The sequence below is a fragment of the Juglans regia genome, chromosome 7 (genome assembly GCF_001411555.2).
Source record: "Juglans regia cultivar Chandler chromosome 7, Walnut 2.0, whole genome shotgun sequence".
In the NCBI taxonomy this organism is placed as follows: domain Eukaryota; kingdom Viridiplantae; phylum Streptophyta; class Magnoliopsida; order Fagales; family Juglandaceae; genus Juglans; species Juglans regia.
Window position 1 is genome coordinate 40,529,846 of NC_049907.1, and position 141,835 is coordinate 40,671,680.

Below are 141,835 nucleotides of genomic sequence, written 5' to 3' on the forward strand. Positions count from 1 at the left end.
CTAAGTAAGCAAAGGGAATGATAGACACATTTTCTTTCATTGCAACATTGTCAAGTTATGATCAAATTCACACAAAAAACTCAGCGATAGTGGTCCATATAAATTTTGGAACAACATTGTCAAGTTATGATCAAATTCACACACAAAAATTCAGTGATAGTGGTCCATAAATTCAGTGATAAATTTCGATAAGATAAGTTCTATTGATTATCAAAAGGCATTCTCTAAGCACACAAAATATGCATCAGATACACCTAATGGGCGTGCTGTTGCTGATGGAAATAGAAAAAATGCAGAACCACAAGAAGCATTCTCAACCAACTTCCACTGAGGTGGCATTACATACTTGAAAGCAACTAAAATGATATCTGTCAAGGTTTCACGATGTGTTTTTATTGCCAGCCCCAACTTATATGGCCAGTTATGAAAACAATCCAAAGCCATAGATGTGAAATATTAGGCACAGAATAAAATAATAAAATTATCAAAATGGCATAGTATGCTAGAAAAAACATGATTTTGGTCAGTAACTACGGAGAATGAGAGAAGAAAAACCATGTTTCAATAACACATAATATATATATATATATATATATATATATATGTTAGGAGTATGCGAAAAGGAAATATTAGGAAGTTATTCAATTATTTTTCTCAAATAAAAGGTCAATAATCCATATTATACAATTTCTTAACTGGATAAAAATCATTAAAAGAATGGCATTGATAATATAAATTTTCTAGTTAGGACATAGAAGTACAATGTATCTCATATGACAAAAAAAAGTGCATACCTTTTGGACCCGAGCAGTCAACCTCGTCATTGCACTCTTCAATTTACGAACCCTGTCCAAGTTACGACTACTAATCTGTATAGAATAACAATTCAGAAAAAGAAGTTACAAGAAAGAAAGGAAAAAAAAAAAAAACCGAGGCTTTAGAGCATTATAAGTGTAGACAGAAAAAACAGGGATGAAGAATAAAAGCAGCAAAGGAGTTTGCCTTGTGATTAAGAGAAGTAAATTAAGCAAATAGACTTGAGCATATGGAGTATACAGAAGAGCATACAGAATCAAGATAGAACCAAAGCCAAAATTAAGAAAAATATAGTTGGAACTTGGAAAATGATAATCTTACAACACTTTTACAAGTTTATTTTCAATTGAAGGTAGTTATGTAATATTAAACTTAGTTTTAAATGAAGTTGTACAATTACATTGAATGGTTGTAGAATGAGTTGTAAAATAGTTGTAGGTATATTATTATCCATATAACTCATGTTTTTCTTTTTTCTTTTTTTGATAAGTAGATATAACTCCTGTTTTTCTCTGTAGAAGTTATGAAGAAATTAAGAAGATACAGATGTAAATGGCCCAGTGATATTACATTGTTCCCAAAGATTTTGGCACATTACATGCAACCCAACTACAAAAGGCAACCGGAACCATAACAGGACCACAAGACCAGGGAGTAGAGGGGTGGGGTGGGTAACTACCAAAAAAGCAAGACAAGGACTATTTCAAGGAAGAGGAAACACGCAAGCTCTCACCTTAGAGGTAAGATCATCAAGTGCAGGATAAGCAGCACTCTCCAATTCCGTTGTACGTGCAGCAAGGAAACTACAAATAGCCTCCAAAGCTACCTCCAGGGCCCGGAATTCAAAAGGGGACTCTACATTCCATAAACTAGATCATTCAGATATCAAGAAAGTTAGAAACAAATGCAGTCCTAATACGGAGAATGCTTGTAAAATAAGCAGGATGAAAAATAAAACAATTTCCAAAGCATCAAGGGCTGTCCCAAGTTCCAACTCTTCCCTAATCAAATACTACTTTGAATTAAATTTTAAACCACTAATCAATATCACATACCATCTTCTTCACTGGCTTCCATGTCATTTTGCCCACCCGGGTACTCTTTTATGTTGACTTGACCTTGGCGAATGACATTGACAGGAGGCAAGCGCCTATGAAGTTCCTCAACGACAGGGATAACATATTCATCGGTTGGATCCCGAAGCAGTACCTATCCCACGATAAAAATAACAATTACAATCTGCAAACGAAGCTCAAAGCCTCAAACTCAAACTCAATTGAAACTTCCCTTAGTTTATTTCCAATTATCAAGTCATGCCATCAGCAATCAGCTCATCGAGCTTGAGTCAATGGCAGACGTGTTCCACATAAACCCAACCTTTTCGTCCTCGCTTAGACATAAATTAATGTATCACTAAACACACACTTCCTATTTTTTATTTTAAATGATTAATTGATCCCAAATAATACTATTACCAGCAAAGCTAAAGTAATTAAATTTAATGAGTTTCAATTATTCCGAGTACACTGCAAAACACCTCTGACAATGAAACCGAAGAGCAAGTCTACGGGACCTGATCAACAAGTTTACTGTATTTACAGGGGAGAGAGAGAGAGAGAAACCTCTTCGGCAGTGATAATTGCCTTGATATGCTGAAAAACCAAAAAGTAAAAAAAAACAAAAAAACTCATCAGTCTCAAAGCGTTCAAAAGGCGTAGAACGCAAAAAATAAAGACAATCAACCCCACCGGGCCACCACCCTCTCCCTCCCCCCCAAAAAAAAGAAAATAATAATTATGAAGCAAAAGAGAGAGATGACCTCCAAGTTAAGAACAATGGCCTTTTCACGGCCAAGGATGGTAGAGGGGTAGGACAACAAGGGGTCGAGGATGCGGAGATCGCGGGCGTGGATGTGGACGCGGTGCATGATGGCGTACTTGTCCACGTCCAGGACCTCCCCTTCCCCCGTGCAGTCCATCAGTATCCAGCTCCGAGCCACCGTCTGGCTCTTCTTCTTCGCCACCACCGCCACACCAGGGTCCACCGGTACCACCTCCCCGTCCCGAACCATATCTCTCTCTACCTCTCACTCACTGTTTCTCTCTCTTTCTCACATCACCAATACTCTCACAAACCCTAACCACCACCTTTCTTGAATACCCAATTACCGGATGATATAAATATATTAATTAAGAAAAAACAGGGGGGATTCACTTGGAAAAGAGGCTAAAGAGGGGTAAGAATTTTATGGATTATTTGTTATGGATTGGTTGGAGGGATTAGGGGAAATCAGTCTGGAGGGTTAATGATTATCAGATACAGATAGCAGACCGGGCACGTTAAAACTTCTGCCGCGCGAGGACGTATCTCGATCTCAATGTGAGAAATTTCATAAATCTTGGGTTCAGTTTTCTTTCCTTTTTTTTCTTTAAATTAACACCCTTTACTACACAAGTATCTTTCTCGGGAAACCTTTTAGTTTTTGGATTCCATTTTAACCACTTTCAGCATGAATGACCGGATGACAGAGAATCGCTTCGCTCACTCGATGGCTGATGTTTATTACGTGTAGGGAAAGAGGTTGGGTCTGATGACGGGTTCTGTCAACGTGAGACTCGGTTCCTTCCAAAAAAGTGAGACCGACCGTGTGCTGGCAATAGAGTCCAATGCAGTTCTCGATGTTCGCCGGATCCATTACAGCGTGCGACATGTTGCCGTTGTAACGAGGCAAGGATGGTTCCAACCCGGGGAAGACCGATCCAGGGAAGGACTTTAGTCGTTGGACTGATAAAGGTTGCATTTGGATGTTAAAATGAGTTGAGTTGAGTTGAGTTGAGTTGAGTTGAGTTGAGTTGAGTTGAGTTGAGTTGAGATAATAAAATATTGTTAGAATATTATTTATTATTATTATTATTATTTTGAGATTTGAAAAAGTTGAATTATTTATTATATTTTGTATTGAAATTTGAAAAAGTTGTAATAATGAGTTGAGATGAGTTGAGGTTTCGTTTGGATATCAAACTCATCTCAACTCATCATTACAACTTTTTCAAATTCCAATACAAAATATAATAAATAATTCAACTTTTTCAAATCTTAAAATAATAATAATATTAAAAAATAATATTCTAACAATATTTTATCATCCCAACTCAATTCAACTCAACTCACTTTAACATCCAAACACAACCTTAATTCCAAACGTACCCAAAGACTACTTCAGTTGACCACACTCTGGTTGAACCTGGAAATACTTTCTTCAAACAAATGCAGAAGATCAGTGAGAAGAAATATTTGGTTTTTTAATATAATTTGTTAAACTATATAAAATTTTGTTATTATAATTTGTATTTAATATATCATCCTAATTTATAAATTTTCTTATATATAAGATTATGTGTGGATCAAATACTCAACAAGCGAAAGCGAATTTTAAAATATATTCTTTAAAAAATAATGTAATATATTTTTTTAATAATATAACATCACAAGATAAGGTAAGTATATATTATCACACTTATATTTTGAAAGAGAAATAATACTTTCAGTCGTGAGTGTATAAGTATCGTGCAGTCATTTTAAAAAAAAATGAATAAATATGAGATTCACATGAAAAAAAATTAATATTTTAATAATAAACTCTATTCTTTTTCAAAATAATTATACGATATTTATGTATTTCACAACTGTACGTAGCATTATTCATTTTGAAATTACTTAATAACTAATTACTAGCTAGTGAATCTTGGTGACCCACATTTATAAAAATGTATAATAGCTTTTCATTCATTTCCTTCCTTCTTTTTAACCATTTTTAATATCTGTAGTGGTTGACAAACAAACAAATATATAGGATATAGATCAACAATAGACAATTCCTTCTCTTTCTTTGTCGTCATTTTGTTTCTATTTGAAACAATAGCATCACTCATCAATTTAATATATTTTATGTCCAAAGAGAGGGAAAGAGATCATTGACTTGATAATAAATATTTATACTATATATAATAAGTGGGATAGTCGGTAGTCCATTTTTTTTTATAATAACTTGGATGTAAAGGAATTGGCGATTGAGTTTTTTTTTTTTTGAAAAAGATATCCTTCATTTCATAAGTTAATAGATACACAACTTGTCGAGAGCAATGATAGGAAGGACCACATCTGGTCCCTCCTCCATCCAGACTAATTCATTCTCTAGGGATAAACCAAACTTTGCCAAAACATAGGCAGCTTGGTTGCCAACCCTGTGGATAAAAGAAAGTTTCCAGTTTTGGTGTGTCTCCATTATCAGCATTATGTCTTCAATGATCTGACCTGGCCAAGACATATCTGAGCTATTTGAATTGATTGCATCCACTACATTCTTTGCATCACTTTCAAATTCAACTAGTTCAAAACCCAGTTCCTGGCATAAAGAAACAGCCCTAAAAAGGGCATAGCATTCAGCTAAGTATGCAGAGGGAACAAAAGACCTGGGAGCCGCAAGGGTTACTTGAGCATCTCCTGAGGAATCTCTAATGACTATACCAATGCCCATATGCTGTCGTATCTTGTCAAAACCAGCATCTAAATTCACTTTCAAGCATCTTGGAGGGGGAGCCCTCCATGTTCTTCTGGGATCTATTGGGGCCATTTCGGCCAGAGACTCAGCCCCCATACTTGGAGCTGGTCTAGCCTCTTTGAACAAATCTACATCAGCAGCTGCTGACTTGAGCACATTAGAAGGACTGGCAAACTGATTTTCAAAAACAAGATGGTTCCTACGAGTCCAAAGTCTATAGCAGATAACAGTGATCAATTCCAAACTGTCATTATCTAGTTTGGCAAAAAATGCATACCATAGACTTGGGAAGTCAGCATAGCTCCCACTCCATTTCTTCATAGGGCTGGCCCCGTCCCCCCACACATCGCCTGCTACTGGACAATACCACAGAATGTGTAAAATAGACTCTACCTCTAGATTACAAATAGGGCATAGAGAAGATTCAATGACTTTTTTCTTTGCAAGGTTAAGTCTGGTAGGTAATAGATCATTTAGAGCTCTCCACAAAAATTGTTTCACCTTTCCCGAAATACCAAGCTTCCATATTCTGTGCCATTGAATCTGATCTTGTGAAGAACTTGAGGATTCCCCTTGATTCAAATTTTTAGTACCTAGGTCAGAAAAATAGGCGCTCTTTACTGAGAAGACGCCCTTGTTAGAATAACCCCATATAAGCTTGTCCATAGCATTGCTAGAGCTGATAGGAATGTTGCAAATTAATCTGGCTTCATCTGGTTTGAAGATCTCATCAATCATCCCTTTCTTCCAAGTATGACTCTCCTCATCTATGAGAATAGAAACTGTGGCCTCAGAACTGATACTATTAGGCACGGTTTGAACTTGAAAAGTAGAATGGCTTTGGAGCCATTTGTCTTTCCACACCTTTATACTTTTCCCATTTCCCACTCTCCAGACCATGCCTCTCTTAACAAGATCCATGACTGACCATAAGCCTCTCCATATTTGAGAAGGGCACCCCTCTAGTTTAGCATCAACAACCAGCCCCTCTTTAAAATATTTAGCTTTGTAGATCCGAGCCACCAAGGATGTAGGATTAGTAATGATCCTCCATACCTGTTTGGCTAACATAGCATGGTTAAAGCATTGGAGATCACGAAAACCTAAACCTCCCTTAGCTTTGGAATCCCCAAGTTTGGACCAACTTCTCCAATGTATCCCTCTTCCATCTTTATTGTTACTCCACCAAAATTTTGTAAACAAAGATTCAATTTCCTTTAGCAAAGTCCTCGGAAGCCTAAAAACACTCATAGTGAAGGCAGGAATTGCTTGTAACACACTTTTTATCAAAATTTCCTTACCTGCTGTAGATAAAAAAGAGGTCTTCCAACTGTTTATCCTCCTCCAGATTTTCTCCTTTAAGCTCTTGAAGGAATTGTATTTTGACCTTCCCACCACAGTAGGTAGGCCCAGGTACTTATTATAGTTATCACAGGAGACTCCATTTGCTTGTTGTAAGATGAAATCCTTTGCTGCAGTACCAGTATTTGAGCTGAATAAAAGGGAGGTCTTCTGTTTATTAATGGTCTACCCAGAAGCTAGCTCATATTGTTGTAAGATACTCATAAGATTATACCATTGTTCGATTCTTGCGCTGCAAAACACTACACAATCATCAGCAAATAAAAGGTGATTGATCCTTATGCCTCCCCTAGTTACTGTTATCCCTTTTATCCTACCATTCATTTCAGCTTGTTCAGTAGGGAGGAGAGCCCTTCAGAACAGAGCAAGAAAAGAAATGGAGATAGAGGATCTCCTTGTCTCAATCCTCTTGATGGAATAATAGAATCCCCTTGAAACCCGTTAACCAAAACTGAGTAGCTGACAGATTTTACACAAGACATGATAAGGTTAATCCATCTCTCATTAAACCCCAATTTCCTTAAAATGGCCTCTAAGAAGTCCCATTCAACCCTATCAAAGGCTTTAGACATGTCAAGTTTTATAGCCATATTGCCTAACTTGCCTTTCTGTTTGGATTTCATAGAGTGAAGCACTTCATACGCCACCATAATATTATCAGAAATTAACCTACCAGGAATGAAAGCACTTTGGTTCCAAGAAATGATATTTGCTAACACACCCTTTAACCTATTAGCAAGAACTTTAGAAATCAGCTTATAAAGGACATTACATAAGCTGATTGGTCTAAATTGATGCATATAGGTAGGGGAGTTAACCTTAGGAACAAGCACGATGAGGGAGTGATTTAAACCTTGGGGCATAATACCAGTTCTGAAAAAATTTAGCACAGCCTCACTTACCTCCTCACCCACTCTATCCCAATGGTCTTTGAAAAACCCTGCATTGAAGCCGTCAGGCCCAGGAGATTTTCCAGGGCACATTTGACCAAGAGCCTCCTCTACATCAGCTCGGGTGAAGGCCTTTTTGAGAAGATGCTGCGACTCCCCAAGTATAATGTGATCAATTCCTTGAATACAGTGAGAAATAGAGACTTGAGAAGGATTGGAAGATGTAAAAATTTTGGAGAAATGCTGCAGAAAACCCTCTGAAATTTCCTCTTGACCCTCCAGCCGTTTGTCTTCATCAGATATCACCATTTTAATAAGATTCTTTGGTTTACACATGCGTGATAGAATTTAGTGTTTCTATCTCCATGTGCTAACCAATGACTTTTTGCCCTTTGTTTCCATCTTGTATCCTCCTGGTCTAATAAGAAACCCAGCTCAGATTGTATTGTTTTTATCAGACTCATATTAGCCGCATTTTCATCTCTCTGGAGCCAACTAAGCTCATGAATCTTCTCATTTATGGCTCGATTTCTGTTTCTCAGTAAATTTTTACTCCATATCTTTAAACCTTTGCCACAGGCTTCAAGTTTCCATTGCACATTCTTCATTCGACTCCCACAATCAGCCCTTTTCAACCATTCATTTGAGATTAGGTCCGTACAACCTTCTTCTTTGCTCCAGCTGGCATCATATTTAAATTGATTATACGACCTTCGAGATCCTGATCCATGTCCAGATTTACAGTCAAGAAAAATAGGGCTGTGGTCCGAGCACAAAGCTGTCATGGTTTCCACACTAGAAACTGTAAAAATATTCTTCCATTCTTTGTTTGCTAAGGCCCTGTCCAGTCTCTCCTTTGTAAAAGAAGAATCTTCATGCCGATTACTCCATGTAAATTTTTTACCCCTCCATCCAAGATCAAAGAGCTGGCCATCCTCAACCACTTGCCGAAATAAATTCATTTGGTTTTCTCCCCTTATCCTTCCCCCCTTCTTTTCATCATTGGATAAAATTTCATTGAAATCTCCAATGATGCACCAACCCATGTTATCTGGCTTGAAAGATTTTAGCAAACGCCAGGATTCACTTCTTTGGCTAACTATTGGATCACCATAGAAACAAGATAACATCCACTTAGGGCCAGCTTTTTCGTTATAAACAAATCCATTGATGTGTCGTTTAGAATAGTTAAACAACTCATATTGAATGTCTTGCTTCCAGAAGAGTAAAAAACCACCACTTCTCCCCACTGCATCTACTGCTATACAACCCTCAAATTTGAATCTTCTAGCAATGTTCCTAGCCCGATCACCATGTAACTTGGTTTCCATTAAGAAAACCATATCAAGATCTTTTTCCTTGATCAGAAGACCAAGGTTTTGAACTGTACGGGGGTTCCCAAGCCCCCGACAGTTCCAGCTTAAGAGTTTCATTTTGTTCGGCGGGGCTGACTACCAGCCTCCACCGATACATTAGTAATCTCTTCCGGAATGACCACCACTTTTTTATGCTTTTTTACCCCCTCCACTAAATTAGGCATATCAACCAGATTGTTCATGGAATGTTTACTACCAAGAATCAAAATAGGTTCAGATAGTAAAGTACCTTGACCACGAGCTTTACGTTTCCATCTTCCACTTGCTTTAATAGGTTTGCTTTCCTGTTCAGTTGCTATAGTTTCCATCCTCAATTGACCTCTGTCTGCTTGAGCAAGCCCCAAAGCGAGTCTAGCTTCCTCCACAACCCCTTTCCCTTCTGCGTTCATTTCCTTTTCATTAGGCCCAATGGATTGATGTACCCGAATATCTCTTTGTTCCCCACTAACCAGGCTGTCAGTGTCCGCTATGGAGCTATCTGGTGAATTGGATTTCTGCTTCATTTCACCATCGAAGGATCGTTGAGGGACTCTTTCGTCCCATCTTTTCCTCTGTTCCTGACCAGTATTCTGCCGAGAACCCCCATTTTCAGAGCTGCCGTCTGATCCCACCCCAGTGGAATTGTAGGTACCAGATGACTGGAAGAAAGATCTTCTACGCATATTATCATCAGCTCTTAGCCATGATCCAAACTGAGATTCATCTTACCCCAAAGCCTGACCTCCCTTCGAGCAACCTTGAGGCCCGTGAACTATCCATCCGCATGAGAAACAAAACCTAGGGAGTTTCTCATACTTGAAGTTTATCCAAATCTTCTTCCCTTGAACGCAAATAAACCTTCCCCTAGCCATAGTCTTTTGTAATTGGACCTCTACTCTGACCCTAAGAAATTTTCCCCACCCAATTCCATCTACCCCGAGGACTTGCCCCACCTAAGTTCCAATCTGTACTCCCCAGTCTCTGATCATCAACCCCAGAGGTAAGTTGTGCAACTGGAGCCAGAAATATTCAACGCCAAAATTGATGCGCCCAGGTTGCAATTCTCCATCAAACGGCTTAATGACGAATAATGCATTGTCGAATAACCAAGGCTTACCTTCCAAGATTCTAGATTTATCAGCATGAGTAGCAAAAGTAATGACAAAAACGTTCCTTTCTACCTCTTGGAAACTAGCTCGTTTACTGATCCTCCATATTTTATCCATAGTTTTGGAAATGATTTCTTTTCCAACTGAGCGTTCTGAACAGAGCTTTCCCACAAGACTTAGGCCCCATTTCTTTTGAATTTCTTCCTCACTGCCGATTGGGTTCGCCACTAACTCTTCCTCCTCTTCCGTTAACTTTAGATGACTCCATCTTTCTTCAAGGTTTTCCATTTTGGCGCCGCCCCTACTTCGGTAAGAACGAAGACTCTTGTTGAAACCCTAGGGCACCACCTCTAGACGCACCAGAGAGGAGACTTCGTGAATTGGCGATTGAGTTTGGATGTGTGAGGCTCATTCCTTTTGTGAAAAAGGGCTTATCTATGTAAGACCCATTTCCGTTTGTATTGTCCAAGCTTCCAGCTTCTTTCTCTTTATGTTCATATGTTGTCTCTGTGTTTGAGAAAATTCCTGTAAGCATGAAGATTGTTGCTTTTGCAATTTGCTAGATGTTTCACACATTAGTGATTACTTTGTAGTATTTGATCCAAAATGGTGAAAGTTTATAGTCAATGATCCCTGTACAATTTTTGTAAATGCTTATATGTGAGTAATTGCTAACATGTTTGCTTTCCAGTTTTAAGGAATGGTTTCTGGTTTCATTGCCAACTTCTCGGCATGCAAGTGCTGACTTCACTCGCCCTTTATTTACTGTAGTGGCATTTTATTTGTGTGCCAAAAAGCATAAGGTACCTCATTCATGATCCCTCTTTGTCTCTCTCACCATACATAGGCAGGGAAATTAGTTTCCTTCTATTCTTTTTGAGCAATTTACAAATTTATTTACTGCTTGTAAATTTTACAGCTCAAGGTAGACAAGCTTAAGTTGATTGAGCTCTGTGGGGGCATCTGAACCTGAATTCTCTAGTGTAAGGGAGCCTTCCCACCATGCACATTGTTGTGTAGCCCACTATAGTTGTCATTCTTTTACTCATCATATTGTTAGACATTGATTATGGTTTACCACTGCAGGTCTATACTTCCAGGAAGAACTTATGCCACAATGTTTTCGGAGTTGCAAAGGAAACGAAAGACGCCAGAGATGTAAAGGGGAACCGAGTTATGTCTCTTAAGTGGAGGTGGCAGAACTGGAACCTCTGGGATGTGCACACGGTGGAGGTCGACTCGACCATCTTATAACTTCTATTAATGCTCTTCTTTTATAATATATCGTAGCGTGTAATTATTTATAAATCACATAAACAATACATCGTTATTTAAATAACTAAAACATTATGTCCTTATTAATAAAAAAAGTAGTTCTTAACAAAAATATATATATATAAATTAAGTAAACGTGCATTGACTTGTGTATTCTCTTATTGTTGCAAAGTACATTGTTGCATAATCGGTTGATTCTGCAGAAGAAAAAGAAAATTGCTGATTAATATGGTTGTGAAATGAAGTTTACTTCCTCTTTAGAATTTAAATCAAACTACATTTTGTAAACTTATATCAAACTTCTTTTGTGTATATATTACTATGGTTGTTGCAGTTATCTTATTTATAATTTCTTATGATGTAGTTATGTTATTTATAATTCTTAACTATCTATATATAGTTAAGAAAATATAATTTTTTTTTATGATGTGGTTATGTTATTTATATTTCTTAAATATCTATATATAGTTAAGAAAATATAATTTTTTTTATAATGCAATTATCTTTTTTTTTCCTCTCCACTGGGCAAAGGTCCCTTGAACGTTTCATTACTACTAGTGTATATATATATATATATATATATATCTCTTCCTTATACTTAAAAGATCTATAAACATAAACAGTAATGAACAATATACGTGAACAGTAATAAACAGTAGTCACAAAATCACCGTAATCACAAAATCATCGAAATCAAAACAGATCACACAATGCCAACCTCACCGAAATTATCTCAAAATCACAATAGGATCATCACAAACTCACTGTAAATCATCCTAATTTTACAAAATCACAAAATGTACAAGTTTAAAATTATCGAAATCACAACATATCACACAACGCCAAACTCACCGAAATCATCTCAAAATCACCACACAAATCACCAAATCAAAACACAGGTGTCCACACAAATCACAAGGTCATCGGCTGGAGCTTGGGAAGGAGGGTGAGTCTGTGAGAGAGTGAGAGAGAGTGGACATGCATGAGGGGTAGATCGAGGCCATGGGTGGTTGGGGTAGGTTGATGGTGGCCAGAGGAGGCTCATGACAGTGGCTGGACACCGTGAGTGGCGGCACACGGCGGTGGAAGTGGGAGAACCCGTGCGTGAGGGAGGTGGACTTCATAGGGGCAAACGGCAAGGAGATAGAGGCCGAGATTGCTGGAGGGGGGGTCGGTGGGAGGGGAGACTATTGTGGAGGTGATGGCGCCGGAGGATGGCGCACGGCGGCACAACAACATCAAGCCCATTCGGGCTGTGCACAGCCGAGAGAGAGGAAGAGAGAGCGTGAGAGAGGAAGACCTGTGTGGGGGGACTCGCCAGAGTGAGGTGGTGCCGGTGGAAGGGGCGGTGAGGCTCACCGGCGCACGGTGGCGCCGGGCTGGGCAGATGAAGAATCGGCTTAGAGAGGAGCAGCGTATCGCGTACGCGTGAGCTGGGAGAGGAGAGAGAGAGAGAGAGAGAGAGAGAGAGAGAGAGAGAGAGAGAGGGGGGGAAAAGTGAGGGAGAAGGAAGAGGGGTTGAATATTTAATCCAGTTCCTTCGTTTTGAAGTCTTTAAAATAATTTAACGGTAAAAGATTAAAATATTAATTTAAAAATACGTAAACATTAACTTAATTAAAAATATTGAGAGGAATTAAGGTAGAATATTATTTAAACTAATAATAAGGTCACCATCAACCTTATTATTAACACACAAAAAGATTTGGATTTGGTAAAATGCGGGAAAATGCTGTGAAAGAAATCTGAAAGCAGAACACAATAGGGCACAACCGTAATTATAGCAGGTCACACAGGGGCATAAGCGGCTCAGAAAGTGTCAAACAAAATGAAAATCATATAAATAATTAGAATTTTTAATATAATTTAAATCTCATAATATTCTTAATTAATTAAAATCATTTTAATAAAATGATTTTATACTATTATAATATTTTTAGAGTTTTCAAAATAGAAGAGACTTACTTAAATGATGAAAAAATGTGAGAACAATATAGAAATAAAAGACTCTATATTTTTTTAGTGCTCCCTGAGTCATTGAGTAATATGGTTGAATTCTACAATTCATATATTTTGCTAAGAAAATTATTACTAGAATATCTAAAATCTTTTAATTTTCATATTACTCATATTACTGTAACATTTTTTTATCATTATGATGTTTGTTAAAATTTATTTTTCTGCTCTTGTGCATTAAATTATTACTGGTCACGTTAAAGTGTAAAAGCGGCTGCCGTATGGGTGATGACTTGATGTAGCCCTAATTTGAATTGTTTTCGAAGACTTGCGTTGGTGAGCTGGATCAATAATCCGAGACTACCAAAGAAAGCCCACAAAGATGGATATCTACAGCCCACATTTAATTAGATAATTAAAATATAAATTCAACTTTAATTTTATTAAATATTTTTAAGAGAATAAAATCATATAAATAATTAGAGTTTTTAATATATATATATATATCTCATTTAACTTAAAAGTGGCTATAAACTTGAACAGTAATAAACAGTGCTAGGGGTGGGCAGCGGGGCCCCGCCCCCCGCTACCCCACCCCCGATCGCCCCGCCCCCGCATGGGCTGTGCAGGGTAGGCTACCCCACCCCTGATCGCCCTGCCCCCGCATGGGCAGGCGGGCTACCCCGCACCACCCATGCGGGGGCGGGGAGCGGATTGACCCCTGCGGGGCCCCGCCTCGTCCCTCGCTCCGCACTCTTCTTATTTTTAATGTAAAAATTTTTAATTTATAATATATTTATATAAGTAACTTATATAAATATATACAATTTATTAAAATTTTAAATTTAACTTCAAGTTAATGGGATTACCTTGGCCTCTTAGGCCTCCTATATAATAGTTGGCATAGGAGGCTAAGACAATCTAAAATATAACTCTAATGAGTTTGTATTGTTTTAATGTATAAATTTTAATTTGTACTTTAAATTATATTATAATTTGAGTCTAAAAATATTTTTAGACTAAAAAAAAAAAATTTAAACAATAGGTTGAGCGGGGGGCGGGGCGGGGCGCAGTTTCTACCCCACCCCCAATAGCGGGGTGGGGGGCCCAGCCCCCACCTCCCAGGTGCTGGGTATGAAACCCCTCCACCTGCATGATGCGGGCTGGGGGCGGGGAGGGGGTGCCCCCACCCCACACCATGCGGGTAGCACCCCTAAACAGTGCTACAGTAATGAACATTGCTAAATAGTATGAACATGGTACAATAATAAACAGTGCAGAATAGTGTTACAGTAATGTGCTACAATAATGAACAGTGCTCGTAAACAATAATAAACAATACTAAATAGTAAAATAAACGATAGAGTTTTGTTAAATATTTTTAAGATAATAAAATCATATAAATAATTAGAGTTTTTAATATAATTGAAATCTCATAATATTCTTAATTGACTAAAATCATTTAGATAAAATGATTTTCTACCATTATAATATTTTTGGAGTTTCCAAAATAGAAAAGACTTACTTTAATGATGAAAAAATGTGAGAGCAATATAGAAATAAAAGATTCTGTATTTTTTTAGTGCTCTCTGGGTCATTGAGTATTGTGGTTGAATTCTACACAATTCATATATTTTGCTAAGAAAACTATTATTAAAATATCCAAAATCTTTTAATTTTCATATTACTCATATTACTGTAACATTTTGTTATCATTATGATACTTGTTAAAATTTATTTTCTTGCTTATATGCATTAAATTATTAACTAATTAATTTTCTTTAAAAAAATATATTATTTTTACACATCATATTATTTTTTTAGACATATTATTTTTAATTTGACAAACAAGCAAACGTGTTTTGCACGTTATATAACTGCTAGTGTGTGTGTGTGTGTATATATCTCTCTATATATAAAGAACCTATGAAATGGAAATTTCTTGTTTTAACGGAAATTTCTTGTTTTAACGGAATATGCTGGTTTTCATTAATTTTCCATCCGTTTGTAATAATTACATAACACAGGAATACAATTGTATTTTCATTTACATTCTATTTATGGTTACTTTTATAATTTCTGTTGATTTTTATTCCACTATTAATGTCTTTAAATATGCTAATAAAGCAGATTTATTATAATAATAATCATGGATTCAATTTCCAATTTGAAAATACGTTATATATAAAGAGCCTCTGAAACGGAAATTTCTTGTTTTAACAGAATATGTTGGTTTTCATTAACTTTCTATCCGTTTGTAATAATTACATAACACATGGATGCAATTGTATTTTCATTTACATTCTATTTATGACTACTTTTATGGTTTCTGTTGGTTTCTATTCCACTATTAATGTCTTTAAATATGTTAATAAAACAGATTTATTATAATAATAATCATAGATTCAATTTTCAATTTGAAAATACGTTATAATAGGAAAACAGATTTATGTAGATTTATCTTTTCGTATTCATTATAATAGGAAATCATTATAATAATTTACAAATAGCCTATTTTTCAATAGCTTTTAAGATATATATTAGTAATAAAATAATAAGATATATAAATTTTATTTTTATTTTAATAAAATATATTAATACTTTGAACTGTGCATACGTACCTCAGACACGTAACATCTTACTAGTATATATATAAATATATATCTCCTTATACTTAAAAGCGCTTATCGCCCAATGAACAGTGACATCAACAGTAATGAACAGTAATTATAAACAGTAATAACACGGCAAAATCACAAAACCGCGAATCGCATCCTCTCAAAAATATACTGAAGTAAATCGAAGTAAAACCGCAAATCGCATCATCGAAGCAAAACCACAGATGCAAAACCGAAGTAAAATCACAGCAAAACCACAAAATCATCATAAAATCTTCACCAAACAGTAATAACACAGTAAAATCTTCAGCAAATCGCATCTCGTCCCTCTCTGCATCCTCGAAGCAAAACCACAAATGCAAAACCACAACAAAACCATCACAAAAATACACGGTAAAACCACAAAATCATCATAAAATCTTCACAAAAATACCACAAATTAACAAAATCACCACAAAATCACAACAAAAATACCATAAAATAAAAAAAATCACCACAAATTACGGTGGAGGTGGCCGAAGGGGAAGTGCACGTCCGTGAGGGAAGGTGAGCATCCATGGTGGCTCGGCTGGGCGTGAGGACGGCTACGAGAGATGGTCGGTGGCGAAAGGAGGTCCCGGTGGTGGTGCGGTGGCCAGAGGAGGTGGATCTCCGCCGTGGGTGTGGAGAACCTGTGCAAGAGAGAGGTAGGTTTCGTGGGAGCAAACGGCACGGAGATGGAGGCCGAGCTCGCTGGAGGGGGATGGCCGGTGGGAGAGGAGGCTACCGTGGAGGTGGTGGCGCCGGAGGATGGCGTACGGCGGCGCAGCAACATCAAACCCATTCGGGCTGCGCACAACCGAGAGAGAGGAAGAGAGAGCGTGAGAGAGGGAGACCGGTGTGGGGGGACTCGCCGGAGTGAGGTGGTGCCGGTAGAAGAGGCGGTGAGGCTCACCGACGCACGATGGCGTCGGGCTGGGCAGAGGAAGATTCGGCTGGGAGTCACGCGTATGGGGGGAGAGAGAGAGGGGGGGCGAAAGTGAGGAAAGGGTGGAACAAAAAAAGAAAATTACAAAAGAATAGAAATTAAAACGTATTAATGGCCGGGAGTATTTCGTCCACAAAAAAAAAAATCTAGTGTGTGAAAATGATGAAGAGAACTACTACATATATACACAAAAATAAATCTAAAAACAGATGTGCATGGTTTTATTGGATCTGTTATATTTACTTTATAATAAAAGTAATTTTACAATCTGGCCTACCTAATTAAATCACATCAACTTATGAGTTTACTTTTATCTAATTCATTTGTGTCTAATTAATTAAGTATTTCCATATTATATTATATGCAAAAGTTACTTTTTAACCTACATACAGCGACACATTAATAACCATTAAAATCCTAGCTATTGTTTTGGAGTCTTCAAAATGATTTAACAATAAAAGATTAAAATACTGATTTATATATAAATAAATATTAATTTAATTAAAAATATTGAAATAAATTAAATAAATGATAAAATTTTATTAAATATTTTTAAAAAATTAATCTCAATCCTTCATTTTAAATTCTTAGATTTGATCTAATAATAGAAATTTAAACATTAATTTAAACTAATTTAAAATTTAAATAATTAATATATAAATATTAAATATTAATCTTCCATTATTAAATAAATGATAAAATTTTACTAAATATTTATAAGAAATTAAAATCATATAAATAATTAGAATTTTAACATAATTTAAATATGATAATATTCTTAATTAATTAAATTAGGCAAACGTGCATGGGGAATGAGAGAGTGAGAAAAAAAAAGTGGAGGAAAATGTTAGTTTTTAGATTTTAAATTTCAACCTATCATCTTTAATATTCAGATTTAATCTAACGATAGAAATTTAAATATTGATTTAAGCTAATATAAAACAAATAATTAAAATATAAATATTCTACCATAAACTTAAAATTAACTTTAATTTATAAAATATTAATTTTTTATTATTAAGTAAAAGATAAAGTTTTACTGAATATTTTTAAGAGAATAATATTATATCATACACTTAAAATCAACTTTAATTTATAAAATATTATTTTATCATCATTAAATAAATAATGAAGTTTTACTGAATATTTTTAATAGAAAAAACTATCTAATTAATTTAAATTTTGAATATAATTTAAATTCTATAATAAATAATAAATATGAATAAATAATAATTTTAATTATTTTAATATTAAAAATTATTATTTATTTATTTTTTCAATTAAGCAGACATGGCAAACGTGCTTTACACGTTAGTCACCACTAGTATATATATATATATATATATATATATATATATATATATATATATATATATAATTTTTTCTATATATATATATATATGTGCGCGCGCGCATATGCATGTTCTTGTTGTCCGAAGTCACTATATATCCACGGTAGTTAACAAGACCAACATGAGCGGCAGCTTTTTAAAAGAAAATGTTTAGATAAATTTTATATATTATTTTTTAAGCATTTAATCCTGATTGAGAAATTTGGTATGGTTTAAATAGTGAGATGAGATGAGATAAGATAATTTTATATGATAGTTAAAAGTTGAATAAAATATTATTTTTTAATATTATTATTATTTTAAACTTTAAAAAAATTAAATTATTTATTATATTTTGTGTAGAAATTTAAAAAAATTATAATAATAAAATGAGATGAAATACTTATCCAAATGAGACTTAATCAGAAAATTATATATAAATGTTGTGGAACACATTTCATGAGTTTATTTTTCACATTGTAGACATGATTAAAACACGAATAAGCTTAGGGGACCTAAATACTAGCAGTGACTCTTTGGATGCTGCTGCTGCTGCTGCTGCTGCTACTTCTTGACTGTTGGCTCTTCCTTTGCTTCTGTGAACTTTTCTCTCTGTGGGAATATCAATTGTTTTTCGTGATCGGTAATGTGAAAGGGATCAATGGTAGCGTAATTTTCCTACTAAGAGTATTAGCATTGAATTGGTTATCTTATTCTTCAAATTTTGATTAATATGTAACTTTGTTACCTTTAGCTAATCATTCAAAACTTGAAATCTACATTGGATTAGTCATCACACTCTTTATAATAATAAAATATTATTATTTTTTATTATTTATATTTTATTATTAATTTTTATTTTATTTTCATAATCTTTAATAACCTCCAACAAATCATATTCATTTTTATTTTCACAATCTAACAATCTATAATATGATAATCTCATATATATATAGATAGTAAAATCTCATATGAATAAAAATATCATATCTATAATATAATAATCTTAAAAAATACTTTTAGACTTGTTATAGTTCTTTTCATATTTGAAAATAAGAATAGATTTACTGTAGCTTATAGTTTGGATAAAAACAATTTAGCTAATTCAATATGGAGCAAATATGGATAATGTTTACTAAATTTAAAGATAAAAAGGTATTTGGCTAATCCAATACCAACGCTCGAACCATGTCACAAAGTTTAGTTGCACTCTGCACATGCAATGAATGGGCTTAATTAAGCATTAGACCGTATCTCAAATTCTAGTAATTGGATGGGCTGGACTTCTCAAGCCCAAGTTCCCAAAACCTACGAGAGCCTGTTGTGGATTTCTGGGCGCTACTGCAATTCACCCACTCTGGAGCACAACCAGAGCTGAAGACAGCCCAGCCAAAGTGATCATGACATGGGCTCAAGGTCCCACGTCCCATCTCATGAGCTGTGCTCAGCTCCGTCCATGCATTCTATAGTTGATGGATGCACCATGTCATCAATCATTTTCACAAGTTTTATTATTTATTCATTAATTTGTATTAAAAATCTTTCAGTTTCTCATGTCAGCTTTATCTTCTTCTTGCTAGAAAAGACGTCCTTTCTTTTCATGTGATGTAAACTATTCGGTTTCTCAACCCTTCCTCTACTTTTATTGAAAGGAAAAAGGTCAAAACATTTTAAAACAATTGGCATCTTATCTGATAGGGTAGAAGTTTTTGTTGGAAAGTCGCGAGGTATAATATATTCTAGTAGAAAATGCTATGTATTATACTTCTTTTTTTTCTACCATATATCTTATCGTTGTGACGATGTCATATTCTTCTTCAACATGAATTGAATAAAAAAAATAGAAGTTAGTCTAATGATTGATTAGTAATATCACATTAGTACAATGTAATAAATTAGTAAGATGAAAGTGTGATATATAAAATAATTTGAACCCAAAAAATTTAAATGCATGTGGATTTGGAAAGAAACACAACATGTAGTTTGAAACCGCGAATACCATATGCAACTTACATAAATGAAAACTGGATTGAATTGTATGACCAATGTTGATAATTTTTGTCTCAACAGTATGGTTGGATGACCCTTTCCTCTTAAGCGGTGGTTCGCATTGGTAATGTGCTCGGAACGCTCATTCATTACTTGATTGATAATAAATGACTAAAAATAAAGAAGACGGTATTTATGTGGTTCGGCTCTAAAATCTAACTCAACAGATCTGGAGAGTAAAATTCACTATGAACATAATTTGATACAGGTCCTCTATCATCACTGTTAATGTCCAAAATCACACAAAAGGCCAGAAGGAGAGAAATAATCATTCACAACCCGCTATGACGATCTGGGCCTTTATCGGTATGGTCTGGAGCACCCGGTGTGGTCCAGTGCAGATGTGCGTATGTCCATGAAAGTGAATGAAAAATAAATATTGAGAATGTAAAAGAGTGAGATATATATAAATTTACGTGGTTCGGCATAAAGTTTACATCTAGAGAGTTTTGGGATGGAATATCCAATATAATAAATTTATTTACAGTCTCTTGTCCTCACTGTACATTGGATATCGAAGGCTTATCTTCTGATGGAGAGATCGTCGCTGGAGTTCATCTCCTCCCATTCAAGAAGCCAAAGTCGAGATTAAAGAAGAAGTCGAAGTCTCCAATGGAGTCGTCTGATCCTTTTCTTTTATCTGACCCCTCCTTCCGCATGCCTTTGGGAGTGGTAAGGATTGACGGTCCTTTCCTTTCCGCTTTTTTCTTTCTCTTCCTATCTTTTCTTGACTTTTTTTGCTGATATCCTCCCTCTCATTAATGCCCCTCCTTGTCCCCCCTTTGCTATCTCTCTCTCTCTCCCTCCCTCCCTCCCTCCCCCCTAGTGGTGGCCTTTAGGTGGGCTACGCCTGGTCTTGAGTTTGAATATTTTATCCCCTTCAATCACTAAGCTCTCTACAATTGCTTCCGTGGAGTTTTATCTAAGAAAAATGGTAATGGAGCTCTTTGACTGATCTCCCATTCTCTTCAAATCTCAAAATGAAGTCCTCGTATGTTGCCTCTCCTTTTTTTCAATCAATCCCTCCTCTTTTCTTTATGTTTTGTCCTTCCGTTTTTATGTCTAATATTTACTTTATGTCCGATCAAACTTTGTCCATTGTCAAACCATTTCTTCCAGTTGTCATCCTTCGTATCATAGCATGTTTTCATCTTCGATGAGCTTTTAGTGGGCTTTACATTTTGTGTTCATTTTATCCCAACAGGCAACATGAACCGAAATAAAAAAGAAAAGATTCAAGTGGACTAAAAACAAGAACAGCATGCAGTCTAAAGGAAAAAAATATTAATCGCTTGCAATTTTATCTTTTATCTTTTAACTAGGTCCATATAATTAATTGAGATATTTTTTTTATTGTTCTTAAAGTCTTCTCTCAGCTTGTACTTTTTAGAAAATATGAAAATAATCACGTGATGAAATCATTCGAATTGAAAGAAAACTAACTTTATTTTATATAGCTAGCTAGGTTGAAGATCATCACTAGTACTGACTGCCCCGGTTGGAGATCGCATTCGTGCTTTGCCGAATGGAGGTCTTTGGCTCAATTAAATTTCTTTTTCTTTAGGTTCATGCAATAAGAAAATTATTTATTTGTGGATGATTATATTTTATCAAAATGAATTTATTTTCATAATAAATAATTATTTTGTCGCAAATAATATTTCGTTAACGTCGTGTTTCATACACTTTTGAATCAAATTCCGAAAATTCAGGTCTTTTGAAATAGGCTTGCAAAAGATGGAGAATAGTGCAATTAGGAGAGGGCGGTCTTGAGGCCGGGGAACCTCCGATGCTAAAATTAGTAAGTATTTTTGAAAGTTTATAAATAAGTAAAAGAGTCTAGAGATCAGAGACCTTTTTTCGTACCTGAAACTTTTTGTTTATACCGTGTGTTGGGAGAGGTGCAGATTGTCTTTGTCTCCTCCAAGTTCATGCCTCTCCTGTTGTTTCTGCTATCAGAGTCCTTTAATGCGATGTGGTTCTACGATAGCACCATAAATGTGGCATGTAGCTTGGTAATGACGTCATTACTGCAGCGTGGTTTCCTGGCTTTCCGCCTATTTTTTGTGAGTTGTAGATGGTCTGATATCGATGGATCGAGGATCATCTGCATTTCCCGCCATGCTCTATACATGTCTTTGGGCTCTGAACATGACAACATACTGTCAGGCTGGTCTATCTTGTCGATTGCTTAGCTTCTCTTCCTGGTAGATGTTTAGCCCCCTATAGGGGCCGCTTGGTGACCTTAGAGCCAGGTATCAGACCGAGGCCCAGTAGGCTTTGTGAAGTGGAAAAATCCCCTTACATAACTCATCGTATATAAATGCTCATTTATCTTATAGTGATATATATGTAATTACTTACGAAATTACTTACTTAATTAGGTACAAAGCTTTGGGACTTAGTTGCTCCCGCTGTTAGAAGAGAGATTAACACATTAATCGATCTCATATATAATATTATTATTGTAATTGTTGGCATGAGTTCTTTAAACAATATAAAGTATTTAATAATTATTATTGTTCTTACTTTATATATTTCATAATTTATTCACTGACACTCTAAGAGCTAAAGTTTCAATAATATAACTTTCAAAACCTCGATGAGAAGAAAAATTATAAGATATTTTCTTATTTTCCGCAATCAATAATCCACTCGTCAAATTTCAAAAACAATTGTTTCCACCAAGAGCGGCACATGAGCCTGTCACAGTGCTAGCTAGATCCAATATATTTATTTAATCCAATAAATATATATATATATATTCTTGTACTAATTTTTGTTTATATTTCTTATCTAGTTGTGTATATATAGTTTCGAATAAAATTAATAATCATCGATGTATATACATATTATATAATTGGGTGTGAGGCTTATGTTTAGAATTTTTCTATATAATTTATAATTTTAAAAAACCAGTAGTGCATGCAAGCGCTGGCACCGGTGCGGTTGAAATTAAAAAGGAAAATACTGGCGGCCTGTACCATCTTTGACTCAATTAATTAATTAAGGAAAATACTAAATTCACCGATAATCAGTCCGACAGTGGATCTTGATAGGTTTTTTTATTTAATGATTAAAAATATATTTTTAATAATATTGTGAATTTTTTTTAAAAAATATTAAAAAATATATTTATATATAAAAATAAAAAGACAATTTGACCGTCAGTGGGTGTAACACGACTCGATCGCTAATTTAGTAGTGATCTAATAAAACTCCGATCGACGTCCCTAGCTAGCTAGCTAGCCTAATAAAGAAATCGGACCACGTTCCAATCATCAACAGTCTACATACAATAATAAATATGGATGTCCCAAACTATAGTGAACAAATTCCATAAACTAAAGGCCACAAATGAAAGCCCCATCAACATGCACATGGCCTTGTTCCCCTACATTACTTAGGTCATGGATTTAATGCCTTTTCTCACCTAAAAACAATAACAACTTGCAATACATTAATGAATAGAAAAGGATCAAAAGGGACCAAAGGGTGATGTGAAGAATCTTCTGATCAGCAGAGAAAAAAAAAATAGCATTAAATTTGAAGGAATAAAACACACAACATGAACTATGACAGCGGGACACCAACAAACAACGTACAAAATAGGTGATTATTAAACAAGCCATGCATTAGCAATAAACAAGGCAGACAATGCAGCTGAGTTTATTGCTTCTTGTCTATTACAGATGTCCATGCATGCATTTTCTTAATCTATAATATTATATCTATATACGATCAAATAAAAATTACAGACACAATCAAAGAAAACTCTGTAATTACGCTTGCAACAAGCAGGCCGCCTTGCCAGGCTAATTAAGCGTACGCACGTAGTTCAGCTTCGGTTCTTGCACTTCTCCATGGCTCTTGGGGCTGAAAATTTAACCAAATTCACAAGATCAGTACCTATATAGTCCCATAGATCATATATATATATATATATATATATATCTACATCTCTTTGTCAATGTACGATGGTCTGAGAAGCAGCAAAAATAATACACACACACGACATATATATAAGTACTAAATTAATTAGTCTTTTTGAAGGTACGTACCAAGCCCAATAGCTTCTGATCCTTTCATTAAGCGCAGGCGCTTGCATGACTCAACAAACATCCTGTACGTACCGCGTGTTATAATTAGGGTTAGTTTTCAGTACTTGAATTTTGAATTTTGAATTTTCTAAGCAGTAAGCTTGAAATCTGACACAATAATTTTCCATCTTGCGTGCTTTAGGGTTTTGTTTTTGTTTTCAGAGGGATGAAGTGCTTACTCCCATGGAACATCGCCCACGAGCATCCAGTCGCCGTCCTTATCTTCATAGGTTGGCACATACTCGGAACTGTTCAGAAGATCCATTAACTTGCTTTCATTCATGAAGTCAATCATTCCTTGGGCCCCATAATTGCCTTCAATTAATAAACATAAAAAGATAAATAGCAGCGCTTGTATATATGATCGATATATATAATAATTAACACCAGCATTAATAATAAAACGATACAAATTATATGTTAGCTATAGGTACGTACTTCTAATATGAATTAGTTAATCAGTTCTAATAAGTTCCTATATATATCTTGGCCTACATATTTTCAGTTCAAGATCTATATATACAGCCTGGAAATACAACAAAATGAAACTTTTAACTTGTAATATAATTTCCCAATACTTTATGATTGAGTACTTGTCTGCCCATAAGAGTTAAGTTTTAAAACTAAGATCTATACGGCCTGAATCTGATCTTCATGTTATTTTCTTCTGTATTAATGCATGTGCAACTCTCTGGATTGTGTTGTCTCGAACATATATATGGATATCTACCGGAAAATGTTAATAGCTTTTCATACTCTTTTTCATTCTTTTGGCTGGAGTACATGCAGTAGTACGAGATCACTTGGAAAATCATTTATATTTATACGTCCGAGATCCTCTTCGATCGATCTCCATATATATAATTTTTCTTTAACATTTGCGACAATATATTGTAAATTAATTAACTTACGTACCCATGGTGAAGGAACTGAACATCTTGGCCAAGGCATCGGATAGCTCTTGGTAGCTCTTGTACATTTTCAAGTCCACTTTACGAAGATATGGCGCACCGTCCATGCAAACCTTCACTAAGGCCGCACTGCCATTTGCCTTCTTTCCTTCCTCACTTGTATTCTTCTGAGTCATCATGTTCTTCCTGCACGATCTCACTGGTGGCCAACCCACAACTTGTGCCCTGAAATCCATCTCACCTTTGAAATAATTCTTTCTCGTTACTAGCTAATAGAACTAAATATCTAACCCTAATAGTAACAAGATCCTTAATTTTGGTGCTACCATTAATGGAAAGAAGTTTGGAAAAAAAATGCTTTAAAAGAGTAGAGCTTAAATAATCAGTAAACTTATTCATTGCAAAAGGTGTAAATAAATATGATCTAGCTAGGCTTAAAATTTAAAATTACAAAGGGTGTTGTTCCTGTGATAACAACAAGATCGAAGAATATTATGTAATTATATCAACATCCTACAAATATACTAGAGAGCATACCCCAACTAACATATGGAGTTCAACTAGATTTAGAAATAAAAAAGTTGAAAAACTTAAAAACTTTTTCTTTTCTTGGCAAAAACCTAAAAACTCACTTGGCAGGTGGCTTAGCCGGATCCTTGGTGCAAGGAAGGAGCTGGTTATTTTCCTTTGAAGCATTCTTCATGCTCTCTTCCTTAGATTGAAGGATAAGCTTCAGGTCAACAGTCTCTGAAAACCCTCTCTTTCCAGTAGGTTTCGCAGTCTCAGGCTCGCAGCTCCCACCCCCACCAGGCAGCCCCAGACACAGCTCAGTCTCCTTAAAGTTCAAATCACGATCGGTGCCCAGCATGTTCGCCATTTTCCTGCTAACTTCCATGAGAGAATTCCGGGTGTGGCCAAGAATGCTTCAGAAACTTTCAAAGGTTTTGCTTCGGCCTCTATCTATATCTGCTTTTGTTGGTGAGAGTTGCTTTTCTTGCTTCTGATCTCTCTGTGTCCTCTTCCTTCTATTATTATGTTGCTTAGCTTGAGAGAACCACCCCCCTCCCTCAATAATATAACTGCGTGGAAGTTTGTGTGTGTGGCTGCATGTGTAAGTCATGTCGAGCTTCTGGCGTGTGGCGTGTTGACACGCGGAGATACTTGGGACGTTAGATCTTGGAGGACTTATCCGATCTTGACGATTATCATCTGATTTTGCCGACGTGCATGATTGAATTATTTGGAGGGACTGGCTGTGGATCATGTCCAAATTATGCCCAAGTAGTACAGCTAGCGCTAGCTCCTCAGTCAACTATCACATGCATGGTTGTGTGGGACATGCTAAACATAAAGAGTGGGGTTAAGACGTAAGTACTACGGTCTAGTTAGCTAGTTCACCTTAAAATGGTCACGGTTTTATCTTACATCATTTTATTGTCATAATTTTTTTAAATTTTTATATAAAATATTTAATTTAATTTAATTTTTTCAAATATTAAAATAATATTATTATTAAAAAATAATATTTTTATAATTAATATTTTATTCAACTTTTAATTTTTATATAAATTCATTTCATCTCATTATTTAAATGAGGCTTACCTTTTGGTGGAAAAAGTAATTAATTTATTTTACCCAAATTCACATGAAATTAGCTAATTAATCACTACTACTTTATATAATGAAGGCCGTCTAAATTAACACATGCAGTATCATGATTGTTATAATTAAACAATTAATTAATAACTATCTGGTCAAAGCTTAATCGTTCATTATTCTGCCTCGTTTTCCGTTAGAATCACTTTTATATGATCGAGCTTAATTGATAACATTGCTTACAGCACAAATTAATGAATATTTTCTTCATATATATATATAACTTACTTCTTTCAGCGCTAAATAATGTCCCAACGTACAAGAAACTGAATCAGCTAATTTACCGGTGAGTTGGCTGAGTTTAGACATGCAATTAGCACATGCATGCATGATCATATATATATATTGTTTGAGCTGCATGCAATATTCTAGCTCCGGTCCTGCTGCAACAATACCCCGTGCGTGACATACGTACGAATCAGTCAACAGTACTACTACTTCTGATCAATATCATTCGTTCTAAAACTTTTTAGGGCATGGTGGTGACTTAGAGACAGGTCACATCCTAAGAGAAGGAAACATCCCTAACCCTAGCTGTGCCCTTGCCCTGTCAACGTCCCCCCAACCCCATTCTAGCTAGTTTGTTTTTTTTAACCTACCTCGATGATAACTATCCCATGGTCTGCAACCTTCCAAATTCCTAACCACACACACACATGTGTGTCTATATATATATATATATATTCTTATTAGAACAATGACCAAATCAGGATTTCCCTCAAGAAAATAAGTACTAATATAACCCTGATTTCATCTTTTGGACTTGGTCAAGTCAAAATCATATAAGAATACAAGAAACCATTTTTCTTGGCTTTGAAAATCTCACACACCTGGCTCCTAATCTAGGTTAGAAAGTGACTTCCACTTCAGATAACTTTTACAATGCATGCATGCATGCATAGTGACTAGCTAGCTATAAAGTTCAAAGGCTAGCTTAAGGGAAAAAAGGGCCGAAGTAGTACTTCAAAGGATTTGTATATTTGAGGTGGTCCTAATGCCACTAATTAGATGGGGTCAATAAATCAGGTCAATCCAGCCAGCTAGCTAGCTGGTCCTTAATTCGGTCATCTTTTGACCACCAAATTTCATGGCATTAACGCAACGTACAACTCTAGTGTAATCATGCATGTGCGCACTTTTTTTTTTTCATTTTCTATAAATTAAAACAAAGCGGTTCTTCAAGACCATGTCAACATGCAGTATTGGAGATCAAATCAAGTGTCACTTAATGGATGCGACAACTCAAAAGTACTTATCCCTTTGATTTTGTTTCTTTTCTTTCATTTTTTACCCCCTTCAAGTTAATTAGTACTATATCTATCTATATATATATATATATATGCTGATAGCGCGCATGCAAAGATCAGTTAATTACTCTATAAATGCGAGTAGTTGCTTTCGGGACACTCACTTTTAGACTAGCAAGCTAGTTTCCGTCCTTCTGTTCCTGTCCTGTGCTGGTCTACCGATCAAATCAATGCAAGGTGTAGAATATCCAGAAGTGATCCCCAATTGATATTACTTTCGCAGAGGGGGACATATATATATATATCGAGATTAACAATAAAGCATTAGTTAATCAACAGTTATCAATAATATCAGTACCGATATCAAGTGACTTTAATTATTATTGTTCCCACAAAAAGAAATATATACGCGAGAATCCTCTCTCCACAATAATAATATTCCAAATGTTTGTAGAACTTGGGACATCAGATACCATGGTGGGGGCTGACCAGGGTACGTACTCTTTGCTTGGAATAATATATAATCATGTCTCGTTAAAAATATGGCTGACCTTGGATGCATGCATGCAGCCTCTTGCTCTAATATATATCTTCTTTCTTCTAACTTACGCGGTACTTTATAACTATAACTATAATTAGCCCCTTGAAAAAAAAAGAAGAAGATATATATAGTTCATGAAGTCAAACCAACTTTTATTTTGTGAGCACATCGAGGCCATCCATCCATGCTATTGATCGATCAAGTTTGGTTTATATGTAATGTAGGGATAGATTGGATAAATATACGATTGATGAATCTCATGATCTGCTTACTGAAATCAAAGAGGATATAAAATATATCAATTGATCTTTTTAGCTGCCTAGTGGGTGGCAAAAGAATCAACGTCTCGACTCTTTTTAGAAAGAAAGATCATATATATAAATATATATATATATATATATAATATTAGACGAATCAGATTATATTTCCCTGTAAATATAATATCATGTTAGGTAGATAATAGTCTTAGAAATTAAAGGGTAGAGAGGGACCATGTGGTAACCAAAATTAAGAGTCACAAAAGATAGAAAATTGAAAAACTATACATGGTTAGAGGGAGAAATTGAAACAAATTATGGAAAAAATTATTCTACTCAACAATCTTACGTTACACACTTACTTAAAGAAAAAAATATAAATAAAGAGATCAAAAATATAAATAGATCAAAAAACAAATGATATATAATAATAAAAAATTAAAGTGAAAGAGACTTTATCGGATCACATTGTGTAGTACCCGATCGATATAATGGGTCCCGCGAGCATTTCTCCCGATAACTTTTTTCTTTTTATTTACTTAATGATTAAGTAAATATTTTTTTATTGATGTTGTGAGTTTTTTTTAAATGTTTAAAGATATGAAAAAAATGAATGAAAAACATAAAAAATAAATAAAAAAGATCATTTGATCGGTAGCCATCCTCGTGCTACACCCTCTGGCTCTTATACCACAACCATCTAGCCCTTGATTTGTTTCCAAAAAGAAAAGAGGGAGAAACAGTGGAAATATGAGTGGCATTTTTAAATAGATAAGAAATGTTATATATCAGTTATTATTTATTTTCATATCTCATATTTATATATATTAATTTTTTCATAAGATGTAGAGATATTTTTTATATAATGTGATAATATTTTTTATAAAATATAAGGTGTGAAATAATAAATAATAATTAAAGAGAAAGATTTTTCTTTACCATAATACTGCCATGCAGCACAACCTGCAGGTGACCGAGGATTGGGATCCTGTACCATCCAACTGAGGCTATCTTTGCCCTTCTTGGATTCTTTTTGTCGACTCATTCGATAATTTTTAAACGCCCTTTTTATGTTTATTTTTATTTTTTTGCTTTTTATTCGAACTATTAATCTGGAACCTACAAAATTAGCTGTTTTAGGCCAGGATAGCCCACTCTACATTTGGTCCAATTACGCAAGGAAAGTTTCAAGCCCATCTATTTCTCTAAGGGCTCTAAAACACTTTTCTACAAATATTCCTTCGACATTTTATATTTAATTATATTCTCTTTATTTATACTAATTGATGTAATTATTTTAAATAATTTTATAAACCAATCGAAGAGTTGCTTAAAATGTGTGAAATGGATATTTGAGCTCCACAATTTTAGATAAGAGATAAAGTCAAGGAGATAACTTAGACTCATAATAAGAGATAGACACAGACTCCTAATAAGAGATGGATTCACACTTCTAAAGGAAAAAAAGTTTCACAATGCAAATTGGATTTTATCATTATAAGGAAATAACCTCTATAAATAGCCTACAAGAGGTAACAACTTCTACACTTAAACTTGATTCATTTCTTATTTACATACATTTACTCTCATATTGTTATACTGACTTTGGCATCGAAAACTCCACATGGCAACCAGTGCCACCCTTTTGTTCCTTGTAGGTGATCCAGGTGGTTGGTGGTGTGAAATACATCATTAATAGTGGCGCTGTCTGTGGAATATTTACAAACTTCAACGTGATTTCACATGCCAACTACTACGTGATCACATACAAATCGCTATTTTTTTTTTATGTCAGAAAGTGGAGATACGGTGCAATCAAGAAGGGCGTGCAGGTCAAAGAACCCCACGACCCACTCAACAACAAGACCCGCGCCTCTCCGTAAGCAACAAAATAGACATCTCCACCATGCAACCAAATCAAGGTCTCCATGGAAAGCATATGTTGTTCTGTCATTGCTCATGCCAAGGCATGACTACCCACGAGCATCGCCCACGTATCACCAGCTTTCACCACGCTTTAGAGAGGTGGCTCAGGTTCACAAATCTCAAACTTGTAATTTGTATTATACTTACTTATTTTGTTTTTTGTGAGAACCTTTTAGGACGTGGTGCAACTAAAAGTAGAGTCACATACTCGCGGTGCAATCGAAAGGTCGTGGAGGTCAGAAGACCACACGACCCTCTCCAGAGATCGCCATCCAACTGGCGTGGAGGCCAGAAGATCACACGACCCTCTCCAACGAGCGGGTTACCTTTGGGAACAAGCCACCATGCTCTACAACCTCCTCGAGTAGTCACCTTTGGGAACGAGCCACTAGGCTCTACAACCGCCTCGAGCAAGTTACCTTCAGGAACTAGCCACCATGCTCTACAACCGCCCCGAGCGGGTCACTTTCGGGAACGAGCCACTAGGCTCTACAACCGCCTCGAGCAGGTTACCTTTGGGAACGAGCCACCATGCTGCCTCGAGCGGGTCACCTTCAGGAACAAGCCACTAGGCTTTACAACCGCCTCGAGCAAGTCACCTTCGAGAACGAGCCGAAAGCTCAACAACCACCTAAGATGGATTCAAGGAGTTGAAGGGCACCCAGATCACTTAAGCGTGGGTTACTACCAATGAACACCAACAACAAAACAAGAACACAACAAAAATTTACACCAAGGGGCAGGAAATCCACTATTACCAACAAAAGCAAAAATGATCACAAAAATATACAGCAAAAACCAATAAACAAAAACAGTCACAATCACTATTCGTCGACAATAAATAATATATGAGGCAAACATTCACACAAACAAACAAACAAACTCAAAATCGAGCTCTATGCTCACACCTAATGTAGTCAAGTACATCTCTCGTCTATTTCTCCAAATTGAGTCTCTCACTACTTAGCACAAAATAAACAGAAAACTAAGGACCGAACAACAAACCAGGGACCAAACGGGAAACCAGTGAGTAATTTTCTAAGTTTATTTTGTAGATTATTGACTTGAAGATTATCAAGGCCTTTTAAGGCTTATAAGGCTTCACAGCTACCAGAATTGCTTTTTTCTGCAGGTTGAGCCTCATTCACAGTGCAACCAACTGTTAGCTAATCAAAAGGAAGTGAAGACGCCCACACACACTAACTAGCATGGATCCTTGGCGGGGTAGGAAAAAACAAAAGCAAGCAGGCGCCCACGAGCTAGTGAGGGGAAATACAGGTACAAAAATGTAAAGTGTTTAATTTCTCATGTACCAGCACAAAGAAAATTAGCAGGATAACTGGAAGGGCTATTTGAGCCCCGCAATTTTAGCTAAAAGATAAAGTCAATGAGATGACTCAGACTCCTAATAGGAAATGGACTCACACTCCTAATAGGAGATGGACTCACAGTCCTAAAAAAAAAAGGTTTCATAATGCAAATTGGACTCTATCATTCCAAGGAAATAACCTTTATAAATAGCCTACAAGAGGTAACAAATTCTACACCTAAACATGATTCACTTCTTATTTACATGCATTTACTCTCATATTGATATACTGACTTTGGCATCGGAGACTCCATAGGGCAATCAGTGCTGCCCCTTTGTTTGTTGCAAGTGATCCGGATGGTTGGTGGTGTGAAACACATCATTAACAGTGGCGCTATCTGTGGAATCTTTACAGACTTCATGCCAACTGCCAACCGATCACATGCAAATCGTGATTTTTTTTTTAATGCCGGAAAGAAGAGACGCGGTGCAATCAAAAAGGGCATGGAGGTCAAAGAACCCCACGACCCACTCAACAACAAGACCCGCGCCTCTTGGCAAGCAACAAAATAGACATCTCCACCATGCAACCAGATCAAGGTCTCCGTGGAAAGTATATGTTGTTCTGTCACTGCTAGTGCCAAGGCATGCCTACCCACGAGCATCGGCCACGTATCACCAGCCTTCAAACTTGTAATTTGGATTATACTTACCTATTTTATTTTTTGTGAGAGCTTCTTAGGACGTGGTGCAACCAAAAGTCGAGTCACATACTCGCGGTGCAATCAAAAGGGCATGGAGGTCAGAAGACCACACGACCCTCTCCAGAGATCTCCATCCAACGGACGTGGAGATCAGAAGATCACACAACCCTCTCCAACGAGCAGGTTACCTTTGGGAACGAGCCACCATGCTCTACAACCACCTCGAGCGAGTCACCTTTGGGAACGAGCCACTAGGCTCTACAACTGCCTCGAACTGGTTACCTTTAGGATCGAGCCACAATGCTCTACAACCGCCTCGAGAGGGTCACCTTCGGGAACGAGCCACTAGGCTCTACAACCGCCTCGAGCGGGTTACCTTTGGAAACGAGCCACTAGACTCTACAACCGCCTCGAGCAGGTCACCTTCGGGATCATGCCACTAGGCTCTACAACCGCCTCAAGCGTGTCACCTTTGGAAATGGGTCGACAGGCTTAGCAACTGCCTAAGATGGATTCAGGGAGTCGACGGGCTCCCTTATCACTTAAGAGCGGGTTACTACCAGCGTATACCAACAATAAAACAAGAACACAACAAAAATTTACACCAAGAGACAAGAAATCTACTATTACCAACAAAAGCAAAAACGGTCACAAAAATATACACAAAAAACCAATAAACAAAAATAGTCACAGTCACCATTCGTCGACAATAAATAATATTTGAGGCAAACATTCACACAAACAAACAAACAAACTCAAAATCGAGCTCTACACTCACACTTAATGTAGTCAAGTACATCTCTCGTCTATCTCTCCAAGTTGAGTCTCTCACCGCTTAGCACAAAACAAACAGAAAACTAAAGATCGAACAACAAACCAAGGATCGAAAGGGAAACCAATGACCAATTTTCTAAGTTTATTTTGCAGATTATTAACTTGAAGATTATCAATGCCTTTTAAGGCTTATAAAGCTTCACAGCTACTAGAATTGCTTTTTTCTGCAGGTCGAGCCTTAACCAAAAGGAAGTGAAGACACCCACACGCACTAACTAGCATGGATCCTCGGCGGGGTAGGAAAAAATAAAAGCAAGCAAGCGCCCACGAGCCAGCGGGGTGAAAGATAGGTACAAAAAATGCAAAGAATTTAATTTCTCATGTGTCAGTACAAAGAAAATTAGCGGAATAACTGGAAAGGATATTTGAGCCCCACAATTTTAGCTAAGAGATAAAGTCAAGCAGATGACTCAGATTCCTAATAGGAAATAGACTCACACTTCTAAAAAGAAAAGGTTTCACAATGCAAATTGGACTTTATAATTTCAAGGAAATAACCTCTATAAATAGCCTACAAGAGATAACAAATTCTACACTTGAATTTGATTCATTTCTTCTTTATATACATTTACTCTCATATTGTTATACTAAATTTGATATCGGAGACTCCACATGACAACCAGTACCACAATTTTGTTCGTTACAAGTGATTTGGATAGTTGGTAGTGTGAAACACGTCCTTAACAGTCTGATACATTAAATTTATGCGTTCAAGGATAAAAAAAAATTTAAGAAAAAACATAACACATTTCAATCTTAGAGAAAATATCGTGATTACTCATATTTATCGCCTCTTTTATTTGATTTTAATTAATCAATGACCAAAGATTTTCTCTTAAAAACCTCAATAAAATTATGTCACGGTAGTCAGACCCTTTTTGGTCATGATTTGATTTGTTTTATTTCCCTTGTTTAGTGGACACGAAGGGTTTAACATAATTATTCGCTAACAGGTTTTTTCTTCCTTTTGTTTTCCACGTACACTTGTCCATCTCAAAACCATAATCTTATGCTAACATTATCAAGTCACAAGTTTCTTGATTTGATCACAAGTCAAATGAAATGTCTTGCTTTTGAGATAAATATACAAAAATTTTATTTACAATCATTTTATATACTTCTTACGTATTTTATTAATATAATTGATTGTCTCACATTTTATTAATATAAAATAATTATTTTAATCAATCATATTAATAAAATATATAAAAAATACGTAAAAATAATTAAATATAAATGAACTATTTGAGATATGACATGTTTTTTCCCGCTCCCTAAGTAACGCAATTTCATCATAATACTTTTAAAGATAACATGTTATTTAATTAGATAATGATAAGGTTATTATTCATTTATTATTTATATTGTATTTATTTTTTTTATTATTTTATTTTAAGTATATTTTTAACATCTTTAATCATGAGAAAAAAAATTAAAAATATATATAATTTTATTAATAATTACTTCTTTAATTATTAGGTAAAATAAAAAATAAAAAAAAATTAAATATAAATAAATAATAAATAAATAGTAAAAAAATAATAATCCAATTATTTTCATATTTAATTTAGGGCTAGCATTTACTTGCATACAGATGGAATTCCAAATTGTAAGTACTGTTTTTTTTTTTTTTTGTTTTAGAGTATTTTTGTTGTTATGGAGCAGTTGGTGAAAGACACAGTACAAAAGGTTTTCACCAGGACAAGACACATGATGGGCCCCATGATGCATCATCGCAGGTTCCTTAGGGCCCCACCCCTCCAAAGCCCACGAATGGTTCTGGCTGAACAGACGTGGCTCAAGGGTTTTAGGCCAACAGGCAACAGATGGCTATTTGATGGGTAGGAATTAGGAAATGGTATTGGATTATTTAAATGATTTTTTATTTTTAAATTTAATAAATATTATCTATATTTACTTTATATTAATATTAAGTTAAATTATTTTTATTTAAATTAAAAATTACAATAAATCTATTTTTCTTTTTAAATATAAAAAAAATTATAATAAGTCTAAAAATATTTTTTAAAATTATTATATTATAGATATGAGATTTTTATTTATATGAAATTTTATTATCTATATACATATAAAATTATTATATTATTGATGGTTGGATTGTGAAAATAAAAATAAATATGATTTGTTGGAAGTTATTGAAAATTATAAAAATAAAATATAAATTAATTAAAAAATATAAATAATAAAAAATAATAATTTTTTATTATTTATAAAGAATATAATGATTAATTTAATATATATTTTAAGTTTTGAATAATTAATTAAAAATAAAAAAATTATATATTAATTAAAATTTAAAAAATAAGATGACTAATTCAATAATAATGCTACAAAGGCAGCACAACTCTGTACTCCCAGGTAACAACATCCAACACCCAATGGGATGGGACCCAATACGCAACAGTAGCTCCCGTGTGGGTTCTCTCCTTCGTCCTTAGACTTGAGACCCACCAACTCACAGAGACACATGAGCACGCTCAAGTCTTATCGAAATCTTCTCCTGTCTGGAATGTCTTTTTCACACCCTTCGTGCACATGTTTCCTCTGATTATATAATCAACATGAATATGATAGCGGTTTAAGCATTCTCTCTTTTTTAAATTTGTCCAAACATCTATTTTAGGAAATTTAGGTCCAAATAAAATGGATTTAAAAATTTCTAAAAGCATTTAATTATTTTTCCTAAAAGCCCTCACTCGCAGATTATCCTAAAACGATATATAATATTGTAATTTGTACGTACACATCCATGCATGCATATTATTATATATGCAAATCACAAAAACCAAATATCGATCATATATAAATTAATAATTAAAATATTGAAAGCTATATACAACTTCAAAACTTCCTGTATTTATAGCAAGAGTGACATTCTGGTATATGTAATTGTCGTAGCTTTGAATAGGCCAGCAGATGCATATTGTTCTCGATCGAAAGAACCCCACAAACTCACCCGCCCCCCGCGAATATCTTTGGACTTGATCCACATTTCTAAATGCATGCGTACGTTCTATATATGATCAATATCATGTGCAAATATTATGAGGACATTTCTATACCACAAGAGATGTAGGGGCCGGGCAGGCGCGGTGGGTGGGTGAGTGCGTATAATGCGAGTTTCCCTTGAAACATGTGAGCTGGTCTAATATCAATATTGCAGATAAATTGATGGAGGTGCTGATGCTCAAAGCTGCAACAAATACTGGACCCTTTTCTGCAAAAGTGGTCCTGGCATGGCCTGCCAGATGTTACACGGAAAATGGGGTAGCTTATAACGAGAGAATACCGGCCGATATAATTGGGTCCTAGCCAGATATGATACTGAAAAATGCAGCCAGCCAAGTATAGGGATACCCACGGATTTCATGACCACCCCCACGTACCCAAAATGAAATTCTGACACCCTTTCCCTTATTTTGTCTAGTTCTACTTCTTCTAGCTAGGGGACCGCTAACTTGGTATTACTTGTCTTTCATACTTTGTTAGACTCGTCGGGCATCCTACAGCCAAGAAAATTCTCTATGTTCTAAAAGCTACACCACTTGTGCCATTTTTATATTAGTTTTAAGCTCTAACAGTACTGACCCCTATTGCTTAAATGTCGGTAAGTTCTTTATTCAAAAGCTGTTTAGTTTGTTTTGCTTTTTTTTTTTTTAAAAGGATTAAGCGGAAAGAGTTGGTCCTAAAAGCAGCGGGATGCTACTCTAATCTTTGACATCCTGTATGGGTATCGCACTGTCGGTGTTTGTCTGCACAATATCATGTACGTTCATAATTTAGATTTGTCAATAACATATATATATATATATATGTTTTTGTGGAATTGCACAGCGATTACTGAATCGCATTTTACAGTATTAGAACTGTATATGATAGATTTGATCTTTTAAGTTCACCATTCAATGCTTATGACACATGAGGTCTAATCTATCACTACTACCACACGTTTCTTTCATCAGATACTCAACACTAATCAGAATATTTGTGCACCACCAATGCCAAATTATATTCCATGTCAAGTTTTTGGTCAAAGCTTGCTAGCCGGCCTGCCAACTAGGCTTTTAGCGACACCAGTGAAGTGTCATATCATGTATATCCAACCAGGAAATTCTTGTGGACCAAAATCTGCAAAAATGGACCTAGCTAGATCTGATTCGTTTGGTTTTGCATCGCCTATATATCGAGCGATTAATTTAAATACCGCATGAACAAGTGCCAAGCTGTTAGCCCTGGCACCACAAGTACAAGCTCATGATCAAAGTTACATTGCCATACATTGGCCATATATATGCCACAAACTTCAGCTAACTAATTTGTGGATTTAATCAATATTGCTATCACCTCATTACTGAAGCAATAATGACAAATTTCAGCACAGCCATCAATGGTTGGACACATCGAGCAATCGAACTGAACATTTGGATTCCTCAGAATTAAAGATATATAATCTTTGGATTGACAAGTCAGTCTAGAACCATCTGATATTGGAGTTTTAGATCATCTGCATCACACACCACATGTTGATAATTTATAAATAATAATGAAATGAGTGATCTGCTCCTAATCCAAACCGGCTCTTATTATTTCGTGGTTCACTTGAATGGGGTTTCCCTATTGCTTTTGTACCGCAAGAGCATTGGAAATTTGGGTTTAGATAAGAAGTGCACCTGGCCATGCATAGATATAATTTGGTAAATTAAGTAGCCAATTCTCGCGTCCCAAGGACTGCACTGCGCGCACGGTGAAGATCACCAGTTAAGTGGTAAAGTTAAAAAATCCAGTGGTCCAAGTAATTGATATTTCCTCTTGGCCACCAGGAAATGATTTTTATTTGGATTTCAATTCATTCTTAATTTGCATATTCGGGCAGTTTGCACGTCCATATAAATAATTAAATATTTTTTTTTTGTTAATTTAAATTTTTAAAATAAGTGATAATTTTACATGTTATCAAAATAGAGATTGGATTGATCGTTAATTTAAAATATAAACCAAAATAATTAACCTGGTAAATAAAACCCGGCAATATTCCTAATTATGCTATAAAATAGGAAATTCGAGCAAGGAGCTTGGATCTTTTTTTCTTTTTTCTTTTTAAATTGGGCCGGTGATTTCGAGTAGAAATTGAATATTTTATATTGGAGAGGGTAGCACATACATAGTATATAGTACTATATATATATATATATATATATATATTTATAATTTGTTGAGGTTGATGTAGCAATTAAGTTACGTGACAAATTAAGATGATAATTATAACAACAACTTTCTAACGCGCACGTACGGTTGCATGCATGCAGCATGAAAGGACCCAAATTAATAATATTTATCATTTGCGCGGGTATGCTGGGCTAGCTGCTTCTAATGAACTTCCTATGGAATTATTGAATGTGGGAGACACATCACACTACTACCTACAAGGGAAATGGTCCATATATATAGATCATGATAATGTTCATGTGCCCTAAGATATATGTTACGTTCAAACCATGACATGATTAATTACTTTGCTAATAATGCATTGATTCTTCCAACAATTTCAAACATATATAAGAAATGACTGAGAAATAATCTGAGGCTTCCATTCAATATTTGACCATCCGGACCCTATATATTATATGATCAAGTGAAGCCACTACAAAAGCTAGCTGTTCCAATTATATATAGACTACTATATATGAACTGGCCAAAATGATGACAAAGTTGGGAAGGTTAAAAATCAAAGTAAAAGTGATTTTCTATATGGTAAAATATTTTTAATAATAATTTTTTTAAAATAATATGAGCAAAGAAAATCCCGAATGCCCTCGTTAAACAACTGGGAATATTCTATATTTAAGCACATTGTGATTAAATAACTAAATTTACTAATCAATTCATTAGCTTATAAACCATTAAGGTGGTAGTCCAGTTGGCAAAGGTTAAGGGATCATTCTTCTCTCCCTTGCCTAAAGTCACAGGTTCAAAATGGTCTGCCTTATATAGTAAAACTTGTGAACCAAAATTTTGAAAACCTTTGCATGGTGACACTTTGGTGAGATTGCGGTGACGGGCTGCTCTACCCGGAATCAATAGTTATGACTCAATTTGAATATGCCCCAGCGCGTAGGAGTCCTTATAGTCACGCCCAGAGGGAGAAGTTACACAAATTGCTCCTCCTCACTCTTTTGAGGAAAAAAAAAAATTTATTAGCTTATAAGATTTTCTACAAGGTTATAATTTAGTAATTATGTTATCTGTTTTACAATGCTAACTACACTCCATACATATAATAAGTTAGGATATTAGCAACAGAAGTCACAACAATATTAGTGACATTCGTGCTTGGTAGTCTATATAGAGAAATGTTTTACCTATAAAGAGATTCTATAAAAATAAACTCATAAAATGAAATAGCTTGATGTTGTACATTAATTTGTGAATTTATTTTTATAGAATAATCTCTTTATAACTATAGAACTTATGTCTATATATCTTAGGAATCCAACAATGGCCGATAGGAAAAAAAAAAAAGAAAAAGAAAAAGATAAAAACTAAAGGATTTGGTCAAAGTAATGTTAATATCAAGCTTAATACTGTCAGTTAATCTACCATTGTTGGTATTTAACTACACGATATCGGGTTTGAGTTTCAATAATCCCAATGAATTATAATCGTACCGGACCCAAAATATAAACTATTCAGTTAGAAATAAAAGGAAATAAATATAAATATAAAAATATAAAAAATTTAATGTCAGGGCTGACCATGTACACATGCCATCCCACATGTGATGTACCCCACAATCCATTACCCCAATTCAAAAGAATCAAAAGTACCCTGCCAACGTTTGGAGTCCCACATGGCCATGCCTTGCCCATACCATACAGCCATGTGGACCTCTTCACATGGGTATGCTCCTCTCCTTTCCTTCAAACCGACGCTCCTGATTTCCCTCCCACAACCCCCCAAAACGCATCTTGACCGTCCCAGTGAATCCCCAGTAGTCTTCCTTCCATATGGGCGGCTGAGCTTGTCCCACCCTTGTCCCCATTTTGCATGGACAGCTTGCCTAAAGGGTGCTGCTATTGCTACCGACAGCTGAGTTTGCCTTGGTCCATAATTCATGCATTTCTGGGAATAACAAAGTCATTCACATATCTCTTTAATACCTTCTTTATCATATTCTATAAAAATACAACCTTGCATTCCCTCCTTCCCCGCATTCGACATTTCCTTCAACCTTCTTCCCAAGAACTTTAGCAGCCTCCAAAGAAAATAACAAACATCTGCAAGAAGCAAGAACTTGTCAAGCCCTTATCTTTTGGCTAAAGATTATAGGGAATATGGAAAGCAAGGTGGCATATGACAACGAGCTCAACCTGATCAAGGCAACCGAGCTTAGATTGGGGTTGCCGGGGACAGATGACAGAGAAGAACAAGCACTTTTTAGTGCTAGAAACAACAAGCGGCCACTGCCTGACACGAGCAAGGAGTGCGGATCAAAGAAAAATTCTGATGCTCGGCACGTGGACAATGAAACTGCTCCTCCCGCGAAGTAAGTTCTTATAACTCATTTTTTTATCATGTATAAGTTTGGCTAAAATGGTAGAGTTCGATCGTGGAGTTTAGGTTTTAGGTTTAAATCTTGAAAAAAAAAAACTCATATCATGTCTGACATGACAGGGCACAGATAGTGGGGTGGCCGCCAATCCGATCCTACAGAAAAAACAACCTGCAGCCGAAGAAGTCTGATCAGGCTGAGGCTGCTGGTATTTACCTGAAAGTAAGCATGGACGGAGCCCCTTACCTCAGAAAGATTGACCTAGGGATTTACAAGGGCTACCCGGAACTCCTAAAGGCTTTGGAGAGCATGTTCAAATTCACCATTGGTACGTAAGAACATTGGTTAGTGTACGTTGCTTTTGTTGGTAAAATGCTTTGACGTTGTTCTGGTGTGTTTGACGACGTTTCTTAGGGTAAAAATGACCTTGGTTTTACCATTTTCCAGGTGAGTACTCAGAGAGGGAAGGCTACAAGGGGTCGGAATATGCACCAACTTATGAAGACAAAGATGGAGATTGGATGCTGGTTGGAGATGTTCCGTGGGAGTAAGCTCGCTCGCTCTCTCTCTCTCCCCATTTGTCGTATTTCTCATTACTTACGGATATATATTACCTACTCTTGCTGCAGTATGTTTATGTCATCCTGCAAAAGACTCAGAATCATGAAAGGATCAGAAGCTAGAGGCTTGGGATGTGGAGTATGAGGTACCTACAACACACAGCAACCCAGAAAAGCAGGTCGAGCAACGATTTCTGTCATTAAGAGCAAATCCCTCAGCTTGGGTTCTCGAAAAAGAAAATTGGATTTGAAGTTTGGTCGCGTCGTTCACAGTCGCTAGTGTTCGGCTGGAAAGCGTCTGAAACATAGTGTTTGACTGGTGGTTTGTGGCATCTCTGATGCTATTGTATTGCTTCTACTGATTCTGTCAAGCCAAAACTGCATGGAAGGATTTATTGCTTCGAAAGTCGTATAAACTAAATGACATGTTTATTCAGTTTGGTTTTGTATTGTTAATATTGATATAGTGATATAAAACTATATACCATATAAGTTTACCCAATGTATTTCTGATCTGATTGAACCTGATCAAAATTATGTGTGCCATCGAGATTTTGTTCCTCTTTCCATGGCAGACACTTTCTATCTGAAAATAGCATGTGTTATTCTCGCTCGGGGAAAGAATCAAAATCTGTGTGTTCAGCTTGTCATGATACAAAACCCTTTTACATGATAGATAGACACATGAGATTCAATCCTAGTCCAGCAGCACCTACAGTGGTGCGAAACCCTCCTTCACACGAGTGTCCCCCAGCCAAGAGAAGCAGACCACCTGCATAAAAAACTCTTTAAAGGGTACTGTACTGAGGCTTTGGTTTTGGGGGATGCTTATCTTAATAAGGCTTTTTTTACCGCTACCTTTGTCCACACGCGAGAAAATCTCAAGAGAGATTCTCTACAATATTTAATAATCCTTTAACATTTCTATAAAAATAACTTTCATTTCTAAATCCATCCATCATACAGTATTTCTATAAATTGGACGCAATCAGTATGATCAACATGATAACGATGGCAGGTTAGTTAAATGACGGTCGTAATATTGATTAAACTATAGTGTATGACTTCAGAAACTAATAATAATGCGGAAGATGGACTCTTCGAAAATCATTTCAGAGTTAGAAAAAGCAACAACGATTTCCCACCAGAGTCTATGAACTATTACTGTGCTAACTACTAATTCAGTCACTGACTTCAATCAAATCTGAAATATTAGATTAGAACTGAAGTTGCCATGTTTTGCTCTGTTTTATAAAAGCAATTCCTTTTGTAAAAGTTGATAAAAGTTGAACTCATTATATATGTTTACTAGACAAACAGTACTTGAGGTACTGTCAGTTTCTCATCAACCAGAAAGTGTGCCCAGGATCATGTGTCCCTGTCTGATTTCATGACTGCATGAAATTGAAGAACAATAAGTTCAGAAACATTTTTCACTTGCAGTTCTGTCTTCCAATTTCCAAAGGAAAGGTGGACCTAGACCAGGTGCTAAATATGCACCCAAACTGTTAGTAAAGACCAATAAAGTGAGGTAAAAGTTTATGTTAAAACCACAGATTTCTAAGTCGCTTTACCCTTTCAATCTAGCTACTAAAATGAAACATATTAGATAGCACTGCTTTAAAACAAAACCTGAGAGGGAGGGGGTGTAGTACTTATCCGAGTAGTGACGCTATTGTGTTTGGGTAAACAACTAAACACAAAGGTGGAGACCATTATTGGTTGGCTGTAATTTTAATTAGGTATTTTTAGGTCATAGCTGCCTATAAGTCTATCTAACCTTACATGTTATTCTGTCAGTTGGTGGCAGCAACCAGTACTATAGTCTATACTTTTCTTTGGAAAATCGTATCGAGCAAAGAGAAAATTTTTTGGACTTTGTAAACTTCATTTTAGTTAGTAAATATTCTACTTAAAAGGCTGATTAGTTGGAGCCCCAAGCTAACAACTTTAATTTACTTTTTGTCTAAAGAATGTACTTATCGATATGATAAATAAATTCTTTTCTTTTCTTTTCTTTTCTTTTCCCTTCTTAGGAAAGATTATTAGTTCACAGTTATTTATGTAATTAAAAAGGGTAAAGGTTCTTTGGATTTCAGCTATGAAATATAATTTGGGTGAGGTTTACGAAATGAAATCTTGTTGCTAAACTATTCCAACTGCTTTGTAGCAGGTTTGCAAATTCTGCTTTTCTTTAAACATTAAAGACTAACTTCTCTTTCCCTCTGTCTACTAGCTGGTGATGGAAAAACAGAGTCTGACACAAAGCTAAGGCTTGACTCTTAATGATTCTAAGCTATTCAGATATGTCAGTTGAGAGTTCATGCACTGAAAATATCCATGCTTGACCAATGGACATGTATTCTCCTTATGCAAATCAAAAGAGCCACATGAAGTGTTCTACAGCTAGCATGCTGTGTTGCTCAAGTCTACTGTCAGTAAATGCACTGCCACTTGGCATCAATTGCTCACTACCCCCGTATGGGCAATTAATCAAGGTGTACGTTGCCTTCGCAGGTCAAACATATGGTTGATTTAGGGCGGTGGTAGGCAGGCATTGACTACACAATGCATGGACAATGCTCTGAAAGGAAAAGTATCGGTACCAGGCAGTTGTTTGGAAGAATGAGTTTAGGGCACGATTTAAGCACACTGAAGGCACAATCAAATGGTCCTTATCAAAGAATATGTGCAATACATGGATCAAGTTTGGGATTAACTAATGGTTAGAGTTGCCAAACACAGTCATAAACAACTTGAATAGGCTTGAGTGATGGTAGAGGGCAATATAAAGGATCAATTTATCATCAAGCCTATTACGCAAAAGACCTTATACAGATAAAATAAATGAATTATATGTGTCTAATACAATAACCATAATACATGATTTTACTAACTTCTAGACCTGTTTGGCATGAGACCAATACTAAGAAAGCAATGTGAGTAAATATGTAAGATCTTACTGATCAACTATTCCTCAAATCCAAACTAGTTAGGTTCCTTAGAGGACCTTTTTCTCATCATTTAAGAACACCTAAGGGTATGTATAAGGATCGAGGGTAAAATATACATCATACCTTAGCCAACGAGGCAACAAGAAGTCACCTTCTCGGCCACATCTCACCTGCAAAGGAATCATTTAGGCACCATGCATATAGTGTTCATAACTAAGGTATTATGAAATAGAAATATCTAGTCACAAGCCAGCACTTCCATTTCTCGTTTGAAATAGTTTTGTTGTTCTATGTTTCTTTCTTTTTTGTTTTTTCCCCTTCTCACATTAGCTATATGACCTGGTCTATCATGATATGTCCATGTCCACGTTCCGTTCACTCTCTAGATCATGGAAACAACACTTACAAGAAATTGGGGCATCAATCAAGATGCATATGGTATGTACTAAGTACCATGAAACATTATGATTCTAGACCATGATGCTATCCAACAAAGCTATGAGACCCGTCACAGACATGAGAAATGAAGCCTGGTTTAAGTACGCAACAACTAGATGGAAGATCTTTTGATTAACAAGACTCCAGGAGATCGTTTTGCCCTAACATCCTCATTTTCTTCTATTTCATGTACTTTTGTGTTGTGTTGTTGTAAATCATCTCCAGAAATGTTGTAGAAGACTTGCATTTTAATGCATTTGCAACAGCTGATCTAGTACTTCTTCCTAATTGGAGTTCAGTAAATAGCCCAGATCGATGCTTCATATCTTTCCGGAGCAAATCCAACATAATACGCTTTTCGAATCATAATTAGGCATATCTTAAAGGACAAAGCGATGAACATCACGTCTCAATCTCAAATATCAAATGCCCATCTTACGGGACGAATTGATGGACATCTCAATCTCAGTCAAACCCTTATTCTTGAACTTTCAATTCAATACAGCATCTAAATTTCATGCCAAACCCAATTTATAATTTGTCCCCCACCTTTGGCTCTATTATACCAAACTAATGCCCCACACACGGATGAGATAGTGAAACTCAAGGACGGGACAGGCACACCATCCTTTCAGACGTACAACAAGAGCCTCTGAATATAGACGACACTACATTTAGAATGGCCATGAATATAGCTGTCAATGAAAAGGCGGTTTTGTAAGTAATTTCATCGAACAGCTCGCGTTCATCATCAACATCTACAAGGCAATAACGATGAAATAAAGTAGACGAGATTCTTAAATACTGGGTCATATGAAGTGAGGCCCGCCAATTCTAACACGGGGGAGGAATGGAGTCTGGACACCATGGATCCGAGCTTAATGTAGAGGATTGCCCATTTTATGGTGCCAGGAAACTGAAATATTGACTGTCAGAACAGGGCACTGAAATTTGGAAAAGGAAAATATGGGCTTCACTTCAGAGGGCTGAAGGGAGCGTTTTTCTGTTTTCAAGGGGTGGAAGAATGGGCTGAACACATTTGAGTCCAGCTGTCATTAAAGCGTAGATAAGTCCATTTTGAAGGATGTGACAAGTTACAACAGCATGAGCAAGCCCACATGATTCTAGTTAGTTGAATCCGTGGATTTTATCACCTTTTTTTTTTTTTTTTTTTTTTAATTTGGAAATCATCGAGCACAAATCCTGTCAGGTGTCACCAGCACGCAACACCGGAACCACCAGATCGAGCAGCGACTACTCTTACACGTACTTTCCTTTTCCCTCCTCCTTTATTCAATGTTTTGTGGAGTAAGACATACATACATACAACCTTACTGTAAAAATGTAACATCGTCTTTCTACTATTGCAGACCTTCTACTTCTAGTAGTATTGCCTACTGCTTACTGACTACCATTCTCTAAATTATCTTGCCATTACCTGTGAAGTTGATAATGTATCATCCGAGATGTCAAAGAACAAGTCCTCGCTCTTGCACAACGCGTAAACGGCATCCACCATGCTTGGCCTCTTTGATGGGTCTCTATGCAGACAAGCAATGGCAATAGTCATGACATTCATCACACTGTCCATGGAGGATGACTCCGCAATCAGGACTCCATCCATCCATTGCTGCACTCTCTTCACTTTCCTCTCTTCGTTCCCCCCCAAAATCCCACTGGTCTTTGCCCACAAAACATTCCCTTCCTCATCAATGGCCTCCTTCCCAGAAATAAGTTCTAGCAGAACCACCCCAAAAGAGAACACATCCATTTTTGTAGAGACCACCCCATCTGCTAAATACTCGGGTGCTATATAACCTTGGGTTCCAACAATGTGCATTGTTATGGCATTGCATCCGGATTTGGCCAGTCCAAAATTGGCAATTTTGGCTCTCATGTTCGTGTCCAATAGAATGTTGCTGGTTTTGATGTCTTTATGAACAACACGTGGCCTGGTGTGCTCGTGGATGTATTGGAGACCATTTGCAACATCGATGGCTATTCGTAACCTTGTTTTCCAGTTCAGTTTTTCGTTCATGTTTCCATGCAGCCATGAATGAAGAGACCCGTTTTCGACATATTCGTACACTAGATAGCAAGTTGCATCCTCCGGGTCTATGCAGAATCCCTCTAGCTTCACCAGATTGCCATGGTTTACCTCCATAAGAGAAAACGGCAATTTTGTTATTTATAATTAAAGAAGAAAATCAAACCTTTGTTCAAAAGTAAACTCATTAAAACAACAAAAGAAAATAGAAATTATCAGTAGTAATTGACTGTGCAATTTATGATCTTCCAAGAGTAAACTCATTTAGGAGGATTTCTGAAGAGAGATCAATCACTACTCTCAAAGCAATACTCCCTCTCATCCCAATTCCCTCAGCAATAAAACCTATAAAAGTGAATTTTCTGGTTTAAGAATCGTTTCAAGAGTTTATAGGTTAATTTTCAGTTCCCAAGTGGATATTGAACGCGGTGCTTCATGTGTGTCAATCTTTTTACTTTACCTTTGTTGGTGCCTTTATATATATAGGAGTTTAGTATAGAAAGTCTTTTATGTTTCCCATGAGCATCCAAGGCTTTCTGCCATGGTTTTTTTTAGCTTTAATGATATACTTCCTCGGCAAAGTTTTAGGCCCATCTGGCCCCCATAGAAATCTAATCCCGGACCTTCTGTTTCGTCTGTTCGCCTCTAGCAGTCTTGTTGTTTGTTCTTTTCTCCTTTCACTTTCAGTTTTTTTGAAAAGAATACCATAAAAAGGAAATCATAATGCATTTAAGAACAATCTAAACGATAAGACTGGAATTGAAAAGATTCCTAGACTCGTAGCTAAAGAACCAAATCAGATGTGACTCAACCGATAAATTAGGAATGACTAAAATACAAGTCGTAAGGTAAAGTTGGAAGTTAATGGAATAAAATTTTGTATTAAACTGTGTCTCTTCCAAAGTCCATGACAACACTTACATTTCTTATTTCATTATTGGTGATGGTTCACTTTATAGAACCCCTTTCATCATTACTATAATATATTCGGTAGCATTTCTAAAGGGATGTATCTGCTAGATGAATGATAGATAATGGCATTTCCATGGGCATCTAAAGAATATTACAACCAAAAGGTGTGGACCATTCTGACATAACTCTAAAATAATGCTAAATAAGACCTGCACATTTTGTTATTATAGATTGGTCATTTCACCTAACCATAATCCATTCTTTAGTCTCATATTGGTAGTAAGGAATTGGGGTTATTATGGGGCTCCTCGACCCATGTCATTGATCCTTATCTTTTAAAATGTTTCAAGTTTTGTTTCATTTTGTAGTTCTGTATTTTCTGGCATTTCAAGTACTCCGTTTCTGTGTTGCCAAACATACTTCTTATAGTGCTAATTGGGAACATCATTGGTTATTCATTCAGAAAAGTGCTTCAGGTGAAGTGTAGAGTTGGGAGTTAAAACTCTAGATCTCTTCTTCAGAAAAAAATTAAAACCAATGGAATGAAGTGAATTAAATCGTCAAATTTATATTCTAATACGTCAAAAACCACATGAATGTCATCTATCTGCTAAAACAAATAGATGTACTCGAAGTTTTGACATCAGTTAACACAATTCATCATCAAACACTTTCAATGTTACATCATTTTTATTCTGAAAAGCAGCTTTCCCTCACAACATGAAACCATTTATTTGCAAATGTAAACCTTAATGATTAAAATTAAAGTATCACTGTTAGAATGTCTGCCAAACGGTAGTTTTTAAGCCTCCTTGGCTGGAAATTTGCAAGAGTCTGTGGTTTTAATAAATGAGTGCGATACACAGCATCTGCTTCTTTCCCTATACGAATTATGTGCATTGTATTGTTGTAATTTAGCAGTGATACTTCCATGTTATTCACGAAAGCGTTTAGCATCAGAATGACAGAAACTAATCTTTGGGAAGAGAATTTTGATACCTTCTGTAAGATCTTGAGCTCCTCATAGGCATTCCACTTCATCTTCTTGATGGCACAGACTTCCCCATCAATGCTCCCTTTGTACACAGACCCCTGAATCAAGCAACTCTCGCTGAATCCATCAGTGGCTTCTATCAAATCTTCAATCTTGAACACCCTGTACTTGTCCAAGCAATCTGAAACATCTGCCATCAAGTTCTCCGTTCCAATCAACCCCTTTCCTTCCTTACCCAAAAGCCGCCTCTGCTTCTCCAAATCTCGATCCCTCTCCTTGTTGCTCTTCAACCCGGACTCTCTGTAAACCCATAACCCACTAAGCAAAAGCAGCAAGAACCCGGAAATTCCCAACCCAATTGCCAAGCCTCTAACAACCCCTTCCCGCTCATCGCCCTCTACAGGAGGTGGAGGTGGTACAGGAGCAGGGGAAGGAGCCACATCAGGCTGTGAAAGTTCTGGAAGCTGAGTGACTGGAATGAAAATAGTATTGAAAGGCTGGAAATTATCTCCATTGACATCAATTATAGACTGTGGTTGTACTCCAAACCTTGAAGCAACCGATGACAAGTTATCAGAAGGTTGGAAGACATAGGATACGAGGTAACTGACTTGGTTTTGCAACTGGGTACTGTTAGGACACTTGCAAAAGATAGGAAAGATGACGTTCGCACCGATAGAAAGATTGGTAGGGACGAGAGTGGGATTGACAACCTCGACAGATTGATAGGTTGTAAGATTCTGAAATTTATTGGTGGAGACAAGGTAGAACGTATCATCACGAACGATTGTATAGGAGAGGTTGGCATAAGAGATGCTAGTGGAAGTGTTAACCGAGTTGCAAGAGCAGGTGAGAGGAACAAAGAGGGGTTGGCTGGCAACAAGAGGGGAGGAAGGGGAGGATATGTTGCTGGGTTTTGATATCATGAGGCGGCTGACTGAGAAGAGGTCAGCTATGGAGGCCAGGTCCAGGAAATTGGGCGCCGTGGCTCGGTAGAAGGCGTAGGTTTGGCATGGATAAGTTGTCTGGTTTGCTGAGCAGGTGAAGCCTGTGGTATTTGGTTCGGGTTGGGCATTTGATGTGTGGAGAAGGAGGTGGTAGATGAAGAAAAGAGGGAGAGAAGAAGCGTAAAGGGATTTAATTCTCATGTGGCCTTTCTGTTTCGTCCTTCTTCCTACCGCTACAAGTGTTTGTGACAGATCGTAAATATAGAAGCTCAATTGCAGAAAATGAACATAGAAGCTCTCCTTGTCGAGTTCTTTGTCTGGAGTCAAAGACGCAGGCGCTTCCGCTGTACTATACACATTCTCCCATTAACGTCATATTCGTCCCACCACTCATGTTTTTTTTTTGTTTTCCGGGGTCAACACGTTTGAAAATACAAAAAATTTACTCAACTTCTTACTATTCACACAACTTCCACACTTTACATTATTTTTATTTTTTATTTTTTTTCTTTTATTAAATATTTATTATATAAATAATGAATAAAAATTTTAAAATAATTTAAAAAGAATAAACTCAAAAAAAAATTTAAAAAATATATTAAAAATTTAAAAAATTTAAAAAAATATAAAATATAAAGAATAGTAAAAGTTGTGTAGCAAAGCTCTTGAAAATATATTGTGATTCAGATAACCGGGGCGAGAAGCTGGACTTTTCGATGGGAACACCGTGTCCAAGGGAACAGAGCCAACTAGGATGGCCACCGTGTCAGTAATCCATAGGAGTCCGTCACGTTGAAGCTGATGCACATTTTGAACACCCAAATGAATTTCAACCTCGACTTTCTAAGCTGGCAACAAACATAGCACGACATTGCCTGCCTGACTATTAACATTTCCTAAAAATTTACGACAGCAAAGAAAAACGAGCAGCTTGGACCGTCATGGTTATTTTAAGGACTAGAAATTTTGAACTGTCAAAGATCATGCGTGTGAGTTGTAATCTTGTGACTGGCTTGAATTTTGTACTAAATTATTCGGAGCTTGACTGGAAAATTTATACAACTTCTATCTAGAATTAGTCTCACAAACACCAAAGCAAGTGCAATAATTCACAAAATTCTACCTCTAGAATTTAATAATGAAAATTTTATATAATATATGACATTTCACTTTCATCTCATCTCATTAAATATATCGTGATATATTTATTATCATTAAATAATTATTTATTATATTATTTATTATTATTTAATAATAATAAATATATTACATATTACATAATATAATTAAAATAAAATAAAAATATAATATATAACATTACTCTTTTAATAATAACAGAAGGGATCACCTAAGTTCACTTTCTTTTTTTCTAAGAATGGATGAATACGCATATGATTACACGTGTCCCTTCTCTAATTGTGTATCTGGATTCATTCCCCTCAATTGCCTTCCACTTCACATTTATCATTCTGCTGATTGGAACTCCGTACTAGTAATATTATGTCCTATAAGTTAATGCATCAGTCACACCATCTCTAATCTTGATGAAATGAATTATTTGACCCAAGCCTTCTCTCGTTTTGAGAAGAGATGAATCAAGATAAAAATTAAATAAAATATTATTAAAATATATTTTTTTAATATTATTTTTATTTAAAATTTAAAAAATTTAAATTAAGATTTAAAAAAATTAAATTATTTATTATATTTATGTATAAAAATTTTAAAAAGTTATAATTATTAAATTAAATGACTTTAGATTAATTGTAAAAATAAATGAGGCCTAAGTCTCTCATGCAACAAAGAAAAAGAGATTAGAGCGATTGTAATGAATAAATTTATAGTGACCAATGGAAGAATAGTATTCATCACCAATATTAGATTTGCCCCAATACATTAGGTACAAAATGAAAATCAAGTCACAGAAGCAGCAAAGCATCTGAAGAATATGACCACTAGAAAAAATCTAGATGAGCTTGATTGCAGTTAGCTAAACTCCTTGGTAACTTCATTTTTCCCTGTACTCACTGCAATTATGTTTTAAGGTTTAAAAGAAAGTAAATTCCTCTGTCTTCTTTCCAAAGTGTCAAAATAAGATTACACAAATTTGATGATGTTACAGGGGTGACATACTTGACAGCTTTTTCCGACAATTATTGACATAAACTCGGGAATTAAGATTAGAGTTTGGTTACGTATAAATCAATTTACGTATTAATTTACGTATTAATATTGTTATTTTTATATTTTAAATTTAAATTAATATTATTTTTAATAAAATTTATTTTTTGACCAATCTTATTGAATGAGTGCGTGTATTAATACACATAATCGCTTACAATTATATTTTTCCTTAAGATTATATATATTTCCTTCTATCATCCAATTAAAAGTTTGGTTACGATTAAGTGATTAAATTGATAAATTTTGATAGGATTAAGTAATTAAAATAATATAGTTTATTTTATAATTAAGTTGGTAATTTTAGATAAATGTAAATTATTTAATGATTTTATTTATAATAATATTAAGTTTATCTAAGAGGTATTAGAGGTTGTTTAGATAAGTCATAAGTAGGAAAATCGAGTCCTAAAGAATCTGCACTTATCCAGAGAAGAGATTGATCTAAAATATGTTATTGTAATGAAGAATTATCGCAAAATGTCAGCATTCCGTCAAGAGACGACTTCGCGATCGTCAGCAGAGTCCTATTGCAGATTAAACTCCTATCATATTTGTTTCGTCAGCAGAATCATACTGCAATTGTAATTGATTTTCAGATTGTTTATTTAAAAGATCGTATTGGTTAGGATCAGTAGAGATTCAGATCTGGATATTTTCTAGAGCATTTTCTAGTGCATATTTTGGTGAGAAAATTCATTGAAAATTTTTTATATTGTTTCTCTCAGAAAGTGGTACTTGAGTGTGAAAAAATTATCTTGAGAATTTTCGATTGTTTTATCTCTATTTTTGAGTGCGTGCATACTCCGTGTTGGAAAATTTATTAGTCGAGTTTCAGCCACTAGAGTTTAAAGAAAAAAACCAATGTTTGAATATCGTCAAAAGTTCTGGCTGCTACTGTGGTAGAAGACAAATGGATCATTTGTCTGGTAAAGTAAGAGTGTTAATTAATAATAGTTTTGTAATTGAGCTTTACTTGCAATTAATTTTCAAATAATAAAATTGATTTTTCTGGATTTGGCTGCTTCGTAGGGTTTTACCTTTAAAAAGTTCTTTAAAGGGTTTGTCTTCGATACCAATCTTGGTGTATGCATTTCGTTTATTTTATATATTTGATTGTTTATCAAATAATTACATGTTTGATGACTAACCAATTTGTTGAGTGAATTGGTAGATATTCCCACTGCGTTACAGGAATACTTGGGTAATTTCAATTGGTATCAGAGTGTGGTTCACTCATCCGAGTGTGATCTGTGTCCCTGTAGATCATTCCTATCACACTTTGATGAGGAAAACTTTGCTTATTGAAAAGTTCATATGAAGATTTTCCTAAAATTTTTAGATGAATGTGTGTGTAACATTAACTGATAGGATTACTTGCATGTTCTTGCATTTCATTTTATTAGTCTAGGACATGCATTTTATTTTTCTGTTTTTAATTTATATTTTTGGTTTCAAATTTTAAATAAGAAAAATAATATAAAAATATTTCTGATTTGTTTCTAATTTTTTGGAAAGTGCATGCTTGATATGTCAAAGTTTTGAGCATACGTGTTCTCGCAAAATAAATTTTTGAACTTATGCATATCTCTACTTTGTACAGTTCATTTTGTGCATACTAATCCTTTTGGTCATCTTGACAAAATTTATTTACAAAATACTGTGAGAAACTTATGTATATGCACATTATAATTAAGTTCCATATTTATTATTGAAATGCTCACCATAAAGACAGTTTATGCCTTGAATTGACTAATACTAGTTAAACCTAGTACAATAATAAAGAGATATTCTCTTGCCAAACACAAATAATTAATCCATATAGAAAAAGTTGGCGTTATATCATTACATAAAAAAATAAACACCATACACGAATCTATCCCTTAAGTTCTTAAAGAAAAAATCGTGACTCAAATCATTGTGGAAAAATATGAGCAATAAAAATGGACATGAAATGGGTTGTACAAACTAGTATTTGGAGGAGATACTCATGTATCTAGACCATAGCATAAAGTTTGACTTTTGGAATAAGTGACAAACTTTTGAGAGCATCTATAAGAAGAAAATGCTCATGAATAATATTATAAAAAATATATTAAAAAGAAAAATAAATAAAGAGTTAATTTTCTATATAAGTTTGCTCACTCACACACTTATATGAACTTTGACATTGATGATCTTATGAGATGTGAACATCTATGGTGATTGTTGCAAATAAGAGGGTGTACTCTATTAATTTTTTTTTTTTTGAGTGACATTATGTTTTGAACTAAGATGCATCTAGACATGTTACTTACCTCATTGATTATATATATAAAAATAAAAAATTTTGTTAAAAATTATTATTATTATTATTTATTTTGATTTATATAAAATAAATATGAAAAATAAAATATATTGAGGCATGAGTCAGTGCTGGAATTATTCATGTCGGTTTTAAATTAATGCCCACTAAGTGTTTGTTTTTATGTCTCAACCAAACTACTTCATTCATTTTGCTATGATTTTATTTGCATTCATGCTCATACATTAGGTCTATTTAATCCATGAAAACTTGAGAAACATGAGAGTTGTTCATCATGTCTTTCTTAGTGTCTTCATCTCGGCTTATATAAGTGGTATTTATTATCTTATGAGTCTTGTCAAATTAGTGACAAAAATTGAGAGATTTAAATGTGTTGTTGAGGGAGAGTTGAACAAGTTGAGAGAGAGTTGAATGAATAAGTTGAAAAAAAAAAGGGAGAGATTAGGGGGAGCAGTAGAATATTGAGGGGGAGAACTAATTACTGAACATGATTATTGATGATGACTAGAACACTATTTTAGTAAGTTTAGACTACGTCTAACTTTTGATTTTGTTGAGACTAATTTCAAAGAATGTTATATGTCATTTCTTTTCATTATTGTATTAAGATTTTCTTCACGAGATCTTGGTCTGCTGGTTATTTTTGTCTCAAGTACACACTAGATTGTAGATGCAAGACATTCATCAAGTTGATTTTGTCACCAATCCGCCAAATGGAGAGATTGTAGATGCAAAACATTTATCAAGTTGGCTTTGTCACCAATCCGCCAAAGGAGGGAGATCGTAGAAATAAAAGTTTGATTAGGATTAGGTGACTAGGTTGATAAATTTTGATAAGATTAGGTGATTAAAATGATAGAGTTTATCCTACCATTAAGTTGATAATTTTGAATGAATGTAAATTATTTAATGACTTTATCCATAACAATATTAAGTTTATCTAAGAGGTATTAGAGGTTGTTTAGATAAATCATAAGTGGGGAAATTGAGTCCCAAGGAATATGTACTTATCCAGAGAAGAGGTTGATATGAAATTTGTTACTGTAATGAAGAGTTATCGCAAAATTTCATCATTCCGTCAGGAGACGACTTCGCGACGTCAGCAGAGTCTTACTGCAGATCAAATTCCTACCAGACTCATTCTGTTAGCAAAATCCTACTGCAGATCAAACTCCTATCAGATTTATTCCGTCAGCTGAATCCTACTACAATTGGAATTGATTTTCAGATTGTTTATTTAAAGGATCCTATTGGTTAGGATCAGTAGAGATTCAAATCTATATATTTTCTAGAGCAATTTTCAATGCATATTTTGGTGATAAATTCATTGGAGAATTTTCATAATATCTCTCAGAAAGTGGTACTTGAGTGCGAGAAAATTCTTCTCTTTTTGAGTGCGTGCATACTCCGTGTTGAAAAATTGATTAGTCGAATTTCAACCATTAGAATTCCAGGAGAAAAGATAATGTTTGAAGATCGTCAGAAATTCTGGCTGCTACAACAGTAGAAGACAAATGACTAGTTGTCTGGTCAAGTAAAAATGTCAATTGACAAAAATTTTATAATTGAACTTTACTTGTAATTGATTTTCAAATAATAAAATTGATTTTTCTAGATTTGATTGTCCCATAAAGTTTTACTATTAAATAGTTCTTTAAAGGGTTTTCATTCGATACCAATATTGGTGTTACGCATTTCATTTATTTTAAGTATTTGATTGTTTCTCAAATTAATTGCATGTTTGATGACTAACTAATTTGTTGAGTGAATTGGTAAATATTTTCACTGCATTCCAGAGGTATTTCGGTAATTTCAAGTAGAGTGTTCTTCAGTGTAACTTATCAATATCACACTCTTTAATGATGACAATAGCTCCATAATCCTAATCTTGTCATAACTAAAATCTTAAAAAGGAGGACCAAAAACTGTATCTTTGATAAAGACCCGCTATACAAGACTACAAGTTACATGGGGGAAAAATTACAGGTGTTCTTGAAATAAGCTTTGAAGATCCAAAACATAATCTCAATCATGAGCACATGTTTCTTCTTCGCCAAGCTATTACTCAAAGGCATACACATTATTTTCTGAAATTATTGAATAAACAAAAACTCTGAAATGAAGATGAACATCAACAACAAATACTGTCAAAATATGACAAATAGCAGAATTCAGAAGACACGGTATAAGTTGGTAAAGATAGAATAACGAAGTCAGCTCACAGAGCACTCCTCGTGGCTCGTACAGCTACTCAACTGATAGGTAATAATCCATAGCCATTAGGAACTGCGAAATTCAAATATCCTAATAAATACCCATCCCGCATCCCTCCCTCCTCTCTCTCCCAGCTGGCAAATGAAATTTGCCCCAGTGACCTCCAATTATATCATTGCTGCTATGTTCCATCTCTGCAATATGCCTTTCGCAAATTTTATTAATTTAATCTTCTATTAATTATAAAAAAAAAAAGTACCACCTCTGCAATAGCCATTCCACCACCATCATCCATCCACCACTTTCAATCTATGTCATCCACCAAGATTGTTAAACGTATAATTTATATAAAATACTAAAATCTAATATATAATAATGATTCAGAAAGCTGATATTAAGAATAGAAAGAAGATACAATTAAACCCGAAGGGAAAATTTCAGCCACATTGATAAATTTTGGCCCAAAGATAGAAAAGAAAATAAAAAAAACATATTGCAACCATGTACACTATCCTAATTAGGAAAAAGGTGTCAGTACGACGAGTCTAATGTACTAACTAGCATGGTGATGCTAGTAGTGACATACTAGGGTATCAGTGCCTCAAGGTAAACCAAGATGGCCAATGTGATGGTTGGGTTGTGGAAGAGATTCCAATTGGGAGGTCATAGGCTGGTCGTAACTGGACAAGGTTTTGGACCAGCATGGATCCCTCAAACACACTTACAAGCATTCTCCACTAATTACAAGGACATTATGAGTAATAAATGCAAGACATGGTGAATAGAAACTTGAAGATCAAAAAACAAATTTGCATCCTTCTGCGCTTTTTTCTTTTTGGGGGCGGGGTGGGGTGGGGGAGAGCATCAAAATCCACAAGGACTGCCACTGCTATGCACCTTTAGATCGATGCACCATGAACCTCCTAGGAAGCAGCCCAAAACCATAAAAGGTTTGATGAACATAAGGATCACTAACAAACCATCTTATCATAAAAAAAGGATCCCTAACAAACCTTGGCTTGACTGAGTCAAGTTTAATGAACAATCAAGGTCCATTAAAAAAAGAAACTGGAAATCAAGTATTTTATGATTTAAGCAAACAACTCAAAGAAGGATTGGAAAATGCTAGGGATTATCATATACATTTTTTTATAAGTACTGTTCTCAGGTTATTGGGGAATGGACTAATAGACAGAAACAAGCATTTTCAAGTCCTTCTGTTCTCAGGTATCATATACATGTTTACAAAGGCCAATAGCAAATGGCATGTAATTGATTGCTTCTTCCAAACTTCTTTTTCCTTTTTTTTTGGGGAGGAGTGGGAAAGGCTAGGCTCTGCCAAAGCTCTCTCTCTCTCTCTCTCTCTCACACACGCATGCACACACACACGCATCATTTAAAATTTAATGCTTCCTTCTAGAATAACAATCACTTAATTCACTCCATAAACATAACACAATGGAAGATACAAAAAGTACAAGCAAAGAGATTGAAGAAACCTGGGGGAAAGGAAATAACTATACCTCCATTCTCATCTTGATTATGAATTCTCGTGACAATGCAATATGCTAAGGAGATATTATCTCTTTGTTATATCATCCTTTTTCACAGTGAAATCCCAGAGGTCCCCATATTTCTCATTGAAATCCCATATGCTCATGCTATTGTAGTCAGCTATCAACTTATCACGAGATCCCCTATCCATATTGTATATTTGAGGTTCAAAGTTGTGAGGTTTGTCTGGCTTATCCATCTCAATTATGGTAAATACTGTCACAAACAAGCCTGTTCCGATGAACAAGTACACCATCTGAAAGACAAGCAATGAGAGAATTATTTCAAAACCACGACAAACTAAACCGTTTTGGTCATTCCAAAGTATATAACAGCGGCTTTAATAATCTTTTGTATGTGCTAAATATGGATTCGTAGTACCGGAACATGCATGAACATCCCAGTGGCAATTGCTGGGAGGAAGAGCCATGAAATTAACCCTGCGAAGAAGATCAACCCAAACGATCTTTAGTAACTCCTACAGTAGCAAATTATAAAAGATCAGTAGTCATTTATACCCTGAAAACCCGTAGGAGGTTCTACTGCTGCAATATCTTCTGCTATGGCTCCCCAAAAAGTTCCTGTTAAAAGCCCAGTAAAAGCTAATCAATGTAAGCAGCCTCCACGATCAGAAAACAAGGATTTATTCTTCAAAAAGAGAGATTGTGACCAAGTCTCACTAACAAAGAGGTCAAACTTATAGACCCTGAGAAAATTCATATATCTTTTTGTAAAAGAATTGACAATTTGGCAGACTTACATGTAGTCATTTCTTTTGGGACCAACAGGAAAGTATGTTTGGGTATTTCCACCTTATGTCATGATTTAAGTCCCCTAAGAAGCTTGAACAATGTTTTCACCTTCTACTCCCCCAGTTACATAAAAAGTTAAAAAAACCCACTCTGAGAACAAATGATGCGGCTCCAAGCTGTGCACAAGCCTAAAATTTGCAAAAATGAGAAAGGTGGGGGAGAGGACACCCACTTTCATAATATTTTCAGTTGATACTGTACTCTAGCTGCTCTTTCCCTTATATAGGAAAACTTATAAGAATTAGTGAAGGTGTGTATATTGGCATGCAGGCAAGTATCAGTTAAAAAAAATATAGGCATGGAGGTAAGTGTGGAGGAAACTCGAGGAAATTGAGGCTTTTTAGCAGATGGACGTGAAAGAGATAGCTTGTACTAGCTAGTCATTACTAGTCATCCAGTACCATTCCCTTAAAGTCACTTCCTTTCTTTTCGTCCACGCTACTTTTTTTTTTCCCTTCAACATTGCGGAAAGAAGTTTTTGCTCGTTTGGGATTAGCTTGGGTGATGCCGAGAAGAGTAAGTGACCTCCTAGTTTCTTGGAGAGGCATTCGGGACAACTCTCAAATTGCATCCATATGGAAGATGGTACCAATATGCCTATGGTGATGCATTTGGAGGGAGAGGAATGATAGAAGCTTTGAAGACCAAGAGCGGTCAATGGATGAGCTTAAAACCTTGTTTTTCAATACTTACTCCATTGGTCAATTGTAATTGATTTTCATGGCATGACCTTCTATGATTTCCATGTATCACTAAACTGGCATGCTTACGCATTGTTCTTGTATATGTCCCGTATACTTGGGCTATTGCCTACTTTTTATATAAATAAAAAATTGTTTATCGATAAAAAAAAATTGCAGCTAAAGAAACAGGGAGATCATCGGCGTTGAAGACAACAGCTAAAAAAGATAGAGAGCTGAAAAGATTGACTTGTTCTATTAATTATGATAACAAGGAGAGTAGTAGTGGGAGGGAAAGGTCGAAGGGGCGGGGGAGCTGTTTATTTTATGAAGCCTAGAATCTAATCGTGGAACGTTAGGGGGATCAACGATGTTAACAAGCGACTTCGTATTAGATCCCTCATTTCTCAGTTGGAAGGTCGATATTGTTTGTCTCCAAGAGACTAAGCTGTGCTATGTTGACAGAAACATTATTCGTAGTCTATGAGGATGTTCTTGCATGGGGTGGAGTTATTTAGCTTCTTTGGGAGCTTCGGGAGGGGTGTTGTTGATGTGGGATATGAGAGTGGTGGAGTTAGTAAATGACTGTATTGGGAATCATTTTATGGCCGGGTCCTTCAAGAACATTGAGGATGGGTGGAGGTGGGCTCTCGCAGGCGTGTATGGTCCCAATGCAGTTTGAGAAATGAGCTCTTTGTGAGGGAAATTGGCGGGTATGCATTATTTATGGGATTTACCTTGGGTTGTGTGCGGGGATTTTAATGATGTACGTTTCCTGTGCAAGAGGGAGGGGGCTACTTATTTGTCAAGGTCAATGGAAGAATTCTCGGAGCTGATTTTCAACCTAAACTTGATTGACCTTCCGTTGATTGGGGGGTGTTTCACGTGGTCGAATGGTCGAGGGAGGTCAAGGTTGGACAGATTCCTAGTTTCTCCATCTTGGGAGACATATTATCCAGACTTATGCCAGAAGAGATTGTCACAGGTATGCTCTGATCATTTTCTCATTTTATTAGATAGCAAGGGCATTCATGGTGGTAGGCGATACTTCAAATTTGAGAATATGTGGTTGCAAACGGTTGGCTTTGTGGAAAGGGTGAGGGATTGGTGTGCTTCTTATTCTTTTTATGCCACTCCTTGTTTTATTGTGGTTGGTAAACTTAAAGCCCTTAAGCTGGACCTAAAGAAGTGGAACATGGAGGTGTTCAGACATATGGATGAGCAAAAAAGGCATCTTTGGAATGAATTGCATTCACTAGAAGATGGGGTGGTTACAGAGGAGTCTAAATTGAGAAAGACTGAGGTGGTGTCTGAGATAGAAAAGGTGCTGTTGTTGGAAGAAATTTCTTGGAGACAAAAATCCAGGATGACTTGGCTGAAGGAGGGCAACAGATGCACTAAGTTCTTCCACATAATGGCAAACTCTCATAAGCGTAATAATGTGATTGATGTGCTTCATTCAGGTAATATGGTGCATCAAACCCTGGAGGCTATACAAGATCACATTGGGTATTATTATGAAGATCTCCTCAAAGAGACTGCGGTGTGGCGTCCTAAATTGGATTGGTTGTCTTTTGATTAGCTAGATGCTAGTGTATCTAGATGGTTGTAGAGACCTTTTGAGGAAGCCGAAGTGCTAGAGGTGGTGAATGGCATGTGCAAAGACAAAGCCCCGGGTCTGGATGGATTTTCGTTGGCCTTTTTTCAAGAGTGTTGGGACATAGTAAAGGATGACGTGATGTGGGTTTTTCATGAGTTCCATCTTTGCCACAAGTTTGAGAAGTCCCTTAATGCTTCCTTCATTGCTCTTATTCCGAAAATAGCGGGAGCCATTGAGTTGAAAGATTTCCGTCCAATTAGCCTGGTTGGCGGGATCTATAAGATCATTTCAAAGGTGTTAGTAAATCATATGAGTTTGGTGATGGATAAAATTATCTCCAAGTCTCAAAATGCTTTTGTAAGAGGTACGAAAATCTTGGACTCTGTTTTAATTGCAAATGAATGCTTGGATAGTTGGTTGAGGGATGGCATCCCGGGAGTCCTTTGCAAGCTGGATATGGAAAAGGCCTATGATCACGTGTGCTGGGATTTTTTGCATATATATTAAGAAGATGCGGCTTTGGAGATAGGTGGTGTGGATGGATCAAACATTGTGTTTCGACCGCTCGGTTTTCCATATTAGTTAATAGCCAACCTTGTGGATTTTTTCAGTGTTTGAGGGGTCTAAGACAAGGGGATCCGCTATCTCCTTTTCTCTTTGTTGTAGTTGTGGAGGTTCTGAGTCACATGGTGGAGACTGCTGTTAGGAGGGGTTTTCTTGCTGGTTTTGCAGTGGGTAACGTTAATAATGAGGCTATATCCATCTCCCATTTATTATTCGCGGATTATAATCTAATTTTTTGTGACGCAGACAGAGGACAGATTCAAGCTTTAAGGACTGTACTATTGTGTTTTGAAGTTGTTTCGAGACTTAAGTTAATTTGGGTAAGTCGGAATTGGTCCCAGTTGGGGAGGTGGCAAATATTAACCTCCTAGCTGAGTTGTTGGGATGCAAAGTGCCTACTCTTCCTATGAAATACCTCGGACTCCCTTTGGGAGCTTCTATTAAAGCGAAAAACATTTGAGACTGAGTCGTAGAGAAGGTAGAGAAAAGGTTGTTGAGCTGGAAGCGGCTTTATCTTTCAAAAGAAGGGAGAGTAACTCTCATCCAAAGTACCTTTTCCAATCTCCCAACGAACTTTCTTTCCTTATTCCCTTTACCAGTGTGGGTGGCTAATCAGATTGAAAAGCTATTTAGAGCCTTTTTGTGGGGAGACATGGGCAAGGAAAATAAATTTTATCTTGTGAATTGGAAAAAATGTGCAGTCTGAAGAAGTTGGGAGGTTTGGGGGTGCCAAACTTGATCAATTTTAATAAAGCCCTACTAGGAAAGTGGGAGATTCCAATTGAAAGGGACTTCGTTGTGGAGAATGGTCGTGGGTCGGAAGTATGGTTGTATTTTTTTTTTTTTTTTGGGGCGTTCTAAGAAAGGTAGGGGGTTTTATGGCGTCGGCCTTTGGAAATTTATTAGGAAGGGGTGGAAGGTGTTTGCAACACATATTAACTTTGAGGTCGGAGAGGGCACAAGAATTAGGTTCTGGTTTGATGAGTGGTGTAGTGAGAGAGCCTATTTTTCCAGGTGTTTTCAGATTGGCTAGAAATCAGCAGGCTGCTGTCTCAGATGTGCTGTGTCAAGCCAATGGTTATATGCATTGGAATATGATCTTTTTTAGAAATGTGGAGGATTGGGAAGTCGAGGAGATAGCAGGGCTTTTCAGCTTGCTTTATTCCAGGAGGATAGGAGGCAATGGGAGCGATAGAATGTTGTGGAAATTTTCGGGGAGCAAGAAATTTTCTGTTAAATCTTTCTACAAGGTGTTGACAAATTATCAGCAAATTGCATTTCCTTGGAAGGGTATTTGGAGAGTTCCTGTGCCTCCCAAAGTTGCTTTTTTTACTTGGACAGCAACTTTAGGAAAGATCTTGATGGCTGACAACTTAAGAAAATGGGGGGGATGGTCGTAATAGTGTTACATGTGTAAGAACAATAGTGAATCAATTGATCATCTTCTTCTACATTGCGAGGTGGCAAGGGAGCTATGGGATGGCTTACTTAGTAGAGTTGGGTTGCCTTGGGTTATGTCTGAGAGTGTGGCAGAGCTCTTAGCATGCTGGAATAGGCATCATTAGAGTCCTCAACTGGCTGTGACGTGGAGGATGACCCATTTGTGCTTATTGTGGTATATATGGATGGAAAGAAATGAGATATGCTTCAACAACAAGGAGAGAACTAGGGGGGAATTATGAAATTATTTTGTACTTTCTTTGGTTCAATGGCTTTCGGCTATAGTTTTAAAGGGAGGGAATGCGCATGGGTTTTTGCTTTCTTTTCAGCTTTCTAGTACGTAAATAGGTCTCTTTTGTATACGTCATGTGTACATGGGCTTTGCCTAGTCTTATTCGATCAATGAAATTTCTTACTTATCAAAAAAAAAATTGTGCTCTTTTTGCCAACTCCCTTTTTAATTCCTTGTGAGTTTCGTGAATATCCTCATTCATAGTTTCTTCAAACTATTCTGAACTTCTGTTTTCTGAAATTGTATATTTTTTTTTCTAGGAGCAAACTTGAAGCCCCAAAAATTTACTGTCAATAGCAGGGTTTGTTAACCGTTCCCCCGCATCGTGATCCAATTTCCCATAACACAAGAAACCCAATAGTTTGGAAAATGGGAGATTAAATTCCATACTCCCATGAATTTAAAATCCTGATAAATTTTCGAGCATTATATTTGGGATATTGTCCCTCTTCCTAAAAGAAAAACTCTATGTCCAAAAATATCCGATCACCACCTCTTCAACATTAAAAAAATAAAATAAAATAAAACTTAATCCCCACTGAACCCACAGATAATGAAGTATATACCTTTCTCTTCGCCTTCGTGGTACGTGTGGTGTCCATCGTACTCCCCGTACTTGAAATCATCCTGAAACACAAAAGACCGTCACAAAAAGTCACTCACACACACTGACACTGAAAGAGGAGTGGCTGAAAGTGAAAGACCATACAGGGTCAACACTGTTTATGCCCCAACGGTCAACGGGATCTTCGTTGAGATCGGGCTCGATCTCGGACAGTCCAGCACGGTTTAACTTCGTAGACCTGCGATTCTTCCCCGGGTTCCGGTAAAAGCTGGAGGGCAAGGGAACTTTGGTGTTGAGGTTCAAAACCCTAATCCCAGTCCTAATAAATGAATCGGAGCTGAGTTTTGGGGTTGAAACGGCAGAGAGAACTGGGAGCGACGAACAGCAGACCGCCATTTTTTGTTTTATCTTCAGTTTTGGCGATTGGCTATTTGGTTAGGCGTTAAATGCGCGCCTTGCATTCGCAACGGTACGATAATGTTCAAAGTGACGGCCGGTCTTCGTAAGTTGGCCTAATGACTAATTATATTGTGACGCGTGTTGAAAAAGAAGTAGCAATTATTGAAATTTGGTGTCACGGTGTACGTAAGATGTTCACGATTTATCTTGCTGAACCAGATTGATACGGCCACCGGTCATCTCAGAGGTGAATCTCCTCGCCTCACCCCTCTACGGTGGTAATAGGTTTTTTATTTTTTATTTTTAAACGTTTAAATAGATTATTAAAAGTAATTCAACATATTTCGAATGAATTTTAAAACTATTTTAAATGAATTTTAAAAAAATTAAAATTTTTAAAAGATAATAGATTGATTAACTAATATTTTAAAAAATATTTACGCAAGACTTATCATCGTAGCTCGAGTTTGCACATGATATTTTTCATGGTACTCGAAGTTATTGAGAGTAGTACCACGTCACATCGTATAAAATCTAAATTTATTTAATATAGTACCAATATGTTCGGTGTCCTCCATGTCGAATAGCAACTAGCAAAGAACATTTCTTAATTTAATAGCTAATAGCCAGATATATATATATATATATATATATATATATAAAAAGAAGAAAAAAAGCGGGCCATAGATTAGTAGCTTTGGATGAGCATATATCCGAAAGGAGCCAGTCCGAAGCCGTAGAAGAAAAAAATGCAAAGCAGAAGTGACTGCCAATGGCCAGGGAGTTATTCGTCAACCCCTCGTGTTGGCGCGTGAACTTCAACTACTACTTCCCTCGCCCTCGATTCTCTCCTCTTATTTCACCTCCTCGCCACGCACCCTCTTCAATCTCAAGGTGAATTCAATCTTCTCTCTCACGGTATTGTGTAAGGCTACTCTTCTTTCAATGATGCTAAGTTGAATGTTAGTTTTGCTGAACATATTCGCATACTGCCTTATATGAGTGTATCCGCGATATTTAATTTTCTGACCCCTGGGTCAAGGCTTTGTGTGTGTTTTTCTGGGTTCTCTTCTTATTTTGGTTTTCTGTTTGGATGAATCTTATTTGCGGTGAGGAGGAATATATGGTTTCATTGGTTTTTGTCACACACCGAAGTACAGAGACGAAAGGATGAAGTGCAAAGATGAAGAGAAGCTTCGGGAAAGGGATTTAGGGCTATGGAGTGCGATGTCGTTTTGGACGGAATTGGGTAATTGAAGAAGAGCGGCTTCCATCGATGGGCTTAGTCGATGAGTGCAGGCCGTGAGGCCTTATTCTATGTTACTTATGAGTCAGTCCAATGGGCCAGTCAGCCCATGCTACTTAGTTTAAGTCTTTATTTCTAATTCTGTTATTTTCCTTTATGCCGTTTGTTTGTTGTGTCTGTAGTGGGTATCTGGAAGAAGAATATTATTCTGTTAAGGGTTGACGTGCAGTAGTGGTCAGTCCTATATAGAGGACAGTGTACGCACTTTCCTTGTTATGCAAAACGTGAATGAATTTGTTATTCCCTTCTCTCTTTTTATCTTCCGGAGGTCCTCACCCTCGAAGTGAGTTATTTCTCTATTTCCCATCATCCACACACATCGCCATTTGCATGTAGCTCATGTTTTATAGTCTCAAATACAAAAGAAGAAATACAAATACAGGGGTGTTACAATCTTGGTATCAGAGATTGGATCCCGAGTGTCCAATCATGGCTGAAGAAACAAGGCTGAACCAACTCCAGGATGGCCTCACAGCTTTGAAGAAATCCACTGATTCACAAATGAAGACCTTAGAAACCGAAATGCTGGCCCTCAAGAAGCAATCAGATTCGGTGATGCAGCAGTTGACAGCTCTGACAGTAGAACTGCAAAAGAAAAACAGCAACTATGGTAGAGGGGAATCTTCGAACAACCAAGAGTATAGAGAGGAGCATGTGGATCAAAACAGAGATAATTATCCTAGACAGGTACGGATTGATTTTCCTTTTTTTCATGGTGAGGGTCCAAGTGGTTGGTTGTACAAGGTAAACCACTATTTCACTTATTACAATACCCTACCTCAACATAGACTAAGACTTGCATCCTTTCACATGGATGGTCAAGCTTTAGTTTGGTTTCAAGACCTTGAGGAGTCTGGTGAAATAAGGGAGTGGGAGGATTTCACTAAGGCCTTATTAACTAGATTCGGGCCATCATCTTATGATGATCCTATGGAAGCTTTGACAAGGCTCAAACAAATGGGCACTGTTGAAGAATATAAAGCCAGCTTTGAAGGGTTATCTAATAGATTGAGGGGTTTGTCGGAAGGGTATAAGTTAAGTTGTTTTCTCAGTGGTTTAAAAGATGAAATTAGACTACAAGTGCGTATGTTTAATCCCAAAGATTTGCTAAGTGCTTATAGTCTTGCAAAATTACAAGAAGAGAGTGTGTCTGTGTACAAAAAACAGTTTCGGTCTGGGGGTTATCATGAGTCAGGCATCCTGAAAAACAGTCCCAACAACCACCAATCCATCCAAAAACACAACCACAACCCAAACAGTAACCCCTCTAGCCAAAAAGCCATTGTTTCAGTGCAGAAAATTAAACCTTACCAAATGAAAGAAAGGAGGGATAAGGGTTTATGTTATTATTGTGATTCCAAGTGGAATCCGGGTCACAAATGCCAACGACCCAAATTATTTTTGATGGAAGAAGTGGAGGAGGAAGATGTTGTAATAGAGGAAGAGAAGATAGAGTTGGTAAATGAAGAGGTTTTGGATTTTGTGGATAATCCCAATCAACCTGAAATTTCTTTACATGCAATTATTGGGTCCATTAGTCCAAAAACTATGAGAATTAGAGGGAAGATAGGGAATCAGGAACTAGTAGTTTTAATAGACTCGGGGAGCACCCACAACTTTGTGGATCCCTCGGTTATTAAAAAGGGGAATATTCCTGTCAATCTAGTCGAAAAGGTGAAAGTTAGAGTGGCGAATGGGGAACAAGTTAGTAGTGAAGGGGGGTGTTCTGACCTGAGAGTGAAGTTACAAGGCAATGTTTTCCTTATTGATGCATTTGTCTTAGTGTTAGCAGGCTGTGATATGGTGTTAGGGGTTCAATGGTTGAGGGAGTTGGGAACCATTCTATGGAACTTTAAAGATTTATCCATGAAGTTTCAGCAAGAGGGTAGAGCAGTAGCATTACAGGGTTTGTGGGCTTCCAACTTAATTGAAGAGGGAAATTTGAATATGAATAATAAATTGGAAAAAAAGGGACTGTTACTACAGTTAGTAGAAGTGTCCAGTGAGAAGTCAGCAAGTGAGTTGCCCCCATTAGTGCAGAAACTATTAGGACACTATGAGGATGTGTTTGGAGACCCGAAAGGGTTACCCCCACAAAGAAGTCATGACCATTCCATCACCCTAAACCCAAACACCAACCCAATCTCAGTAAGACCATACCGTTACCCTTATTTCCAAAAGGATGAAATTGAAAAAATTGTGAGAGAACTATTAACTTCAGGAGTGATAAGACCAAGCCACAGCCCCTATTCATCTCCTGTTTTACTTGTAAGAAAAGCCGATGGGTCATGGAGAATGTGTGTGGACTATAGGGCTTTGAACAAAGTAACGGTGAAGGATAAATATCCCATTCCCGTGGTGGAGGAGTTATTAGATGAACTCAGTGGGTCTAGGATGTTTTCTAAACTGGATCTAAGGTCGGGGTATCACCAAATAAGAGTCAAACCAAATGATATTCACAAAACAGCCTTTCGGACCCATGAAGGGCATTATGAGTTTTTAGTGATGCCGTTTGGGCTAACCAATGCCCCTTCAACTTTCCAAAGTCTAATGAATGATATATTCAGACCATACCTTAGAAAGTTTATCCTAGTGTTTTTCGATGATATTTTGGTCTATAGCAAGACGGTGGAAGAGCATGTGCAGCACTTAAGGGTAACTTTGGAGCTTTTGAGAAAACATTGTTTGTTGGCTAAGCTTTCAAAATGCAGATTTGCTACTGAAGAAGTATCTTATTTGGGCCATTTAATTTCTGTTGAGGGTGTAAGGACAGATCCAGAAAAATTGGCAGCAATGAAGAGTTGGCCTTTTCCCACGACCCTCAAGTCACTTAGGGGTTTTTTGGGATTAACCGGGTATTATAGAAGATTCATTAAAGGTTACGGAAGCATTGCAGCCCCTTTAACCCAGTTACTTAAAAAGAATCAGTTTGTTTGGACCGAGGAAGCTAGAAAGGCCTTTGAGGAATTAAAAAGGGCAGTGACTCAACCCCCTGTTTTAGCCTTGCCAGATTTTACATTACCATTTGTAGTGGAGTGTGACGCGTCAGGAACTGCTGTAGGGGCTGTCCTTATGCAAAAACAAAAGCCTATAGCATTTTACAGTCAGTCTCTCAAATGAAGGAGTTTGTCGATGTCCACATATGAAAAAGAGCTCTATGCCTTGGTGATGGCAGTTCAGAAATGGAGGCCTTATTTACTAGGCCACCCCTTTGTGGTGAAAACAGATCATCAGAGTTTAAAGCATTTGTTAGAGCAGAAGATTGGGACTCCAATGCAGCATAAATGGATTACTAAGTTGTTAGGCTATGACCTGGTGGTGGAGTACAAGAAAGGACAAGACAACAAGGTGGCCGATGCCTTGTCTAGAAGGGCTGAGGTGGAAGAAAGTGCTGAAGGGGCAGTTTTAACAGTTATTTCTCTACCTACCTTTGAGTGGTGGGAAGACATAAAAAATACATATGCTCAAGACCCAAATATGCAAGAGTTATTAAATAAATTCCAGCAAGGGGAATTACAATCTGCCTATACTATGAGGGATGGAGTCTTGCTCTATAAACAGAGGGTAGTGGTTGCTGATGTTGATGAGCTGAAGAAAAGGTTATTACAGCTACTGCATGATAGCCCAGTTGGGGGCCATTCGGGTTATGATAAAACCCTTCATAGATTGAGAAGGGATTTCAAGTGGACAGGGATGAAGGCTGATGTAAAAAGATTTATTAGAGACTGTGACACTTGTCAGAAAGTTAAGGCAGACCAGTCTAAGCCAAGTGGCTTGCTGCAACCACTCCCCATTCCCTACCAGCCATGGACACAAATTTCCATGGACTTTATTGAAGGGTTGCCCTCTTCCCATGGATTTAGTTGCATTTGGGTTGTGGTGGACAGGTTAACTAAATATGGGCATTTTATACCAATGAGCCATCCCTTTTTTGCAAAAACTGTGGCCCAGCTATTTACTAAACACATTTTCAAGTTGCATGGAATGCCTAATTCCATAGTTTCTGATCGGGACAGCACCTTCACAGGGCAATTTTGGAGGGAGCTATTCAAGATCCAAGGGGTGCAACTTGCTTTTAGCACTGCCTATCATCCCCAATCAGATGGGCAGAGTGAGGCAGTGAACAAATGTGTTGAAAACTATCTGAGGTGTTTCTCGGGTGACAGACCCAAAGATTGGTCCACGTGGATTCCCTTAGCCGAATGGTGGTACAACACCACTCAGCACTCATCCACAAAGACTACACCATTTCAGGCTTTATACGGATATTCTCCCCCCAGGTTACTCAACTACACGCCAGGTACAGCTAAAGTTGAGGCAGTGGAGGAAACCTTGAAGACCAGAGAGGAAATGCTGGAGATCCTTAAGCACAACCTCAAGAAGGCTCAAGACCGCATGAAAAAATATGCGGATCTTAAGAGGAAAGATCAGAACTTTGAAGAAGGAGAGTGGGTTTATCTTCGTCTACAACCCTACCGACAGCTATCAGTGGTCAATCGAAAGCATTTGAAGCTTGCCCCTAGGTTTTATGGGCCATACAAGGTCATGCAAAGGGTCGGTTCAGTAGCATATAAATTGAAACTTCCACCAACAGCAACAATCCATCCAGTTTTTCACATATCCCAACTCAAGAAGAAATTAGGACAGAGAAACATACCTCTTGAAGAGCTGCCACCCACGGATGCCGTAGGAGTGTTGAAGCCCGAGCCGGAGAAGATAATAAGCAAGCGGTTTCGCAAGTCGAGGCATAACATACCCATCATCGAGCACTTGGTGCAGTGGCAGGGACAGAACGAGGATGATGCCACTTGGGAATCATACGAGTGGCTGAAGGGAGCTTATCCTCACCTTGTGGGCAAGGTGATTTGAGAAGGGGGCTCTTGTCACACACCGAAGTACAGAGACGAAAGGATGAAGTGCAAAGATGAAGAGAAGCTTCGGGAAAGGGATTTAGGGCTATGGAGTGCGATGTCGTTTTGGACGGAATTGGGTAATTGAAGAAGAGCGGCTTCCATCGATGGGCTTAGTCGATGAGTGCAGGCCGTGAGGCCTTATTCTATGTTACTTATGAGTCAGTCCAATGGGCCAGTCAGCCCATGCTACTTAGTTTAAGTCTTTATTTCTAATTCTGTTATTTTCCTTTATGCCGTTTGTTTGTTGTGTCTGTAGTGGGTATCTGGAAGAAGAATATTATTCTGTTAAGGGTTGACGTGCAGTAGTGGTCAGTCCTATATAGAGGACAGTGTACGCACTTTCCTTGTTATGCAAAACGTGAATGAATTTGTTATTCCCTTCTCTCTTTTTATCTTCCGGAGGTCCTCACCCTCGAAGTGAGTTATTTCTCTATTTCCCATCATCCACACACATCGCCATTTGCATGTAGCTCATGTTTTATAGTCTCAAATACAAAAGAAGAAATACAAATACAGGGGTGTTACAGTTTTCTTCCCCCAAAAAAGAATCTTATAGTTGTGTGCATAGTTAGAATCGGGCACTCGGTGGTCAGGACATGGATTAGAGAGATTTGGGTATTGTAGACTGCGGTTCTGCATCAGAGTCGTATGAAGTATTGAAGTTTGTGCGTGTGTGTGTGTGTGTGTGGCTATTATTCATATTCAGCAGCTGATTTTGGTTTGGATTTGAAGATTTTTGAGTGTAAATGCTTGCGTCAAACTTTATTTGCACTGATGTGAGCCTGGTTTTGAAATAACCTCTTAAGATCTTGGGAAGCTCAAAAGCATATAAAATTCAATGTACTGAAGGCCAAGATAATTAGTAATGGAAGCGAGATTGAAGCAGCCGGGAAAACAAAGAGTGACAGTTTGACAGGAAAAGACACAGAAAACGAAGAAATTATTCTTACATGATAAACTATTATTTTTTGCCTGTAATGTATCCAGCAAAATAAGAGATCACATCCAATTGAGATCATAAAGAGTTCAATCAAATTTCTGGCATTAAAAGCGATTGTCTTCTGTTATCCCCTTGCTCTCTGCATTCCGAATTACTTGGTGTATTACTTCTGCCACCTTAAGGTTAATAATCAAGACATTTGGTTCATTTTCAGATGCTGTCCAATGTTTCACTCCTTAAATTTGTTATTTTACTTCCGCACTTGTACTTGTTAACACCTTGAATCACTTTATTCCATTTCCCATCACCGTTTCCTATACTATTCGGTTTCCCTCATAGGAAACACATAATGCATTTGTAGTGGTGATGGGGAGAGGGTAGATATACAAGTATCGTGGTACCTTTGATTTAGTTAAGTGCTGCAGATTATATGTGCTCTGAGCTACCGTTTCACCTCTCCTTCGAACTACCTTGTTCAACTAATTTCTGTGGACATCTAGAACCCTACCTTGTTCTTATAGTTTCCCTCGAATTCTGTAATCTTGTTGTTGTTGTTCTCCCAGCCTGGGGTTTTTTCATCTTTCTTTCTTTCTTTCTTTCTTTTTTTTTTTTTTTTTTTCCACCCTTTTCCGCCTCGTTATTCTTGCTTGTATCCTATTTATTAATTTTCTTTTTCGTTCACCATTTAGTAGATTTTCAGCCTCTTTGGCCATGGATGATTCTAAAGCTGGCTCAATAAAGGAAATGCCCCTGGGATTAGATACAACAATGGAGGAAGAATATGCTTCACAGTCTAAGTTACTTCAAGAGTTCACTAGTATCTACAATATTGACAAGGCTTGGATTTTCAAGTCTGAGGATGGTATGACTACTCAGTTAATAGCTTTTTTTTCCCTCCAATTTCTACTCATTTTTCCCTAGCCAAAAAAGCCAACAGGAGTTACTGACAATAATTGTTGCCCTTAAAACTTTGCTGCAGGTACAGGTTCTCAGGCAATGTTTTTGCTCAGCCAAGCAAACATTTTGGCAAACACGAGGAGGAAATTTATTGTTTCCTCTTATATATCTAATGAAAGTAAAAGTTCTGTAAACTTTAGATGGACCCCATTTCCCATTGAGATGGCGGGAGTGTCTACAATTGTTCCATCACCATGTGGCTCAAAGCTTCTTGTAATTCGCAATCCTGAAAATGAGTCACCTTCTAAATTTGAAATTTGGGGTCCATCTCAATTGGAAAAGGAGTTCCATATTCCCCAATCAGTTCATGGCTCGGTATACGCTGATGGATGGTAACTAATAAGATGAATATAGTTTATCTGATGAATTTATTTAACTTTCAATTATAACCTGGCATACTATTGACTTTGTTTGTGTATGGTTTTAGTTATAGAAGTTGTCCATTTGTAAGTAATAATGCTGCTCAATGTGCTCATAGCTTGTAGCTGTAGTATTACCAGTTGTACTAGCAGTAATGCTTGTAATACTTATGTTCCAAAGATATTTGTAGTAAGGCTATACCATCCTCACCAACCTGGACTCTTAATTTTACAGGTTTGAGGGGGTTTCCTGGAATTTTGATGAAACTCTTATTGCTTATGTTGCTGAGGAACCATCTCCCTCCAAGCCCACATTTAATGACCTTGGATACAAGAAAGGTGGTTCCACTGAGAAGGATTGCAGTAGCTGGAAAGGTCAGGGAGAATGGGAGGAGGACTGGGGAGAAACCTATGCAGGAAAAAGGCAGCCTGCACTTTTTGTCATCAATATTAACAGGTAGAGTTTCATTGCTTTGTAACTTTTATAAGAGCTTTTATTTAGATGGAAGATCTTTAATTCTAAGTTAATTGTGTTGTACAGTGGAGAGGTACAGGCTGTTAAAGGAATTGAGAAGTCCTTGAGTGTTGGCCAAGTTGTGTGGGCTCCATCGACTAAAGGCGCGCATCAATATTTGGTTTTTGTTGGGTGGTCATATGATACAAGAAAGCTTGGTATAAAGTACTGCTATAATAGGCCCTGTGCATTATATGCAGTTAGGGCACCACTTTATGAATCAGAAACCAAGGGACTTGAACTCAAGTGGGTTGTTTTTGTAAAAAGACCCTTTTTTTTTCATTATTACATCTTTCTTCATGTAAATTATTTCATGTTGGTGATGGGGTGTTCTGTCATCAATATATAAATCACTCATTCAGTACGTGTAATGTTCCAGAGATAGCTCTACTGAAGACGTGCCCGTGTTTAATCTTACTCAACAGATAACCAGTGCCTTCTTTCCACGGTTCAGGTATGCTACTAATCTCAAATGGTTTTATGATTGTGATGTTGTTTGACAGGTCAAGAATGCATTTAACATTCTAATCTTTCTTTCTTAGTACTCTTAAGTTGATTGATTTTGGGCTCTTGTTTTGATTGTCAAGTGCTATTAACTTGCCTCATAATATGGCTCTGTTATGTATAGAGTACAATTTGCTTGTTTCTACTGACATATACAATAAACTGGAAAGCTCCGGAGTGTTTGAACTATGAAGCTATATTAGTTGTTGAATGCATCTACTAAACATACTCTGAACACTAGCTTTGGGACCTGATGATTATGAGTAAATTCTTTTTTCCAGCCCAGATGGAAAGTTTCTAGTGTTTTTAAGTGCAAGAAGTTCTGTGGATTCTGGGGCACATTCCGCGACAGATTCACTTCACAGAATTGATTGGCCAACTGATGTAAAGCTGTGGCCATCTGCCAAAATTGTTGATGTGGTGAGTGCCAGAATTCCTTGTTGGGCTTTTATATAAGAATTTACATCTGAATTTTATATTGCTATCATGCACCTTGAGTGCTAATGACAACATGCACTAGACTGAGGTAATCATATGATATTTTCGGATGAGCTGAATTGTTTGATGTGTCTATGTGTTAAACTTAATTTTGATTAGTTTTGAAGCTTCCCAATTTGAAATGTGCATGCAACCTTTCTGGTCCATACTTAACTGTGAGATTTATTTCATGAAGCTTTTGTAGAGTATTATATATATATATATATATATCAGTTTGAGCTACTGTGTTGGTTGGTTTTGATGGGGCTGTGCAGAGAGGTAGTTATTGAACAGAAGGTATTTGAGTTCAGAAAGGAGAATGAAAGGTGGTGGAGAATCACAGAGAGTGGTCGCCGTGTGGTGAAATACATTTCTTTGGATCATGAAGCTCTGGGGTGGTTGGGTTTAATGATAAAGGAATGTGCAGAGTCATTGGGTTCTTTAGAGTTCCTAAGAACTCGTAGAAAAGGAAATAATGTGTTAATGGTGACTGGTGAGGAGGGGATGCAATAACAATGGCAGTTTTATCTTCATCTTGGAGTTTGGGCATGAAAAGAGGAGAGGGCTGCTAATGGTGCCAGAAAGAAGGAAGGGGGAGGGGTGGAGGAATTTTGTAGTTACATCGAAGGAGCTCAGTCCCCCTCTCTCTATTTCGAGTGTGAGAAACAGAGTAGCTAAAGGAGGTGGTGTTTCAAAGAGTGATGGTGGTGCTCCGTTGTGGAGGGCAGCTGGTGCACTGTTGTATAGTGAGGTGCTCCAAGCACAGCAGGTACAACGAGCCGTGAGTGTTGTGGTGCCAGGAGTGAATAGTACAGAGATCGTGCAGCAACGAGGTGGAGATGGTTATGTACTGTTGGGGTCAATGGAGGAAAATATCTTAAGAGTGTTGGGTGACATGGAGAACAAAGTGGGGATATTATTAGATGAAATAGACTGGCTGAAACGCAGCGTTAAGGGCAAGGAGATGTTGAGTTTGGGCATGGGCTGTGTTGCGGGCTTTACTGAAGGGAGGGACTTAGGCCTTACTTCAGGCTAGAGGGTTATGGACATAGGAAGAGGGCAGGTGGAGCAGTCTGTCTCGACGGGCTTAGAGATGGGCCCTTTGGGCCAGGTTGTAGGCCCAAAGAAAGGCTGGAGGGCAAAGCCGTAGCCTGATATTTCGGCCCCAGGGGCCGAGTCGTCTTCCTTGTCCTCCGATGGCGACGATATGTGCCCCGCTGGTTGCTCCACAAGCACAGAAACTGCCGACGGCCTTGGGCGAGCACTCTGGTGAGCCGATATTCCGGCAGGAGGAGCTGGAGGATGGCGAAATGGAACCAGAGACTTTGAGGGTCGTTTCTCCGTTGTCGTCAGGGGGGTTGTTGATGGGGAGTGCATAGACTCAATCGTGCGTGGCGTTTGAAGGCCCAGATGCTGCGTGTGTAGTCTTGCCAGCAGAGGAGGGGCTTTTGTGTGAGTACTTGTCGCCGATTCGTGGGCTGTGTTTGGAGAAGGCACAGTTTACGCAGTGTGCAGTGGATGGAGGCCCAGTGGTGAATCCTGTGCAGTCAGTGCTGTCGGAGCATGATCCCTCGATACTGAGGTCTCTGAGTGACTCTCAATCAATGGAGATGGTCTCCTTTGAGGAGAATAAGTCTGGGAAAGGGTTTGAAGGATTAAAATTTTTAGTTCCTGCTAGTGGGGAACCAGAATCAGTGTGTGGCTCGGAATTGAATATTTTTACTCCTGCCAGCACTGTTGAGGATGGGGCTATTCTAACTCCTTTGTGTACACGCCCCCCCAACTATGGGAGTAGTTCATCAAAGTGGGTTTTCAAGAAAGTAGAAGAGATTCAAGCTATTATTGAGATTTCGTTTGGAGGTTATGAAGAACAATTCAAGGCTCTTCTCGTAACACTCGAGGATAGCCATTCGAAGTCAGCCTCAAAGCGGGATAGAGAACTTAAAAAGTTAACTTGTTCCATTAATTATGATGTGAAAGAAGGGAGTAGCGGAAGGGATAGATCGAGAGGGAGGGGCAATATAGTTTTGTTATGAAATCTAAGATTTTATCTCGGAATGTTCGGGGGTTCAATGATCGCAATAAACGCCTTCGTATTAAATCAATTGCGGATGTGGAAGTGTGATGTGTGTTTACAAGAAACAAAGTTGCAATGCATTGATAGGAAAATTGTGAGAAGTTTATTGGGGGTGCTCGTATGTGGGTTGGACTTATTTGGTCTCTTTGGGAGCCTTAGGTGGAATGCTAATTATGTGGGATAAAAGAGTGGTTGAGTTGATTGAGGAGAGTATTGGAGAGTTCTCGATTGCAACTCGTTTTAAAAATGTGGTGGATGGATGGGAATGGGTATTTGCAGGTTCCTATGGTCCCAATGTGGATAGGAACAAGAGAAGTTTGTGGGAGGAGTTGGCGGGTATTTATTCATTATGGGATGTGCTGTAGTGCATGGGGGGTGATTTTAACACTATTCGCTTCCCTAGTGAGCGATCAGGGCATTGTCGACATACTATAGCTATGGATGAATTCAGTGAGTTCATCTTTGATCTGGACCTCATGGATATCCCTCTGGTAAGAGGTGAGTACACCTGGTCAAATGGGCGGGTTTGGTCGAGATTGGATAGATTCTTTGTATCTCTTTCGTGGGAAGATAAATATCCGGAAGTAAGTCAGAAACGACTAGCTCGAGTTAGTTCAGATCACTTTCCTATCCTTTTAGATTGTGGGGGTATTGACAGAGGGCGTCGGTATTTCAAGTTTGAAAACATGTGGCTTGCAGCAGATGGGTTTGTAGAGATGGTACGTGGGTGGTGGTCTTCATATCAGATTATCGGTACTCCAAGTTACATTCTGACAAGCAAGTTGAAGGTACTGAAACAAGACTTGAAGAAGTGGAATTTGGAGGTTTTTGGTCACACTGATAATCAGAAGAGTACATTGTTGGAGGAACTGCAAGACATAGAGGATAAAGAATTCTTGGGAGATAATTCGGAGGAGGTGTTATTGAGGAAGGGCATGGTTATGGCAAACTTGGAGAGGGTTCTGTTGTCAGATGAGACTTCATGGCGTAAAAAATCCAGGGCCCTTTGGTTGAAAGAAAGTGATAGGTGTACGAAGTTTTTTCACAAAGTGGCTAGTTCACATCGGCGTAACAATGCCATTGAGTCACTCCAATCAGGTTCTCAAGTGTTATCTTTTCATCCCGAGATAGAAAACCATATAGTACAGTACTATGAGACTCTTCTCACAGAATCAGATTCTTGGAGGCCGAAGCTTGATGCTTTGCATTTTGAGGCAATTGATGTGCAGAGTATCAGTGTTTTAGAGAGACTTTTTGTTGAAGAAGAGATTTATAAGGTCATATCTGGCCTAGCAAAGGACAAAGCGCCGGGGCCGGATGATTTTTCAATGGTTTTTTTCAAACTTGTTGGGACATTGTGAAATGTGATGTTATGCAGGTTTTCAGGGAATTTCACTCTTTCCAAAAGTTTGAAAAATCCCTTAATGCGACTTTTATTGCTCTTATTCCCAAGAAACACGGGGCTTTGGCGATTGAGGACTTTCGGTCTATAAGTTTGGTTAGTAGCATTTATAAGATTATCTCGAAGGTTCTAGCTAACCGACTTAACCCAGTGTTGGAACACATTATTTCCAAGTCCCAGAACGCATTATTTGAGGAAGACAAATTCTTGATTCAGTACTTATTGCAAATGAGTGCTTGGACTACAGATTACAGGAGAGAGGTTCAGGTGTTCTGTGCAAGCTTGACATAGAGAAGGCATATGATCATGTGAATTGAGATTTTCTCTTATACCTGTTTGGGAGATGTGGTTTTGGGATTAGGTGGATTGCATGGATACGCCACTGTATTTCTACATCTCGGTTCTCGGTTTTGGTTAACGGCACTCCTGCTGGTTATTTTGATAGTTCGTGGGGATTGCGACAGGGAGATCCTTTATCTCCTCTTCTATTTGTGATAGTTATGGAGGCTTTAAGTAGGATGGTGCAGGCTGTTGTTGGGGGAGGTTTCTTATCGGGTTTCCAAGTGGGCAATGGTTTTGGTGGCCCTACAATCATTTCACACCTTCTTTTTGCAGATGATACGCTAGTTTTTTGTGAAGCGGATAAGAGCCAAATTAAAACTTTACGAGCATTGTTACTTTGCTTTGAAGCAGTGTCGGGGTTAGATGTCAATTTGGGCAAGTCTGAGATGGTTCCTGTGGGTGCGGTCTCTAATATCCGAAGCTTGGCAAGCCTGCTAGATTGTAAGGTGTCCTCTCTCCCAATGAAATATCTGGGCCTTCCGCTGGGAGCATCATTCAAGAATAGAGCTATATGGGTGGGGTAGTAGAGAAGATAGAGAGAAGGTTGGCTAGCTGGAAACGAGTGTATTTATCAAAAGGGGGCCGCCTAACTCTTAAGTGTATTTATCAAAAGGGGGCCGCCTAACTCTTATCAAGAGTACTCTCACTAACATCTCCACCTATTTTTTATCTTTGTTTCCTATGCCTGTAGGGGTGGTGAACAGAGTGGAGAAACTCTTCAGGGCATTCTTATGGGGAGGCATGGGGGAGGAAAAGAAATTCTAATAAGATGGAAGACTGTATGTGCTTCAGTTGTGAATGAGGGATTAGGAGTGTGTAACTTTGAGAACTTTTAATAAAACTTTATTGGGGAAATGGCTTTGGAGATATTATTTGGAGGGGGGAGCATTGTGGAAAGATATTATTGATGCTAGATATGGTGTCACTTGGGGTGGCTAGTGCTCTAAGGAAGTGAGAGGGGGGTATGGTGTGGGCTTATGGAAGTATATAAGGAAGGGATGGCCATGTTTTGCAAGTCAAGTCCGTTTTGTAGTTGGTGAGGGCATTCGTATCAGATTTTGGCAGAATGTGTGGTGTGGAGATCACGCATTGGAAAGGGCTTTTCCGGCCTTATTCTGTATTGCAGTTAATAGGGAGGCATCAGTGGCGGATGTGCGTTTATTCTCTCATGGTGCGTACCAGTGGAATATTCTTTTTAATAGGGATTTCCATGACTAGGAATTACCTATTGTTACAGAATTTTTCAGCTTACTATATTCCACGGAGACTACTATGACACAGCGAGATAGCTTGAAGTGGCGGTCTAATAATCACAAGATGTGTACAGTTAAAGACGTATTATAGCATCTTGACAACACAATTTGATATTACTCCGTTTCCTTGGAAGAACATTTGGAAGTCTCGAGTGCCTTCTAAAGTAGCATTTTTTGTTTGGAGTGCTGCTCTTGGGAAGATATTGACTACGGACAACTTAAGAAAGAGAGGATGTGTGGTGTTGGAGTGGTGTTACATGTGCAAGAAGAATGGAGAGTCTGTGGACCATCTATTACTACACTGTGAGGTAACAAGGGTGTTGTGAGATGAGATTTTTCTTAGGGTTGATGTTGCTTGGGTTATGCCTATGAGGGTGATGGATTTGTTGGGTTGTTGGCCAAAGATGCAAGGCTGTCATCAAGTGGCAGCAGTGTGGAAGATGATCCCGTTGTGTATCATGTGGTGTATTTGGATGGAAATGAATGCACGTTGCTTTGACGATAAGGAACGCACAATATCCGCGTTGAAGAATTTTTTTCTCCACATTCTAATGTGTTGGTTTTCCACTATTGTATTACATGGGGATAATGTTCAGGATTTCTTGTCTTTAATTTACCACTCTTTACAAGGGCTATGCATATTTCATTCATATATATAATTTCTATCTTTTACTGATCAAAAAAAAAAAAAAGAGTATTATATATATCATACTTTCTTATAGTATTTGCAATAAATTACAGAGTAAAATGTCTAATTAGAATGCAATTGTTTTCTGTAAATTCCATGTCACTGCACTCATAACTATATATCTTTATCTATAAATCTTTGAAGATTCCTGTTGTGATGTGTGCTGAGGATGGTTGCTTGCCGGGACTTTACTGTTCGAGTTTCCTTAGCAATCCGTGGCTTTCGGATGGTTGCACTATGATTATACCTTCCATTTGGGGCAGCAGCCAAGTGATACTTTCTGTGAATGTGTTGAGGTAACTTTATGGGCTGGTTACAGGTGGTATTTTCAGGTTGGCAGATCTTTATAATGTTGTTTGCACAATCAATTCATATCTTCCTTCAAATTACAGTGGGGAGGTATTACGTATCAGCCCTGCTGACTCGAATTTTTCGTGGAATGTTCTTACATTGGATGGCGACAATATTGTTGCTGGTAACATCAAATACTGATCTTTATCAATGCCCAGTTGGAATAAAATTTTTTTACATTGGATTTTATTGTTTGAAGTGTCTAGCAGTCCAGTAGATGTTCCTCAAATCAAGTATGGCTATATTGTTGAGGAAGCTACTAAAGCTGCTGCATGGAGTTGGTTAGACGTATCAAGCGCCATTTTTAAATGCTCTGAGAAGGTTTCTTAAGTTTCCTTTTATTCCATGCAAATCATTTTTGCACATAGAGATTATCCCGAATGCTTGCATCTTTGTGAATGAACGTCTTCATGCTGCAGGTTATATCTTTGCTCTCTTCTCTTCAGTTCAGTGTAATGAAGATACCAGTCAAGGATGTTTCTGATAGCCTGACTAAAGGTAGTAAATGCCACTTTGATTTCTTTCTCAAACCTGATCATCCATATTTAATACATTGTTGGGTCATTGGACTATAATTCTTATAGGTCAATGGTAGAGAAGACAAGTATTTCTTTTAATAGTTTTCTTGACCAGTATTAATCCAAATGTTCAATAAAATTGGGGTTACATCCTCTCCTATATAAAAAATAAGAATCCAGATGAATGTGATTAAGAAGTAATTATGGGCGATACAACTTGCATATAAACTTTAGATTATTACCACACCATTTCCAGAAGCGAATGATAAACTCTTCAATTCTTATCGACCATATTTAAGCAAAATGATAATCTTTTATTGAAAGAATTCGAGATTGCATTCTTGATTCATATTTTTTTGTGTTTTAAATTTTCAGATTATTTTTTTTCATACGATATCACCATACTGAAACAACCACTATCTTTAGCTGGTTTTTTTGTCGTTATGTATATTGGGTTGAATGCCACAGACCCGCCTTTGAAAGGACCTTTGGGCGGTGCTGTCTTGCACTAAGTATCTCGCTCTTGAACAAGTGATAGTGCCACTCTTACTCTTCTTTATAACCAACTTTTTTTTTTTGTTGAAAACCCTTTGAAAGGGAAATATATTTTCTAGTTTCCTGGTCCTTTACTAGTAACAGTCCGATGTGTTACTCGTAATATTCTTGAGCTATAGAGATTTGGTTTTGATGGCCTGTATGTATTTAATTCATTTCAGGTGCTAGCAAGCCTTTTGAAGCTATCTTTGTATCTTCCCACTGTAAGGAAAGTGATGCATGTAATCCGTTAATTGTAGTCCTTCATGGAGGCCCACATTCTGTGTCGATATCAAGCTTTTCAAAGTCCTTGGCATTTCTTTCTTCGATTGGATACAACTTGTTGATCGTAAACTATAGGTATTTTGTTGCAGTCGAAGTAATAAGAGAGGTGGTACTTTTTTAACGTAATAATCAGAATCTTTGTCCTCAATACACATTGGGTTTAACTATCACATTCCGCACCGATCATCAAGAATCTGGTTGAGCTCAGTGGATCTCTCTATCTCTCTATCTCTATATCTCTCACACACACAAACATACATGCACACCTCCCAAAAAAGCTTTTTCTTCTCCATGATGAAGTCCTTCTGTGTTGAGGTGGTGTTGCTTGTAAAGCCACAGCGGCACTATATACCTAATTGACAGGAAGGGGAATCTGACTATTTATGAAGTTGGAAGAAAATAGGATTCAGAAATGAATATTTTAACCGTAATCTGGACCTATATTTTGACTCATTATTTTAAATTTAAAATGCCATGAGTTTCTTTTATACATTAAGAATGTCAATAAGATTCCTTGAATGGATAAAATCATGTCTTCCATTCACGTTTTGTCTATGTCAAAAGAACAATTCAATGTTTGGGTTCTCTCCCCTCTCATGCCACTTGTTCTTTCATTAATTTTTGTTGGGGTCCTTCAGGGTTTTAATTGTCACATCCTTGAAAAGAGCCTCTTTTAGGCTCTTTTAACTATCAGATTTGTGTAGTTTTGATTTTGTCTTCTAACATGATAATTTGTCTCAGAGGTTCACTGGGATTTGGTGAAGAAGCACTGCAATCTCTTCCGGGAAAAATTGGGTCTCAGGTACTTATTACCTATCTAGTTTTGTTATACCTGCTAAAATAGTTACATTTTTTTAAAATAATTTCTTGTTGAGCAGACTAGTTTGGGAATGTCATATAAGTCCTAATCTTTAAGATGTGTTATGGACAGGATGTCAGTGATGTACTGACAGCTATAGATCATGTCATTGACAAGAGGCTGGCCAGTCCATCAAAAATTGCAGTGCTTGGTGGTTCCCATGGTGGCTTTCTGACAACCCACTTGATTGGCCAGGTGCAGTAATTCCACAAATTGAAATTTTTGTTTAGTGGTTTTTGTTAAAATTTTGTTTATCTTTTGTGCCTTCCAATTTTTATTTGTTTTGAGTCTTGCAGTTCTCTTTCTTATTGTTTTTATATTTATCTACTTCCAAGTTGGTGGTTTCCAATAAAGAGATCTCTTCCATCGGGGTTTAGATATGAGAAACGTATGCCAGTCAAACTTAAAAAGTGGGCCTCTTGTTTGCATATGCGGCATGAAAATGCTTAGCAGACTAGATGTTATGATTTGTGACCTTATGTTTATATTTCTTTCTCAACTGAAGGACTCACTCAATACAGATCACATTTGTTTCTAATGCTGCAGGCACCGAATAAGTTTGTTGCTGCAGCTGTGAGGAATCCTGTTTGTAACTTAGCATTGATGGTTGGTACTACAGATATCCCAGATTGGTGCTACGTGGAGGTCTGTGGAAGCGAGGGGAAAGATAACTTTACGGAAGCCCCTCCAGCTGAACTTCTGACTCTTTTTTATAGCAAGTCTCCTATTTCACACCTCTCAAAGGTATGCTTAATGGAGGCTTATTACCTTATCAGAAGGTTATTTAGGGCATTTGATAAAAGCAAATAGAATGTAAAGGAAATTCTATTTAAAGACAATGCCATATAAAAACTCATGTAACATAGCTTTGTCCATCGTTAATGCCAGCTCTGCTAGGCGTGATAGGATTCATTCTGCAAGCTTTGCTTTGTTTTCACTATTGAATGCCATATTGTATGGGGTAAACATCTTGTAGGTATCAAGTCTACATTCTTCAATCAGGAAACATAAAACTTGCATCTAGTTTCCTTTTAGGGAGTATCCGTACTTTTCACAATTATGAGGGTGTTCATATTGGTAGCAATCTGGGTGGCACCACACCACTGAAAGCAGTCCAGATAAGACAAAACCTAGAAATTTGAAGCTCGATTCAGTTTATGGTTTGAGCCTCAGACCAAACTAAAGAGTCGAATTGTTCAGCCGTACACTTGTATTTAGGAGGTTTCTACTTGAAATAAACGTGGTGTCATTTACTTTAGCTTGATTGTATCTGCAGGTCAAAACACCAACAATTTTTCTTTTAGGTGCCCAGGATCTCCGTGTTCCAGTTTCTAATGGACTGCAAGTAAGATATCCTGTTCCTCTTTTAAATGATGAATGGCATTGTTGAAGTTTTTATTTCAGTTTTCTCTGTTGCGCAGATAGTCGCTCTAATAGGCTGGAATCAAAACAAAAACTGAGAATGATTGAATATATTTTAGAGTCTGTTCTTCTGTTCTTTTTTTGGTGGGGGGTTTGGAGTGTTTGACTATAGATTGTTACCTTATATGATTACATAAAGATATTGATGTTTGAAATGTGCAGTATGCCCGGGCACTCAGAGAGAAAGGTGTCGAGGTTAAAGTTATTGTGTTTCCCAATGATGTTCATGCAATTGAAAGGTGAACATTACTCCTACATTCTAGTCAATACAACGTATCTCAAAGCTATGTTGCACAATATCTTGCAGTCTGATGAATTCTCTTCCCCCTTTTTTTTGGGGGGGCTTGAATTGCAGGCCACAATCCGACTTCGAAAGCTTTCTTAATATCGGGGTTTGGTTCAGCAAGTACTGTAAATAAGCAGGTGTTGCCTGGCTGTGTTGTGCCTATGGGTTTGGGCTTTATGTCCAAATGTATTGAATGTCGCAGTGACTTTGAAAGGGTGTCGAATCAAACTTATAATAAAAGTATAAAACCCTTCACCTTCTTCTTAGAGGTGAACTTATAAGTTTATTATAATAAACTTTAATAAAACTTATGTCATTGCTTGCTTCTTCTAGAACTCTATTGGTTGCTATTTTTAGAGGTTTATATATATATATATATATATATATATATCCCAAGACTTTGTGGCATTTCAAACTGAATAATTTTCCAACATTCGTTATTCCATCAAAAACATTAAACTCAGCTCTGAGTCTCTCACTGCTCGTCTTGTACAAAATAAAACCAATCTAGTCTGTTCATGTACTATAAACTAATCATGGTGCGAAAAATTATATGAAAAATGTTTAATTATATTTAAGAAAAATTTACAAAAAGAATTTACTTTTTTACGTGCTAGATATTGATTTGCTAAAAATTATAAAATTTAAAAAAAAAATTGATAAAATAAATTTTGTACATAAAATTAGAAATACATATATTACTGCTCAAATTATATTTGTAAGTTAACATGGAATATATATCCTCTTCTACACTGTTGTGCATGCTTTTAAATAATGCAGATTAGTTTCTTCGTGTAAGTCTATCGAGAAAGTAAAAAGTATTTTTTTATTTTTTATTTCTTTTAAGTTTTATTTCATTTAATTTTTTAATCATTATAAACATTTATTAAAAAAATAAAAAATTTATAACATCATTAAAAAACACTTTCTTAATCACTAAATAAAAAAAAAAAAAAGATTTCGAAACACATCCTCGGGACACTTCTTCGAGATATTTAGCATTTCTGAAACCTTATATATTTTGTTTAGGGATATATTAACAATAGAATAAACAAATCACGTTTTAACCGTTAGCGTCGCGTGTATATCACAAACTCAGATACAAAAAACTAAGAATAAATAAATATCAAACATAAAATCTTCTGATATTTGAAGAAATTGGAATTTATGAGTTTTCTAATTCAAATTGGAAGAAATATATTTTCATTTATTAATGCGTGAAAAATTTACCTTCACTCAAAACAAGTTACTACGGCGACAATTTCTAGCCCTTATACCTCTACAACTTGTCGTTACAGTTCTCTTCCTGACAAATTCCTTGGTTACAGGTCTTTATTCGCAGATGAAATGATGTTAATTGAGATAAAAATTAAAAATTAAATAAAATATTATTAAAATATATTTTTTAATATTATTTATATTTTAAAATTTGAAAATATTAAATTTTTTTATTTTATTTTGTGTATAAATTTAAGAAAGAGATTCATTTGTTTTGATAGAAAAAATAAAATGAGATAAAAGTTTAAAGTTAAATAAAATATTGTTAAAATATATTTTTTTAATATTTTTTTTATTTTAAAAATTTTTATTTTAAAATTTAAAAAAATATTTAATTTTTATGTGAAATTTTAAGAAAATTATAAAGATTAAAAGAGATGAGTGGAGAGGAGTAATAATAAAAAGGACTTATATCACGCAGTGGCGTCTTGGGATACATATCAAGTCAAAGCATATCGCCTCAACTACGGATTTTACTGGACTTCTCAACATTCCATCATATATTCTTTTGAAACGCTGACCTGAACGAACGAACGAACAGAAGACCATTCCAATACTTCCAAGAAGATGAATTACCGCCACTAGTTCCCGAAACTGTGTTGTTTTTTTTTAACAATTCTCGACATTTTCTTCAAAATATTTGGCACACACCCTTTAGTGGAAATGCTTGTGAAGTTCCAGCTTTTAGATACCAATTGCCTCCACATATTGGCTTCCTCGAGGACCTCACCCAGCATCGGAGTCTCAGTTTCGCCACTAGACCAAGTTGAGCTCATTACCAAAAAAAAGGGAGAACAAAGACTACTTAAATGTCCGAATGGAGAATCCAAAAGTTTTGGTGGAGTTCACAGAAAAACTGGTGTTATTCATGGGCCTGGATTGAAGGAACGGAGTTCGGCGAATAACCCAGATAGAAAGCAGAGAAGGGGCACGCGGGATAGTGATAGAGTTGGGGAAAGGGGGGATTTTCAGGTTAAATTTAGGTTGGGTGTTGAAAATGGATTATTGGAGAAAGCGCATTCTAGGTGTTCGACAAAATGGGTCGCCTACGGTGGATGTATTCCAGCAATATTACAAATGTTGGATTTGGTTCAGGATTTGGACGAGGCTTTGAGGCCATGGGAAGACAAGATTGGTAATAAGGAAAGGAGCATAATTTTGAAGGAGCAGCGGAGTTGGAAGAGGGCCTTGGAGATTTTTGAGTGGTTTAAGAGAAAGGGTTGTTATGAACTAAATGTGATTCACTATAACATTATGCTTAGGGTTCTTGGGAAAGCACAAAAGTGGAACCATGTTGAGAATTTGTGGGATGAGATGAAAGTTAAGGGAATTGTGCCGATAAATTCTACATATGGAACTCTGATTGATGTTTATGGTAAAGGTGGGCTTAAGGAAGAAGCTCTTCTTTGGCTTGAGAGGATGAACAAACAGGGGATGGTACCTGATGAGGTCACTATGGGGACTGTTATTCAGTTGTATAAGAAGTCAGGAGAATTTCAAAAGGCCGAGGACTATTTCAAGAAGTGGTCAGCCATTGAAGCCTTGAGGAACGAGAATAGTACTGCTACAACTACTACTGAAGTGGGGAGTGCTTTGCATTCCCATCGTAGTTTGAGCTCACATACATATAATACATTGATAGACACATTTGGGAAGGCCGGGCAACTTAAAGAAGCATCAGAGACTTTTGCGCAGATGCTCAAGGATGGGATAGCTCCAAACACAGTAACTTTCAACACAATGATTCACATTTGTGGCAACCATGGCCAACTAGATGAGGTGGCTTTGCTGATTCAGAAAATGGAGGAGCTCCGATGCCCACCTGACACAAGAACGTATAATATTCTCATTTTCCTTCATGCTAGGCATGATGATATAAAGATGGCAGCAAACTACTTTGATAAGATGAAGGAGGCTCACCTCAAGCCAGACCTTGTGAGTTACCGCACCCTCTTGTATGCTTACTCAATAAGGCATATGGTTCCCCAAGCTGAAGACCTGATAACAGAGATGGAAGGAAGGGGGTTTGAGATTGATGAATACAGTCAATCAGCTCTTACTAGAATGTATATAGGAGCTGGGATGCTTGAGAAGTCATGGTTATGGTTCAGGAGGTTTCATCTTGCAGGGAATATGAGTTCTGAGTGCTATTCTGCTAATATTGATGCATATGGTGAGGGTGGCCATATTTTGGAAGCTGAAAAGGTTTTCATTTGTTGCAAAGACAAAAAGAAGCTGAGTGTCCTTCAGTTCAATGTGATGATTAAAGCTTATGGGATAGGAAAGCACTATGATAAAGCCTGTAAGTTGTTTGATAGAATGGAGAGTTATGGGGTGTTTCCAGACAAATGCAGCTATATTTCTTTAATACAAATTTTGGCCAGCGCTGATATGCCTCACATAGCAAGACCCTATCTGAGGAGGATGCAGGAAGCAGGACTTGTAAGTGATTGCATCCAATATTGTTCTGTGATCTCAGGCTTTGCAAAATTAGGTCAACTGGAAATGGCAGAGGAACTATACAAGGAGATGATCAGATTTGATGTACAACCTGATGTTATAGTTTATGGGGTAATGATAAATGCTTTTGCTGACATTGGAAGTGTCAAAGAAGCCATCGGTTATGTTGATGCAATGAAAAGCGCAGGTTTGCCTGGAAATACAGTTATATATAACTCCCTGATTAAGCTTTATACCAAAGTTGGCTACTTGAAGGAAGCAGAAGAAATATACAAAATGCTCCTATCATTAGAGGAGGGTCCAGCTGTATATTCTTCGAATTGCATGATTGATCTTTATTGTGAGCGATCTATGGTTAAACAAGCAGAAGAGATTTTTAACAGCTTGAAGAGAAAGGGGGATGCAAATGAATTTACTTTTGCAATGATGTTGTGCATGTACAAGAAAATTGGGAGGCTTGAAGAAGCCATTCAAATCGTTAAACAGATTAGAGAGCTGGGACTTCTAACAGATCTGTTGAGTTATAATAATGTGCTTGGTTTGTATGCAATGGATGGCAGGTTCAAGGAGGCAGTGGAAACCTTCAATGAAATGATAGAAGCTGCTATTCAACCCAACAATTGTACATTCAAATTACTTGGAGTTGTGCTTGTGAAGTGTGGAGTTCCAAAGCAAGCTGTTGGAAAGCTGGAAGTAGATATGAAGAAGGATGCTCAGAGTGGTTTGCAGGCATGGGTGTCAACTCTCTCGTCTGTGGTTGGAGTGGATAATTATGAAGACATATAGTTACTTCATCCTCGGCCGGTTTTTCAATAGAGCTATATGATTTAAGGTTGCAATTCACAAGTGTAAAGCTGGAAATCAATTGTGATGTTGAAAATGTCGAGGATCCTATATTCAACATGTGAACGTAAATTTATCTGAAGGGCCTAGAAGGACCAGAAAGAAGCCCAACAAGTACATGTATCGAGGCTATGTGGAGAAACGCATGGCCTGTTCTTTGTAGAAGAAATGGCCTTGTATAGAGTTGATTGTCTGCAACAGTGTATGTATAGCCAACCCCAAAGTGGTTAGAAAAAGGTTTCGTTGAGTCAAATCGGGCGTTTTGTAAGTCCACCTGTATGATAAACCTACACAACAGGATTAACTAAAGGTTGCCAATGGTGTGGTCTGATGGTTGTAATATTTGCCGGCTGGGCATTTGACATGTCTCTCCTTGCTAGCATTTTTGCATAGAAATCTCAGATTCGTCTGAATATTTTTTGACCGCGACTTGAACTTTCTCTGGATATGGCCGGGAAATAGATTACATATTTGCACTAGATAATGGAGTATTTATCTCTATTTTGCCCGTCTTCAAGCTTTAGGATCCTCTCCATTGTTTTTAGCTGCTACCGAGCAGGTTTTGAGTGATTAAGCTGTGGATCATGCCATTGACACGGGAATAGCTAATTTTCTGTAACAGTTGTACTGCTTTGTAGCAAGTTAGCAACCATGGCAGCTTCTTAACATCCCGCGTGAGCAGCGAGGTTTGTATATTAATTTGCAGAGAGTGTCAGTACATTGTTTCTCTGTCAATCTCTCTTTTGATTCTACATGTTATGTCCCGGATCTTTCATAATCTGGAATCCTTACTTGAATATTATAAGATGCGTGGCACCAGTTAGTAAATCACTTACGTCAGTGGTTAGCTTGAAAAATCTGATTAGTAAAATCCTAGTAGCTTTCTGTCTCCATTGCTCCGTTCTACTACGATTTCCTTTTGTAGCAATGATGTATAGACATCTGAAACTGGATTATGCATATTCCATCCATGCATCCCTTTACATACCCGAGACTTTCTTTTGCCTAAAAACCCAACTCGTTTTCCTTCATGCAGCAGACCCCAAGTATGTTTGCTACTGAAACTGCGACACATATTTAATCGGCAACTTTGATTGACCACAGTAAGTTCTAAAGGATAATCGTACCATTATTGTTTGTTATATCTACTATATATATATATATATATATGGAGGACTTGAGTGGGGAGCAAGACATCTGAAGAACTACTCTCTTTTACACTCGAATTTCACATATGCTGACTTAGCCAATTCTGTTGCTGATCTTACCTGTACTGACACAGGATTGCTAGTACATTAATTCTGAGAACATATATATGAAATATATGCCAAACATATTTATACAAAAAAGTAGGCCACAGCTCTGCAAATACAAGGAAGGATTCATGTTTGATTTGGAAAGAAAAATGGCCTCCAACATTAACAAACAAGCTGCAAAAGGCTAAAGAAACACAGAGAAAAAAGAGTACTATTACTATTCTGATGCTAAAGATGATTTTCAGTGTCCGAGAAACAAAACTGAAGCTATTCATCAATCCAATCCAACACCTACAACCTCAACTGAATATTTTTCATGTACATAGATCCAACCGTCCATGTTCCCCATCCCAATCATCCTATAGCTCAAACGCATGCAATTAATTCAACCGCAGAAAATTAAAATTAACCATCCCCACCATTAAGATTATCACTGTGCCAAGCCACAACAATGTCTTGAAGCCCAGCCTTCAAGTCTCCCCACTGATTAAGTTCCTCAAACTCCACCCCACCCTCCATCACCTTAATCTCACCCAACACCAACTCGGTCGCGATTTCTGACACTCCAATCAACAAAACCACCCTCCCTTTCCCCAACCCTAAACTACTCCCAGCCTTCCCTTCCTCTACTTTATATCCTAATCTTCCACCCACCTCCCTCACTCTCTCTATCACCACCTCCCCGGAAACCTTCGAGGTGAACCGCTTCTCTTTCCCACTCCGGCTCGACGTCGTTTCAAACAGCCCCGACAAGTCCAGCCCTGACGACAACGATATTATATCGAACGCGTTCATGCTTGTCAATTTTTCGTATTTGCAGTTACTGGCTGAATTGAATAGACTCTGGTTTTGGGATCTATCTCGTAACGACTTCTTGAACCATGCGTTCTGCATTAGGGCTTCGATGCCCATTCTCGTGTCGGGGTTCGGATCGAGGAGCTGAAAGATTACGTAGCGCGCCGGCTTGGAGAACCAGGCCGGGAACTGATAGTCTCGGTGGTGAATCTTCTTGTACATGGCTACGATATTGCTATCTTCGAATGGGAGGTACCCTGCAAGTAATACGAAGAGGATGACCCCGCAAGACCATGCATCGGCTTTGGAACCGTCGTAGCCGCGCCGGCGGACGACCTCGGGGGCCGTATAAGCCGGGGTACCGCACGCTGTATGGAGCAACCCGTTCTTGAGCTGCTCGGGGAGAGCCGAGAGTCCGAAGTCAGAGACCTTCAGGTTGCCGTCCTTGTCCAGGAGGAGGTTCTGAGGCTTCACGTCGCGGTGGGCGACGCCGTTTTGGTGGCAGAAATGCAGCGCCGATACTAGCTGCTGGAAGTACCGCCGCGCGGACGGCTCAGCCAGCTTCCCGCGGCGCGAGATCTTGGAGAACAGCTCACCGCCCGTGGCGAGCTCCACGACAAGATAGATCTTGGTCTTGGTGGCCATGACCTCGAGGATTTTGAGGATGTTGGGGTGGTCCTGGAGGCGACGCATGGCCATGATCTCTCGGATTATCCGTGGTTCCATGGCGGCGTCGACGGTTTTGGACTTGTCGATGATCTTCACGGCCACAGCTGTGTCGTCCACTATTGACCGTGCTTGGTACACCTTGGCGAAGCTGCCTCGTCCCAGTAACCGCCCCAATTGGTACTTCCCCAGTAAGGTAGTGGTGTTGGATGATGGTAATGGTGATGGGGTAGGCGCGACCCCTGGTTCCATGGCTCGAGAGGCCGAGAGAGAGAGAGATAGAGAAGGGAAAGAACCCAAGAGATGCACGGAACGGGTTTGAAGAATGGCGGTGATTTTGCTTATATATAGCATAACGCAGTTGGAGCTGGCTAGCAACTGGCATTTGCTCGGATCCAGGCGGGGTAGTTCTACTTAATTTCCTAAACTACCCCTTAGTTTGCTCTTTATTCTATCACTCATCTTTGTAACTGTTTGTATTATAAATCGCCCCATTAATGGTGTCTCCATGAATGGCTCTTTAATTTCTATATTTAGGGATTGGATCCTTCTACTGTGCCGACCATGTACCCAGTTCAATTTCTTTTCTTTTTTTTTTAATATTTTTAAACAGTTAAAAAAAATAAAATTCACTTTCCAATAATCAAATTTGCACTTCACGATACGTACAGCTCAAGGTTTTTTTGTTTCTTATTTTTTGTGAGCTGAATCGTATTTGAATAGACTGGTATCTCCAATTTTATGGTAAATAATGCTCCAATTTTTCTTGAATTTGTGATTGATCATAAGATATCTATATTTCATTTTTGGATACATCAATATTATATATTTTGCAATTTGGTAGTAAGTTTTGGTAAATAAAAAAAAAAAACCTCAATGAAAATAGAGAATTAAATGTTAAATAAATGAGAAATGATAGTTACAATTTCGAATATGTAAGCGTCGTGTAATTATTTAAAAAAAATATATATATATAATATCTATATGAAAAGAAAATTATTTTTTAAATAATAGATTCTATTTTTTTTTTAAAGTAACTGTATAATATTTAAATATTTTATGACTATATATAACATTAATTTAAATAAATATGGGTTAAGAAACAGGAGAGGAGTTTGTGCAGCTCTTTCTATTCTCATAGGGAAAGGCCATTCTTCCAAGTTGGGGGAAATAAACAAAGTGCAAATCAAATCAAAATTTGAAGGAAAAAGACGGTGTGTGAAAGGTATTGGCGCTAACAATTAATACATTAAAGCCAAATTGGAAGTCGGCATCTACTTACAAGAACCCAAAATATCATCTCTCTTGGAAAAAAACGTAAGAAAAATCTTTTTTTATTTTTTAAGCCCACAAAAACGAGACTTTTTACTTTTCCCTCATAAATATATACCAATGTTAGTGGAATATGCAAATCAATGAAATCATGCATCTAGGCGATGATTAACTGTCCATCACTATACCATGCTTGCTTGCGTACTCAGATATGATTTTTAGCGGATCATTTTGAGCCTCAATTTCATTTTCAATTTTGAGCCTCAATGTCCCCTCTCTTTTGACGGTGTATGGAATTAGTGTACCTTATTCTGCTTAATCGGAATATAAATTTTGTCACTTGGTTATTATTTTTTTATCGAGGATATAAATGTGTACGATAGATCCTTTAAACTTAAGTCTTTAGTAATTTATTGTCTGGACTATACCATATCAATAATGGTAGTATGTTGAAGAGTTATTAACGTTTGTAATTATTTTTTTAAGTTATATTTATATGTTATTTTTTATGAATGATATGTGATCCTTTTATCTTAAAAAAAAAAAATTTAATTTAATTTTTAAAAACTGTTTTTATATCATATCATATCATCTCTCTATGCTGTGAAACTTTCTCCTTCAAGTGGTCTCCGAAATTTCACAGGCTATAGCGCAGAAATTTCATGTGTTTTTTTTTCCGCCACTTTTTGCATGGGGTCAAAGGGAGAAGTCGGGAGCCGCCATAGTGGCGTTTCAGTCATTTCGGGTGAGACCAAGGGTATTTGCAATTGCGTAGTAGTTTCATCACTCTCCCAAGGTGATACGGATCGTAGAATTGTTGAGGCGCTGAGAGCTTACATAGGAAGAAGGGTGCTCCAGGTTTCCCAACTCGCAATTCCCAGGGCGTGAGATACGAAGTGTCTCTGTTGTATCTTTAAACCAGGACGAGGTTGTTGCATCAACAGTTGACGGCGGAAAACCTGCCACGTCAATAACTCATGACCCATTCTTAAGGGACTGGGTCCTCACAGTAGTCAAGTGTTCCGAGTACTGACAAATTGAGCGCGCATGCTACTCTCCGCACCTAACACAAAAAAACCAACAATTAATTGAGGGGTAGAAAAAATATATATTATTATCTTTTAATAATAATTCACAAGAATAATAATATATACATAATATATTATACAATACATTATATAATAATATTATAAAATAAAATAATATTAATTTTATAAAGTATTTTATAAAAACATTTTTAATTTAAAATATAATTGTATAAAGTATTATAAAAAATATTGTGTGCGAATCATTTCTCAATTCATAATATACAATTAAAAGTTTTTTTTTTTTAGTGTATACAATTAAAAGTTAAATATAAACAGCTTTCAAATTAAGATATCGATTACAAAACATCATAATTACCAAGAAAATTAAGTTATATTTATAAGTTAAAAGTAAGTAACATGCATAATAAAATGTTTACATATCATAATTTAATTTAAAAAATAAAATAAAATTTAAATTGTACAAATTAAATTTTACTGTTTAAGTGATGCACTAATAATATACATCATGCAAATCAAGAACTTAGTCAAATTTTATTAGTTTCCATCTTGTTGGATCGTTGACAGATCAATTCTCCATCGATTTCAACCGATTCTTATATCTAGTTGCCCGTTATGATCAGTTAAAGAATCAACAAAAAAGTATGTGTTAAGCAACTGGACCTAGCACACATACTTAAACATAAAACAACTCAATTGCCAAATTGTCAAGATGTGTCGTGCATTGAAGATTAGGTGCATGCAATGCAATCGTTGGATGGACAACCTTTTGGTATGTATCAATACGTCTTCTATTCATTTCTTCCTCCAACAAGAGGCTATCGTGTATGTATGTATATATATATATATATATATGTGCGTGTGTTTATGCATGTAAAGAGTTTCGAACCAGAGACTTTGTATATTCATATCAGTACTTAATATATGCTATATATATATATATATATTTTCTAAAGTGTAATCGAATCTACGCGACGACTTCTAATATTCGTGGCTTAAAGGTTATTGGCTGTTTGTCCATAAATACGAGACTTCTTCTTTAAGCAGTAGGGTGAGTCGATAATTGGAGGAATGGGCCCTTTTCTCCACTAACCTAGTGAAAAGATTTATTAGAATTGACATCCATATCATATCATGTCGTTTGGATTTTTTTTAAAAAAAGAAAAATAAACAGAGACATAGAAGCATTCGTAAATGAATATTTTTTTTTGGAAGAGTTGAGAAAGAAAAAAAGGGTATGGTTAGGGAGCAAATAAATGATTGTGACCTTTGATAAAGGCTAGGGGTTAATTTACGATCGTAGAAAATTAATGTGAGAGAGAGAGAGAGAACTTTATCTTGGCTTCTTTTGCATAAAGAAAGGGAAGCCATTGCCGTTATCAGGCTGGGATATTAGAAAAGTAGTATATGTACAGAGAATCATGTGATAAGTTGACGGGGTTTCTGTGCAGAGAATATAGTCATATACCATGCATTGCTGATTGAATATTACAATTAAGAGCTGTGCTACTCTGTTGTTCAGAGTAATCTATTGCAGCTTATCATCAAGTTAAAAATTCTCATTTTATTTTATTTTATTTTATTTTATTCATATCTTTTTATCATTTTAAAATATTTAAAAAATAAAAAATATATCAATATACTAATAGTCACTTTCCTATTAAGTAAAAATAAATTATAATACATGAAATATCTAAATGAAGGACAAATTAAATGAATAAAGTAGCAAATTTCTTCCAATTAATTTACCCACCGATGCACCTTCCACTTGCACTCCTAGTGGTTTTGGAAAGCTATAGTTTACTTCACGAAAACTATGTTCTAATGATTAAAAAAAAAAAAAATCTAAATCCGTGTATTACAATGCAAGTGGGGATTTTGTATTCTATTTTTGGGCCATAGAGCTTGTCATTTTGATTGGACAATGCCAGCCATTTGGACCACTAAGAACAAGTTATTAGATGCTATATATCATGCCTCGTTGGGTCACTGGGTAGAGTATTTTATATTATTTCTTATATCCATGTCACACTTTTTTTTATTCACAGAAAGGAGCTAGTTAGGGAACCCACAACAATTTTAGATTGTGTTTGAATATTCAGTTGAATTCAGTTTAGTAAATTTTTTTATAAAGAATAATAAGTTGAGTAATGAAAAAAGTTATATGAGAATCATTTAAATTGAATTTAAAGTATGTTTGAATGTTAAGATGAGTTTAATATTTTTTTATAAAAAATTAAAAAAAGTTGTACGTTTCACGTATAAAGATATTTTAAGTTGAAAAATATTAAGAGTCTCACGTGTAAGAAGATTTTGAGTTATAATGAATTTAGTAATTTGAGAGTTTGATATTTATATATTAGATTCAGTTTAAAATTAGACTGAATTCAATTGAGTTTGAATACCAAAAGCAGCCTAAAGTTGATGTTTATTGGCCGAAGCTAGAAGAAAATTACGAAGAGACAGACATGAAGCTGATTAATCTAAAGGCTCATGTTTTATTGGCCAAAGCAAGAAGAAGATTATGAAAAGACACGATTTACAATCATCCAACAATTTCAGACTTTTAGAAACAACTATATATGTTTAAGCCTACTTTTTGTACGATAAACGACAAGCTGAACAAAACAAGGCATATATCTAAGCTATTTAAAACTGGTTAAATTTAGATATTTTCATGGGGACTTTCATAACAAATGAAGAATGTATACAGACTCTTACATTCCATAAATTTATTAAATTTATTAAAGCAAGTTCAATAAATTTATTAAATTTATTAATTGGGTTTAAACTTTGTACAAATCGAAAACCGAGTTGATTTTTATCGGTTTCCACCATGTTGGACCGTTAATCAATGGTGACCCTTGGACACTCTAATCCGACCTTTCCGTAAAGCAGAATTTTATTTCCGTCCCTTGTGAAGAAGAAGCTAGCCCACATTCGTTTGTCTTCTTCTTTTTTTTTTTTCTCCCTGTTTTTTAAGCGTTGATTAACAACATTAATTTGAGGCATAGAGCTTCCGTTTTTTAATGGGATTGAGATGCCAATATTCATGTGCCTCGTTCGACCACTTGGGATAGAGTATTATTTCTGGAGAAATTCTATTCGCAGTTCCCACTTAGAGACGGCATGTACAGGCCCTTTATTAAATGAGAAAAAACATCATTTCAAAAGGGATAATTTTATAATTTTAAAAAAATTTAAAAATAAAATTACCTAAGCTTGCATTGCCGTCTCCAAATGAGACTGAATCTAGCATTGTTCTTATTTCTGTGCATATCAATGTGACACTGTTAGATAAATTAACAACGTACGTGAAATGCTTAACACCAAAAACAATGAGCTTCAAGTAAAACCATTTGCTTTGCTTAATTCCAGATTCCCAACTCTAAATATCTCAAGCCAAATAGGTAAAGCACTTGACTGCTCAAAATTTTATACTTCATTTTGATGGGATATTTGACGAAGGCGTTTTAACTTTTTGGCCAATCTTGTTGAATTTGCTTTGCATTTTTTTCGCAACTTTAGGACTGCTTTCCAAATTGTGTATGGTTCAAGTAACCCTTTTAATTTGACACTGTCCAATCACAATGCACGGTTTAGGCCTCTTTTCGGTGGGAAAAAAAAAAATGTATTCATCATTTATTTTCTTATAATCCTCTCATAATCCGATTATTTATTTTCTTATCATTCTCTAAACATCTCATGATATGATATTAGATGATAGATTTACAAGTGAAATATAATAAATAATTTTCGATCATCTAATATCATATCATAAAATAATAAAACGATGATAAAAATTAAACTGATGAATAATATTACTCTTTGGGTGAATATCGTGCCATAATGCCATATCCTCCTAGACTGAATATGTATTAGCTAAGCATATTTGGACAGAAAAAAATAAAACCGGAATATATTTTTAAATATATGGTTAATATTTCGTTAACAAGACATAATTTGGTTTGATACAAAACGAATAAAAAAAAAATTGAATATTTTTTAAAAACGATAAATGCTGAAAGTATTTGATTAAAAATAAATGAAGTTGAAGAACTGCATTACTTTTGAGACCTACGTAGAAGGAGGCCCATATTAATCATGGATGTACAGGATCCTAAAAGTTAAGCCCACTAAATCTGTTAAAGCTCATCTTAGTCGGCCCAATCTCGTAGCTACACTCGTAACTCTCCCGAAGCACCCACGTCGCCAGGGTTTCGTCCTCATCCTCTGCTTCACAAATCCTGCACCGCAGTGCAGCTCCTCTCTCTCTCTCTCTCTCTGGGCGAAGCATTTTTCTAGACTTTTGGGTTGCGGGAGTTTAATTAAATTTTTCCACGAAGTAGTTTTCGTTTAATTTGGTATTGGTATTTTGGCGGTGGAAAAATGTCCTCTCTGGGAACTTCGAAGGGAGTCCTTGAGATCGCGAAGTTCGGGATCTATGTATCCGTGCCGATCGTTCTTATGTACGCCTTCGCTAACAATACTAAGAATCTTCAGAAATTTATGGGAAATGTAAGCCCCCCCTTCTTTCTCTCACTGTCTGAATGTTTTTGTACATGGGTTTGTTTTTGGATTTTTCTTTCCAGTTTACGGATCAGAATTTGATTAGTTTGCGAGAAAGAAGTCGTGGTTTTGTGGGAACTTTTTCTTGTGTTGTAGGAATTGCTAAAATCTTCGATTGTATAGCATTATCAAAAACATTTATCACTAGGTGGTACTGCTTGTGTTTCAGAATCAACAATTTCTGTTTAAGTTTTGCAAGAATTCAACTTCTTATACGATGGAAAAAATGTCCTCTTTACTGATAGTAATATGTATCAATTCACATGCAGTTTATGTGTGCGCGTGATATAGAGGAGTCCTTTTTGCATAATTTGGTAGTTTAGCTTTGGGCTAATATTACTCGAAAAATACATAATCCTTTTCAGCGAAATTTCACGAAGAGATTGGGTTATCCCCCATTGAGATGTGGTCATACTTTTTAGGCTTTTATGGTTTTTTTTTTGGTTGGGGGTGTTGTTCTTGATATATTGTCAATGGCCTACATTATTGTTGATTATTTTTTGTGTGAAGCGTTCTTATGTAGTGTATCCCCCTGAGGGACCAAGGCCTCCCTCGCCAGAGGAACTAAGGGAGATGGCCCGTGAACTAGCTCGCAAGAACAAAAACCGCTGAATGTTCTTTGGGTTTGTAAGTGACCATTTGTATCTGTTCTGTTCAGTTGTATTAAAAAAGTCATAATGCATGTACTATGCGAAAATGGACTCAGTGGAGTGCATTTTTGAAGTAGAATAATTTGTATGGTTTTCTTATTGTTTATAAATCACTTTCGTTTATATTTTTATTGGCTTAAGAGATGTATGTTTTTCTTCGTGGGCAAAGCTGAGGGACTTGGTGAAAGAATTCTTGCATGATGCAATCATTCTAATGGAACCCACCCTTGAAATCTGTATACCTCAAAAGATCTGCATAATTTCACAGCAATCTCATGCTGAAGCTATATGAAATAGGGAGCTTTCTGTAACTAGCTTGAAATTGGTGAGCTTGGAAGTCAACTGTGGAACTTCAGAAACAAAAACTTCCTGTGACTAATTGTGAGTGAGAAGATGTGGTAAACTTTTAAGTTATACTTTTTTCTGTTGGGAAGCTGAAAAACATTTTGATGTGATATTCAGCTGCCCCGTCTATAGTTTGCTACCACTGCAACTGAGTCTGTCTCTAATTTTGTCTTATTAAATCAGATTGGACTCGAATTCTTATATGAAAAATTCTTCTCATCAGTCATTATTATTTACCATCCCATACTCCACACTCTATGAAAAACACTCTCACATTCTATGAAAAATCTATAGATATGGAGTGTAGAAGTAAATAGTGGCTGATATATAATATTCCTCAGCATGTTTTAACGATGCGGTACAGTTGAACTAACCTTTTATATCAAACACTTGGTGTATGTTTGTGTGTCAAACACATCCTAACATATCTCAAGCCAATTATTGATGAGATCTACTACTTTATTAATTTTTCATAAAAAGTTAAACATATATCTCAGCCTATTTTATACATTCAAACACATCTCAATGAGACTCACAATACACTTCTATTCACAAATCAACACAGCACCCAAACACAGCCTTAAAGATAGCCCTTATAAAACGTCACATCAACTGGTGTAATTAAAGAAGACAAAAATTAGGATATTGAAAAATAGTTCCCAACAAAGTAATTATAAGATCTTATGATAGTGTGTGATAAGCTAATGAATATTACGATAAATCCTTTTTTTGTTAAGCAATATTATGATAAATTCTACTGGAATGAAAGAAAATTTCTATAATTCTCTCTTTGAAACTAAAGATTATGTTTTAATTTGCATTTTTGTAGACTTCTAATAAAATGCCTTTGTAAGATTTGAAGAAGAATAGGGGGCAGGTTTGGGAGGTGAAATGAGAATTTTGTGTTTTGTTTTAGTATTTAAAATATTATGTTTTAATATTATTATTGTATTGGGATTTGAAAAAGTTGAATTGAGATTTGAAAAAGTTGAATTGAGATTTGAAATAAGTGCTTGTTTGGAAAGTGGGATGATATAAGAATTTTGTGAATAGTAGTGAAGTAGTATTGAAATAGTTTGAGTTAAGATGTTTTATTAGGTTTTAGGAAATATGAGAGAAAAAGTTAAATAAAAATATTATAAAGTTAAAATATTGTCAGAATATAATTTTTATTTTCGAATTTGAAAAAGTTGTTTAAAAGTTTGAAAAAAGAAAAGATATTTGTAACCTTAAATTGTGCCATCACCGTATAATCGTTTTAGAAAAAGTAAATAAAACATGAGATTCATGTGAAAAAAATTAATTTTTTAATAGTGGATTTTACTTTTTTTCAAAATAATTACGTGACGTTTACGTACTTTACGGTTATATGTACAATAACTCGTTTGAAAAAGTAGTAATGATTAAATGAAAAAAATAAATATTTGAAATTAAAAAATGTTTATATTTATAAAATTATGTTTAGGAAAAAAAATTAAGAAAAATTTTAAAGTAAAAACAAGATTATCTCACTTCTCAAATAACCCTTAATCACCCAGGCACACTTCATTGATATGGCGCATTCTTCGAAGAAATATTCTTATACTATGTTGGTTTGAAATTCGTGTATCTAATTTCCTGAAGCGTGGGACATTGAAGTTGTTTCATTGTTTTATTGAAGTTGCAACAAACTATAGAGCATTCCTAATGGGACGTTGTGTATAATATTTTCTTTATAATACATCTTCAAAATTTATTTTCTCTATTTTAACTAATAATTTTTATAATATAACATACATTAGCTTATTTATTTTTCTTTATATCATTTAAATACTTTTTTAATTAATTTATTAATTTCAAATATTCTTTCTAACTATAAATGACTTTGCAATATTTCAATATATATATATATATATTCTTTTATATTTTTAATATCTATTCATATACAATATAATATTATTTCTTCCTATATATACACAAAATTAAAAAAAAATTATAAGCAAAAAATGGAAAATGAAATAAAAAAATGAAAAATATGTGACTATATTATGAGAAAAAAAAATTAGAAATATTAGATGGATCATTTCATTCCTAGTTACGCATGTAGCAAAATATTAAAGCCCGTTTCATCTTGCAAATGTTAATAGGAAGATAAAGAGAAATGAATAAAAAAAAATTACATGGATGAAATTTAGCGGGACCACCATAGTAAAATAAAAAATAAAAATAAAATACATGATCCACTGGAGCTCTTTTTTGGACAAAAAAAAATGATTATTTTGAATATACATGCATGTAAAATACATGATCCATTCGAGAAATATGCTGTCAACGTGCAGTAATTATTGAAAGAGTAACGTTATATCATGGAAGGGCGGCAATCCAGCCAACGCTCCCAGCGAGCCCGTTAGTGGTTTTGAGATATATATATATATATATAAATATATATATATATATATTTATATTTTTTTTTACATGCAATTTTTTTACACATTTAAATATTTTTTAAAAAATGAAAAAATTCATAATATTATTAAAAAGTACTTACTTAATCATTGAATAAAAATAATAATAATAATAAAATAAAAAAAATCATAACGATAAAAACAAGCTGTAGAAACTATTGGTAAGAGTCGCATTATTTATTATGAAAATGTTTAAGTGCTGCGTAATTATTTTAAAAAAGAGTGAGTTTAATTATGAAAAAATTAATTTTTTTCATATGAGTCTTATATTTATTCATTTTTTTTAAAGAATTGCACGGTATTTATATATTTTATGACTGTAAATATTATTTCTCTTATTTAAAAACAAAAATGAAAGAAGAAAAATTGTTCAGGATGATCATCTATCATGTATAATATCTAACCTAGCCTTGGCATATAAACCAATTAATATATGAGTAATACTAGGTATAGTCTCTACTTGAGAACTGTAATGCAAGTTTAAGTAATTTTATTTTTAAAATTATAAAATTATCCTTCCTAAAATGATATTTTTTTCTATTTAATAAAAGATCTACACACACAATCTATAAGTAGTGACTACAAATAGAATTTCTCTAAATATATATAATCATGTTGTTGCGAAAATGTGGTAGACAATTGCTCGTACATGCGGCGCCCTGGGGGCGGGGGCGGGGGCGGGGCAGCATTTAAGTAGACCTTAATTAACGTCACTTAGAGCACTGGTAATAGCTAGTTAAATCAAAATCTTTAAAGAAATTAATACACATTGGATTTACCATTTCAAATTCAAAATAATTATATAATATTATATATATTTTAATAATTTTTAAATTTTTTTATATTTTACAAATTACTCTATTTATTAATTAATAATTTAATTTTTATTGTCTAAATAAATTATTTAACATGAAGAAGAAAGGAAGAGAAATAAAAAAAAATAAAGAGAAAGGAAATGAAGGGAGAGATCACGAGACTTGAGAGTGAGTAAAAAAAGTAGAAATATTTTTTAATAAAATATTCTTTTGGTTGGTGAATAATAACTCACCAAATATGACTTTGGTTTTTCATTAACTGTAACTCATAAGTACTTGACTTGAGTTTAGCTAGTCCAATAGAGTTAATTTTGAAAATGTTTAGACAAAATTTGGATTTGGCTAGTGTAATACCAGTGCTCTTAGAGAGGTCACTTCAAGAAGGGTCATGCTTTCAATATTAATATTATAATAAAGTTTATAAATTGGGTTAGCTATATATAATAATTGTTCACTCACCCCATGCACGCAGCTTGCGTACGCAAACATACATGAACGTAGCAATTGATCATATATATTAGTAGAACGTAGGACGTTGTTTTGATTCTTCTCTCAAGGTGGTTGAGATCTTGTCTCCATCTTTCTTTCTTTGATTATATTTATTTCATCAGCCTTTGCTTTCCATTAATCTTCTTTCATTTAACAAAAGGATAGATTAAATCACAGCGTTAATCATGTTTTATACGTACTTATATTATATATACACCTTATATTATATATACTTAGGGCGCTTTGATCATTTTAATTGCACATGATAGATAGCCTTCTCTTGTTTGGTGGGATGCGCGCGGTCGAGGACATGAGAAAGGGAATGGCCGGGAGGTAGAATCGACTCCCTATTTTATAGAGGCCGGCCGGGAAAAGGCTAGCCAGAGATCAGAGGAAATTAAAGCTGGGATCGATGTACATGTAGCTAGATCAATCCAATCCCAGTACGCCACCATATATTTATATAAGAACTAACCCATGCACCCACTTCGAATTTAAGTAATTAAAATCATGTTATATACTTACCAAAATTATATATATATATATATATATATATATGCTACTCATGTGATCATGATTTGATATTATTAATCAATCCTAGCTAATTAATTATTTTATTTAAAAATAAAAAAAATAAAAAACTAATCTAATGGTTAATAAATAATGTTACATCAACGTGTAAGTAGTATAAATTGATAGAAGTGGAAGGAGAAATTAAGTAATATATACCAAACGATCGTCGACGTGCATGCATGTGTCCTTCCTTCCCTTCCTCTCTCCATTAATTCCACCCGTTGCATGTCCTCCTCGATTTCCTACCAAACATAATCTTATAAATGCTCTATTTAATGTTCCCTTGCTTTGACCTTAAACCTAATTAATTAGCCGCTTTGACTTATAATCTACCGAAATTTAAAAAAGCAGCTAGCAATTAAATGATCTACAGGCTGACTTCTAAAGTACTTACGGTCATGACGATGAACTCGAGGTCCCCTTAGATTTGCTCTTCTTTTTTTTGGTTCTATGCAAAACATAGTTTTATTAATTAGTATGATCTGGTGCTTTAGCTAGGCTTGTTTACAAATTAGTTTAGCTAAGAGTTTTTCCCGAAATTGATAGATCGAGTAGTTGGTTTGCCGAGATCACAGCTAGCTTACAAATAAATTAGAGTAGATAGCTAGCTAGATATATACTAGAATATATATGCAGGCGGCCGGGTGGGCAAACTTACCAAGTCCAAAAAGTGCTCCATCAATTACTTGTTAAGCAAGGATTAATGAAGGTTGGACAGGCAATATTTAGCTTAGCAACACTCAACAATCAAAAATAATTCATAGTTAATATATATATAGTATGGAATTATAGATTTCGTGTGCGGATTATTTCTTGTTGTGGACGTTCCTGATGGTAGGCTCGTACTGGCCACCACATTAATATTGTTTCCTGATTATTTTCAGCTCATGCATGAGTATATATGTATATATGTGGCTCATATATACGCAGCTAGCAGCCCCGGCCACATCAGGGGGACGACATGCATGACTCCTGCAAATTGAGAACACGTGAGGACGTAATATCAAATGTGTGGTGTTCCATCCATTTTCTAATTATAGGGCAGATGTGGTTGTATCCAACCGTGTTCGCTTCGCACAAATTACATAAATTGGTAGAGATTTGGTTGGAAGTTTGAGCATTTAAGAGACGCTTTGATGATCGATCAGTTTGTTTAATGTAGCTTTCATATGAATGTGCACGCCTCAAACGTACGTAACGCATTTTATATACACACACACACGACCTGTTACCAGACCCATATATTAATTCATATCCATTTGGCCGTCTGCGTTCACACGTCGTTGGTTGTAATCTAGAAACAGTTTTACTAGCTACTCGTCATCTCCATATATATAGTACTACACTTTTTTTTTTAATTTTTGGTTGTATTTTTTCTAAACTAATTAATTTCTTCTACTCAACATTTATATACCACACATTTGGTAAGAAAAAAAAAATTTATGTACGATGTACTATCTAATTCTAATTTGAAGATCATGCTATATATATATATATATCATTATATATATATATCATGATATATATTGTTAAAATAATATTATATATGTGGATTAATTTGAAGTTTGAGGGAACTTGACCGGTCGACCCCCGCCCGGCCTGATTCTACCCGGCCCGGCCTTAATGATCAATATTCATAGAATTCAATTACATGAAAATATATACTTTTTTATTTCTGTTTATTTTGTGGAAGTTTATATATATAACATGATATTTGATCGAGGTTACCGGCCACCATTGTTTGATCTCACTGTTCATCAGTAGGCTAGCTAGTTGACATTTTTAATTTGTATTTAATTGACGTCTTTGATCATTTAATTTGTTCATTCTAAAGGTAAAATATCACGTGAAACAAGAAAGAAAGAGAATATTTCCGTATCATTTTCTTAAACTAAGAGATCAGTTAAAGACAGGAGAGAATATTTCCCAATTAAGTCACTACGGAATATCGGAGTACCAAACGACGTACGACCCATGAAAAAACCTAGCTCTCTTCTGACAAATTAAGAAACATGCGTGTGTTCGTTCGAGTATCTTTCTAAACTTGATTGCCAAAAGATTTTCCAAATTAAAATGTAAACATGAATCATGATCAATATATATAATTTGGAGCGAGCATACACTAAACGAAGAAAAATAAATTAGAGAACCACATGATCGATGCATAATTGATCACAATCACTTAAAGTTTAATTAATTTCCTACGTACGGCCTGCTGATCTTATACGGTATGTATCTTCCATATTTTCTTTGTATTAGGAGTGTTTTTTTTTTTTTATCAATTTAATTTTTATATTTATGTTTATAGTACTGATCATCATCAATATTGTAATTTATTTTGTCATGCATGTTGTACGTACGTGTGATGTAAATGCCACTTCCAAACTGTGATCCCCTGCATATATGTGTTATGAATGAGGCTAGCTGCTGCTCTCATTTCAGTTCATATATAGTTCGGAACATACCGGACAGTGATCAATATATAACTGTCTTTATTTTAATTTCAGGACAGCTACCTGCGTATATGTATATATACACTATAAGAAAACTGTTTATTTATGATCAGTTATTTCTAACAAAATGATTATTTTCAATTAAAATGAGTCTGTTTTTATCGTAAATAATCCGTTTCGTTATAAAATAATAGTCATAAATACTCATTTTTCTTGTAGTCATATCGAGTATGGACACCACATTTTCACCGTAATGATTGCTTATCCGTATAATATAAATAAATAAGCGCAAACAATATTAATGCTTAATATCATCGTGTACTTTAATATAACGCCATGAACATACATATATTATATATATATATATATATATATAAAATATGTACCATAAAACCAAGTAGCCAGCCAAGGATAAATATGCCGGCGCCATTGGTTTTCCAAATAAGTAATGAGTTGGTATCGTATTGAGTATGGAAGCTTGATAAATGAGATGCAAAAGAGAAGATTTTACTCTACTACATCTAATTTTCAATTCCAAAATACATTCAATACTTTTTTTCCATGAAGACATGTCATGGGTAAACAGTTTTTGCCACAACCTTTTTTCATGGAAAATAGTGTTATTTACCACCATATCATACCAGATGAAATCTTATTTGTTATGAGAAAAAAAGGTTTTAACCACCACGTACGGTAGTTCATGGGAAAAATAAAAAGATTTTTTCATGAACTTGTAGTTTGGTGAAAAAAAGAAAATTTCCCCCACCAGGCCGTCTCCCACCATACAAATTAATGAGAAATAGATATTTTCTCACGAAATTTACACTTTTTTCAACCACAATCCCTCCCAGGAAAAAACAAGATTTGTTATAGTGTAAACAGCTAGTACTATTAACGTCCAAACATTGCATTAATGAAAGGAAAACTCTAGCTAGGTCTGTTGTGAAATCGAGTGATTAAGATAAGTCCAGGAGAATGTTGCATGGGGTAATTACTTTATGGTCATGTCTAGGTAAAATGCATGAAGTCTTGATTTGAATACTTATATTAATTCAAGCCTCCTAGCTAGCTAGTCTGTACACATGAGTTAATGGACACCTATGTATATGCATGGTACTGTTGCATGCAGTACTACTACTACTACTACTACTGCAGCTTGTACAAGAATCTTGAATCAGCTCTTGGAATATGCTTAATTAGTTTGGGGATGATCTCATCCAAAAACAAAACACATGAAGTTTTGGAAAGATTGGGATAGAAAACAGAAAGTGCCAGTAGATCAGAAGGCAATGGGTTGTTGACCGGCCATATATATATATATATATATATATAAATAATAGATCATAGCTAGTATTGTGTTCAGATAACAAAGTTTGACCAATTTATCAAAAACACGTAAAACTTATTATAGAAAGTGTTATTATAAAACGACGCAATTGCACCCCCGGCCCCGAAAAGATTACTTACGTATTTGCCTAATATATAGGCTATCTCTTGAAATCGCCTAAAATCGATCGTCATTATACTTCGCAAGTTCTAATAATTAGTACGCCCCAATGACGGTGAAATCGTGTGGACGTACTTACATTATGGATCTCTTTCGTGTTTTAGTTAGCATGCATGCATGTAGATGATCAGTGAGAGCGATCGATCGATGGATATACAAAAATTAAAATGGATCTCACCACGTACAATTATACTTTTACGCTTTTAATTAATTAAATATATTCCCAAACATTCACAGTACTCTAAATCCGAACACTAAGAGATCATCAAGCAGCTAGCTAGCTAGGTCCGGAAATTGTGGGAGATTGTACCTTGTGAGTTGCGAGTGGCAAATGGCAATTAAAAGGTCAAATGTATACTTGTTCCCACGAAACCCCCTGTATTCTCATGGTTGGCAAATTCAATGCTCCTGCGGCCTAACTATCAAAGTTCGTTGGGGGTGGTTGCATCCCCCCACTCTCTCACGCACACACCTCATACCCCTTTAAATCTTGTAATTCCCCCCTCCATTTTTGCAGGGCATTACTATCTCAGACTCCAATTCACCTTCCAATATTTAATTTAGTCCCTCGGCTTTCTTTCCTTTCCACATTCTTTTCGCTGCAATTCTGGTTGGGTTTTCCTTTTCATATCCAAGTAATCTTCAGCTCAAACTCTTTTCGCTTTGGTCTCTTTTCCTTTTTTTTCCCTTTTGGGAGTTGCATGCTACCTCCTTTGCTTCGAAAGCTTGATTCCAAGTCCTCCTTTACGTCTTTTATATTCTGATCAACTATGGCAGATGAGAGGAAACAAAACCCGGAGACTCAATTGGTTTCTGTTCAAGCTCCGGTGGAGAGAAGGCAAAACAACCTTCCCAACTTTCTCTTGTCTGTCAGACTCAAGTATGTGAAGCTTGGGTACCACTACTTGATCTCCAACGCCATGTACCTCTTGCTTGTTCCGCTTCTTTGCATAGCTTCAGCTCGTCTTTCAACAATCAATGTCCAAGAACTCGTCCAGTTATGGCAAAACCTAAAGTTCGATCTTGTTTCGGGGACTGTCTTCTCAGCTCTTATGGTTTTCCTTGCCACCCTTTACTTCATGAGCCGTCCAAGAAAAGTTTACCTGGTAAACTTCGCATGTTACAAGCCAGAAGCAGAGCGAACGTGTACTCGGGAGATTTTCATGGAAAGATCTATTCGACTTGGGAGTTTCTCAGAGGAAAACTTGGCCTTTCAAAAGAAGATATTGGAGAGGTCAGGGTTGGGCCAGAAAACGTACTTGCCGGAGGCCATCTTGCGAGTCCCCCCCAACCCGTGTATGGCCGAGGCAAGGAAGGAGGCTGAGACTGTGATGTTCGGAGCCATTGATGAGCTCTTGGCAAAGACCGGAGTGAGGGCTAAGGACATCGGGATTCTTGTGGTCAATTGTAGCTTGTTCAATCCAACTCCGTCCCTCTCCGCCATGATCGTCAATCACTACAAGCTCAGAGGGAACATTGTAAGCTATAATCTTGGTGGTATGGGTTGCAGTGCTGGCCTCATTTCTATAGACCTTGCTAAACAACTTCTACAGGTCAGCTATTATATTATCATCATCGTCGTTATTATCAATTATATATTGTTATTAACATCATTTTTAGCTCTTATTACGTACCGTGTTGATGGTTGTGTTATTTGTAGCCTATAATAATTCCAAGTACCGTTCGTTGGATTAAAAATAAATTTATTTAATTTTATGCATAGATATATATTAAGTTATAATATTTCTCATAATTATTTTTAATGTTATCTCGCAAGATTAAATAATATATGTTTCGTGTAGATAAATGTTTTAACTATAAAGAGATTCTATAAAAATAAATTTATAAACTAACGTACGTAATATGTCGTACGTTAGATTAAAAAATTATTTTTATTGTAAAATAAATATAACGTATCATAAAAATTATATCAATTTATAGATTTATTTTTATAAAATCTATTTATGGATATAGCATTTTATCTCTTTAGATATTTTTGTTATTAATATTAGATTAAACGAAATGACCAATATGTCTAAATTAATACCTCATGTTTTATACTAAACAGGTGCTATATATAATATCTATCTATTTCAAATAAAATAGAGATATCTTATTCTCCACGTATCAACCTGCTTAATTTGGAGTGTGACATTTTGAAGGATGTTAGGTTGGCAACAAATTAAAAAATTTCCTGGCCTCGATCCCCATTAACCTTCTATCTAATGATGAATCCTGCTATCTACCATAAAGTTAATGGGATCCGCGCATGAGGACTGAAGCCATCCCTTTACCCAATTTTAGGAGTTGTTTTTATTTAAAGAGTAATGTACTTATATATAATTATAGAGTGTTTAAGTAAGATATAATCATTTTGAAAAAGAATTAATTTATTATTAAAAAATTAATTTTTTTTATATAAATTTTATATTTATTTTTTTTTTTAAAATAATTATACGATACTTCCGTATTATTATCATTTATTTTATTTAATTATAAGGTGGATTTACTCTTAATTTGACAACTGCATGCGTACGTACACATGACATACAGGTCCTTAACTCTGAAATAAATATTACTTGTCAATTTATAATTACTAGGTGCACCCCAACTCTTATGCCTTGGTCGTGAGCATGGAGAACATCACCCTCAACTGGTACTTTGGCAACGACCGATCCATGCTCGTCTCCAATTGCCTCTTCCGCATGGGCGGCGCAGCGATTCTCTTATCAAACCGATCCTCCGATCGTCGCCGCTCAAAGTACCAGCTAATCCACACCGTACGCACTCACAAGGGTTCGGATGATAAGTGTTACAACTGCGTCTTACAAAGAGAGGATGAAACCAAAAGAATTGGCGTTTCGCTCTCTAAAGATCTAATGGCAGTTGCTGGAGACGCACTCAAGACCAATATCACTACGCTTGGGCCTTTGGTCCTTCCCATGTCAGAACAACTCCTATTTTTTGCGACTTTGGTGGGAAGAAAAATTCTTAAAATGAAAATAAAGCCATACATTCCTGACTTTAAACTTGCATTCGAGCATTTCTGCATTCATGCAGGAGGGAGAGCAGTGCTAGATGAGCTTGAGAAAAACCTTGAGCTCACCGACTGGCATATGGAGCCTTCAAGAATGACTCTTAATAGGTTTGGAAACACTTCAAGCAGTTCTCTGTGGTATGAGCTGGCTTACTCTGAGGCCAAGGGTAGGATCAGAAAGGGTGACCGAACATGGCAGATTGCTTTCGGTTCTGGATTTAAGTGTAACAGTGCTGTGTGGCGTGCATTGAGGACCATCGATCCGACGAAGGAAAAGAGTCCTTGGATGGATGAGATTCACGAGTTCCCAGTTCATGTTCCAAAAGTCGAATCCATTAATGTTTCTTGAATATTTCCAAAAGTGGCATACATTATATATTATTTCATGAAAGTTTCAGTCGTGGGAGCTGCGGATTTGGGCTTATTACTTCCAAGTGCAATGCATCCTTCCCCCTATATATATATATATATATATATATATATATATATATATATATATATATATATATATATTGTGCTTTAATCATGACGTTAGACTGAGATAATCTGTTATATCATGAATGTATTGAATGATCGTATATTGTGATTTAATATGTTAATGCATAATCAATTTCATGGTTTTCATGTACTCTCGATCGATGAAGTCCCTGCAGCTACATATATATCTTGAATCTTTATATATAAACAAGGGAAATCTCATATGGCTTGCATCCGATATAACTTAATCTCGATGTTAAACAGAACTGGCTAGCTTTTAATTGGAGGATCAATGTCTTAATTGAAGTTTGCAAAATAAAATATTTTAGACCAGATAATTCTCCACCTTCAGTAATCTTGATGTTTGGCGACTGATCTATGGTACTGTATATGTAAGGATTACACAATTCAAGCGGGCTAATTTGATAATTAAAAAAAGAAAATTGTTATTTGTATTTATAATTGCACATAGGCCATACGCATTGACGTATTAGCTATTAAAATGGTAAAAAATTTGAAATTCGAATTAAAAAATAAGAACATGATAAAATGGAATAGATATTCAATACGTATACTGTTGTGCGTAAAATTGTTCGTACATGTACCACTTCTCTTAAAAAAAAATATTTGATCCACTTCCAACCAAAGATGGTAAATACTAGCAAAAACAATTTTATGAACGGTAAGAGATCATGCATTTGGAAATATTATTTAACATGCATATATAGGGACGACGTGATAATTTACAAAAACAAATATGTCAGCCTCAGGCAAGGTGGCTTGATCAACGGGAGTTGGTGAACTGATGAGATCGTTTTCTGCAACCGTCCATCCTTCCTTAATTGGTGTCTAATCAACGTGATCATGATCAAGCTATTAAAACCAAGTTGCGATCATGTACAGTATAGCTTGATGACTACTTCCCTTTTTGGATAGCTTGGTCTGCCTAAATCTAACATAAACACCGTGAAAGGTGGCAGACTTTGCTGCAGCGGCTGAAAAGCATGCATGCCACCATTGTTGCAGGAATGAAAATAATAACAAAGATTCTTTAGGTTTCTAGCTAATTAGAGAACTAGTATTTGACTAGTCATAGTTTAGCCAAACCTTTCTATTAAAAAAAACAATATATATATATATATATTTATATTATTGATTCAGCTTGACATTTTCTTCTTCGAGAATCGGCAAACAACAGCAAGCACCAAGTACTGAACATCAACACTAAAAAAAAAAGGTACTGAACATCAGATATTAACCAAAAGAAACTACTGATATCGATGACACTCGAGTGAGCTATATTAACAAATATATATATATATATATATATATCTATTATATAGCCTCTGAAGTCCAAAAAGACTAGATTTGGCCATTAATAAATCTATAAATTAGGCCTTGCGTTTTGACCGAATAAATAAATAATTCTTGTGGTTGACACTCGAGTGAGTCAAAGTCAGCAGATATATACATTCAGAGATCCCAGGCCCGGATGGATGCTAATTGGGCCAGATCACCAAAAGATGTCGGTCTTCCAGTTACATGCCCCAAACACCACGTGCTGCTGCCACTTTGTTATTGGGTCTAGCCGTTAGCTCGTACAATATCCTCGCAAATGTATCAGAATATCTGCCATCGGCAAAGAGTATCTCTGCAAAGGAATTCTCATAAGCTAGCAGCAACCCCCTATTCTGTGGTTCAGAGACCAGGCTCTCAAGTATCATTGCAGCTTTCCTGCAAATTTCTGGAACAGGGTGCGGCGTCTTGATCACCTTGAGCAGTCGGTCAATTGCCCTGTATTTGGTGAAATTGTAAACAAAATTATTACCTGAATATCGGCAACAAAAGTTTCTATTTTAAAATTTTAAAAAAAATAAACATGAAACTGAAATGTTAGTCATCTGAACGAGCAAAAAGAAAATCAATCACCATCGCTCGCTGGCGAGCTTCAATCTGCAGTCCATATTAACTTCTGCAAGGTTATAGAGAGCACCAACAGCAACTGCTTGGGCATCCAACGCTGGAAAGCTCATAAGATCAACTAAACGCTTGTGTATCTGCATTGTGCATTCGACCCATATTATAGTCTTAATGCATGCATGTATACATGTTTAATCTACCCATACTGGGACAAAACTAACCTGTGGAACAAAGGGACGAAGGAAAGGCTCGTTATCAGGATTTATTATCAAACGCCCTAGTAATTCAGCAGCTGCACAATGCCATGCTTTGACTGCAGATCCTAGCATCCCCATGACGGATTGAACTGCACGTTTTTCTCTGTTTGGAGGAAATAACTTGTGAAATTTTTGATTGGTGAACTTATAAGCCAGAAGTTAGAAATCAAAAGTAGCAGGAGCTAAAGTGAAAAGTAAGGTCAGATTTCTTACGTTATTTTGATGTAGGATGGCTTTGATGAGCTAAAAATTCGAAGGTCAAGCAATGGAGCCAAATTTACAATAGTCTCAAGGGCATTTGTGACAAGTTCCTCATCCTCTGTTAACAATGGGAACTTTCAGAGATGTCATACACCAAAACAAAAAGACAAACATCAAATGATCAAATATACTAGGAGATACCACTGATTAAAAAAAAAAATGTACTAGGACATACCATGACAGTATTACATTTTATGACATGAAAGAAACCCTTAAGCTTTCAACAACAGCAATTCTCACCCGTGAAGTGATCTTCTATGCACTGGAATGCTGTTTCCAAGCAATGACGATGCTGGGCCATAATAATTTCATTTTCAGGCATGAAAGAGAAGTTCCGGATAATGTTTGAAGCAGCAGCAGCGCATTGCTGCTTTTCTGCTCGCCCTTCTTCATCAAGATTAAACAGACCATCTTCATCAAACCACCAATTTGAAGGATGAGATTTGGAAATATTGTTCTGTACCATTGGTTCCATGACAGATGAACCATACTTTAGGCTGCCATATGAACTTATCACATACTCAGGATCCAGTTATTCAAAGTAAGCTTAACATATTCAACACTTGGATCAGACAGGAAAATTATGGAAGAAGAAGAAAAGAACCACGTCAAGCTTACATAGGATGCAGGGGAGTACCATTTGACCCCAACGAACCCAACTCATTCCCAAATCCTGTTACGGTTGAATTTGCACCTAGTGTTCTGACCCTTGGTGTCCTTATGAGTTCTTTAGGAAGAGCTATATCGCGCCAGTCATCAATCTGTTTCATTTGATATGCAGTAAGTACTTAATTCATTATGATCAAATTAAGCGTAAGTACTTAATTCATTATGATCAAATTAAGCATGGTAAAGACAAAGGAAACCACGTACAACTTGGAGAAGAGCATCCAGCAACCCAGGAATTTTTGCAAGAGGGGTTGCATCTTTGCGCATGTCATCCTTTTCCTTGAATGAGAGCAGTGTGAGAGTATTCAATGCCCAGGTCAGCTCACTCTTTAATCCACTTTGAAGGGCGAGAACTATCCTTTTATTGTTTTGATCTAGAATGAGTGTAACAGTCAGAAGAGGTCAACAACAATCTAGAACTTAAATGATGGACAAATCTTGGAAAGCCCATGTAGTGCATAAGAGGAGTGAATAAAGTGAAGAGATAGAGCAGAATATATCATAATCACCACCAACAGAAAAGTCTAGTCCCAACATGTTTTTTTTTTTATAAGTAATCCCAACATGTTTAGGAAGCAAGACAGAAGAAAAGGGAGAACTTAGGGGAAAATATCAGAAGCATGTCGGAGGTATATGTTATTTTTTTCATTAAACTTAGAGTCCCAAAATATCAGAAGACAGAACTCATGCGCGCACTGTTCTAATTTCTTTCCATCTTCTCTTAAAATGCCTACCTCAGCTTACCATATAAACTTTCTTGAGTTATTTGACAGTCCCCATCTGTTGCACCAACGTGTTCTAGTGAGATTCCAAATTCAATTTCTCACCTCACGTCACCTACACAATTCTATTCACTTTTTCTTACCTTCGTCTAATAATTTATACACAACCATTTCAGCTCCCACTTCATATCTACAGTTCAACTTGACAACACAATACAGAACATGTTGCATTGATCTGAGCCACCTATACTCTACCATGTCGATTTGAGGTGCATCATAATTGCATCCAGGCAAAAAACATAGTGAATTGTACAAAATACAAATAGATACCACTCAATATAAGCACAGATAAATAAATCCAGGGATCTGCGGCATATTATACCATTTAAAGCACAATTACACTTTTTGCCTCCAAATGATCACTCTTGAAATTCATGGAATATTTCATAGCATTCAATCGATTTTAACTTCAGCTTTAGAAATATTACACAATACCAGCTTCACATTCAGCTCTAACTCTAAAATTAATATTATCTTAAAGCATAATTCACGCATGCATTAGGGCTTATGAGTAAGTAGAATATTAACTAAACTTCGGTAGTCTTGTCCTATGAAATCGAACTATATTATGAGAGATAGGGTTTTGAAAAACTGACCAGCGAAGGAGCTATGAACGTGGAGAGATGGGCCGAGGAGGTTCGACGGAGCAGCCGTTTCAGATGCTGCGGCTGCAGCGGCGGAGCTGCTGCCGAATGGGCGGCCTCTCTTGGGAGTGGGACCGGCGGCGCCTCCTGCGCCTCCAGCCGACTTGCTCTGGTCTCTCTTCTGCATCGCGCTCACTCTCTTTCGGGTTCTGCTATGGCGATTTGGTAAATTGGAAGATACCTGATTTAGGGCAATGCGGAATTTCAGACCCGGATCCGACAATTAAACCGGAAATGGACTGTTTTCAAACTGCAATATTGGGCCTAAGGCCCTCAAGAAAGCCCTATGTGAGTCTGTGGAGAGACGTATAGATTCAGTGAGTTTTGGGTTGGGTTAGATTTTCGTCCCAATTGCTAGGATATTCTCTCGTATATCTTTTTTTTTTTTTTTTTTTTTTTTTTTTTTTTTTTTTTTTTTTTTTAATATTCTCGTATATCTGATTAGGATAAGAAGAGTATTGGTCTGGTTTATTTTTAAGATTAAAATTTTAAATTTTAAAAATTTTGAAGATTTTTCATTTTATCGTTATAATTTTTTAAAATTTTTATATAAAATAAAATAAACAATTTAATTTTTTCAAATTTTAAAATAAAAATAGTATAAAAAAATATATTCTAATAATATTTTATTTAACTTTTTAATTTTAATCTCGACTCATCTTATTTCATCTATGAAAACAAACTAGACTTTAGTTTTGTGAAATGCTTTAAATATAAGAAGTTTTTATAAAAATAAATATTTAATGTGTTATTTAGATTATAAAATTATTTTTATTATAAAATATATTTAATCCTATTAATTTGTAGGTTTAATTTTGTAAATCTAAAATTAGATAAAACTTTGAAAAAATATTTCAAACAAACAAGGTTCGCCTTTAATATTTCACCATTAATATGGTGTCCTAAAGGTTCGTATAAGCAAACCAAGCTTGCCTTAGCGAATAGCGGATGTATATACTTCGTACTGCCTCGTTGTCATTAAAATTGCAAACGACACCCAAAGAAACTCAAGTTGGAAGAAAACCAAAAGGAAGAAGGGGGATAATACAGGTCACGTTGCTCTATATACACCAGCGGTGGCCTAGTGGGCAACCCAGACAGAGAGCTGAGATCTTTTGGAGAACTTCACACATACATTACTGCAATATCATCATCCGCAGTGTCTTAAGCTTGCAAGGTTTGTTATATTCATGTTGGATAAAACATCATTTCTGGGTTTGCTCTTCCTTTCTTTTCTTTTTTTTTCTTTCCATTCTTTCTTGTTCTGGTTTTCGCCTTTTGTTCTTGCCCTGAACAACTGAACTTGGTAGTTTTCGCTTACGGGTTTGTTCTATAGAGTGAAGGATTTGTGATTTGGGTTATTTTTGCGTTGTTGATCTCTTGAGGTTTGAGGTGACACTCATGGATGCTCTGTTTCGTAATTTTGTAGCTGTTTTCATTTTATTTCAATTTCTAGTTTTAATTATTACAGTTTTGTAATTGAAGATTTTTCTTCTCCCGTGGTAGTTGTATTTTTATTTTGTTTTCTTTGGCCCGTGTTTGGTTTCTTAAAGCATATCAATTACAAAAGAAAGGAAATGAGAAGCAAAGTATGATTGATCTGGCCAAAATATGTACTGCACAATACTATTTAGTTGAGGAGTTTCAATACAAGTATGCTTACGAATAATGCCATGATCATGAAAATAAGTTTGGAGGTTATAAGAAAGAAATTCTTGGTCATTGTCGGTTCGGATAAATTTAACCGTGGAGTTAAATTAATTTTTAACAAGAATGAAAAAATGCATCAGATGTCTAAAGTTTTGGATTTAAAACGCATTAAATAAATCTATGTGATGCGTGAAAAATTATCAACAATAGTCAAAAAATAATGTGTGCCACAAATGGAAGCAGTAGAATAATCACCCCAAATATTACAGTAAAGGCGATTAAAAGAAATCGTACTTTTATTAGCATGAATTGGAAAATGTAAGTGGGTGTGCTTAGAACGAGCACAAATATCACAATGAGAAAGAGTATATGGACTATAAAAAACATTAGGAATGGTAAAGCTGGAAGTAAGGGTGAAAACTGAAGGTATCGGTGCGGTTTTAATCCAAAACTGAAACCACACCGATCCCTTAAAATGATGTAAATCTTGACCGAAATCGGCCGGTAAAGAGGGAGAAAACCATCGATATCGGTCTCGGTGTAACTACGGTCGGTTTTGCGATGGAGGTGACCCTGCCGCTGAGTGCGAAGCCTCGGGGTGTGTGTGTGTGTGAGAGTGAGTGAGAGAGAGAGAGAGAGAGATGACACCGCGGTGAGAGAGAGGAGAGGAGAGGAGAGGGCAGCATGAGAAATAAAGAAAAAGAAGGAGAAACGAGGAAGAAAATGTGTTAGAGATTTTGAACCTTAGAGGCAAACGGCACCGTTTGGCTTTTATATATTTTTTTTTCGAACACCGAGTCTTAAAAGCTTGGTTGGGCTCCTACTATGAAACTGAAGGTACAATGAGGAAATTTTCCCCTTTGGTGAGTCAGGGTACAACTTGTAATTTCTTACTCGGTAATTTAAGCATATATTTCTTGTGACTTTTGTAGGATGGATTGAGAATTACATACTTTAGGATAAACGAACAAATAGAGAAAGAGGAGGGAGGCTCCAGGTATTGATTTGTCAATTTAGGGGTCATCAAAAGTAGTAGGAACTCAGGCACCTGCACAATTGGGCTCTCATCGTGCTGCCGATGGCAAGGAATGAAGCTGGTTTAGCTGCCCGCCCTGGAAGACTCGCACTATCGCTGCCACTGAATCATATTGGTGTGGAGTATATGGGTATGCCTAACTGTTTAGGCCATAAGCTCTTGTTTGCATGTCCTCCTGTTCATGTATTTTATTCGTATAGGGGTGATTTTATCCTAGAATTTTCTTGCTTTGTAGGTAATGGGCCATTGCTGTATGGCAATAAATCACCAAGTCCTAAACTTTCTCAACCATGTTGTACCAACGCGTTATATCTTGATAATTTTCTTGCTTTTTTTTGTTCATTTCTATCTTAATTTTTGTCTAAACCTTTTAATGGCATAAAGATTTTAAAATAAGGAAACCAATCAGAATAGAGAATTATCTAAACTGCATAGGAATTAGGAGGAGTTCATGTATTAATTGAAATAAACCAGATCATCAAAAGCAAATGGCAAGTATACTTTGTCAGTTGGGGAAACTTATGAAGGTGCCATCTATTACATACAGTTTTTTAAGGGAACGATTCCCATTGATGCATAGTGAGCTTATGAAAAAGAGAGAGATGAAAAAAGAGGGAAACTTATGATCATTCTCAAGCTACTGTAGAGAGATAAACCTGCTCTCGTGTTAGTTGCAAAGCAAAGGATGCTTTTATGCTTTAGAACGTTGGGAAAGGAGTAACATCCACATTATTACACTCAGAATGTGTGGAGATGCCCGGTTTGATGATTAGTAATAAGATTTCAGCAGAGGACTTACAATTTTCTTTTTGGACAAACAGGATCAGAGATTTGAAAGGCTGCTCCTTTTAATGAGCAATTTGGTTCATCTGGGAAAAGAGATTTTTAAAAGCTAGAGGCAGGCAAGAAGATTGTGGCCCAAGGTTGGAAGAAAATGATGACAAAAAGAAGAGGAAAATTGTGGCCTAAGGCAGTTTGTTCTCTATCAACAAGGGAAAAAAATTGTGGCCCTTTTTCTTTTTGAACTTTATTCCCCTAACGTTCCCTCAAGGATTCTAAGGATGGACTCAAAAGGTTGGCATAATCCTCACATGATTCGCATAATCCTCAGTCTTCAAAATGGAATGGAGGCATGGAGTTCGAAACATAGCCAATATTAAGAACTCAATATTTTATTTAATACCGAGTAGACCTCATATTTCAGATATGAGCTAAATATATATATATATATCTACCTATATATATAAAGCGTCTATGAGATGGAAAATCTTGTTTTAACGTTTTTTCCTAGTTAAAGTTAACGCCAAGTTAACACCGTATCATCGTCTCCCATCACGAACCATTGAGATTTCCAAAACTTTAGTCTCGGGTTTGCATCATCGGGTTTTGCAGTCTCTCTCTCGAGCTCGCACACACACACTAGTTGTGTTTCTGCTTTCTTGCTTTGGACTCAAGCTCAAAGAAGAAAATGAAAGCTTGGAATATCAAAATCAAACAACTCAAGCAATCTCAACACAAATAAATGATCAATATATCTTTTAACAAGCTTGGAATCTGTCTACGGTGAAGCCACAAATCTCAATAAAAACTCGTATAAATTATCTGGAAATGGACTTGATTCAATGTCATTTCCCCAACAAAGCCAGTACCACAGCTTTGGGGGAAAAAGGTTAGATTCACAGAACCAAAAAAAATCAGAGAACGAAAATTAGAAAACCAATTGTGGCATTCACAGAGATCGGGTTATGCTAGATTAAAAGAACCAAAAAATAATAATAATACCTAGAGATCGGCAAAACTGCTCCACCACCGCACCACGTAGAGAGCCACGAACACACCGAGACAAACCATATTAAAATAAAGAAATGAAACCAAAAAATAATAATAATAATGGCTAGAGATCTGCAAAACTGCTCCACCAACGCACCACAACTTGGATGTCTCTCTCTATCCACTAACGTGATTAGAATAATGGAAGATTTGCTAGCTGGGTTCACGCACAAGAAGAAGAAGCAGCAGCAGCGGACGGAATTGCTAGCTGGGTTTGAAACCGAAGAAGAAGAAGAAGAAGAAGAAGAAGAAGAAGAAGAAGAAGCAGCGAACGGAATTGCTAGCTGGGTTCACGCACAAGAAGAAGAAGAAGAAGAAGAAGCAGCAGCAGCGGATGGAATTGCTAGCTGGGTTTGAAACCGAAGAAGAAGAAGAAGAAGAAGAAGAAGAAGAAGTGGACGGCGCGCATGAGAAAAAGAAATAAAGCCCTTAGGGCTATGGCCAAAACTTTGCCGTTTAGAGAGAAAGGGGGGGGGACTGGGCTGAAGGCTACGGGCTGGGCTTCAAATCCGAATGGGTTGGGCCCAAAAGAGAATAAAACATACTAAAACAAGCCCAATTTGAAAAAGAAGGGTCCAATAAAAAAAAAATACATTAAAATAAGAAAATAAATTTCACAACTTAATAATCCTAAGTACCAGAATTTTATAAACAGAATCACAATAGTAAAATATTCTCAATGAGATTATACAGTTATCCAACAAAATATATAGGAAAATAAGGAAAATAAATCTCATTTGGCCCAAAACACGCCATTAAATACCATCATCTTGATGATGCAAACTCAATCATTTTCTTAAAGTACTGATCGTAGTGGTTAATTTGTTTGTTAAAGTTCATTTATAATATTCTATTAATTATATTACTTGTATAAAAGTTGAAGCAATGTCTTCAAAGTTATATATGCCATCAACTATTTTTACAAATTTTATAAAAAAATATATTATTTTTGTAAAATAACTATTTGATCTAACTAAATAAACGTGCTTTGCACGTTGCTTTGACATAGTATATATATATATATATATATATATATATATATATATATATATATATATATATTCAGATCCTGATGATGAGGAATGCCAAAGGTTGGTTTCGGTTTCTACCCAATTGCATGCAGATGCAGATTTATCATATATGTATGTTGAACATCTGTATATTCCAGAAATCGAACATGGGGGTGTACAGTCTCTATCACTTTTGTCTTAAAATTTAGATAATGGTCCCACCAATTTGTTCATATTTATTTATGCAGGTTACTTAGAATTTCGTACCATCTTTAGTTTGATTAGTCGATACTCTTTTAATAGAATAGACCCAAATGATTATTACATTAAGACATTTTTGCAGTTGAATTATTGTAGTTGAATTATTGTAGAATACACATAACAAGTGATTAATATATAATGTATGTCTTTGCAAGAGGTTGCATATGATCCATAAAAGGCTCATTCAGCAACATGCCTATTGCTTGGCTTCAACTTCATCCATATCCTATTCCCAAGGAGGATATATATATATATATATATAGACACACATATTACTCATGAGCAATTCATTTAAAAGTGTGATCAAGATCTTCTGCACAATCTGTACTTAATTATGTAAAAGAAAATTCTATACACCATATTATCATCTCACTTTCATCCTGTTAGGTATGATGTGGCATATTTATCACTATTAAATTATCATTTATTACATGTTTCTTTATCATCTAATGGTGATGAATGTGTCACATACCACTTAATATGATTAAAATAAGATAAGAGCGTGGTGTATATCATTAATCGTATGTAAAGTACTACATATCATGAATGAGGGAGCCAAGATATGGTTTTGCTCATATAATCTTATTAATAAGTTAGTTAATTAGAATATCTTATTTAAATAATTAAATCCTTTATTACTTATCAACTTAAACTTTTTGTGCAATTAGTGAATATTTAAATCAATTATTTAGAACGTTGTCCGAGTTGTCTAGTCTGACACTTGGAAAATAATGTTACAAAATATATATATATCTATATATCTATATATAATTTGAGAGTGGATGTTAGAGAAGATAATTAATTAATTACGTCCACTTTTTCTTGAGAGTTTAATATTTAAGGATCATATGTTCAATATCTGTTAAGAGATTAATACAATTCACTACTAAAACATTAGCCTCATGAAGTCGACTAATGTTATTTTGCAGTTGATAATTCATAATTCATTGTACGTATCATTCTCTGATCATTTCCATTTCTTTTCGTCAATTATCTTAATTTTTTTAATTTAGAATTTGTTTAAAAAAAATTTTCACCCCAAAATTATCATCTCATTTATTTTCTAAACATTAGTCAAACACAAATATTACTTTCAAAATAATCATTACAACATTACCAAATTTCAAACAAGTAATAAAAAATAATTCGATTTTTTAAAATTTTTAAACAAATATAATATTAAAAACTTCATTCTAACCATATTTTAATTTTATAATATTTTTTATTTAATTTTTTTCTTTTTTATTTTTAAATCTAAAAAATACTTAATTTAAACTATCTTATTGCTATTTATAAAATTATCTGATTCTCTGACATTCCTATATTTGCTTGGATATACAATATTGGAGATGAGTTCAATACCGTGTGTCGTGTGATTGACTCAACAATAATCAATCGCAAGCTACTAAAGAAGTTCGTGTAATACGGCAGCTAATAAATTCAAACTTCAAACCCCAAAGCAAGCAAGCAGATTCTCCTTGCATTTATGGAGTATTTACGCAAGATCTATCCACATATTATATATAGCAAGTTTCAGAGAAATCCTCAAAGGTCAAAGGGTAGAGAAGAAACCAAACTATCAAAAATTCAACAAAAAGCGCCATTTGAATCTCCTCAACGGAAACAAGGATAAAAATTCAAATCTAATTACCAACCTCCTTGTTCTCAATAACCTCTTATTTGTATTTGTTTATCTTTTATTTTTCTTCTTCTTTTTTCTTTTTTTTCCTGCAACTTCTGCACTTATTTGAAAGAGAGAGGGCTGCTTGAAAATGATATCCAAAGTGGAAATCAAAGCTCCCCGAATGACCGACTTTACAGCTTTGGCATATTATTCCAGGTGTGAAGAGATAGATTCGTGGCGAATCGTTTGTTCTACTGCATCATAAGATGCAGCTTTAAAGCGACAAGGAAATGATGTTGTCACATCTCAAATTAATGCTTTTGCTTCATTTCCAATTGGTTAATTTCTTTGCCAATAATCTTCCTTTATTGCTTTCCAAAATCCCATTCATATCCACAAGTAATGAAAGCACTTGCACGCATACATCTCACATCTGTAACATCGCCCAGTATTGTACAAATAAATCAAATATTATGTTAGAGATATATATATATATATATATATATATATATATATATCTACGTTTTATTGGACCCTTTGTCGTGTACGGTTTAAATCCCTGACCAGATTTCTGCAAATAACATTAAATGATAATGCCATGCTTCAATATCCATGGCCTAGCTAGAGTAGCTGAACTTCAGGGCTGCTAAATCCTTCCTGAAACAGTTTTAAGAGCTGTTCTCTTGTAAAGAATTTTATTGAGATTTTTGCCTTTATATATTTCTTACTTAGATTAGGTTTTGTGTATAGACAATTAGAAAAGGAAATCAAAGTTATGAACATTCCTCAGTTGAACATTTCGCCTCTATTTAGGCTGAAAAGTATGCATGGATTGTATTTGTTTATGTTCTATGGATACATTAAGGCCTTGTTTGTTTTCTAAAAATATCTCATCTCATCTTACCTCATCATTACAACTTTTTTAAATCCCCACACAAAATAAAATAAACAATTCAACTTTTTCAAATCCCAAAATAATAATAATATTAAAAAATATATTCTAATAATATTTTATTCAATTTTTTAACTTTAATTTCAACTCATCTCATCTCTGAAAACAAACGAGCCCTAAATGTTGTTGCTTTCAAGAAAAATCCTTTAATTTTTCTTTTTGTGATTATCGGGTGCAGCTTGGTGGGGTTGGCCCAACAATCCTCCACGTAATTTAATAAAAAAAAAATAGGAAAATGCATATGATCTTGTACTTTCAAATTAGAGTATTTATATTGTATGCTTCATAACTAATAAATTTAGCACATTGCATTATTTAAAGAGTTAAATTGATATTTTGCACCATCTTCCTTTAGTTAACATTGTTAAAAGAAAAATTCTTCATATCAGTTACTATCCACTATCTCACACCTCACGTCTTATGAAAAAAAAAAGTTGTAGGTGCGAAGTATGAGAGTGAATAGTGGCTGATGTATAACATTCCTCTTATAAAAATAAATGGAATATAGGTGAGGCACACACTCTTGATGATAGAATTTTCAAGGGAAGAAATGACATTTGAAATTCTATAGTGTGTAACTCTCATATATTCATTTCGAAAAAAATGAATAAATATAAGATCTACATGAAAAAATTATTTTTTTAATGGTGAATCCCTATTTTATTCAAATAGAGTATGTAGAATTTGTGTATCTTAGAACTGTATCTAACATTATTTGTAACACCCAGACCCAGTACAAAGTTCGCATTCAATTTTTTATTTTTATTTTTATTATTCTTATTTTAGTTCTTAACTATCAAGACGCAGACCCTTTTTTTTTCTTTTCTAAATTTGGATTGAAAGCCCTTAGGTTAAAGTTGAATGCCCCGCACATCCCATGCACGTTGATGTTTCTTTTTTTTTTTCTTTCCCCATTTCTCCTTGTTTTTACGCAGCCACAACACTAATTAAACCCCCACACTATTTCGGTTCCAAATATATGCTCTCTCCCTCACTTCAGTTTCCCACAACTAATTATCCGATGTCTTTGTCTTTCCTTTTACACTGAACTCTTTTTTTTCTCATGTCTTTTCTTCTTTTGCACAACGGTTTCTTTTATTTTGTTGTTTTTTATATGCACACTTGCCCTCTTTACTCTGTGTGCTTTTTCTTTTCTCCCAATTGTTTCTCTTCTCATAATTTGTTCCTCCCAACATACAAGAAGTTCACCGCATCAAGCACGGCAACTGCATGCATGGTAACCGCTACCCCCACGCACGTAACGACCTTCCTATCTTTTTTTCTCCTTCCCCGTACGCTCCTTCGATGCTAGGCATTTCGATTAGCCTTCTCCGTAAACTAGACAACATCTTTTCTCCTCTACTCAACCACCTCGCAAGGCACTGCCTCGCGTTAGAAATACCATGAAAACAACAACCAACCATCGGAAAACACCTCCCCACTGCGAGCCACCCTCCTCTACATGTAGCCCTGCAGTTTCCAAGGAGATCGTTGCTGCACCTTGACGTTTGGACCAAGAGAAAGCCAGGGCTCAACCACATTCAACGGTTGCATCGTAACACTCCTACTTAGATGTTGTCAAGCCATGCGAAATTGTAACCCACTGTGCAGCTCCTCCTTTTTGCTGTCATGCACCACCAAGCCCCATACTTCTCTATTTTAACCAGCCAAAAACAAAGCAAGTTCTTGCTCAAGTCCTCCACTGAGCTCCCCTCCGTCTGCCTCTTACTCTCCCTGTGCCCCTCGGTTTTTCAGCCAGATTACACGACGAAAGCCACCACACGTAGCTCCCGACTGGTTGCACGCGTCCTCATTGTCCCACTGTGAGCTATCTCTCCCTTTCGCACATTGTACTCTCTCAGTCTCTCCCTCATTCTTCCCCCGTGTTCTCTCAGCTTACTCTATCTCCCTCTTTTTCATTTTCGTGCTCTGCCAGCTAGAACATCCACCGCCGCTCACCCACGCCGAAGGTCCACAGTCAAACCCATGACTCACGCTGCATGCACACTCTCCTGTAAGACCTCTAGTCTCTCCTCCTTTTTCCATTGTTAGATTTTTAAGCCCTTAGATAGTAAATTACATATAGGCCCTAATAGATAACACAAAGTTTCTTAATTATGATGATATTGTTGTGATTAAACTAAGAGAATTTAGATGTGTGATTGTTGGAGATATTTTACAGTATAATCACATCATTATTTGGAGAGTTGATGGGAAAATTAGAATATTTGGAGTAATGAGATCTTAAGGTTTCGAAGATGTTAGGGTTTGAGGAATTAAAGCAAGTTACTTAAACATTTTTTAGGTTTAATTACAAAGGATGTGTTCATTTAAAAATTTACGGAAGTTAAGTGATTATTTTTATAGATAACGATTTATATTTATTTGGTATTGTTGAGAAAAATTTCTGAAAAACTAAGAAATCCAAGTAAGCGGGGTTCATATACTAGTTTTGCACAAAAGAAATGAAATGAGATTGACTTTGAAAATAAGCATGTTTGTTTTTTAAAAGAAATTTAAAAATGACCTCAGATGTTTGTTTTGAATATGTATAAATTCTATATAAGATAAAGTATTTTTCTGTCATGAATGGTGTAAATATGAGCTAATTTTGTGCATTTCTGTTTTTGAACTATGCAAAAAAAGTGAATATGAAAATCTAAAATTTTTGCTGTGAATAAATGAAGATGTTTTGATTATGTTTATTTCAAACATGTGAAATGATCTAAAGTTGTTCAGTATTCGGTTTTGATATGATATGGCATCTGAAAATCTTGACATGAATTTCTGATTATGTATCTGAATATGATCTAGTTCTGATGTTGTTCTGTTCCGTTTCTGTTAAGGCTCAACCACAGGTATAATGTTGGTTTATAATCCTACCACGGGGGGTGAAACATGGTATACGGTCCAACTATGAGTATAATGGTGGTTTATAACCCTATCACGGGGGTTAAACATAGCATTTATCTTGATGCAATGCTTTGATATGATATGAAGATGATGACTCGGTTTATGATATGATGAAGGATTTTTGAATAAGAAAGTTTTTTTAAAAGTTTTCGCTCTCATATTTTGTAACACAAGTTTTGTTTATGCATTCTGAAAGTAAATGTTTTGTTCTATATATCAAACTTTATAAATGCTCATATTTACATGCTAGTATAAGTTCTCTGCTTACTAAGTTGTTGATAACTCACTATTATCTCCACAATATTTTTCAGATATTTTGATGGTTCAGTTGAGAATTAAGATTATGAGGTACTGTGTGAGATAATTTAAGTATAGTGGATTAAGCATAAATTTTTTTATGAGTATTGACGATTTTTATTAAGAAATTTTATTGTGTTATGATGACTTGACATTTTGAAAAATTAATTATATTGAGTAAATTAGTTTGAATCGAAATTTCTATATGAAATTGAGAATTTGGAGTCTATTATTATATTATTGAAATGTGAGTTTAAGTGATAGGAAATAACTCTTCGACTTGTGTGGGACCGAGAAATTACATTACTCTTCCAAGGAATGGTGCATGGTGTCAATTTTTTATAGTCTAATGGCGCAATATGTTATTATTTTGGCATATTACTGAGAATTTGAGATCATTGTGTGACATTTTATTTAATCCCAACGACTTAACATTAGATTGAGTAACCGATTCAAACCTAATTTGCAATGTGTTTTAAATGGGAAGTAAAACAGATTTCATTTTTCTCATTTTAATCGGATAATCATGATGAAGTATGGCAATCCATACTCTCCCCATGAAATTGTATGCATACATGATACATGCATTGAAAATTGTCAAAAGAAGAAGTCGAAAGAAAGGTCCAAACAGTAGCACATGTCATATACCCGATAGAAAATTCGATTAAATAAAGATTCTAACAAAGAATAAAACTATTTTACCTTCTTACTTTGATGCTGGTCAAAAATTTTTGTTTTTTATTTAACTATTAAAGAAGTAATTTTGAATATATTGATATATTTTTTTAATTTTTAAATATATTAAAAAAATCAGTAGATGATACACTCACAACAGCAAGAGTGATATAAGCCCCACTCTTCCAACAATGTATCTGTACTCTCAGACATGTCAAATCATGATTGGATAAGAGGGGGAAGGTGTCTAGACTTTTTCATGAACTCTATCACACAGCTTTTGTCCCTGATTAATGCCAATGTTCCACTTCCTCTCCATTCCTGCTCATCCAAAAAGGAGTGCATATATCACATAAATAATATCCCGATCCACCCAAATGGGATCGAGTTCACTATTCTTAAAATGAAACTGTACGCATCTTAATCTTCCCTAGATCTCCAATTAGAATTTCTAGATTCGTATGGCCTAGGCAAACTCAACAAGCAATCTCAGAGAGAGAGAGAGTAGGTGAGAGGTTGCTTTCATAGGTGAGAGAGAGTATTATTGTCAAACTTTGGGCAAATTGCTTTTATAGTTTTTGCTTTGCAACAGGAAAGAGACCCCAGTATGCGTCTTATCACCCGCCCCCCAAAAAAAAAAAAAAGAAGAAGATAGATAAGGAGAAGGACCCCACAACCCTTGCAACCGACCCTACCCACTACCTAAATTATACTCCATAATTATCAAAGGATAGATACAAAGCACAATAGAATAGATTGCAAGTGTCCCCACACTGCAATGATTGTCCAAAAGAAAGAAAAAATAACGTTACAATGGCAAAGGTGTTTGAGAATTAAAAAAAATCCCAGCTGATTGGGCTTTTGCTTGGAATGCCTATATCCCAAATTATGCAATTTGTAAAAATGAGAGTTCATTTCAGAGCTTATGCACCACCTTTCACCGTAAAAGAATAACAATACAATTAATTATATGAGTGCAACAAATTTATACGACGTAATATCAAATGTTGGACTCAGAGCACAAATAGATAACATATTTTTGCAGTTTATCAGATAAGGATTAGGCTTATAAGTGAGCTGAGAGTGAGTCAAGAGACTCGAGACGGTCAAAATTCATTGCTGTTTTTCAGACTTGAATAAAAATTAACTGGTCAATAAAAATAAAAATAAAAATAAAAATCTCACGCGTGCTAATAACAGCACCTCCTCTCCACATTCGGTCAAACTAAGGAGGATCCATTTCACGATTCGCCGGTGGCCGTGGATCTCGAGTCATTTAATCGGTGGGTTTCACGATCACAAGCTGGGTCCAATACCAAAGAAACGCATTCCCAATCCCTTCCTCCGAAAGCCAAAAAGCGTACAAATCGAAGAGCAAATAAAAGAGAATGAGTATCACGCAGTTCTAGTGTAGGGGCTTTTGCTTCCGAGTTACGGCGTTCGAGACGCCACGAGCCCTTTCTATGCCTCTCTCTGCTACGAACCGAATTCAATAAAATTAATAAAGAAAAGAGTGCCCTCTAAAAAAAATGTGAAATTGGTAAAAGGATTCTCCTTTGTTCCCTTCCAAGAAACCGTCACAACCGCACCCACCATGCCTTGAAGAGAACAACTAGAAAGCCACCACCCCACCAAAAATACTTGCGCATTTTGATATATTCCAACATGATAAATAAAAATAAAATAAAGCAACTCTTGTATTGTAAACACAAAACTCATTTTACGAAATCGATGAGAAGCAAATAAAATATCTTAACGATCTCAAGTGTGTTTCAATTTACAAGATTTTGGTAGTTATGTACTCTCCTTTTTTTTCTTTTTTTCTTTTCACTTTTTCTGGTCCTAGTTTATTACAACGATCATAGATTTGCTGCTTCTTAGATCATAAAAAAGAGTGGGAAGAAATGAGAACAAAAAAAAAAAAAGAGTTGTACCATTGCCCTAATTACGACTATCTGTTATTTATATATTTATGACTTTTATACCCGTAAGTTTTGGGAAAAATATACGGGTGAAAATCCAAAAATATTTTTAGGGCTTCTCCTTCAGAAGAGAAGCCAATCCGGTGACCATCTTTGCTCCTCTCTCAACGCTCTTCGGTTTTACCGCCGGTGGCTGCCACGGGGGAACCACTTTCGCTTCCTCTTCCATGCCGGGATTTCTCGACCGGCGAGAAAACACCGAATCACATGGGATAGCATCGGACGGCACCATTTCCTCTCCGAAGATCAGCTCCAACTCACCCCAATCGCTGTCGGTCGTGACCGAAGAATCTTCATTCTCGGTCCCCGAAACTGTGTCTCCAACGGTATAGGATGATCGGGCCTGGGTGGTTCTGGTGTAAGTAGAGAGCCACTTGGCCCGCATGTACTCGGCCTTCCTCCACGGCGGAAAGTGCAACCCTTTCTTCTTCAGGCTTTGCCTTGCTGCCTCCGATACGATTGAGACGATCCGGTCCAGCCGATCCGGTTTACCCACGAAAATGTACGGCAGATATTGCAGGACCGCCTTGTACGTTCCGGTCGATCGAGCTATCTCAAACTCCGATCGGAAATCGATGTCGAGCAACAATCTTTCCCCCTCCACTATTACATCTATGTATTCGTATTCCCCTGAACCAAAACCAACCAATTTTCTCAGTTTTTGTTTCTAATTTAAAAGAAATTGATTAAAAAAAACAGAGAGATAGAGAGATAGAATACCGGCTGGGTAAGAGGGGGATTTGTCCCATTTGGATTTGCAGATTGAGGTATCGTAGCCGAGAGATGAGAGAGACTCCGTGACAATTGTTTTCAGATCGTCTTTAAGTTTGTGAGTTTTGTTGTTCTCGACGATCTTCGCTGCGTCTGCTAAGAGGTTTCTCTCGGCGACGCTAGAGCAAGGAATTAGATTCTGTTGCAAGAAACACGATTCTTCCTGATTAATTTTAGCTCATAAGATTTTTTTTTTTTTCTCAATTCTTAAAGGAAGCATTACCTATGCTCCGTTTGGTTACTGAAAATCTTTTAGAACGATCACAAATTAGAAGTTGGCGGAGGCAGGAATTGAAGCGACATTTACCTTGATTATATCAAAGGAATCGCCGCCGAACGATGATCCGGAGGTCATGGATTCGCCGCCAAAACCAGCGAACACCTCAAACTCGTCATCGGAGCTGTCATTGCTATTGCCGTTGAAGCAATTGCAGCGGTTCCGGCCTAACTTGGCCGCCGCGGAGGATTGTTTGTCGTTACTCTCCTGCTCGATAAAGTTCTGCACCATCTTCGCCAAGCAAACCGAGCTGGGCTCGAACTCTGGCCCTCCATCTTTGTTGCTGTACTGAGCCTCGCCACCACTCGGCTTCTCCGCCGAAGAAATCTTCAGAACGCTAGGGAACTGCCGATCAAAGAGCCTCCTGAGCCGTGATTTCAACACCGGTTTGGCATTATCGGTTCTAACAACCGGTTCCCTCACTGCTGCTTGAGAATCAACGTCAATGGGTTGGATCTTCATCGGAAAAGGCATGGTGAAGTTAATACGATCTTGTATGAAACCGCTCTGTTATTTCTGGTCCATTTTCAGAGCTGAATAATATCGGATTCGATTGGAAATTCACAGCCTCAGAGTAACAAGATTTTAAAAAAGCAAACTGCACCTTAATCCAAATGTGCCTCCCTCACTTCCAAATATACACACATATCCATGAACCAGAGAACAGAAAAAAAAAAATATACTTCAATTCAATGCCACAACTCAGTGCACAGTGTCACACAGTCTGCATCCACTTTCATCTTTTGAAAAGTCTCTCAACAGACAAAGCATCTCTGCCGGTCGTAAATTTTCGCCGATCACCGGGTCAATCCAGTCCGAAGCTAAACTAAACAAAGAACAAAAAACTAATCTACCAAAATTTTCAAACGAGCGAGAAATCGTTGTACCTTCTCCAGGAATTATCGTGGCGAAGAAAAATGGAATAACCTTTGGCACGATGATGAAGAATATTTTTTCCAGTCAGGGTCTTTCGTGAAACACGTGACGACGATGGTCGGAAATATGGAGAGCAGGTGTTTGTAGGGACGAGAAGTTCGCCGGAATATTCATTTTCCCGGCGAGATGATCTTCAACGTCAAAGTTAGGAGAAACAGAGAGAATGGGTTTGGAGGTTTCTGGTTATCGGCTAAAACTCGTGGCGTGGGTGATGTGCTGGAATGGGAATTTATAGGGAGAACGAGGGAGGTCTGGGAATGCTGAGTCGGAGTCATTTGCCACGTGTAGTCCTACATGGCGGGGTTATCCTGAAAGCGGATGTTCGCTCACATGTTAGGGGTTGCATGCAGTTGCAGTTTGTGGACGATTGGAGTCGGCGACACGTGTTGAAGGTGACGATCAAGGACGGTCTCGATTGGCTCTTTGGGGTCGAAATTACTAAACAGTCTGCCACTAGTGTGGGATTTTCGGCCTCGTAATCCGGTGATATCGAAAACTCAACCGTCGTCGAGGCGATGGTAGCAAATGTGTAAATGTTTGAAAATTAGAAAGAGAAAAGTAAGGTTCATTGTGGGGTTCAGCGCTCGTTGTTTTTAGAGATAAAATGAAATGAGGTGAGATTAAAATTAAAAGATTAAATAAAATATTATTAAAATATATTTTTTAATATTATTTTTATTTTAAAATTTAAAAAATTAAATTATTTATTTTATTTTACATTAAAAATTAAAAAAATTATAATAATTAGATGAGATAAAATATTTTATGAAAATAAACCAAACAGTCTTCCAGAAACGGAGAGATCTTAAAGTATGTGTACTCGGACGATCTTGAGTGGTCTGCTCCAAACACTGTATGACACGTATTATATATATATATATTAATCTCCTCTTTTATCTCTTTCCGTTTTTTTTTTTTAATATTTTTGTTTCTATAAAACATTGTCTTTGCTAATTTTCTTTTTTATCATTTTTTGACCAAGCTACCTTCTTTTTTATTGGTGTTGAAAATTGAATACATTTCTGATAAATGGATGTAAATGATTATAATAATTTTTTTGGGTGAATATATAATTTACTAAATTAGTTTATATAAATTGTATTTGCCAAGAAAAAAAAAAGTAGAAATTCTAGATTGTTGAATGTAATTTTTATTTTTTATTTTTTTATTGGGTACTGTCCGAATAAATGTTGTCATGCAGACCAACCAATTATTGGTCTTGCGCGTGACTTAGGATGCATGTGAAACAACGAATACAAACAAATTTCTGCCACATCACAAGGGTAGTAAAAGATTCAAGAAGCAGAATTGTCTCTATTGGTGAAATTTTTTATAGCCTGCATTACGACACTGTCGTTTTAATAATTTATATAATAGCCAAGTGTTACTTTCTATTGCTACCTGATGCATGTATAGGACAAAAAACAATTATGCCCCATTTCCTTCCTTTCATTAACACACTTGAAAGCCTATTTTCTTTTCTGCCCATATATATAATATATATGCTTTTTTTTTTCGTCAAACAAAATTATTTTATCAGTAACTTATTTTTTAAATTAAATTTTAAAATTCTTAATATCAATAACTAACGAAAGATATTATTTATTATCTTCACACAACACACTATATATAATTTTTATCTTTATTTTTTTTCTCTTATCAAATATGTAATATATGAATAATGAGTAAAAAAATTCTTTTAATTTAGCCAGAATAAGACAAAAATAAAAATAAATGTGATGTGTGGTATAGAAATAATGAGTAGAATGACTCATAACTAATGCGTCAACATGTATAACTAATGAATAGCTCTATTGAAGGCCTTTACACGATACACTATCTACATAATTCGATTTAAAATATAAATTTTTTAATTTAAATATTATAAATCAAATTATATCTTGTGTATGACGTGAGATGTGAAATATATATAAAATTATAAGTATAGATAATATTTTTCCGTAATTTAATTTGCTTGCTATTTGTCCAGCTAAGGGGCCTAATCGTTTGACACTTGGAATGAATCTGCTTTTTCTGTCTCGATCTTTGCCTTTCTTTCATTGTCATTTTTCATGGCTCGCTGTTATTTGACCCAAAAAGGGGAAGATTTGAGATCATCTGGCACATATTGTAAGTGTTTTTTCCAATTGTTTTGTAAAGATTAAGGTGAGTTTGGTTATCAAACTAATTTCAACTCATCTCAATTTATTATTATAATTTTTTTAAATTTTAATATAAAATATAATAAATAATTTAATTTTTTTAAATTCTAAAATAATAATAATATTAAAAAATAATATTCTAATAATATTTTATCATCTCAACTAAATTCAACTCAACTCACTTCAACATCTAAATACAACCTAAAGAATTACGCCTCTTTACTTATATCTTCAAGAAGTGTAGTTTATTGTTTTCTTTTTTAGCATTGCTAGATAGAAGCAATTTGACGAAACAAATTACGTATCAACGTTGATATAATTTTTTTTATTAAAAAGAAAAATAAAAAAATAAAATTTTAAGAGAATAAGAAAGTCATCTGTCTCACAAAAATTCTGGCCATCTCAATTTATATTGTTTCATTAAACGAATATTTTATATGTCAATATCAATATACGATTTAATGCGCGAACTCACTTGCAAGAAAAAATTTTCCATTCTTTCTTTTTACTTCCCTTAAGTACTGAGATCGTTAATTTCCTTGAGAAAACATAAGCGTTGATTTTTCTTTTAATCCACTGCGTTACCATATTTCGATGGCAATTTAATACAAAGTCAAGAGACTTGACCAATTAATGACAACCGCAAAAAATCTAGTCATAGGTCAGTAATCAAACTTCTCATCGTACTTTAATGCAATTAATATTTGATGATTTAAAAAGAACGCTTTAGCGTTTGAAAGTAGTTAACATTCTGATGAAGAACTTTCAATCATTTTATTTTTAAAATTTTTATATAAAATATAATAAATAATTTAATTTTTTTAAATTTTTAAAAAATAATAATATTAAAAAAGTATATTTTAATTATATTTTATTCATTTTTCATTTCAATTAACCATCTAAAAGACACCTAAATATAACATATGTATAATATTATTGACGTAATAGACTATATTTGTCAAGATTATCATGTCACTAATAAAAAGTAATTAATTTACGTGCCACATAACGAGTTTTGTGAGAATATTATACTTTTTTGAGTAATAAGCCAGAAAATACTTGGTTGAATATTATGATAAATATATATGATATTTACAGTCGTAGAATGTGTATATAATGCATAATTTTTTTGGGAAAAAAAAGTAAATACGGGATCTATATAAAAAAAATTAATTTTTTAATAATAGATTTTATTATTTTTCAAAATTGTTACACGTTGTTTGCTCCTTTTATAACTGTATGTAATATTACTCGTATATAAATTCAGTATATTATTAATTAATCGATTAATAGTGTAGTAATGAAGAGTTAATATTTGAGGGGAAGCATGACCAGTCAACAGTTGCAAGAAGTGGACCGTTTGTTCGAGCCCACTTTTGAAATCAATAAAAAATGGACAAATGTGCCTTACTTTCTTAGGGTAGAAAGAGTTAAATCAAGGTTTACAGTGCGCATGACTCTTCATTGGTACGCTTGTGTGGTAATTGTCCTCGGATTTATCATTCATAACCAGTACAACAAAGTTTACTATTTTGCGTTCAATTTTGTGGGTACATTTACCTAAAAAAATGTAATCGTATTCATACAAAAGGGACAAAACAAGATCAACAATTCCACCCAATACGAATTGAAGGCAACCAAAGCCAATGAATGGTCGAGTTGAATGCACTACTGTTGGCTCTAGCTTCTGAAAAACAAAGCACCAATGAGTTTGCCTCCAACCTTGAGAGTGCATTTCTTCGCATGAAAGAAATTGACATATGACTCATTGTTGTCTTGTATTTAGGTGCTCAGTATCTCCTATTATAATTTTTAATACATGTTTATTTTTGTGTTATGGCCGCGGTGGGTTGTCGCCAAAAGCTTGAAAATTCTTGTCTATACGTGATATATATCCCGACGCTGATAATAATTTTGTGTATCTTAAATTATGTTAACGAATCTTGAAATTTACCGTTGATTTGGGGGATAATATTAACATGTTTATTTCAATAATGCAGCATCCCAATGATATAAAATGAGTCATGATTGTAATGTTAGATATCTATGGTACTAAGCATTATGTGAAATTAGTGTGAATCTAACTCTTGCATAGGAAAAGTGGCATTCGATAGATAGAGAGCATGTAGCCTTTTGCCATGATGAAAGAAAGCTGTAAAATTGGTGCAAACAGTATACCAATATTATTGAGCAAGTAACTGGCAACCAAAGTTTTCAAATAACAGCATCTACTTTTTCCCAAACATCAAGGCCTAAGTGCCTAACAACATTAAAAATTAAAAATTTACCATTTGTCAAAACACTGCAGCTATCTTTTCTTTTCCCTTTTTTTTCCCGACTTTATGCTTTGAATGATGAGAAGCCAAAGCTGTACAATTAGTAAAACAAAATGGGTTAGCAATTTGGCACTAAACTGCTGGTTCACAATATCTTTCCTTGTTAGAACTTTAATGTGGCAAAGACTATTGATGCCACTTTAGTGAGAACTTCTTTTGATGATGTCTATTGAAATTATTGGATTTTTTTTTTGTTTTAAAACTCATCATTTCCTATATATCTAAAAGCTTTGGGAGCATGAGCTTGTTATTAGCTTTTGGGGACCCAAATGCTTTAGATTTGCAATGAATTGCTTTTTGTGACTTGAGGAAAAGTTGCAGACTTTAAAGAATTTCCTTGTTCGGTGAAAGACTTAAAGAATTCTCATTTTGGGTGGTCCTACCTTCCACAACTCTTAATAAGCCATATGGTTTCCTGAAACCCTAATCTCAAAATGTTAGTACTTTGAGTATTAATTCCCCTAGATATCCATTTTTAGGGTACAACTTTCTCTTCACGAGCCAAACAGCCTAAATTGTCTTGTACCGTGTATTGCCGAGGGGAAAAAAAACAAAAGAAGTAAGAAAAACTAGACTATATTTATATATTGAGTTGAGTTGAGTTCTTTATGAATAATAAGGAATTGAGTAGTGGAGGGAGTTATATGGGGCTTATCTAAACTGAGTTTGAAATGTATTTAAATGTTAAAATGAGTTTAGTACTTTTTATGAAAAATTTAAAAAGATTGTGGGTTACACGTATAAAAATGTTTTAAATTGAAAAAAGTTCTAGATCTCCCGTGTAAGAAAGTTTTGAGTTAGAATGAGTTTAATAATTTGAGAGTTAAGTATTTAGATATTAGATTTTGTTTAAAATTAGACTGAATTCAATGGAGCTCAGCTGGCTAATTTGAGAACCAAACGACAACATTAAATTGAATAAGTTTACTTTCTAGCACAGTTCTCTTTTTATTTCTGTCAATCAAGTCACTTATATAATAAGTTTTTGGGACTTGCTACGTCCTCCGCTCCCAGCTCCAGCTTGGAGTTACCGTTAGACAATTTTTTATTTTTATGCTTTTCTTACATGTATTTTTTAATATTTTTAAATAATTTTAAAAAAATATATAATATTATTAAAAAGTATTTTCTTGATTATTAAGTAAAAAAAATTTAAAAAAAATTACAACGATAAAAATGAGCGATAGAAAGGAGTGACAAGAATAGCATTTTCCTAAGTTTTTAGCATATAATTATAAATTTCTTCCTGTACTCTGGTGTGGACTGCCTCTGATTGTGATGGTAGTGGTTGGCACACAGTTGGTCACTATATAGCCAGTGCTTGGTATCGGCATCGGTCCCAGATACCAAGCATTGGCTTGTGTATGCTTTAATGATACAAAAATCCTAGCCATACCAATTATAGGTCAATAAATAAATAAATAATGGGTTGAAAAAAACATGAACAAGAACAAACAAAAAAAAATCAAATCAAATCAAGATCAATTATCATACCAAAACCAGGTACCAGATAAAAACCATTTATCACAGTAGTTCTTCTCCATCTACTTGAATCCTTCTTTCTTTCAATGTTAACGTAGCAAGGGAGGAGCTCTGCCATATGTTTATCTAAGAAGGAAGGTTAGATTTTTAACATTCAGGTTCACATGAATCCGCATCAGTCTTGCGCCCCATGCTCCCAACTCTCCACCTATCCTTGACAAGTGAGCCACACACGCCGCTTTGAACATGCATGAATTTCACAAGCCATCCATTTCGTTGGCTTCTCTCATAGTTTCAAACTCATTCCCTCAACCTTGTGTTCGAGAGGGGATCAGATCATTTTAATCATCTCGTTCTAATCAGATTTAATGCTCCACATTTTTATCATGGTTTTCAAAGTTCATGTTGTTGTAGTAGAGATTTCACTGGACAATCCTGTCAATGGACTAAAGAATAAACCACCTTCCTGGTAAGCATTTTCTTGACCAAAAATTAAAATATTTTAGTCAATAATTAAATTTATGAGATTAGGACCACACTATCGTTTCTCAGTTCCATTCACAACAATAGTTTCTAAATTTTATTTATTTATTTATTATTTTTGGGTGTTTGTGAGGATCTCACCTCATATTTTGTACCCTAAACAACTACCTAATTAAACATTTTTTGGGTCCACGAAAACCCGAACTATTCTTTTTACTAGGGGAGGGGAATAGTGTGTGTGGGGCATGAGGCTAAAGTAGATGAGTGTCATTTTCCATACGAGTCATTACTCTTGATGGAGGTTTATAAATGAGTGTTGGATGTGGTGGGCCTCTCTGTGTTTATATTCCCTGGTAGCTGAGAGGTCAAGATCCTAGTTGAGACCCCCCCCCCCAATAATGACACGGTACTTGCATATGAAAATCTTAGCATATTAGCAAATTTGGGATTTGGGATTTGGAAAACCAACTTTCAGAATTGCTGTGATGGTAATTGTGATCATCATCATCATCATCATCCTCTGCACTGCACCGGATGGATCATTTGAACAAGCCAATCCCCTTTTGTGGGTCGCACGCAAATATGATCATCCTGCACTGACTTCATGATCTTCAAGACACAACCTCTTTAATTTTCTCTTTTGGATAAGTAATCTTACATAAAATCTCACCATGATGAAAGTGAATCGTTCCATCTTTTATGAGGCTTTTTTGCGAAGCTGTTTAGGCTTCTTTTTTTTTTTTTTCCTTTATGAAAAGGCATCTGCTATAGAAACATAACCAAAATAGGTGCCAGATGTTACGGTCACTGTCCTCCCCATCTTCTTAAAAAAAAAAAAAGACCCATCTGTTGTCCTTATACCGAACGCCTAGTCTCTTATAAACCTTGTCAAGTCTATATCTTTCTTACCTCAAACATGTATTTGATAATGTAACCTTACGTGCTCTTTTATTATACTCCACATGGGTCTGGTCCCACTTCAAGATTGAAACGTTTGTTTTCCTCATGTATTTGTGTCGACATATATGTGTGTGTGTTTTGCTTTGCCTTCGCCTTGTGAATGCCTATATAAATATATATATATATTCTTTAGGCACATTGATAGGGCCTCCCAAGATAATCTTTTCGGTCCTCTATCTTATCATATATTATCATCAATAATTCTAGTTGGTGCTTTCTAACTTTAAATTAAGGGTATAATTTAACCTGGCAATTTAATTATTTTGTGGGTCAAACCACATCATAGTCGGTGTACCATCCATGTCAAGTTCACCCATTGGATTGATATTTTGTTGAATTAGTCCTCAACTATCGACTAATTGTCTGTTTGGGAAAATAATACTAATATGCATGTTAAGGAAAATAAAATGCAAAAAATATAACTTTTTTTTTTTTTATAAGTACTGTAATATTAATCTTAGACAAGCTTAAGAGGGATCAGCTGCCTTGATTTGGAGGTTTTGATGCAATCCAACTTGTGGATTGGAATGTCATTATAAACAGAAGCTAGCTAGCCATGGTACATGGGTCGAGTGGAATTTGATAACATGAAGCTGGCTTTATTTGCCTATTTTACTTCCAAACTTAAATCTGTTCACGTATCTAAGTTGAATTATAATCCATGATGAAGAGCTGCTTCACCGTATGAATCTCCCTATTTAAAAATATTTTCAGACCCAAAGATAGATTAATAATGATAACGAGAAAGGTTTTACTTGCTTGTTTGCATCAATTACAACAAAATTGCATGTCTCAGCTATTAGCTTCTCGGTTTTATTAAAATGGGAGATGATGCCTGATGAGGACATAAAGGTATTTGATAGGAAAAAGCTATATATGAAATGATGGGTTTGTCCCTCTAACTCCATAACCCCTCTTGGGACTGTTTCTGTTTGGATTCTTGTTTCGGGTTTGCTTCTTTTTCTCTCTCAAAGCCAGAAAAAAATCCAGTATTCTAACCTTGTTTATCTCTTTTTCTTCACTTAATAAATAAGGTTTAGGTCACTGAATTAAAATAATTGCATGATTAAGTATTCCATGATGATATTTTATTCTTTCTTTTTTTCCCCTTTGTGTGAAATAATTAATTGCATTATCAAACGTTTCATCGTGATATGTAATAAGATGTTTAGTATATGTGGGTTGAAAGAGTCCAGATTTCTGTGGGGTTTCAGAAACAGAACCACCATGATGATATTGATGCCAACTACTAAGATATGGGCAAATATCATATCCTCCATCACATATTTTCATAGATTAATACAGCATTACACGTCTACCCACATGAAGCAAATAAGAGATTAGGTAAAACAAAATCCTCAAAAGAGAGAGAGAGAAAAAAAAAAAAAGAAAAAAAAAAGAGAGAGATTAGGTAAAACATATTTATAATGGTCAATTTTTAAGGGAAAAGTCTACTCTGTCTTCCCATTTATACCATTCGGTGTGACGGTGATTTTTTATTTTTTATTTCTTAATGATAAAATAAGTTATTTTAAATGTATTAATGTATTTTTTTTTATTTTTTAAAAATATTTAAAAAATATGGAAAGAAAAATAAACAAAAAATAAAAATCCAAAAAATACTGTACGGTAAGACCGAGCGACTCATTTTTAAGATCTACTTCATCAGAAACATGACCTCACCATTTGATTGGAGCCGTTGCCGCTTCTTTCATCCAGTAATTAAGTAGGATGTTTATTAAAAACACTTTCTGGGGCATACCATTTTAATAATTAAAAGACTAGAAGCAAAATATGTTTTTATAATTTAAACATTCTTATTTAAGTTGAAATCTTCAAACAATTATTGCTACACCCCCAACATACTCATATACAGATTTAGGTGACATCTAATAATGAAT

General features: G+C 35.8%; 12 protein-coding genes across 16 annotated transcripts in view; 5 read left to right on the top strand and 7 right to left on the bottom strand.

Annotated features, from left to right (window-relative positions):
• LOC108989496 (magnesium transporter MRS2-I-like) overlaps positions 1-3,380 on the bottom strand; it is a 6,490-nt gene extending 3,110 nt beyond the window's left edge. The window contains exons 1-5 of one of the 2 annotated variants that reach the window (XM_018963123.2): positions 2,636-3,380; positions 2,439-2,468; positions 1,872-2,025; positions 1,550-1,671; positions 795-869 (exon numbers count right to left, since the gene is read on the bottom strand). In XM_018963123.2, the coding sequence (XP_018818668.1) occupies positions 795-869; positions 1,550-1,671; positions 1,872-2,025; positions 2,439-2,468; positions 2,636-2,887 (633 nt within the window). In that variant the 5' untranslated portion in view covers positions 2,888-3,380. The remainder of the gene's footprint in view (positions 1-794; positions 870-1,549; positions 1,672-1,871; positions 2,026-2,438; positions 2,469-2,635) is intronic. The other variant, XM_035691975.1, reaches the window with a different exon arrangement.
• A 20,427-nt stretch (positions 3,381-23,807) lies between these two features.
• Positions 23,808-26,385, bottom strand: LOC108989495 (auxin-responsive protein IAA14-like). Its single transcript, XM_018963122.2, has 5 exons — positions 25,933-26,385; positions 25,305-25,525; positions 24,569-24,704; positions 24,351-24,412; positions 23,808-24,165 (listed from the first exon to the last, which is right to left on the bottom strand). Exons 1-5 carry the CDS (start codon positions 26,193-26,195, stop codon positions 24,128-24,130), a joined length of 720 nt encoding a protein of 239 aa, XP_018818667.1. The 5' UTR covers positions 26,196-26,385; the 3' UTR covers positions 23,808-24,127.
• A 14,452-nt stretch (positions 26,386-40,837) lies between these two features.
• LOC108989460 (auxin-induced protein 22D-like) lies at positions 40,838-42,517 on the top strand. The gene is made up of 4 exons (XM_018963062.2): positions 40,838-41,338; positions 41,467-41,672; positions 41,792-41,891; positions 41,974-42,517. The coding sequence occupies exons 1-4, from the start codon at positions 41,127-41,129 to the stop codon at positions 42,047-42,049; spliced, it is 594 nt and encodes a 197-aa protein (XP_018818607.1). The 5' UTR covers positions 40,838-41,126; the 3' UTR covers positions 42,050-42,517.
• Positions 42,518-45,087: 2,570 nt separating this feature from the next.
• Positions 45,088-50,525, bottom strand: LOC108989458 (serine/threonine receptor-like kinase NFP). Its single transcript, XM_018963060.2, has 2 exons — positions 49,255-50,525; positions 45,088-47,454 (listed from the first exon to the last, which is right to left on the bottom strand). The coding sequence occupies exons 1-2, from the start codon at positions 50,395-50,397 to the stop codon at positions 46,720-46,722; spliced, it is 1,878 nt and encodes a 625-aa protein (XP_018818605.1). The 5' UTR covers positions 50,398-50,525; the 3' UTR covers positions 45,088-46,719.
• Positions 50,526-56,796: 6,271 nt separating this feature from the next.
• LOC108989459 (photosynthetic NDH subunit of subcomplex B 5, chloroplastic) lies at positions 56,797-64,838 on the bottom strand. Of its 3 annotated transcripts, none has more exons than XR_001995846.2 (6): positions 64,548-64,838; positions 64,405-64,465; positions 58,969-59,031; positions 58,832-58,890; positions 58,420-58,706; positions 56,797-57,101 (listed from the first exon to the last, which is right to left on the bottom strand). XR_001995846.2 is itself a non-coding variant. In XM_018963061.2 (5 exons), the coding sequence occupies exons 1-5, from the start codon at positions 64,797-64,799 to the stop codon at positions 58,476-58,478; spliced, it is 666 nt and encodes a 221-aa protein (XP_018818606.1). In that variant the 5' UTR covers positions 64,800-64,838; the 3' UTR covers positions 58,333-58,475. The 3 variants fall into 3 exon arrangements, 1 of the variants encoding a protein (XP_018818606.1); XR_001995845.2 differs by having other exon boundaries at positions 56,797-57,090; positions 64,548-64,837; XM_018963061.2 differs by lacking the exon at positions 56,797-57,101 and having other exon boundaries at positions 58,333-58,706.
• A 653-nt stretch (positions 64,839-65,491) lies between these two features.
• Positions 65,492-85,121, top strand: LOC108989467 (acylamino-acid-releasing enzyme). 2 transcript variants are annotated; one of them, XM_018963080.2, is made up of 18 exons: positions 65,492-65,696; positions 72,651-72,823; positions 72,941-73,250; positions 73,513-73,734; positions 73,819-74,037; positions 74,171-74,245; positions 74,577-74,715; positions 80,679-80,830; positions 80,927-81,009; positions 81,085-81,206; positions 81,305-81,383; positions 82,120-82,297; positions 82,964-83,024; positions 83,154-83,276; positions 83,628-83,825; positions 84,358-84,426; positions 84,666-84,742; positions 84,859-85,121. In XM_018963080.2, the coding sequence occupies exons 1-18, from the start codon at positions 65,575-65,577 to the stop codon at positions 84,920-84,922; spliced, it is 2,466 nt and encodes an 821-aa protein (XP_018818625.1). In that variant the 5' UTR covers positions 65,492-65,574; the 3' UTR covers positions 84,923-85,121. The 2 variants fall into 2 exon arrangements, with proteins under 2 accessions (XP_018818625.1, XP_018818626.1); XM_018963081.2 differs by having other exon boundaries at positions 65,493-65,696; positions 72,654-72,823.
• A 1,410-nt stretch (positions 85,122-86,531) lies between these two features.
• On the top strand, positions 86,532-90,251 carry LOC108989473 (pentatricopeptide repeat-containing protein At3g23020). Its single transcript, XM_018963089.2, has one exon. It carries the CDS (start codon positions 86,731-86,733, stop codon positions 89,311-89,313), a length of 2,583 nt encoding a protein of 860 aa, XP_018818634.1. The 5' UTR covers positions 86,532-86,730; the 3' UTR covers positions 89,314-90,251.
• A 488-nt stretch (positions 90,252-90,739) lies between these two features.
• Positions 90,740-92,502, bottom strand: LOC108989474 (CBL-interacting serine/threonine-protein kinase 7-like). Its single transcript, XM_018963090.2, has one exon. The coding sequence runs from the start codon at positions 92,439-92,441 to the stop codon at positions 91,032-91,034; it is 1,410 nt and encodes a 469-aa protein (XP_018818635.1). The 5' UTR covers positions 92,442-92,502; the 3' UTR covers positions 90,740-91,031.
• Positions 92,503-98,602: 6,100 nt separating this feature from the next.
• Positions 98,603-99,764, top strand: LOC108989426. Its single transcript, XM_018963024.2, has 2 exons — positions 98,603-98,923; positions 99,485-99,764. The coding sequence occupies exons 1-2, from the start codon at positions 98,795-98,797 to the stop codon at positions 99,584-99,586; spliced, it is 231 nt and encodes a 76-aa protein (XP_018818569.1). The 5' UTR covers positions 98,603-98,794; the 3' UTR covers positions 99,587-99,764.
• Positions 99,765-108,751: 8,987 nt separating this feature from the next.
• Positions 108,752-111,735, top strand: LOC108989498 (3-ketoacyl-CoA synthase 11-like). Its single transcript, XM_018963125.2, has 2 exons — positions 108,752-109,803; positions 110,851-111,735. Exons 1-2 carry the CDS (start codon positions 109,021-109,023, stop codon positions 111,634-111,636), a joined length of 1,569 nt encoding a protein of 522 aa, XP_018818670.1. The 5' UTR covers positions 108,752-109,020; the 3' UTR covers positions 111,637-111,735.
• A 1,408-nt stretch (positions 111,736-113,143) lies between these two features.
• On the bottom strand, positions 113,144-116,489 carry LOC108989492 (armadillo repeat-containing protein LFR). Its single transcript, XM_018963118.2, has 8 exons — positions 116,250-116,489; positions 115,076-115,245; positions 114,821-114,963; positions 114,443-114,699; positions 114,155-114,260; positions 113,906-114,044; positions 113,694-113,821; positions 113,144-113,558 (listed from the first exon to the last, which is right to left on the bottom strand). Exons 1-8 carry the CDS (start codon positions 116,422-116,424, stop codon positions 113,303-113,305), a joined length of 1,374 nt encoding a protein of 457 aa, XP_018818663.1. The 5' UTR covers positions 116,425-116,489; the 3' UTR covers positions 113,144-113,302.
• Positions 116,490-130,243: 13,754 nt separating this feature from the next.
• Positions 130,244-132,721, bottom strand: LOC108989472. The gene is made up of 3 exons (XM_035691974.1): positions 131,606-132,721; positions 131,248-131,437; positions 130,244-131,157 (listed from the first exon to the last, which is right to left on the bottom strand). Exons 1-3 carry the CDS (start codon positions 132,047-132,049, stop codon positions 130,577-130,579), a joined length of 1,215 nt encoding a protein of 404 aa, XP_035547867.1. The 5' UTR covers positions 132,050-132,721; the 3' UTR covers positions 130,244-130,576.
• Positions 132,722-141,835: the final 9,114 nt, after the last annotated feature.

Bases quoted from the DNA above. Each gene is read 5' to 3' on its own strand.
- LOC108989495 (XM_018963122.2), bottom strand. From the start codon at position 26,195: ATGGAAGTTAGCAGGAAAATGGCGAACATGCTGGGCACCGATCGTGAT. The intron at 24,705-25,304 runs GTACGTAAGTTA...TATTAATTGAAG, and splicing joins GTTCAGTTCCTTCACCATGG to GCAATTATGGGGCCCAAGGA. The intron at 24,413-24,568 runs GTAAGCACTTCA...CGGTACGTACAG, and splicing joins GTGGGCGATGTTCCATGGGA to GATGTTTGTTGAGTCATGCA.
- LOC108989474 (XM_018963090.2), bottom strand. From the start codon at position 92,441: ATGCTATATATAAGCAAAATCACCGCCATTCTTCAAACCCGTTCCGTG.
- LOC108989473 (XM_018963089.2), top strand. From the start codon at position 86,731: ATGCTTGTGAAGTTCCAGCTTTTAGATACCAATTGCCTCCACATATTG.
- LOC108989460 (XM_018963062.2), top strand. From the start codon at position 41,127: ATGGAAAGCAAGGTGGCATATGACAACGAGCTCAACCTGATCAAGGCA. The intron at 41,673-41,791 runs GTACGTAAGAAC...ACCATTTTCCAG, and splicing joins CATGTTCAAATTCACCATTG to GTGAGTACTCAGAGAGGGAA. The intron at 41,892-41,973 runs GTAAGCTCGCTC...CTCTTGCTGCAG, and splicing joins GTTGGAGATGTTCCGTGGGA to TATGTTTATGTCATCCTGCA.
- LOC108989426 (XM_018963024.2), top strand. From the start codon at position 98,795: ATGTCCTCTCTGGGAACTTCGAAGGGAGTCCTTGAGATCGCGAAGTTC. The intron at 98,924-99,484 runs GTAAGCCCCCCC...TTTTGTGTGAAG, and splicing joins TTCAGAAATTTATGGGAAAT to CGTTCTTATGTAGTGTATCC.
- LOC108989458 (XM_018963060.2), bottom strand. From the start codon at position 50,397: ATGAGAATTAAATCCCTTTACGCTTCTTCTCTCCCTCTTTTCTTCATC. The intron at 47,455-49,254 runs GTATCAAAATTC...TCTCTTATGGAG, and splicing joins AGCTCAAGATCTTACAGAAG to GTAAACCATGGCAATCTGGT.
- LOC108989492 (XM_018963118.2), bottom strand. From the start codon at position 116,424: ATGCAGAAGAGAGACCAGAGCAAGTCGGCTGGAGGCGCAGGAGGCGCC. The intron at 115,246-116,249 runs GTCAGTTTTTCA...CACTCATTCTAG, and splicing joins CGTTCATAGCTCCTTCGCTG to ATCAAAACAATAAAAGGATA. The intron at 113,822-113,905 runs GTTAGTTTTGTC...TGCACAATGCAG, and splicing joins TTCGTCCCTTTGTTCCACAG to ATACACAAGCGTTTAGTTGA.
- LOC108989498 (XM_018963125.2), top strand. From the start codon at position 109,021: ATGGCAGATGAGAGGAAACAAAACCCGGAGACTCAATTGGTTTCTGTT. The intron at 109,804-110,850 runs GTCAGCTATTAT...TATAATTACTAG, and splicing joins TTGCTAAACAACTTCTACAG to GTGCACCCCAACTCTTATGC.
- LOC108989467 (XM_018963080.2), top strand. From the start codon at position 65,575: ATGGCCAGGGAGTTATTCGTCAACCCCTCGTGTTGGCGCGTGAACTTC. The intron at 72,824-72,940 runs GTATGACTACTC...ACTTTGCTGCAG, and splicing joins GATTTTCAAGTCTGAGGATG to GTACAGGTTCTCAGGCAATG. The intron at 73,735-73,818 runs GTAGAGTTTCAT...TGTGTTGTACAG, and splicing joins TTTGTCATCAATATTAACAG to TGGAGAGGTACAGGCTGTTA.
- LOC108989472 (XM_035691974.1), bottom strand. From the start codon at position 132,049: ATGCCTTTTCCGATGAAGATCCAACCCATTGACGTTGATTCTCAAGCA. The intron at 131,438-131,605 runs GTAAATGTCGCT...TTCTTGCAACAG, and splicing joins ATTCCTTTGATATAATCAAG to AATCTAATTCCTTGCTCTAG. The intron at 131,158-131,247 runs GTATTCTATCTC...GTTTTGGTTCAG, and splicing joins ATCCCCCTCTTACCCAGCCG to GGGAATACGAATACATAGAT.
- LOC108989459 (XM_018963061.2), bottom strand. From the start codon at position 64,799: ATGGCGGTCTGCTGTTCGTCGCTCCCAGTTCTCTCTGCCGTTTCAACC. The intron at 59,032-64,404 runs GTATATACTTCA...GGCTTTTAACAG, and splicing joins CCACGAAGGCGAAGAGAAAG to GAACTTTTTGGGGAGCCATA. The intron at 58,891-58,968 runs GTATAAATGACT...TCTTCTTCGCAG, and splicing joins ACCTCCTACGGGTTTTCAGG to GGTTAATTTCATGGCTCTTC.